The sequence below is a fragment of the Elephas maximus genome, chromosome Y, assembly GCF_024166365.1.
Source record: "Elephas maximus indicus isolate mEleMax1 chromosome Y, mEleMax1 primary haplotype, whole genome shotgun sequence".
In the NCBI taxonomy this organism is placed as follows: Eukaryota; Metazoa; Chordata; class Mammalia; order Proboscidea; family Elephantidae; genus Elephas; species Elephas maximus.
In genome coordinates this window covers 15,357,150-15,501,328 of record NC_064847.1, presented here as the reverse complement: position 1 = coordinate 15,501,328, position 144,179 = coordinate 15,357,150, and the positions used below count along the sequence as shown (strand labels likewise).

The following is a 144,179-nucleotide window of genomic DNA, read 5'->3' as shown; positions in this document are numbered from 1 at the left end:
AGACAAAGAGATTTTGTCTAGGGCCGAAGAGAGAAAGACCCAGCACTTATGGGAAACGGGGGTTCTGTCAACAGAGGAGGAGAGGAAGTCTCAGTGCTCAGGGAACACTGAGGCTCTGTAACGGGAGGAGTACGGGAAGCCTCAGCGCTTGGACGACACCGATTTTCAGTAAGGGAAGTGGAAAGAGTTATTGTTCAGGGGAGAGAGAGGTTCTCTAAAGTAGGAGAAGAGGAAGACAAAGCAATCAAGGAAGACCAAGATTTGTAAGGGAGGAGGAGAGGAAGACCCAGCGCATAAGGGACACCGAGGTTCTTTAAGGAAGGAGGAGAGGGAGACTCAGCGCTTAGGGACACAGAGGTTGTGCAAGAGAGGAGAAGATGAAGACTGCGGACTTTGGGTACACCCAGGTTATGTAAGTGAGGAGGAGAGGAAGTCTAAGTGCTTAGGGGACATAGATGTTCTGTAAGGGAGGAGATGAGGAAGACTCTGCACTCAGCAGACCTCAAGGCTGTGTCAACGTAGAAGGAGAGAAAGATTCAGTGCTTAGAGGACACCAATGTTTTCTCAAAGAAGGAGAGGAAGATGCAGCGCATAGGGGGCATGAGATTCTTTAAAGGGAGGAGGAGATGAAGACTCAAGGCTTAGGAAGAATGCGGTAATATCAGTGGAGGAGGAGAGGAAGACTCAGAGTTTAAGGCACATCGAAGTTCTGTAAGGGACAAGGAAAGGAAGAATCAGCGATTGGGGTATAGCGATATCCTCTACAAGAGGAGAAGTGGAAGACTCAACACATAAGGGACACCGAGGTATTGTCAAGGAAGGAGAAGAGAAAGAACCATCTCTTGGGGGACACCGAGGTTCTGTAAGGAAGGAGGAGAGGAAGCGCCAATGCATAGGGAATACTAATTTTCTGTAAGCGATTAGGGGACATTCAGGTTCTGCAAAGGTGGAGGAGGGGAGGACTCAGCATTTTGGAGACACCGAGGTTTGTCAACGTAGAATGAAAGGAACATTCCACGCATAGAGGACACCAAGGTTCTGTCAAGGGAGGAGGAGTGGAAGATTCAGCTCTTAGGGAAAACCAAGCTTCTGTAAAGGAGAAGGAGAAGACTCAGTGCTTTGAGAACACTGAGATTCTGTCAATGGAGGAGGAAAGGCTTAGTGCGTAGAGGAAACTGAGGCTGTGTAAGGGAGGAAGAGAGGGAGACTCAACGATTCGGGAACACTGATGTTTCCTAAGGCAGAAAGAGAGGAAGGCTAATGGCTTAGTGGACAGCGTGCTTCTCTAAGGGAGGAGGAGAGGAAGACACAGCTCTTATGGTACACAGTAGTTTTGTAAGGGAGGATGAGAGTGAGATTCAGTGCTTGGGGAATAGCAAGGTTCTGTAAGGTAGGATCAGAGGAAGACTCAATGCTTTGGGTACAGCAAGGTTATGTGAGAAAGAGAGGAAGTCTAAGCACTTAGGGATTGTGAGGTTATGTAAGGGAGGAGGAAAGGAAGACTCAGCCCTTAGGCGACATAGAGGTTCTGTAAGGTAGACGAAGAGGAAGACTCAATGCTCAGTGACCTCAAGGTTCTGTCAAGGTAGGAGCAGAGAAAGATTCAGTGCCTAGAGGACATGGAGGTTCTCTCAAGGGAGAAGTAGAGGAAGATTCAGTGGATAGCAGAAAGGACGTTCTGTAAAGGGAGGAAGAGAAGAAGACCAAAGGCTTAGGAACAATGCCTTCCTGTCAAGGGAGGAGGAGAAGAAGACTCAGAGCTTAGGGCACACCGAAGTTCTGTAAGGGACAAGGAGAGGAAGAATCAGAGATAAGAGGACAGCGAGGTTTGTACAGGAGGAGGAGTGGAAGACTCAACATACAGAGGACACCGAGGTTTTGTCAAGGAAAACAAAGAGGAAGAACCGGCTCTTGGGGGACACTGAGGTTCTGTAAGGGAAGAGGATATGAAGACTCAATGCACAGGAGAAACTTATTTTCTGTAAGGGTGGAGGAGAGGGACACTCAGCATGTAAGGAAACCTGAAGTTCTGTAAAGGAGGAAGAGAGAAGCCTCAGCGGTTCAGGATTACCGAGATTTTGTAAGGAACAAGGAGAGGAAGACTCAAAGTTTAGGGGCCTCCGACGTTCTGTTGAGGTAGAAAGAGGGGAAGATTCAGCCCTTAGACACACCAAGGTAATGTCAAGCGAGGTGGAGAAGAAGGCTCAGGGCTTAGGCGATACCGAGGTTCTGTCGAGGGAAGAGGAGGACTCAGCACCTAGGAAATACTGAGGTTCTATAAGGAAGGAAGAGAGCAAGACTAAACGCTTACACAACACCGATTTTCAGTAAGGGAGTTGGAGAGGAGGACTCATCGCTTAGGGGAGAGAGAGGTTCTGTAAGGGAGGAGGAGACAAAGGCTGAGTGCTTAGGGAACACCAAGGTTCTGTCAGGGAAAAGGAGAGGAAGACCCAACACATAGGGGACACCAAGGTTCTGTCACTGAGGAGGAGAGAAAAAGTCAGCGCTTAGGGGACACAGAGGTTATGAAAGAGAGGAGAGGAAGACTCAGCCCTTTGGGTACACCGAGGTTATGTAAGAGAAGTGGAGAGGAAAATTCAGCACTTAGTTGACCCCGAGGTTTTGTAAGTGAGGAGGAAAGGAAGGTTCAGGCCTTGGGGATACCGAAGTTATGTAAGCAGGGGTGGAGAGGACACACAGTGGTTATGTGACACCGAGGTTCCCCAAGTGACAGGGAGAGGAAGTTTCAGTGCTTAGGATACACGGAAGTTTTGTAACAAAGAGAAGAAGATTCAGAGCTTATGGGACACACAGGATCTGTAAGGGAAGAGGAAAGGAAGATTCAGCGCTTAGGGGACACCGAGGTTCTGTGCTGGGAGGGTGAGAGGAAGACTCAAAGCTTAAGTGACACCGAGGATCTGTAAGGGAGGGAGAGAGGAAGACTCAGCAATTACAGGACACTGACATTCTTTCAAGGGAGGTATACAGGAAGACTCAGGGTGGAAAGAACACTGAGGTTTTGTAAGGCAGAAGGAGAGAAAGGACCACCAAGCAGGGTTCACTGACGTTTTGTAAGGTAGGAAAGCAGAGAAGATTCGAGACTTAGGGAATGCTGAGGTTCTGTAAAGGGGCAGGAGAGGAAGACTCTGCACTAGGGGACACTGAGGATTTGTAAGGGAAGAACAGAGGAAGATTCCGGGGCAGGGGACACTGAGGTTCTGAAAGGGAGGACGAGAGGAAGATTCAGCGTTCACATGACTCCAAGTTTCTGTCAAGAGTGGATGAGAGGAAGGCTTAGCGCTTAGGGAAACAGCGATGTTCTGTAAGGGAGGAGCAGAAGAACTCTCAGCGCATGGGAAACAGCAGGGTTGTGTAAGAGAGGCGGAAGGGAAGAACTAGCATTTACAGGGAAACGAGGTTCTGTCAAGGGAGAGCAGAAGACTCAGTTCTTAGGGAAAACTGAGGTTCTCTAGGAAAGGAGGAGAAAAAGACTCAGCCCATAGGGAACACAAAGTTTCTGCCACAGTAGAGAGGAAGACTCAACAGTTAGAGATCTGTCAAGGGAGGAGGAGAGGAAGACTCAGCGACTACGAGACACCCAGGTTCTGTCAAGGGATAACGAGAAGAGGACTCAGCATTTAGGGATCACAGAGGTCCTGTCAATGGAGGAGGAGAAGAAGACTCAACATACAAGAGAACACTGTGGTTTTGCAAGGGAAGAGGAGAGGAAGGCCAATGCTTAGTGAACTGTGAGGTTTTGTAAGGGAGGAGGAGATAAGGACTCAGCAAGTAGGAGACACTGAGAGATTGCAATGTAGGACAAGAGAGGGACTCAGCGCTTAAGGAACACCGAGGTTCTCTCAAGGTAGGCAGAGAGGAAGATTCAGAACTTACAGGACTCCAAGGTTCTGTCATGGGAGGCAGAGAGGAAGACTCAGCGCTAGAGAACACCGAGGTTTTGTAAGGGAGGAGGAGAGGAAGACTCAGCACTTAGGCAACACCAAGGTCCTGTCACAGGAGGAGGAAAGAAAGACTCAGCGGTTAGATGATACCTATGTTGTGTAAGGGAAGAGGAGCGGAACACTCAGCCCTTAGGGGACACTGAGGTTCTGTAAAAGCAGGAGGAGAGGAAGCCTCAGCGCTTTGGGATCACCGAGGTTTTGTAAGGGAGAAGGAGAGGAAGACTTAGCTATTAGGCAACACTGAGGTTCTGAAAGACAGAAGGAGAAGAAGATTAAACGCTTAAGGGCACAGAGGTTCTGTGAAGGGAAAAGGAGAGGAATACTTAGCGTTCAGTGGACACCAAGGTTCTGTAAGGGAGGAGGGAAGGAATAAGCAGTGTTTAGGGGCCACCGAAGTTCTATAAGGAGGGAGGAGAGAAAGTCTCAGAGTTTAGGGTACACCGAGTTTTTGTGAGGGAGGTCAAGAGAAAGAGTCCACGATTAGGGGACACCCAGGCTCTGTAAGGGAGGAGGAGGTGAAGACTCAATGCTTAGGGGACACCGATGTTCAGTAATGGCAGTAGAGAAGAGAAGTCAGCGCTTAAAGGACACTGAGGTTCTCTCAAGGCAGGAGCAGAGGAAGACTCAGCCCTTAGGGGACACCGAGGTTCTATCAAGGTAGGAGCAAAGATTCAGCGCTTAGAGGACACTGAGATTCTGTCAATGGAGGAGAACAGGAAGGCTGCGTGTGTAGCAAACACTGCTGTTCTGTCAAGGGAGAAGGAGAGGAAGACTCAGCGCTTAGGGGACATAGAGGTTCTGTATCAGAGGAAATGAGGAAGATGCTGTGCTCAGTGGATATCGAGGTTCTGTCAAGGTAGGAGCAGAGAAAGGTCCAGTGCTAAGAGGATATAGAGGCTCTCTCAAGGGAGAAGGAGAGGAAGATTCAGTGCATAGGGGACATGAGGTTATGTAAAGGGAGAAGGAGACAAAGACTGAAGGCTTAGGAAAAAATGCTGTTCTGTCAAGGGAGGAGGAGAGGAATTCTCAGAGCTCTGGACACACCGAAGTTCTGTAATGGAGAAGGAGAGTAAGAATGAGCGATTAGGGAACAGCGAGGTTCTGTAGGGGAGAAGGAGTGAAAGACTCAACGCATAGGGAACACCCACAGTTTGTCAGGGAGGAGGAGAGGAAGAGCCACCTGTTGGGGGACTACGACGTTCTGTAAGGGAAGAGGATAGGAAGACTCAGTGCTTAAGAGACACTCAGGTTCTGTAAAGGAGGTGGAAAGGAAGCCTCAGCCCTACAGGGTCACCGAGGTTTTGTAAGAGAAAAGGGGAGGAAGACTTAGAGTTTAGGGACCTCTGAGGTTCTGCTAAGGTAGGAGGAGGGGAAGATTCAATGCTTTGAGAACACCAAGGTACTCTAAAGTGAAGCGGCAAAGAAGACTCAGCAGCTCGGAAATACCAAAGTCCTGTCAAGGGAAGGGGAAAGGAGGACTCAGCACCTAGGGAACACTGAAGTTCTGTAAGGGAGGAAGAAAGAAAGACACATCGCTTAGACAACACTGCTTTTCAATAAAGCAGAAGGAGAGGAAGACTCATCGTTTAGGGGAGAGAGAGGTTCTGTAAGGGAGTAGGAGAGGAAGACTGAGTGGTTAGGGAACATCAAGGTTCTGTAAGGGAGAAGGGGGAGGCCCAGGGCATAGGGGCCACTGAGGTTCTGTAAGGGAGGAGGAAAGAAAGAGTCAGTGCTTAGGGGACACAGAGGTTCTAAAAGAGAGGAGAGGAAGACTCAATGCTTAGGGGGCCCAGAGGTTTTGTAAGTGAAGAGGAGAGGAAGCCTCAGCGCTTGGAGATATCGAGGTTATGTAAGGGGGAGCAGAGAGAAAACACAAAGGTTTTGGGGCACAGAGGTTCCTCAGGTGAGGCCTAGAGGAAGTTTCAGGGCTTAGGGCACACTGAGGTTTTGTAAGGGATGAAGAGAGAAAGACTCAGAGATTATGGTGCACAGAAGTTCTGTAAGGGAAGAGGAAAGGAAGACTCAGCACTTAAGGGACACCGTGCTTCTGTAAGGGAGGAGGAGAGAAAGAGTCAGCGCTTAGGGGACACAGAGGTTCTGAAAGAAAGGAGAGGAATACTCAGTGCTTAGGAGACACCGATGTTCTGTCAATGGAGGAAGAGATTAAGACTCAGGATTCAGAGCACACCGAGGTTCTGTAAGGGAGGAGGAGAGGAAGACTCAGAACTTATTGGACTTCAAGAATTACAAAGGGAGGAAGAGAGGAAGACTCAGAGGTTAGAAGACACCGAAGTTCTGAGAGGGATGAGTAAAGTAAGGCTGAATGATAAGGGTATACAGAGGTTCTGTCAAGGAAGGAAAATAGAACAGCTCAGGTTCAGAAGACAGGGAATTTTGTCTAGGGCTGAAAAGAGGAAGACCCAGTGCTTATGAGAAACCGGGGTTCTGTCAACAGAGGAGGAGAGGAAGACCCAGCACACAGGGGACACTGAGGTTCTTTAAGGAAGGAGGAAAGAAAGACACATTGCTTAGGGGACACAGATGTTCTCCAAGAGAGGAGAAGAGGAAGACTGAGAACTATGGGTACATCGAGGTAATGTAAGTGAGGAGGAGAGGAAGTCTAAGTGCTTAGGGGACATAGATGTTCTGTAAGGAGGAGATGAGGAGGACTGCACTCAGCACACGTTAAGGTTCTGTCAAGGTAGGAGAAGAGAAAGATTCAGTGCTTAGAGAACACCGATTTTCTCTCAAGGAAGGAGAGGAAGATTCAGTGCATAGGGGACATGAGATTCTGTAAAGGGGGGAGAAGACGAAGACTCAAGGTCTAGGAACAATGCGGTAATACCAATGGAGGAAGAGAGGAAGACTCAGAGTTTAAGGCACACCGAAGTTGTGTAAGAGACAAGGAGAGAAAGAATCAGTGATTAGGGGAGAGCGAGGACCTCTGTGGGAGGAGGAGTGGAAGACTGAATGCATAGGGGACACAGAGGTTTTTCAAGGAAGGAGGAGAGGAAAAACCACTATTGGGGGACACAGAAGTTCTGTAAGTGAAGATGATAGGAAGACTCAATGCATAGGGAACACTGGTTTTCTGTAAGGGAGGAGGAGAGGAACATTTAGCCCTTAGGGGACACTGAGGTTCTGTAAAGGAGGAGGAGAGGAAGCCTCAGAGCTTCTGAATCACCGCGGTTTTATAACACACGAGGAGAGGAAGAGTCAGAGTTTAGGGGCCTTTGTGGTTCTGTCAAGGTAGGAGGAGAGGAGGATTCAGCGCTTGGAGGACAACGAGGTATTGCCAAGTGAGGTGGAGAAGACGACTCAGTGCTTAGGGGACACCGAGGTTCTGTCAAGGGATGAGGAAAGAAGGACTCAGCGCCTAGGGGACACTGAGATTGTATAAGAGGGGAAGAGAGGAAGGCTCAATGCTTACAGAGAACACCAAGATACCGTCGAGTGAGGTGCAGAAGAAGACTCAATACTTAGGGAACACCGAGGTTTCTTAAGAGAGGTGAAGGGGTAGTTTCACCGTCTATGGGTCACGGAGGTTGTGTCAGGGAGGAGTAGAAGGAGAGTCAGCGCTTAGGGGACAATGAGGTACTGTGTGGTAGGATGAGAGGAAGGCTCAGAGTTTAGGGGACACAGAGGTTGTCTAAGGGAGGTGTAGAGGAAGGCTCAGAGCTTATGACACACAGAGATTCTGCCAAGGGAGGAGGAGAAGAAGACTCAGCGCTTAGGGAACACTGAGGTTTTGTACAGGAGGAGAAGAGTAAGGCTGAACGCTTGGGGAACACTGAGGTTCTCTAAGGGAGGAGGAATGGAAGCCTCAGTGAGTAGGGCAGGCTGAGGTTCTGTAAGAAGCATGAGAGGAACATCAGAGCTTAGGGGATACCGAGGTCCTGTCAAGGGAGGAGGAGATGAAGACTCAGAGCTTAGGACACACCCAAGTTCTGTAAGGGAGAAGGAGAGGAAGGGTCAGCGATTAGGGGACAATGAGGTCCTCTACAGGAGGTGAAGTGGAAGACACAAAGCATGAGGGACACCGAGGTAGTGTTAAAGAAAGAGAAGAGAAAGAACCATTTCTTGGGGGACACCGAGGTTCTGAAAGGGAGGAGGAGAGGAAACATCAATGCATAGGGAACACTGATTTTCTGTAAGTGCTTAGGGGACATTCAGGTTCTGTAAAGGAGGAGCAGGGGAAGACTCAGCCTTTCAGGAACACCGAGGTTTGTCAACGTAGGAGGAAAGGAAGATTCCGCACATAAAGGACACCAAGGTTCTGTCAAGGAAGGTGGAGTAGAAGACTCAGGGCTTAGGAAAAACCGAGATTCTCTAACAGAGAAGGAGAAGACTCAGTGCTTGGGAACACTGAGGGTCTGTAAAGGGAGGAGAAGAGAAAAACATAGCACTTAGAGGAAATGACGTTGTGTAAGGGAGGAGGAGAGGGAGATTCAGTGCTTCGGGAACGCTGATGTTTTCCAAGGGAGGAGGAGAGGAAGGCTAATGGCTTAGTGGACAGAGTGCTTCTGTAAGGGAGGAGGAGAGGAAGACACAGCACTTAGGGTACACCATAGTGTTGTAAGGGAGGAGAAGAGCGAGAGTCAGTGCTTAGGGGACAGCAAGGTTCTGTAAGGTAGTATCAGAGGAAGTCTCAACGCTTTGGGTACACCAAGGTTATGTAAATGAGGAAGAGAGAAAGTCTAAGCACTTAGAGACAGTGAGGTTCTGTAAGGGAGGAGGAGAAGAAGGCTCAGCACTTAGGCGACATAGAAGTTCTGTAAGGGAGGAGATGAGGAAGACTCAGCCCTTAGCCTCCTCAAGGTTCTGTCAAGGTAGGAGCAGAGAAAGATTCAGCGTTTACAGTACACGGAGGTTCTCTCAATGGAGAGGGAGAAGAAGATTCATTGCATAGGGGACAGGACGTTCTGTAAAGGGAAGAGTAGTGGAAGACTGAAGGCTTAGGAACAATGCAGTTCTGTCAAGCAGGAGCAAAGGAAGACTCAGAGCTTAGGGCACACCCAAGTTCTGTAAGGGACAAGGAGAGGGAGAATGAGCGATGAGGGGACAGTGAGGTTCTGATCGGGAGAAGGAGTGAAAGGCTCAAAGCATAGGGGACACCAAGGTTTTGTCAAGGAAGGAGAAGAGGAAGAACCATCTCTTGGGGGACACCGTGGTTCTGTAACCGAAGAGGACAGGAAGACTCAATGCGTAGGAAAAACTTATTTTCTGTAAGGGAGGAGGAGAGGGACACTCAGCACTTAGGGGACCATTGCATTTTGTAAAGGAGGGGGAGAGGAAGCCTCAGCAATTCAGGATCACTGAGGCTTTGTGAGGGACGAGGAGAAAAAGACTCAGTTTTGGGGCCTCCGACATTCTGTCAAGGTAGGAAGAGGGGAAGATTCAGCACTTAGAGACACAGAGGTACTGTAAATGAGGCAGAGAAGAAGGCTCAGCACTTAGGAGATACCGAGGTTCTGTCAAGGGAAGAGAAGAGGACTCAGCACCTAGGAAACACTGAGGTCCTGTAAGGGAGAAAGAGAGGAAGACTCATCGATTAGGGGACAGAGAGGTTCTGTAAGGGAGGAGGAGGGGAATACGGAGTGCTTAGGGAAGACCAAGGTTGTGTAAGGGAGAAGGAGAAGAAGGCCCAGCACATAGGGGACACCAAGGTTCTGTAATGGAGAAGCAGAGAAAAAGTCAGCACTTAGGGGGACACAGAAGTTCTGAAAGAGACGAGAGGAAGATCCAGCGCTTTGGGTACACTGAGTTGATGTAAGAAGCAGAGAGAAAGATCCAGCGCTTAGTTGACCCTGAGTCTTTGTAAGTGATAATGAAAGGCATTCTCAGCGCTTGTGCATATCGAGGCTATGTAAGGGGGGGCAGGGAGAAAACACAACGGTTATGGGGCACCAAGGTTCCACAGTGAGGATTAGAGGAAGTTTCAGCACTTAGGGCACACGGAGGTTTTGTAAGGGACAAGGAGAGGAAGACTCAGAGCTTAGGGGACACACAGGATCTGTAAGGGAAGAGGAAAGGAAGATTCAGCACTTAGGGGACAAAGAAGTTCTGTGAAGGGAGGAGGAGGGGAAGACTCAGGTATTAGGCAACACTGAGGTTCTGAAAAAGAGAAGAAGAAGATTAAAACATGAGGTTTTGTAAATGAGGAGGAAAGGAACTCTTAGCACTTGGAGATATCGAGGTTATGTAATGGGGAGGGGAGAGAAAACACAGCGGTTCGGGGGCACCGAGGTTCCACAGATGAGAAGCATAGTAAGTTTCTGTGCTTAGGGCATATGGAGGTTTTGTAAAGGACAAGGAGAGGAAGATTCAGAGCTTATGGGGCAGACAGGTTTTCTAAGGGAAGAGGAAAGGAAGACTCAGCGTTTAGGGGACACCGTGCTTCTGTAAGGGAGGAGGAGGAAGAGTCAGAGATTAGGGGACACAGAAGTTCTAAAGAGAGAAGAGAAAGACTCAGTGCATAGGAGACACTGAGTTTCTGTCAAAGGAGGAAGAGATTAAGACTCAGGGTTTAAAGCACAACGAGGTTCTGTAAGGGAGGAGGAGAGGAAGACTCAGAACTTAGGGGACTTCAAGATTTTCAAAGGGAGGAAGACTCAGACATTAGGAGACACTGAAGTTCTGTAAGGGATGAGTAAAGGAAGGCTCAGCAATGAGGGTATACTGAGGTTCTGTCAAGGGAGGAGGATGGGAGAGCTCAGCGTTTAGGAGACAGCAAGATTTTGTCTAGGGCTGAAGAGAGGAAGACCCAGCGCTTATGGGAAATTGGGGTTTTGTCAAGGGAGGAGACGAGGAAGACTCGGCGCTCAGGGAACATTGAGGCTCTGTAAAGGGAGCAGTGCAGGAAGCCTCGGCATTTGGACGACACCGATTTTCACTAAGGCAGAGGGAAAGAAAGACATATTGCTCAGGGGAGAGAGAGGTTCTGTAAGGGAAGAGAAGAGGAAGACCAAGCCCTGAAGGAACACCAAGGTTTTTAAGGGAGGAGGAGAGGAAGACCCAGCGCATTGGGAACACTGAGGTTCTTTAAGGAAGGAGAAGAGAAAGACTCAGTGCTTAGGGGACAAAGAGTTTCTGCAAGAGAGAAGAAGAGGAAGACTCAGCACTTTGGGTACACCGAGGTTATGTAAGTGAGGAGGAGAGGAAGTCTCAGCACTTAGGGACAGTGAGGTTTTGTAAGGGAGGAGGAGACGAAGACTCAGCGCTTAGGTGACAGAGATGTTCTGTAAGGGAGGAGATGAGGAAGATTCTGCACTCAGCATACATCAAGGTTCTGTCAAGGCAGGAGCAGAGAAAGATTCAGTGCTTAGAGGATACCAAGTTTCTCTCAAGGGAGAAGAAGAGGAAGATTCAGCGCATAGGGGACATGAGATTCTGTAAAGGGAGGAGGAGTCGAAGGTTCAAGGCTTAGGAACAATGTGGTTCTATCAATGGAGCAGGAGAGGAAGACTCGGAGATTAGGGCCCACCGAATGTCTGTAAGGGGCAAGGAGAGGAAGAATCAGTGATTACGGGAGAGCGAGGTTCTGTAGGGGAGGAGGAGTGGCAAACTCAAAGCATAGGGGACATGGAGGTTTTGTCAAGGAAGGAGGAGAGGAAGAAACACCTCTTGAGGGACAGGGAGGTTCTGTAAGAGAAGATGATAGGAAGACTCAATGCATAGGGAACACTGATTTTTCTGTAAGGGAGAAGGAGAGGAACATTTAACGCTTGGGGGACACTGAGATTATGTGAAGGAAGAGGAGAGGAAGGCTCAGCGCTTAGAGGACACCAAGGTACTGTTGAGTGCGGTGCAGAAGAAGACTCAGGTTTTTGGTAACACCAAAGTTTTTTTAAGAGAGGCGAAGGGGTAGATTCACCACTTATGGGTCACGGAGATTGTGCCAGGGAGGAGTAGAAGGAGACTGAGCTCTTAGAGGACAATGAGGTTCCGTAAGGCAGGTTCTATAAGGAAGGAGGAGGGGAAGACTCAGTGCTTGGAGGACAACGAGGTACTGTCAAGTGAGGCAGAGAAGGAGATTCAGCGTCTAGGGAACCCCAAGGTTTAAAAAGGGAGGAGGACGGGAAGACCACCACTTATGGGTCACAGTGGTTTTGTCAGGGAGGAGAAGACTCAGCGCTTAGGGACTATGAGTCTATGTAAGACAGGATGAGAGAAAGACTCAGAGCTTAGAGGACACAGAGGTTGTCTAAGGAAGGTGGAGAGAAATACATAGTGCTTATGACACACAGAGGTTCTGTCAAGGGATGAAGAACTTAAGACTCAGACTCTAAAGGATACAGAAGTTCCGTAAGGGAGGAAGATAGGGAGATCAGCGCTTAGGGGGCTTCGAGATTTTCAAAAGGAGGAGGAAAGGAAGACTCAGAGGTTAGGTGACAGCCAAGTTCTGTAAGGGAGGAGGAGAGGAAGACTCAGCGATAAGGGTGCGCCGAGGTTCTCTCAGGAGAGGAGAATAGGACAGCTCAGCGTTTAGGGGACAATGAGGTTCTGTCAAGGGCTGAGGAGAGAAAGACTCAGCGATTATGGGAAGCTGGGGTTCTGTCAAGGGAGAAGGAGAAGAAGACACAACACTTAGAGAACACTGAGGGTTTGAAAAGGAGGAGAAGAATAAGGTTGAATGCTTGGGGAACACTGAGGTTCTCTGAGGGAGGAGGAATGGAAGCCTCCCAGTGTAGGGGACACTGAGGTTGTGTAAGGAAGGATGAGAGGAAGACTCAGCACTTAGGGGATACCAAGATTCTGTCAAGAGAGGAGGAGATGAAGACTCTGAGCTTAGGGCCCACAGAAGTTCTGTAAAGGAGAAGGAGAGGAAGAATCAGCGATTAGGGAACAGGAGGTTCTCTACAGGAGGAGGAGTGGAAGACTCAACACATAAGGGACACCAAGGCTTTGTCAAGGAAGGAGGACAGGAAGAACCAGCTCTTGAATGACACCGAGGTTCTGTAATGGAGGAGGAGAGGAAGCCTCAACCTGTAGGGAGCACTGATTTTCTGTAACCGCTTAGGGAACATTGAGTATCTGGAAAGGAGGAGGAGACGAAGACTCAGCGTTTTGGGAGCGTCGAGGTTTGTCAATGTAGGAGGAAAGGAAGATACCGCGCATAGAGGACACCAAGGTTCTGTCAATGAAGGTAGAGTGGAAGATTCAGCGCTTAGGGAAAACCGAGCTTCTGTAAAAGAGAAGGAGAAGACTCAGCACTTTGGGAACACTGAGGTTCTGTCAAGGGAGGAGGAGAGGGAGACTCAGGGCTTAGGGAGCACCGATGTTTTCTAAGGGAGAAGGAGAGGAAGACTAATGGCATAGTGGACAGCGTGCTTCTCTAGTGGAGAAGGAGAGGAAGACACAGGGCTTAGGGTACTCCATAGTTTTGCAAGGAAAGAGAAGATTGAGAGTCAGTGTTTAGGGGACAGAAAGGTTCTGTATAGGATGATTAAAGGAAGACTCAGAGCTTAGGAGACACCACGGTTTTTAAGGAAGACCGGGAGAAAGACCAGTGCTTAGAGGACACCGAGATTCTGCAAGGGATAGGAGAAGACTCAGTGTTTAGGGAACTCTGAGGTTCTGTAAGGGAAGAGGTGAAGAAGACTCAGAGCTTAGGAGACACTGAAGTTCTGTAAAGGGGCAGAGAGCAAAGTGCGGCACTTAGGGGAGACCAAGGTTCTATAAGGAAGAGGAAGAGAAAGATACAGCTGTTAGGGGACATTGAGGTTCTGTAAGAGAGGAGGAGAAGAAGACTCAGTGCTCAGGGTACACAGAACGTCTGTCACGGGAGGAGGAAAGGAAGGTTTAGCATTGAGGAAATACCGATGTTCTTTAAGAGAGGAGGAGAGAAAGACTCAGTGCTTAGGGGACACCGAGTTTTTGTCAAGGAAGGAGGAGAGGAAGAACCAACGCTTAATGGACACTGAGGTTCTGTAAGGAAGGAGGAGAGGAAGACTCAATGCTTAGAGGACACTGAGGCTCTGTCAGTGAGGAGGAGAGGAAAACTCAATGCTTAGAGAACACTGAGGCTCTGTCAGTGAGGAGGAGAGGAAGACTCAATGCTTAGGGAACACTGAGGTTCTGTAAGAGGGGAAGAGAGGAAAACTCAGTGCTTAGGAGACACTGAGGTTCTGTGATTCAGGAGGAGAGGAAGACAGAGCGCTTAGCTAACACTGAGTTTCTGTCTAGTTAGGAGGAGGGGAGGATTCAGGGCTTAGAGGCCTCCGAGATTCTGTTAAGGGAGGCATAGAGGGAAACTCAGCAGTAAGTGAACACTGAGGTTCTGTAAGGGAAGAGGAAAGGAAGATCAGCACTTAAGGTACAGTAAGGATCTGTAACCGATGAGGAGTAGAAGAGTCATAGTTTAGGGCCACCGAGGTTCTGTCAAGGAAGGGTTAGAGGAAGATGCAGTGCTTAGAGGTCACCGAGCTTCTGACAAGTGAGGCGGAGGCCAAGACTCAGCACCTAGAGAACACATTGGTTCTGTTAGGGAGGAAGAGAGGAAGACTCATTCCTTAGGGAACAGTGAGGTTCTGTCAAGGAAGGAGGAGAGGAAGACCCAGCTTAAAAGGGGCTCCCCGGTTCTGTAAGGGAGGAGGAGAGAAAGAGTCATATCTTAGGGGACACAGAGGTTCTGAAAGAGAGGTGGAGAGGATGACTCACTGCTTAGGGAACACCGAGATTATGTAGAGAAGCGGAGAGGAAGATTCATCGCTTAGGGGACCCCAAGATTTTGTAAGTGAGGAGAAGAGGAAGTCTCAGCACTTAGGGACATTGAGGTTGTGTAAGGGAGAAGGAGAGGAAGTCTCAGTGCGTACAGGACAAAGAGGTTCTGTAAGGGAGGTGATGAGGGAGACTCTGCACTCAGCAGACACTGAGGTTCTGTCAAGGTAGGAGCACAGAAATACCTAGTGCTTAGAGAAAACCGAGGTTTTTTCAAGGGAGGAGAGGAAAATTCAGCGCATAGGGGACCTGAGGTTTTGTAATGAGTGGAGGAGAGGAAGAGTCAAGGCTTAGGAACAATGCAGTTCTGTCAAGGGAGGAGCAGAGGAAAACTCAGAGCTTAGAGCACACTGAAGTTCTGTAAAGGAGAAGGAGGGGAAGAATCACCAAATAGGGGACAGTGAGGTTCTTTACGGGAGGAAGAGTGGAAGACAAAGCATAGAGAACAGAGTGGATTTGTCAAGAAAGGAGGAGAGGAAGAACCACTTCTTGGGGGACACCTAGGTTCACTACCGGTAAAGGAGAGGAAGACTTAACGCATAGGGAACACTAATTTCCTGTAAGGAACGAGGAGAGGAAAACTCAGCACTTAGGGGACTTCAAGATTTTCAAAGGGAGGAGAAGACTCAGAGTTTAGGGGAAACCGACGTTCTGTAAGGGAAGAAAAGAAGGTTCAGCGATGAGGGTACACTAAGTTTCTGTCAAGGGAGGATGATAGGACAGCTCACCGTTTAAGAGACAATGAGGTTCTGTCAAGGGCCAGGGAGAGGAACACTCAGCGCTTACGGGAACCTGGGGTTCTATCAAGGGAGGAGAGGAAGACTCAACACTTAGGGAACAGCAGTGTTCTGTAAGGGAGGGGGAGAAGAAGACTGAGCCCTTAGGGGATACCGAGGTTTTGTAAGGGAGAAGGAGAGAAGACTCAGCACTTAGAGAACAGTGAGTTTTTTTTTTTTAAGGAGGAAAAGAGTAAGACAGAAAGCTTGGGAAACGCTGAGATTTTTTAAGGGAGGAGGAGTGGAAGCTGCAGCGCTTGGAGACACCGAAGTTCTCTAAGGAAGGAGGAGAGGAAGACTCAGAGTTTAGGGGATGCCGAGGTCCTGTCAAGGGCGGAAGAGAGAAAGCTTTAGCCTTTAGGCGACACCGAGGTTCTGTCAAGGCAGGAGGATAGGAAGAATCAATGCTTATGGGACACCGAGGTTCTACAGGAGAGGAGGAGAGGAAGACTCAGCCCTCAGGGACCACTGAGGTTTTGTAAAGGGAGGAGTACTGGAAGACTCAGGGCTTAGAGGACACCGATTTGCGGTAAGTGAGGTGGAGAGGAAGACACATCGCTTAGGGAAGAGAGGTTCTGTAAGGGAGGAGAAAAGGAAGACCCAGCACTGAAGAAACACCAAGGTTCTCTAAGGGAGGAAGGAAGACCCGGCACATAGTGGACACCGAGGTTCTGTAATGAAGACGGAGAGAAAGAGTCGGCACTCAGGGGACACAGAGGTTCTGAAAGAGAGGAGGAGAGGAAGACTCAGAGCTTTGGGTACACCAAGGTTATGCAAGTGAGGAGCAGAAGTAGTCTCAGCGCATAGAGACAGCGAGGTTCTGTTTAGGAAGGAGGAGAGGAAGACTCAGCGCTTAGGGAACATAGAGGTTCTGTAAGGGAAGAGATGAGAAAGCCTCTGTGCTCAGTAGATATCGAGGTTCTGTCAAGGTAGGATCAGAGAAAGTTTCGGTGCTTAGAGAACACCGAGGTTCTCTCAAGGCAGAAGGAGAGGAAGATTCAGCGCATAGGGGAAGTGAGGTTATGTAAAGGGAGGAGGAGAGGAAGACTCAGAGCTTAGGGCTCACCGAAGTTATGTGAGGGAAAAGGAGAGGAAGAATTAGTGATTAGGGGACAGTGAGGTTCTGTACAGGAGGAGGAGTTGGAAGACTTAACGCATAGGGCACACCCAGGGTTTGTCAAGGAAGGAGGAAAGGAAGAACCACCTCTTGGGGTACATGGAGGTTCTGTGAGGCAGGAGGAGAGGAAGACAGAGACAGACTGCTTAGGGAGCACTGAGTTTCTGTCAAGTTAGGAGGAGAGGAGGGTTAAGGGCTTATAAGACTCTGAAATTCTGTCAAGGGAGGCAGAGAGGAAAACTCAGCACTTAGGGAGCACCGAGGTTCTGGAAGGAAGAAGGAGAAGAAGATCAGCTCTTAGGGTACAGCAAGCATCTCTAAGGGACGAGGAGTAGAAGAGTCATAGTTGAGGGGCCACCGAGGCTCTGTCAATGTGGCAGGGGAGAAAGATTGAGCACTTAGAGGACACTGAGGTTCTCTCAAGGGAGGTGGGGAGGAAGACTCAGATCTCAGGGGACACCAAGGTTCTGTCATGGGAGAAGGAGAGGAAAACTCAGTGCTTAGGGAACACAGAGGTTCTGTCCAGTGATGAGGAGAAGATGACCCAGTGTTTAGGGAACACTGAGGTTCTGTCAGAGAGGAGGAGAGTAAGACTCAAAGCTGAAACACTGAGGGTCTGTAAGGGAGAAGGAGTGGAAGACTGAGTGATTACGGGACACTGACGTTCTGTCAAAAGAAGCATAGAGGAAGACTCATGGCTTAAAGAACACTGAAGTTCTGTAAGGTAAGAGGAGAGGAAGAACCACCAAGTAGGGGACACCCAGGTTTTCGAAGGAAAAAAAGATTCAATTCTTAGGGAACAATGAGGATCTGTAAGGGAACAGGAGAGAAAGACTCTGCACTTAGAGGACACTGGGGATTTGTAAAGGAGAGGAGAGGAAGGCTCAGGGATAAGGGGACACTGAGGTTCTGTAAGGGAGGTCGAGAGAAAGATTCAGGGCTCAGATGACTCAGAGGTTCTGTCAAGAGTGGACAAAATGAAGACTCAGCACTTAGGGAACAGCGATGTTCTGTAAGGGAGAAGGAGTGGAAGACTCAGCTCATGGGGGACACCTGGGTTCTGTAAGGGACTAGGAGAGGAAGAACTAACATTTACAGGAGAACGAGGTTCCGTGAAGGGAGAGAAGAGGAAGACTCAGAGCTTAGAGGACACCAAGGTTCAGTAAAGGACTAGGAGAGGACGACTCAGCGTTTAGGAGACCCTGATGTTCTCTCAAGTAAGGATGAGAGGAAGATTCAACGTTTAAAGGGCACCAACATTCTTTCAAGGGAGAGTAGAGGATGACTTAGCACTCAGCGGACACCGAGGTTCTGTAAGGGAGGAGGAGAAGAAGACTCAATGCGTAGGGGACACTGATGTTTGGTAATGGCGGTAGAGAAGAAAACTCAGTGCTTAAGGGAAACTGAGGTTCTGTCAAGGGAGGAGAAGAGGAAGACTCAGCGCTTAGAGGAAAAGGAGGTTATATGAAGGGAGAAAAAGAGCAAGACTCATCCCTTAGCTGACATCGAAATTCTGTAAGGGAGGAGGGGAGGAATTCTCCTTGATCTAGAGACACAGAGGCTACCGCAAGGGAGGAGGAGAGGAGTACTCAGATATTAGGGATCACTGAGGTTCTGTAAACGTATAAGGGTGGAACACTCAATGCTCGTGGAATACTGAGGTTCTATTTCAGAGGAGGAGAGGAAGACTCAGGAGTTATGGGACGCTGAGGTTCTGTAAGGGAGGAGGAGAGGAAGACACAGACATAAGAAGACACCGAGGTTCTTTCAAGGGAGGAGGAGAGGAAGACTCAGTGCTTATGGGACACCCAGGTTCTGTCAAGGGATAACAAGAAGACTCAGAGTTTAGGGGACACTGAGATTCTGTCAACGGAGGAGGAGAAGAAGACTCAACATACAGAGGACACAGTGGTTTTTTAAGGGAAGAGGAGAGGGAGACCAGAGCTTAGTGAACTGTGAGGTTTTGTAAGGGAGGAGGAGAGGATGACTCAGCACTTAGGAGACACCGAGGTCCTGTCGCTGGAGGAGGACAGAAAGACCCAAGAATTAGACGACATGGACTTTCAGTAAGGAAGGTGGAGAGAAAGACTCATTGTTTAGGGGGGAGACAGAACCTGTAAGGGAGGAGGAGAAGAAGACCGAAAGCTTAGGGAACGGCAAAGTTCTGTAAGGGAGGAGGAGAGGAAGACAAAACACATAGAGGACACTGAGGTCGTGTAAGAGAGGAGAGAAAGAGTCAGTGCTTAGGGGACAGAGAGGTTCTGAAGGAGAAGTGGAGACAATGACTCAGTAATTAGGGTACACCAGGTTATGTAAGAGAAGTGGAGAGGAAGAGTCAGTGCTTAGGGGACAACAAGGTTTTGTAAGTGAGGAGGAGAGGAAGTCTCAGGACTTAGGGACAGTGAGGTTCTGTAAGGAAGAAGGGGAGGAAGACTCTGCACTCAGCAGATATCGAGGTTCTGTCAAGGTAGGAGCAGAGAAAGTTTGAGTGCTTAGAGGAAACCGAGGTTCATTCAAGGGAGAAGGAGAGGAAGATTCAGCGCATAGGGGACATGAGGTTTTGTAAAGGGAGGAGGAGAGGAAGACTCAAGGCTTAGGGACAATGCAGTTCTGTCAAGACAGGAGGAGAGGAAGACTCAGAGCAAAGAGCATACCAAAGTTATGTAAAGGAGAAGGAAGGGGAGAATCACTGCTTACGGGACAGTGAGGTTCTGTACGGGAAGAGTGGAAGACTCAATACATAAAGGTCACAAAGGTTTTGTAAAGGAAGGAGGAGAGGAAGAATCACCTCTCCAGGAACACCTAGGTTCTGTAAGGGTGGAGCAGAGGAAGATTCAGTGTGTAGGGAACACTGATTTTCTGTAAGGGAATAGGAAAGAAACATTCAGTGCTTAGGGGACACTGAGGTTCTGCAAACGAGGAGGAGAGGAAAATTCAGAGTTTAGGAGCCTCTGAGGTTCTGTCAAGATAGGAGGAGAGAAAGACTCAGCGCTTAGAGGACACCGAGGTACTGTCAAGTGAGGCGGAGAGGAAAACTCAGTGCTAGGGGAAACTGAGGTTCTATAATGGAGGAGGAGAGGAAAGCTCAGCAATTAGGGCACACCGAGGTTTTTTAAGGGAGGCAAAGAGGAAGATTCACACCTTTTGTGTTACTGAGATTTTGTCAGGAGGAGGAGAAGACTCAGCGCTTAGGAGACAACGGGGTTCTGTAAGGCAGGATGAGAGGAAGATTCAGGGATTAGGGGACAGAGAGGCTCTCTAAGGGAGGAGGAGAGGAAGACTCAGCGATGAGGGTACACTGAGGTTCTGTCAAAGGAAAAGGGTAGGAGAGCTCAGCGTTTAGGAGACAGCGAGGTTCTGTCAAGGGCCGAGAAGAGGAAAACTCAGTGCTTACGGAAACCCGGAGTACTGTCAAGGAAGGAGAAGAGGAAAACTCAACACTTGCAGAACACCAAGGTTCTGTAAGGGAGGTAGAGATGAAGACTCAGTGCTTAGGGGTCACCGAAGTTCTGTAAGGAAGAAGGAGAGAAGACTCAGCACTTAGAGAACAGTGAGCTTTTGTAAAGGAGGAAAAGAGTAAGACAAAACACTTGGAGAACATCAAGGTCTCTAAGGGAGGAGGAGTGGAAGCCTCAGCGCTTGGAGACACCGAAGTTCTGTGAGGAAGGATGAGAGGAAGACTCAGTGCTTAGGGGATACCGAGGGCCTGTCAAGGGCAGAAGAGAGAAAGTTTTAGACTTTAGGCAACACCGAGGTTCTGTCAAGGCAAAAGGATAGGAAGAATCAATGCTCATGGGACACCGAGGTTCTACAGGAGAGGAGAAGAGGAAGACTCAGCCCTCAGGGACCACTGAGGTTTTGTTAAGGGAGGAGTACAGGAAGACTCAGCACTTAGACGGCACCAATTTTCAGTAAGTGAGGTGGAGAGGAAGACTCATCGCCTAGGGGAGAGAGAGGTTCTGTAAGGGAGGAGAAAAGGAAGACCCAGCACTGAAGGAACACCAAGGTTCTGTGAGGGAGGAGGAGAGGAAGACCCAGTGCATAGTGGACACCGAGATTCTGTAATGAAGGAGGAGAGAAAGTCAGTGCTTAGGAACACAGAGGTTCTGAAGGAGAGGAGGAGAAGAAGACTCAATGCTTTGAGTACAGCAAGGCTATATAAGTGAGGAGGAGAGGAAGCCTCAACGCTTAGGAACAGTAAGGTTCTATAAGGGAGGAGATGAGGAAGCCTCAGCGCTCAGTGGACATCAAGGTTCTGTCGAGGTAGGAGGAGAGAAAGATTCAGTGCTTGGAGGACACCGAGGTTCTCTCAAGGGAGAAGGAGAGGAAGATTCAGCGTATAGGGACATGAGGTTCTGTAAAGAGAGGAGGAAAGACTCAAGGCTTAGGAAAATGCAGTTGTGTCAAGAGAAGAAGAGGAAGACTCAGAGCTTAGGGAACACTGAAGTTCTGTAAGGAAGAATGAGAGGAAGAATCAGCTACTAGGATTCAGCCAGGTCTTTACAGGAGGAGGAGTGGAAGACTCAAAGCATAGGGGACACCAACGTTTCCTAAAGGAAGGAGAAGAGGAAGAACTACCTCTTGGGGGCACCGAAGTTCTGTAGGGAAAGAGGGTAGGAAAGCTCAATGCATAGGAAAAACTGATTTTCTGTAAGGGAGGAGGAGAGGAGCACTCAGTGCTTAAGGGTCCCTGAGGTTCTGTAAAGGAGAAGGAGAGGAAGCCTCAACGCTTTGGGATCACCGAGGTTTTGTAAGGGATGAGGAGAGGAAAACTCACAGTTTAGGGGCCTCCGAAGTTCTGTCAAGGCAGGAGGAGGGGAAGACACATCACTTAGAGACACTGAGGTACTGTCAAGTGAGGCGGGGAAGAAGTCTCAGCGCTTAAGAGATACCGAGGTTCTGTCAAGATAAGAGGAGAGGAGGACTCAGCACCTACAGAACACTGAGGTTCTCTAAGAGAGGAAGGCTCATCGCTTAGACAACACAGATTTTCAGTAAGGGAGTTGGAAAGGAAGAATCATCACTTAAGGGAGAGAGGGGTTCTGTAACAGTGCATGAGGTGAAGACTGAGTGCTTAGGGAACACCAAGGTTCTGTAAGGGAGAAGGAGAGGAAGACCCACGACATAGGGGACACCGAGGTTCTGTAATGGAGGAGAAGAGAAAAAGTCAGCGTTTAGGGGACACATAGGTTCTGACAGAGAGGAGAGGAAGTTTCAGCGCTTAGTGCACACAGAGGTTTTCTAAGGGTCGACAAGGGGAAGACTCAGAGCTTAGAGGACAGCGAGGTTCTGTCAAGGGAGGAGGATAAGAAGACCAAGGGCATAGGGGACACCATGGTTCTGCAAGGAGGAAGAGAAAATGTCAGCGCTTAGGGAACACAGAGGTTCTGAAAGAGAGGTGGAAAGGACGACTCAGTGCGTAGGGTACACCGAGGTTATGTAAGAGAGGAAGATTCAGCACTTAGTGGACCCCGAGGTTGTGTAAGTGAGGAGAGGAAGTCTCAGCACTTAGGGACAGTGAGGTTGTGTAACAGAGGAGGAGAAGAAGACTCAGCGCTTATGGGACACAGAGATTCTGTAAGGGAGGAGATGAGGAAGACTCTGCACTCAGTGGACTTCGAGGTTCTGACAAGATAGGAGCAGAGAAAGATTCAGTGCTTAGAGGACACGGAGGTTCTCTCAAAAGAGAAGGGGAGGAAGATTCAGCACGTAGGGGACATGAGGTTCTGTAAAGGGAGGAAGAGAAGAAGACTCAAGGCTTAGGAACAATGCAGTTCTGTCAAGGGAGGAGGAGAGGAAGACTCAGAGCTTAGAGCACACCAAAGTTCTGTAAGGTAGAAGGAAGGGAAGAATCACCAATTAGGGGACAGTGAGGTTCCGTGAGAGAGGAGGAGTGGAAGACTCAATGCGTAGGGGACACTGATTTTCTCTAAGGGAGGAGGAGAGAAACACTCAGTGCTTAGGGGACACGGAGGTTTTTAAGAGAGGTGGAGAGGAAGATTCACAGCTTATGGGTCACCAAGGTTTTTTCAGGGACTCAGTGGTTCGGGGACACAGAAGCTCTGTAAGGGAGGAGAGGAAGGCTCAGAGATGAGAATACACTGAAGTTCTGTCAATGGAGGAGGATACAACAGCTCAGTGTTAGGAGACTGAGAGGTTCTGTCAAGGGTGGAGGAGAGGAAAACTCAGTGCTTAGGGAACACCGAGGTCCTATAACGGGGGGGGGGAGGAAGACTCAGCGCTTAGGGTACACTGAGGTTCTGTAAGGGAGAAGGAGAGAAGACTCAGCACTTAGAGAACAGTGAGCTTTTGTAAAGGAGGAAAAGAGTTAAGACTGAAACCTTGGGGAATACTGAGGTTCTTTAAGGGAGGAGGAGTGGAGGCCTCAGCGCTTGGAGACACCGAAGTTCTGTAAGGAAGGATAAGAGGAAGGCTCAGAGCATAGGGGATGCCGAGGTCCTGTCAAGGACTGAAGAAAGATTTAACCTTTAGGCGACACTGAGGTTCTGTCAAGGCAGGAGGATAGGAAGAATCAAAGCTCATGGGACACTGAGGTTCTACAGGAGAGGAGGAGAGGAAGACTCAGCCTTCAGGGACCACTGAGGTTTTGTAAAGGGAAGAGTACAGGAAGACTCAGCACTTAGACGGCACCAATTTTCAGTAAGTGAGGTGGAGAAAAAGACTCATCGCTTAGGGGAGAGAGAGGTTCTGTAAGGGAGGAGAAAAGGAAGACCCAGCACTGAAGGAACACCAAGGTTCTGTGAGGGAGGAGGAGAGGAAGACCCAGCGCATAGTGGACACCGAGATTCTGTAATGAAGGAGGAGAGAAAGAGTCAGTGCGTAGGAACACAGAGGTTCTGAAAGAGAGGAGGAGGAGAAGACCCAGTGCTTTGGGTACACCGAGGTTATGTAAGTGAGGAGGAGAGGAAGGCTGTGCTCAGCGCATATCGAGGTTCTGTCAGGGTAGGGGCAGAGAAAGACTCAGTGCTTAGAGGACACGGAGGTTCTCTCAAGGGAGAAGGAGAGGAAGATTCAGCACATAGGGGACATGAGTTTCTGTAAAGAGAGGGGGAGACAAAGACTGAAAGCTTAGGGAAAATGCAGTTCTGTCAAGGGAGGAGGAGAGGAAAACTCGGAGCTCTGGGCACACCGAAGTTCTGTAATGGAGAAGAAGAGTAAGAATCAGCGATTAGGGGAGAGTGAAGTTCTGTAGGGGAGAAGCAGTGGAAGACTCAACGCATAGGGAACACCCAGGGTTTGTCAGGGAAGAAGGAGAGGAAGAACCATCTGTTGGGGGACACCAAGATTCTGTAAGGGAGGAGGATAGGAAGACTGAGTGCATAGGAAAAACTGATTTTCTGTAAGGGAGGAGGAGAGGACCACTCAGCTCCAAGGAGGAGGAGGAAGCCTCAGCCATTCAGGATCACCGAGGTTTTGTAACAAGGGGAGAAAGACTCAGAGTTTAGGATCCTCTGAGGTTCTGTCAAGGTAGGAGGAGGGGAAGATTCAGGACTTTGAGTACACCGAGGTAATGCCAAGTGAGGCGGAGAAGGCTCAGCGCTTAGGAGATACTGAGGTTCTGTCAAGGGGAGAGAAGAGAAGGTCTCAGCACCTAGGGTACACTGAGGGAGGAAGAGAGGAAGACTGACTCATGGCTTAGACAACACCGATTTTCCGTAAGGGAGTTGGAGAGGAAGACTCATCGCTTAGAAGAGTGAGAGGTTCTGTAAGGGAGGAGGAGGGGAAGACTGAGTGCTTAGGGAACACCAAGGTTCTGTCAGGGAGAAGGAGAGGAAGACCTGGCACACAGGGGACACTGAGGTTCTGTAAGTGAGGAGAAGAGGAAGTCTCCGCACTTAGGGACAGTGAGGTTCTGCAAGAGAGGAGGAGAGGTAGACTCAGCACGTAGGGGTTTTGAAATTTTCAAAGGGAGGGGGAGAAGAAGACTCAGTGGTTAGGGGATGCCAAAGTTCTGTAAAGGAGGAGAGGAAGGCTCAGTGATGAGGGTACACTGAAGTTCTGTCAACGGAGGAGGATAGAACAGCTCAGCACTGAGGAGACAGCGAGGTTCTGTCAAGGGCGGAGGAGAGGAAGACTCAGCGCTTTTGGGAAATGGCCTTCTGTCAAAGGAGGAGGGCAGGAAGACTCAACGCTTAGGGAACACTGAAGTTTTGTAAGGGAGGGGGAGAGGAATGCTCAGTGCTTAGGGGACACCGAGGCTTTTTTAGGGAACTGTAGAGGAAGATTTACAGCTTATGAGTCACCAAGGTTTTGTCATAGAGGAGGAGAAGAAGACTCGGTGCTTAGGGGACAATGAGGTTCTATAATGAAGGATGAGAGGAAGACTCAGGGCTTAGGGAACACAGAGGCTCTCTACAGGAGAAGGAGAGGAAGACTTAGTGCTTAGGAGACACTGAGGGTCTGTCGAGGGAGGAAGAGATGAAGACTCAGAGTTTAAAGGACACCAATGTCCTGTAAGAGAGGAGGAGAGGAAGACTCAACACTTTGGGGACTTTGAGATTTTCAAAGGGAGGAAGAGAAGAAGACTCAGCTGTTAGGTGACGCCGAAGTTCTGTAAGGGAAGAGAGGAAGGCTCAGCGATGAGGGCACACCGAGGTTCTGTTAAGGGAGGAGGATAGGACAGCTCAGCATTTAGGAGACAGCTAGGTTCTGTCAAGGGCCAAGCAGAGGAAGGCTCAGCATTTAGAGGACACCCACATTCTGTCAAGGAAGTAGGAGATGAAGACTCAGCACTTATGGGACGCCTATGTTTTGTATACGAGTAGGGGAGGAAGACTCAGTGCTATGGGACACCGAGGTTGTGTAAGGGAGGAGGAGAGAAAGACACCACTTAGAGGACACCGAGGTTCTGTAGAGGGAGGAGGAGAAGAAGACTCAACTCTTAGGGAAAACCAAGGTTCTCTAGGTCAAGAGGAGAAGAAGACTCAGTCCTTAGGGAACACAGAGGATCTGTCATGGAGGAGGAGAGGAAGACAGCACTTAGAGGATACCGAGATTCTGTAAGGGAGGAGGAGAGGAAGCGCTTAGGGGACATGGAGATTATGTGAAGGGAAGAGGAGAGCAAGGCTCATCCCTTGGTGGACATCGAAGCTCTGTAAAGGAGGAGGAGAGGAAGGCTCCTTGGTCAGGGGACACCGAGGTTCTGTAAGGGAGGAGGAGAGGAAGACTCAGGTCTTAGGGAACACTTAGGTTCTGTAAATGTGTAGGAGAGGAAGACTCAATGCTTGGGGAATACTGAGGTTCTGTTTCAGAGGAGGAGAGGAAGACTCAGGGCTTAGGGGACACAGAGGTTCTGGAAGGAAGCGGGAGAGGAAGACACAGTGATTAGGAGACTCTGAGGTTCTGTCAAGGGAGGAGGAGAGGAAGACTCATCGGTGTGGGGGAACTGAGTTTTTATGAGGGAGGATGAGAGGAAGATTCGGAGATTAAGGGATACTGAGGTTATGTAGGGGAGGAGGAGAGGAAGACTCAGGCCTTAGGGGATAATGAGGTCCTAACAAAAGAGCTGGGAGGGAGGCTCAGTGTTTAGGACAGCATGAGGTTTTGTCAAGGGAAGAGGAGAAGAACACTTAGGGGCATAGAGGTTCTGTCAAGAGAGAAGGAGAGAGACTCAGGCCTTAGGGGACACCGAGGTTCTGTAAGGGAGGAGGAGAAGACTTGATGCTTAGGGGACACTGATGTTCTGTAATGGGAGTAGGGACGAAAACTCAGAGCTTAAGGGGCACTGAGGTTCTGTCAAGGCAGGAGCAGAGGAAGACCCAGCCCTTAGGGGACACGAGCTTCTACCAAGGTAGGAACAGAATAAAGATTCAATGCTTAGAGGCCACCGAGATTCTGTCAAGGGAAAAGAAGAGGTAAACTCAGCGCTTAGGGGACAGCAAAGTTCTATCAGGGAGGAGAGGAAGACTCTGCCCTTAGGGAAGGCTGAGGTTCTGTAAGAGAGGAGAGAGGAAGTTTCAGCGCTTAAGGCACACTGAAGTTTTGTAAGAGTGGAGAAGAGAAAGACTCAGACCTTAGGGGACACTGAGGTTCTGTCAAGAGAGGAAGACTCAGTACTTGGGGGACACAGAGGTTCTGTAATGGAGAAGGAGAATAAGACACAGCGATTAGGGAACGCTGAGATTATGTAAGGGAGAAGGATAGAAAGACTCAGGATTAGGGTACGCCAAGGTTCAGTAAGATAGGAGAAAAGAAACACTCAGCTATTGGAGAACACTGAGGTTCTGTCAAGAGACGAGGAGAGGAAGACTCAATGTTTCAGGAACACTGAGGTTCTGTCAAGAAGGCAGAACAGGATGACTCATAGCTCAAAGGACGCCCTTTTGTAAGGGCGGATGAGAAGAAGACTAAACGCTGATGGAGGACTGATGATCTAACAAGTGAGGGGGAGAGGAAGACTAAGCACTTAGGGAACGTTCTGTAAGGGAGGGGGAAAGGAAGTCCTAGTGCTTAGAGGACATCGAGGTGGTGTCAAGGTAAGAAGAGAGGAAGACTCAGTGTTTAGGCGACAAAGAGGTTCTGTCAAGAGAGGAGGAGAGGTACACTCGGCTCTTAGGGGACACCAAGGTTCTGTAAGTGAGGAGGAAAGGAAGACTCAATGCTTAGGAAACACTGAGGCTTTTTAAGGGAAGAGGTGAGGAAGACTCAATGCTTAGGGGACACTGAGATTCTGTAAGGGAGTATGAGAGGAAGACTCAGAGCGGAGGGAACACCAAGGTCTTGTCAAGGTTGGAGGAGAGCAAAATTAAGTGCTTGGAGGACACAGAGGTTCTGTCAAGAGAGGCAGAGAGGAAGACACAGCTGTTAGGGAACACCGAGGTTCTGTAAGGGAGGAGCAGAGGACGACTTGGTGCTTGGGAACACAGTAGTTCTGTCAAGGAATGAAGAGAGGAAGTCTTAGTGCTTAGCAGACACTGAGGTTTTGTAAGGAAGGAGGAGAGGAAGGGCTTAGGGAATACTGAGGTTCTGTAACGGGAGAAGGAGGGGAGGACTCTGCTTTCAGGGGCCATCAAGGTTCTGTCAAGGAAGAAGGAGAGGAAGATGCAGCCCTTAGAGGACACCGAGGTTCTGACAAGTTAGGCGGTGGGCAAGACTCAGCTCTTAGAGAACACCTAGGTTCTGTAAGGGTGGAAGAGAGGAAGACTCATTGCTTAGGAAACAGTGAGGTTCTGTCAAGGGAGGAGGAGAGGAGGACCCAGTGAATAGCTGACACGGAGGTTCTGTAAGGAAAGAGGAGAGAAAGAGTCAGGGCTTAGGGGACACAGAAGTTCTAAAAGAGAACAGGAGAGGAAGACTCAGCGCTTAGGGGACACCAAAGTTAAGTAAGACAAGCAGAGAGGAAGATTCAGCACACAGGGCACCCTGAAGTTTTTTAAGTGAGGAGGAGAGGAAGTCTCAGCGCCTAGGTACAGTGAGGTTCTGTAAGGGAGGAGGGAAAACTCAGTGCTTAGGGGACATAGAGATTCTCTAAGGGAGTAGATGAGGAAGACTTTGCACTCAACGGACATTGAGGTTCTGTCAAGGTAAGAACAGAGAAATATTCAGTCCAGAGAGGACAACGAGGTTCTCTTAATGAAGCAGGAGAGAAAGATTCAGTGCATAGAGGACATGAGGTTTTGTAAAGAAAGAAGGAGAGGAAGACTCAATGCTTAGGAAAAATGCAGTCCTCTCAAGGGAGGAGGAGAGGAAGACTCTGAGCTTAGGGCACACCGAAGTTCTGTAAGGGAGAAGGAGAGTAAGAATCAGCAATTAGGGGACAGCGAGGTTCTGTCAAGGTTTTTGTTGTTAGGTGCCATCGAGTCGGCTCCAACTCATAGCGACCCTATGCACAACAGAACGAAACACTGCCCGGTCCTGTGCCATCCTCACAATCTTTGTTATGCTTGAGCTCATTGTTGTAGCCACTGTGTCAGTCCACCTTGTTGAGGGTCTTCCTCTTTTCCGCTGACCCTGTACTCTGCCAAGCATGATGTCCTTCTCCACGGACTGATCCCTCCTGACAACATGTCCAAAGTACGTAAGATGCAGTCTCACCATCCTTGGTTCTAAGGAACATTCTGGTTGTACTTTGTACTTCTTCTAAGACAGATTTGTTCGTTCTTTTCGCAGTCCATGGTATATTCAATATTCTTTGCCAACACCACACTTCAAAGGTGTCAACTCTTCTTTGGTCTTCCTTATTCATTGTCCAGTTTTCACATGCAACTGTCAAGGCAGGAACACAGAAATATTCAGTGCTTAGAGGACACCGAGGTTCTCTCAAGAGAGAAGGAGAGGAAGATTCAGTGCATAAGGGACATGAGGTTTTGTAAAGGGAGAAATACAAAGACTCAAGGCTTAGGAACAATGCGGTTCTATCAATGGAGGAGGAGAGGAAGACTCAGAGCTTAGGGCACACCAAAGATCTGTAAGGGAGAAGGCGAGGAAGAATCACGGATTAGTGGACAGCAAGGTTCTGCATGGGAGGAGGGGTGGAAGGCTCGACGCAAAGGGGACACCGAGGTTTTGTCGAGGAAGGAGGAGTGGAATAACCACCTCCTGAGGGACACCTAGGCTCTGGAAGGGTGGAGGAGAGGAAGACTCAGTGCATAGGGAACACTGATTTTCTGTAAGAGAGGAGGAGAAGAACACTTAGTGCTTAGGGGACACTGGGGTTCTGTAAAGGAGGAGGAGAGGAAGAGTCAGAGTTTAGGAGCCTTTGAGGTTTGGTCATGGCAGGAGGAGAGGAAGATTCACCACTTAATGGACACTGAGGTACTGTCAAGTGAGGCGGAGAGGAAGACTCAGTGCCTAGGGGAAACTGAGGGAGGTGGAGATGAAGGCTCAGCCATTAGGCGACACAGAAGATTTTAAAGGAGGTGGAGAGGAACATTCACAGCTTATGGGTCACCAAGGTTTTGTCAGGGAAGAGGAGAAGAAGACTCAGTGCTTACGGGACAATGAGGCTATAACGAAGGATGAGAGGAAGACTCAGGGGTTAGGGAACACAGAGTCTCTCTAAGAGAGGAGGAGAGGAAGACTCAGTGCTTAGGAGACACCGAGGTTCTGTCAAGGGAGGAAGAGATGAAGACTCAGGGTTTAAAGGACACCAAAATTCTGTAAGGGAGGAGGAGAGGAAGACTCAGAACTCTGGGGACTTTGAGATTTTCAAAGGGAGGAGGAGAAGAAACTCAGCAGTTAGGGGACACCGAAGTTCTGTAAGGGTGGAGAGGAAGGCTCAGTGATGAGGGACACTGAGGTTTTGTCAAGGGAGGAGGATAGGACAGCTCAGCATTTAGGAGACAGCAAGGTTCTGTCAAGGGCCAAAGAGAGGAAGACTCAGAGCTTACAGGAAACCGGCATTCTGTCAAGGGGGGAGGAGAGGAAGACTCAATGCTTAGGGAACACTGAGGTTCTGTAAGGGAGAAGAAGAGAAGACTCAGCTCTTAGAGAACAGTAAGGCTTTGTAAAGGAGGAAAAGAGTAAGACTGAACACTTGGGGAACACTGAGGCTCTCTAAGGGAGGAGGAGTGGAAGCCTCAGCGCTTGGAGACACCGGGGTTCTGTACGGAAGGATAACAGGAAGACTTAGACCTTAGGGGATATCGAGGTCCTGTCAAGGGTGGAAGAGAGAAAGATTTAGCCTTTAGGGGACACGGAGGTTCTGTCAAGGCAGGAGGATAGAAAGACTCAATGCTTAGGGGACTGAAGTTCTACAAGGAAGGAGGAGAGGAAGACTCAGCACTCAGGAAATACTGGCATTCTGTAAAGGAAGGAGTACAAGAAGACTCTGGGCTTAGGTGACACCGATTTTCAGTAAGGGAGGTGGACAGGAAGACTCATAGCTTAGGAGAGAGAGAGGTTTTGTAAGAGAGGAGAAAAGGAAGACCCAGGGCTGATGGAACACCAAGGTTCTGTAAGGCAGGAGGAGAAGAAGACCCAGCACATAGGGTACACAGAGGTTATGTAAGGAAGAAGAGAAAGAGTCAGCACTTAGGGGACACAACAGTTCTGAAAGAGAGGAGGAGATGAAGACTCAGCGCTTAGGGGACATAGAGGTTCTGTAAGGAAGAAGATGAGGAAGACTCTGTGCCCAGCAGATATTGAGGTTCCGTCAAGGTAGGAGCAGAGAAAGATACAGTGCTTAGAGGACACCGAGGCTCTCTCAAGGGAGGAGAGGAAGATTCAGTGCATAGGGGACAGGACATTCTGTAAAGGGAAGAGGAGAAGAAGACTCAAGGCTCAGGAACAATGCAGTTCTGTCAAGGGAGGAGGAGAGAAAGAGTCAGAGCTTAGGGCACACCAAAGTTCTGTAAGGGAGAAGGTGAGGAAGACTGAGCGATTAGGGGACAGTGAGGTTCTGTACAGGGGAGTAGTGGAAGACTCAATGCTTAGGAGACACTGAGGTTTTGTCAAGAAAGGAGGAGAGGAAGAACCACCTCTTGGGGGGACACTGAGGATTTGTAAGGGTAGAGGATGGGAAGACTCGATGCATAGGGAACAATAATTTTCTATAAGGGAGGAGGAGAGGAACACTCAGTGCTTAGGGGACACTGAGGTTCTGAAAAGGAGGAGAAAAGGAAGCCCCAGTGCTTCGGGATCATTGCGGTTTTTACACGAATGAGGAGAGGAATACTCAGAGTTTAGGGGCCTCTGAGGTTCTGTCAATGTAGGAGGAGAGGAAGATTCATCACTTAGAGGGCACCAAGGTACTGCAAAGTGAGGTGGAGAAGCAGACTCTGCGCTTAAGGGACACTGAGGTTCTGTCAAGGGATGAGGAAAGGAGAACTCAGTGCCTAGGGAACACTGAGGTTCTATAAGGGAGGAGGAGAGGAAGACTCAATGGTTAAAAGACACTGAGATACTGTCAAGTGAGGCGGAGAAGACTCAGTGGTTGGAGGACACTGAGGTTTTTTAAGAGAGGCAGAGAGGAAGATTTACTGCTTATGGCTCATGGAGGTTGTGTCAGGGAGCAGTAGAAGGAGGCTCCACACTTAAAGGACAATGAGGTTCTGTAAGGCAGGTTCTATAAGTGAGGAGGAGAGGAAGACTCAGTGCTTGAGGACAATGACGTACTGTCAAGTGAGGTGAAGAAGAAGATTCAGCACTTAGAGGGCACGGAGGATTTTTAAGGGAAGCTGAGAGGCAGAATCACCACTTATGGGTTACCGCGGTTTTGTCAGAGAGGAGGAGAAGAAGACTCAGCACTTAGGGGGCAATGATCTTCTGTAAGGCAGGATGAGGGGAGGGCTCAGAGTGTAGGGGTCACAGAGGTTCTCTAAGGAAGATGGAGAGGACTCAGCGCTTATGACACACAGAGGTTCTGTCAAGGGAGGAAAAGATTAAAACTCGGAGTTTAAAGGACATTGAGGTTTTCTAAGGGAGAAGGAGAGGAAGACTCAACACTTAGGGGACACCGAGGTTCTGTAAAAGAGGACAGGAAGACTCAGCACTTAGGGAATGCTGAGATTTTGTAAAGGAGGAGAAGAGTAAGACTGTACGCTTGGGGAACACTGAGGTTCTCTAAGGGAGGGGGAGTGGAAGCCTCAGTGGTTAGGGGATACTGAGGTCCTGTCGAGGGAGGAGGAGAGAAAGACTCAGAGCTCAGAGCACACCAAAGTTTTGTAAAGGAGAAGGAGAGGAAGAATCAGCGATTAGGGGACAGTGAGATTCTCTATGGGAGGAGGGTTGGATGACTCAATGCATAAGGGACACTGAGATTTTGCCAAGGAAGAAGGAGAGGAAGAGCCACTTGTTGGGGGACACTGAGGCTCTGTAAGGGAGGAGGAGAGAAAGCCTCAATGCATAGGGAACACTGATTTTCTGTAAGGGAGGAGGAGGAAAACACTCAGCACTTAGGGGGCAGTGAGGTTCTGTAAAGAAGGAGAAGACGACGACTCAGCACTTTAGGAACACCAAGGTTTGTCAAGGTAGGAGGAAGGGAAGATTCCACGCATAAAGGACACCAAGGTTCTGTCAAGGGAGGCAGAGTGGAAGACTCAGCGCTTAGTGAAAACCGAGCTTTTGTAAAGGAGGTGGAGAAGACTCAGCAGTTTGGGAACACTGAGGTTCTGTCAAAGAAGGAGGAGAGAAAGACTGAGCACTTAGAGGAAACTGAGGTTCTGTAAGGAAGGAGCAGAGAGAGGTTCATCGCTAAGAGGACACCGAGGTTCTGTAAGGTGGGAGGAGAGGAAGACCCAGCGCTAGGCCTCACCGAAGGCCCATAAGGGAGGAGGAGAAGAAGACTAAGCGCTTAGGCGACACTGAGTTTTTGTAAGGGAGGTGAAGAGGAAGACTTAGTGCTTAGGGCACACTGAGATTTTGCAAGGGAGGAGGAAGGGAAGACTCAGAGCTTAGAGGACGCCGAGGTCCTGTAAGGGAGGAGGAAAGAAAGACTTAGCAATTCGGAAACACCGAGGTTCTATCAAGGGAGGAGAGGAAGACTCAGCGCTAAGGGAACACCGAGGTTCTGTAAGGTAGGAGGAGAGGAAGACTCAGAGCTTAGGGAAAAACCAAGGTACCATAAGAGAGGAGGTGACAAAGACGCTGCGCTTAGGGGACACTGAGGTTCTGTAAGGGAGGTGGAGAGGAAGACTCAAGGCTTAGGGAACAATGAGGTTTTGAAAGTGAGAAGGATAGGAAGGCTAAGAGATTGTGTGACATCGAGGTTCTGGAAGGGAGGAGAAGGAGAATTAGCGCTTGGGGACACTGATGTTCTCTAAGGGTGGAGGAGAGGAATTCTCAGCCCTGAGGAGACACAGAGGTTTTGTAACGGAGGAGGAGAGGAATACTCAGGACTTAGGGGGCACTGTTTCTGTCACGGAGGAGCAGAGGACGACTTACTGCTTAGGGTACACTGAGGTTTTGTAAGAGAGGAGGAGTGGAAGACTCAGCGCTTTGGTAACACCGAGGTCCTGTGGTGGGGAGGAGAGGAAGGCAGTGCTTAGGGAACACTGAGGTTCTGTGAAGGGATTAGGAGAGAAAGACTGAATGCTAAGAGAACCCTGAGGTTTTGTAAGGGAGGAGGATAGGAAGACTCAACACTCAGGGGATACTGGGGTTCTGTCCAGGGATGAGGAGAGGAAGACTCAATGCTCAGAGGACACCGAGCTTCTGTAAGGTAGGAGGAGAGGAATATTCAGTTCTTAGGGGTCACGGAGGGTCCATAAAGGAGGAACTGAGGAAGGCTCAGCACTTAGGGGACACCAAGGATCAGTAAGGGATTAGGAGAGGTAGACTCAGAGCTAGGCGACACCAAGGTTCTGTAAGCATGATGGAAAGCTTTGAGAAAGGGTACCAGGGAGGATTGAACAATGTGATGAACATATTTAATGCCACTGAACCAGTACGTGAAGAGTGTAGAAATGGCAAACATTTTGTCACCTATTATTTGCCAGAGTAAAAAAATAAAATAAAATCAGCAAACTGGAAGGCATCTAACTACAAGTGATAAAGTAAGTTTAAACTAATGTATCATTTTACTTATTTATTATTTTTTGTTGTGGTAAATTTTTTATTGCCGGAATGCTCCTTAGAAGCAAGGATGGTGAGACTCTGTCTCCTTACTTTGGACATGTTATCAGGAGGGATCAGTCCCTGGAGAAGGACATCATGCTTGGTAAAGTAGAGGATCAGCAAAAAAGAGGAAGGCCCTCAATGAGGTGGATTTACACAGAGGCTACAACAATGGGCTCAAACATACCAACAATTGTGAGGATGGTGTAGGACAAGGCAGTATTTCATTCTGTTGTACATAGGGTGGCTAAAAGTCGGAACCAACTGAAATGTACCTAACAACAACAGCGACAACAAACTAACCTATAGAGCACAGATCTGCAAGTTTAACAAACCAATCTGAACCAATACCTGGCTTTTAGATGCCCTGCCTTCTACCAACAGAAATCATCAGCCAGTCACTGTAACCCCCTTTTGGGAATCTCTAGCTTATAGTGTGTATACATACCAGCTAAAATCCTAATCTGACGAGCTCATCTCTTTGGAGAGAAGAACCCCTGTTCGTGAACAATTTTCTTTAGTAAACCTGATCTGCTCACAATCTCCTTTGAATTAAATTTGTTTCCAACAGTTCTGGCAGCAGAAGCAGGATCCAGAGAAGGCCCCTGATGAACCCCAGTGAGTGGTGGATCCCAGCTCCCACAAGACCGCTTGAGTTCACTGATCCCTCAGCAGCCCCAGAACCTGAGGGGTCAGCCTCTCTCTGATCTTACCTCTGCTCTCTTGGCATTTTGAGCTCCTGGGCTTGCTGACAGGACCAGGCTTGGTAAGTAGTGCTTTTATTCTTTGTTTGGGGTAAAGCACATGAATCCCTGTGTCTTTAGACAGCTGTTTGATGGAGACCCCAGTTTAGATACAGTAGTCTCAGGAACTCTAAGCATGGGCTCCTTCTGTCCTGAATCTCCTTCCACACTCCAACCCCAAGACTCCCACTTCTCGCATGTTTTTCTCACTCCCGAGCCTCGTGTTTCCTGGAAGGAGGCTGACTATACAAGGATGACCTCAGTTTGCAGTGGCCGCTTTGGGGAGCTTTTGTTTGGTTCTCCAATTTTGTTAATGGTTCCCATTTGCTTTGTCTTTTTCCTCTTTGTTCACTGTCTTCAGTGTTACTGTCTTGTGCTGTGCTGTCTAAAAGTCTTATGCCCTTCTTATGGATAATCATAGGGAAGACCACAGGCATTGTCCCATAAGCCTCTTTTGAGCCAGCCTCACAGACCAGCATCTACTTGAATGATCTTTGCTGTGGGTCATCTATAAAACCAGATGAGGTTCTTCCTCTGTCTCAATTTTTTGTCGTCAGAGGTTGGCTTTGATCCGGAAAGAACATTCTCTCTGGTTTTCCTCCTACCAGGGGACATAGATTGTCAGGTCTGTATTCAAAGGCAGACAACCCTCAGGTCGGAGTGCTGAGACTCCAGGTCCTTGAGCATCACATTCCTACCAAATGTTATCCACTCTCATGAGGTCCTCTGCACTCCCAGGGAAAAGTCCTGCTCCTTATAGGGTCTCTCATCCCTAAACCTTTTAGACCTAACTTCACCAAGGGGGATGTGGGTCTTCACTGGCCACTTTGGGAGACCCTTAATGTAAATAAACTTGTTCATTTGAAAAGTGCACTGGAAACAGGATGATCACGCACTCCAAAAAAAAAAAAAAAAAAAAAAACAGCGTGCCAAATTGTTTCTAAAATTCCTCCTCTAAAACTTGTCTGAAGCACGCAGAAGACAAGGTGAAATCCATAACTTCAGGGGGGGAAACAGTCCTTCTGCTCCCCCAGCTATGTGTATATGATGTCTGTGTGTGTGTGAATGCTATATGTGTATGTAACACCTGAGCGTGCGTGTATGCTATATCTGTGTGTTTGTGATGTCTGAGAGTGTGTGTACACTTAGTCTGTGTGTATGTGATATATGAATATGTGTATGCTGTGTCTGTGTGTATATGTATGTGATGTCTGAGTGTGTATGTATGCTATGTCTGTGTATATATGACTTCTGAGTGTGTTTGTATGCTGTGTCTGTGTGTATGTGATTTCTCAGTGTGTGTGTATGCTGTGTGTGTGTGTGGCATCTGAGTATGAGTGTATACTTTGTATGTGTTTGTGATGTGTGAGTGCCAGTGTATGCTATGTCTGTGTGTATGTGACATATGAGTGTGTGTGTATGCTGTGTCTGTGTGTATGTATATGTGATGTGTGAGTATGTATGTATATTGTATCTGTGGGTATATGCAATCCGAGTGTGTTAACACAGTGTCTGTGTGTATGTGTATGTGATGTCTGAGTTGTATGTATCTTATATCTGTATGTGACATCTTATTGTGTGTGTATGCTATGTCTGCGTGTACGTGTATGTGATGTCTGAGTGTGTGTGCATACTGTGTCTCTGTGTATGTGTATGTCTCTGTGTAGTTTGTGTGTATGCTGTGCCTGCGTGTATGTCCATGTGATGTCCGAGTATGTGTGTATGCTATGTCTGTGTGGATGTGCATGTGATGTCTGTACATATATGTATGCTATGTCTTTATGAGTATGTATGTGATGTCAGCATGCATATGTATATGATGTCTATATATGTATATCTGTATGTACAATATGTCTGTGGGTACATTATGTTTGAATGTATATGCATGTATTGCCTGCATTATATGTCTGTGATGTCTGTATGTATATGTATGTTATGTCTGTGTGTATATGTATGCTGTATCTTGTGTGTATGTTTGTTATCTGTCTATATATACATATATCCATATGTGTATTGTTATCTCTGTATATATATATACACATGCATGTTATGTATGTGTATGTAATATCTTCCTACCTCCAATGACATCCCCAAACTTGATTATAATATCCTTTCAAAGGTCTTTATTCTAATTGGCTTAAAGGTGAATAAGCACTTATATAAATTGCTAATCAAAAGGTCTTTGGTTTGAACCCACCAGCCATTCCACAGAAGAAAGATGTGGCAGTGTGCTTCAGTATAGATTCATAGCCTTGGAAACACCATGGGGCAGTTCTACTCCATCCTATGGGGTTGCTGTGCGCCAGAATTGAGTTGACAGCAATGTGTTTGTTTTTTTCTTGTCTAATTCCCAGAAATTAATAAAAGTAAATTTATTCTAACGTTTATTTCAATAGTAGTTATGTTTTATAGTATACCAGCTTAAAGACATTTTCCAAGATCTTTTTTAGTAACTTAAACTCTTGCACTGAGGCTAGGTATGCCAATGTATTGCATTAAGAAAGAAGTGTAATTTTGTCCCAAAGTAAAATGACTTTCCCAGAAAGGAGAAGAGGGAAGTATAAGACAAAACCTAAATGGATACGGAAAGTTGTAGAAGCTTGTGGAAAAGAAGTTTTGTTGTGGACAAAAAATTAATGGATTTATTGGTTAAAATTTAACAGATTTATTTACAAAATTGATAAAGAGCTATAGTATCAAATAGTTAATGATGCAAAACTAGAATTTGCATTTCTCTCTGTTAAAAGGACAAAACCGTCTTGAATTACTGGCTCACCCTTAGTAAAAGATTGTCTTTCAAGCCTATAATTGAGGAACTGACAAAAAAGAACTCACTGTCCCTTGCACTAGTCCCTGTAGCCCTCTAATTCTACCTGTTTAGAAATCTCTTGGTATTGTTGTTTATACAACAGCTTAGAGCCATAATGCTTACAGCCAGAATGTTCCTTAGAAGCAAGGATTGCAAGACTTAGTCTCATGTACTTTGGACATGTTATCAGCAGGGACCAGTCCCTAGATAAGACATCATGATTAGTAAGGTAGAGGGTCAGCGAAAAAAAAGGAAGACCCTCAATGAGATGGACTGACACGGTGGCTGCAACAAATAGCAATAATTGTGAGGATGGCGTAGGATTGGGCTGAGTTTTGTTCTGTTGTACATAGGGTCACTAAGAGTTGGAGCTGACTCCACAGGACCCAACAACAGTGCCATAAATAAGACCATTATCCTTAGGTTCCTCCTCGTGCTCAGTCCAATACCTTATCATCCCCAAATGGTTCAGAATCAACAATATGCCTGGACAGTTATGTCCCAGGGTTGCACCAAGGACTCAACTTACTTTTCACTGGCCCTCCAACAGGATGTACAAAAATTAAAATTCCCAAAGGAATCTACATTCTAATCCAATATATGAAAGGCTTTCTGCTTTTCTCAGTTTCCCAACTGTCAACCACTCGCTTGTGGCTCAGAGAAATCCCAATTGAAAACACTGAATTAATGTTATTTGTTGATGGGTCTCACTTCAAAACTAAACAAAGTGTCAAGCTGGTTATGCCATGACCACTTACACCGATCTCAAAATAAAGGGAATCCTCCCAGATTACAAATCTGACCAACAGGCTGAATTAACCACACAAATTTGGACTTGTCACCTGGCAAAAGATCATATTGCAACCACATGTGCAGATAGTAGATATGTTTTTAAAGTAGTACATGACTTTGGGATGCTCTGGAAACAAAGAGAGTTTCTCAGCTCCACTGAAGCCCCAGTTTAAAAAAAAAAAAAAACTAGTTGTTAGGTGCCATTGAGCCAGCTCTTATCCATAGTGACCCTACATACAACAGAAGGAAACACTGCCTGGTCCTCGGCCATCCTCACAATAGTCACTATACTTGAGCCCATTTTTGCAGCCACTGTCTCAAAAGGTAGCTAAATTATTAGATGCTTTATTATTGCCTAAACAAATTGCCATTATAAAAATTGAGGCTCATACCCATAAAACAGATCCTTTATTAAGGAAATGCCTTGGCTGATCACCACGTTCAGTAAACTGCTGCACAAATGTTTTCAGCTTCCAAACAACTCTGTATACTGGATAAAGTTTCTCTTAGTGGAATATCCCCAGATGATTCGGGAAAGGCTGTGTTAGGAGCCCCTGAAATTGAAACAAGATTGGAAGTTCCAGGACTGTAAAATAAGCCCTTGAAACGGGCTCTGGGAGGGCCCAGAAGGCCACCCATTCGTCCCAGAATCCCTAAAATTGCCCCTTCTTTGAGCCTTGCATACAATCACCCACCAGAGAATTAAAAAAAAGATTCTTTTTGTGGCCAAATGTTGGTGGGGTAGCTGCAAGAAGGCAGCTCAAAGAATATGCAATCCATGTTATACTTGCCAAACTCATAACCCAGGGAAGACTCTTAAAGTCATGCCTGGTATTACACCTCAGCCAACTGGACCTTTTGAACAATTTCAAGTGGACTTTATCCACCTCCACCACCTACATGATATGGTTACATGTTAGTAATTCTTTGTTTATTTATTGAAGGGGTTAAAGCTTATCTTTGCTGAAGGCAGGTGCTACTAGCGCACCTAAAAAGTTGCTGGAACAAGTCCATCTTCTTCGAGGCATTACTTCCAGTTGTCTGGTGATGAGGGCATGAATTTCACGGGAAAATTTATCAGAGAAATCTGCTGTGTTATGCCAATTTGGCAACATCTGCATTGTCCCTATCATCCACAAAGTAGGAGGTATGAATAGAGCCCTAAAACTGAAATTGGCTGGGTTCTCAGATTCTAAAGTTGCTCTGGCCAAAAGTCCTTTGTTGACACTTCAGGAAAACATTGACTCTTACGTTGCGAAGTTGTGACAGGATGCCACATGCATTTAGGATCTATACATTACACAGACCTGGCTTTTGCAAAGGCTGACATAATTCAATGCTGCAAAGGACTAAAGTACCACTCCCAGGCTTATTCCCAAAAAGAGCAAGCTGCTTTCCAGGACTCTTACCCCAAAGAAAGAGGCATCCCACATAACCTTGAACCAGGAGACTTAGTGTTTTGGGGAAGACATCAGAGGAAACTGGCATTTCAACCCCCCTGTAAGGGAGAGTGTCACAAGGTAGACAGCTTCTGCCTGAGACAATGGATCAAGCTCAGGACTTAACCTCAGTCTTGGACTACACGTAACTTAACTTTCATTGCTTTGATCATTATCTGGTGTATGCTATACTTTTTTTCCCTTTGCGAGTAAAAATCCTTGTTACCCATACCCAAGGTGCCAGAATGATTCTGCTGTTCCTTAGCCTCTGCTTTCACCTAAGTTTAGCCGTTCATTCTTATGCACAACCTACAACCTTAACTGTAGCAGCCAGTCTTTTCAAATGTTGGATTTGTTAACACACAACTGTAAAAGAACCACTAGGACTTTTACTCCTACCAGAAAGTTGCTGCCTTTGTTAATGAATCTTCTGGTGTGTGGGTCCCTCAGCACTTACAGCAGATCTTCTTTCCTCTTCCTTTCCAACATTAAGTAACCCTTATGTATTTTAAGGAACCGGGCTAAAAGAATGTCTTTAGGACATCTAAACCAAATGAAACAACGTGAACTCACTGTTTGGCTTCAACTAAACCATATTGTCAACCATGTTGTTGTTGTTGTTAGGTAACATCAAGTCAGTTCCCACTCATAGTGACCACATGTACAAAAGAACAAAACACTGCCTGATCCTGTGCCATCCTCACAATCGTTGTTATGCTTGAGCCCATTGTTGCAGCCACTGTCTCAATCCATCTCATTGAGGCTCTTCCTCTCTTTCACTGACGTCTTCTTTACCAAGCATGATGTCCTTTTCCAGGAACTGGTCCCTCCTGATGACATGTCCAAAGTATGTGAGAAACTGCTTAGGAAACTGTACCCATGTCAGTTTCTGCAATTTACCTGCCCCTGCCCCTGGTGGGAGCCCTGGAGGCATAGTGGTTAAGAGCTCAGCTGTTAACCAAAAGGTCAGCAGTTCGAACCCACTAGCAATTCCTTAAAAACTCTATGGGGTAGTTCTGCTCTATCTTATATGGTCTCTATGAGTCAGAATCAACTCGACAGCAACGGGTTTTTTTGTCACTGTTGGCATGATGGTTAAATGCTCGGCTGCAGGTGGTTTAAACCCAACCAGCAGCTCTGCAAGAGAAAAAGCAGCAGTTCTGCTCCCATAAAGATTACAGCCCAGGAAACCCTGTGGTCAGTTCTACTCTCTCACATGGAGTTGCTATGAGTCAGAATCAACTTGATGGCACCCAACAACAATAACCCCTGGTCCTAAAATGTTATGCATTCCTTTGTCTAATCCTCCTTCAACATCTAATTTAGCAGTCACCATTTATGCAGCAAGTTGTGCCTTAACCTAGCCAAAACCTCCAGCCACTCTTCAACCCATTCTAGCTTTAACACAAACAAAAACCTATCCTTATCTCCAAAAGGAACCCGATGAAACTTTCATTGCAGATGCAAACTCTACCACCTTTGCCTCACAATTGGCAAGGTCTTGGTAAAAAGGATATTTGGTTCCAAATCTTCAATTCTTAAAAGCCCTTAATGCTAGTGAAGTTTCAGCCCTAAGCTCCTTTGCATCAGCTGAAAAGTTAATACTCCAGTTGACCCTGCTTCTGGTTCTTGCTCTTTTGTCAGGGCAATTTTCTGTAGTTAGATTTATTAACGGCAATACAAGGAGGTACCTGTGCTTTAATACATGAAAATTGTTGCTTTTACATAAACTTCTCTAGAATAATGGAAATTAACATCAACCAAATTAAAAATCAGCTAAAACATATTTCAGTCACTAGAAAAATTCAACATGGTTTCCTCGTTTGGTCTGTACCTCAGACTGGGAGACTTGATTGAATGGTCCAATAGGAGATGTTTTGAGAGTTATATTAGGGGGACTTATCCTATTGTTGTTGTTGTTAGATGGCATAGAGTTGGCTCCAACTCAAAGTAACCCTATGTACCATAGAACAAAACACTGCCCAGTCCTGTGCCATCCTTACAATCGTTGTGCTTGGGCCCATTGTTGCAGCCACTGTGTCAATCCATCTTTTTCACTGACCTTCTACTTACTTATCCTATTTGCTGTGCTGCGTGTTTGTTTTACTTGTACTTTTTGTTTTATTTTGTTGTTAAGACTCTTCACAGCAAAACACACCAATTCAACAGTTTTTACATCTACCATTTAATGACACTGAGTACATTCTTCTAGTTATGCAACCATCTTCACCCTCCTTTTCTGAGTTGTTCCTTCCTCATTGACATAAACTCACTGCCCCCCTAAGATTCCTATCTAATCTTTCAAGTTGCTGTTGTCACTTTGATCCCATATAGATGGTGTTTAAAAGAGAATAATGTGCAAAGAAGACTTTTTTTTTACTGGTTAAACTAAATTACTGTTTGGTTTTAAGACTTCAGGGGATATCTTTGGTTTAATGTTTAATGATTATCTCAGGACATTAGCTTCAGGGGTTCATCCAGCCACCTTGGATCTAGAAACTCATGAGTCCATGTGAATCTAATTCTGTTCTTCATTTCCCCCTTTTATCAGGGTTATTCTGTAGAATCTTTGATCAAAAGGTTCAGTAGTGGTAGCTGGGCACCACTCAGTTCTTCTGGACTCATGGCAAAGGAGGCGGTTGTTCACATTCTATATCCTCCTTCTATTTCTCACTCTCCTTCTTCCTCTGTTGCTCCATGCAAATAGAGACAAATTGTCATACCTTGGATGGTTGCTTGCCAGCTTTTAAGACCCCAGGAACACTGCAATGAACTAGGAGATAGAACAGAAGCACTAAATCACTTCTACTTTTTGTTGTACTTATATAGTACCCTGACTGACCAAACCTTCACCCATTGTACAATGCCAGTTAATTTCAATGAAAATGCAAAAACAAACACAACCTGTCATGTATCTAGAATACAAGGACAAGATGAACATGAGTATGTAACTATAACTGCTCTCTGACTGGAGACTCACTTTCTCGGAAGGATCCCAACCCCTTAAAATATTAATCCTCCTTTCTTAAGAAACATAAAGCTCAAATGAGCCATCTGAATAAACTAGAAGACAACTAACTCAATATCAGATCAATACTAACAGATGTCTTACAAGTGCTGGTATTCAAGAGTGGTCACATCCTAGGTAAGACGAGGAAGATGACCAAAAAGGGGACATTGTTTAAAAAAAAAAAAAAAGCCCTTGAAAGAACACAATTTGAACCTTTCCAAAAAACTGAGAATTTCCGATAAGGATAGTTCTGGGAAAAGTCAGCTAAACACTTTTTTTAAAAATAACAGCTAACCCCAAATGATTAAGTAAACTTAAGCTGAACTATAAATTACAGATCCACAAGTTTAATGAGTCAATTGAACTGAAGCTGCACTTTTAGATATCCACCTTCTCCCAGTGGAGCAAATATCAACCAATCACTGTAAAACTTCCCTTCTTGGAAGCCCCTGACTGTGCAGAATGACCCTAATTGTACTGTGTATATATGGTTGCTGTACCCTGACTCATGGTGACGTCCTGTGTTATAGAGTGGAACTGCTCCATAGGGTTCTCTTGACTATGATCTTTACAGAAGCGGTTTGCCAGGCCTTTTCTACTATGGACCTACTGGGTGAGTTCCAACCACCAATCTTTGGGTTGACAACTGGTAGCAAACAACTGGTGCCATCCAGCTTTCTTAACCAAATGAAACCCGTTGCCATCAAGTCGATTCCAACTTATAGTGACCCTGTAGAACAAAGCAGAAATGCCCTGTAGGATTTCCAAGGAGTGGCTGGTGGATTTGAACTGTCAACCTTTTGGTTAGTGGCCTAGCTCTTAACCACTGCACCACCAAGGTTCCAGGCTCCTTAAGCCCCTAAAGCTGTAATCTGATGAGCTTGTCTCTTGGGAGCAGAGACTCCCTGTTCACAAATGGTTGTTCTTCAATAAACCCTACCTGCTCATGACCTAATCTGAATAAAGTTTCTTTCTGACATGCCCAAGGCCACTAGAGGAGAATAGAGGAATCAGGATTTGAACTCCAACTTGCTTGCCCCCTAAGAGCATTCAACTTGCCCCAGATCAGGCTCCCCATGAAGACCTGCACTCCTCCACCGAGCAAAGAGACAAGGCAGGCGAGAGGAGAAAAGATCCAGACTTGCTCTGAGCCACTGTGACATGCAAGACAAGGTCATGGCCATCCTTGGGTGTAGGACTTTGGGTTCAAACTAGCCAGCCCTGTGGTCTGGAAAAGGAACTGGCTCCCTGGGAGCCCCATTCTCATCCATAAGGAGAGCAGAGTAAGCTGGATGGAGGGCTGATTCTGTAAATAGTCTCTGGTGCTACCTCCATGCCACCTTGTGGAGAGAGACTCCAGAGGCAGAGATAAACCTGCCCAGCCCTCAGAGAGAGGGGTTCACAACCAGATGAGAAGAGGCAGCTTGGTACTGCACAAGTCCAAAGGAAAGCTGCTGCGTGTCTCGCTGTGAAAAGGGCAGGTCGGGGAGGCTCCCCAGAGAAGGGCCCATGGTCCCTGATAAGTCAATGATTCCCGACAGCATTTCTTGGGATCTCAGACATTCTGGGCAGGGTCCACCTATGACAATGGCCAAGTTATACCCACATCTCCATGCATGTGTATGTGCATACACACGGTGGACACACATGTGCATGCACTGCACAAGTGAACATGCATAAACAGCTGTGCACACATGTGCATGCATACACACATGTGCATGCTGTATAAACATGCACAGGTACACACACATGCACTCATGCATAGGCACATGCACATGAACATCAAATGCACATACCTCTGCGTGCACATACTCATGCACACACATGAAACATGAGCTCATTCACATATGTACATGTACACTCACAAACTCATGGGCACGTGTGCACAGACATGTACATGCACACACATATACATGCACATTTGCACACATGTGCGCACACACGTGCACAGACACAGTCACAGACCCCCTGCCTAACCTAGGCCATTCTGCAGAAAACAGGCAAAGGAAAAGGGGAAGGCCAGGCTGCAGTGAAGGGCCAGGATGAGAGGGAGGGCCAGGCTGGGGGGGCGTGCCAGGCTGAGGGGGAGGACCAGGCTGTGGGAAAGATCCAGGCTGAGGGGGAGGGCCATAGGGAGGAGAAGAGCCATAGTGAGGGGGAGGGCCAGGCTGAGAGGGTGGTACAGGCTTAGGGGAAGGGCTATGCTGAGGCAGAGGGCCAGGGTGGAGGGAGGGCCAGGGTGGGGGTGGGCCATAGGGAGGGGAAAATCCCTAGAGTGGGCGAGGGCCAGGCTGAGGGAAGGGTCAGGCTGAAGGGGAGGGCCCTAGGAAGGGGAAGGGCCAAGCTGAGGAGGTGGTACAGGCTTAGGTGGAGGGCCAGGCTTAGGTGGAGGGCCAGGGTGAGGGTGAGGGCCATAGGAAGGAGTACAGCCATAGTGATGGGTAGGGTCAGGCTGAGGGAGAGGGCCATGCTGAGGTGAGACAACCTGAAGGGGGACAGGGTGAGGCAGGGATCACACACCGAAAGGGATGTTTTCCTCCAGCCTCTTATAGGAGAAGAGTCCCAGCAAGTTCTCAGGTGTCTCCAACCAGCACTCAGATTCCAAACCTGTAGCCCAGGTTCCTGTGCCCCAGGGGACCCAGCCTCCCAGGAGTACACTGTCTGCTTGAGAAGGTGGGTTAGCTGCACCACCCACCTTTGAATGCCCAGGGAAACTCCAGGAGGGAAGGGGCTACCCAGACCTCCAGGCCCCAACTGGAGACACCAGCCTCTTCCCCACCTCTGTGCCTTGAGCAAGCTCTCTGCTCAGTCAAGAAAAGACCCCAGAGGATCCCTGGGTCCATCCCCTCTCTGTGCCCGAGCCCCCCAGGGGCGCTCACTCTGGCAGAGGTCTGTACCCCCTTCCAGGGCCCCTGTCCACACTTCCAAGATGTTGAAGTCTAAATCAAAAGCCCAGGTGGGAGGGAGGGAGGGGTAAAGATTTCGCTTCTGCCCAGACTCGGCCAGCTCCTGAATGCCCCCCATCACCCTGCAAAGCCCTGGCACCTGTTTTCCGGGACTCATCTTCAGGGGCGCCCAGACCGCAGTATCCTGACCGAGAAGGACCCCCTTCTCTGCCAGGCACGGTGCCCCTCTGAGTCCCGGATTACCCACCACACTCGGCCTGGGGTCCCAGCCTCCGCAGCTCAGAGAGCCGGGGGCAAACAAGAGGTCACCCAACTGTCCACGACCTCACGGTGCCCACTTTGGAGACGCTGTAGCCATAGGCGGGTGACCAATGGGGAGAGAGTGCCCAGGGTCCAGGCGTCCGGAGCAGGAGCTGCCTTACCTGCGGGGGTCCTGCGCCAACTGGCACCCGGGCGGAAGGCCGCGGCCAGGATCCAGAAGCAGCAGCTGCTGCGGCGGGGGCAGCATGGTGTGCGCGGGAGGGGCGGCACAGTGATGCGGCGCTGGGCGGCCAGGGCTGTGCAGCTCCCGTCCCCCGCAGGGTGCCTCCAGCTGACCGCGGAGTCAGGTTACAAAGGCCGCGCCAGAAACCCGACCACTGAAGGAGGGGTGGGACGGATAACCTCAGGCCGCGGGGCGTAGGGTGCCCCGCCCCCAGCTGTCCCTTTCCCCCGTGAGGATGTGTCCTGCCCCTCCCCGTAGCGGCTCGGTGCCCCAAGGAGGTGCATTTCCCCCAGCCCAGCTTTGCCACTCCATCAGAGTGTCCCATCCCGCAACCCCTCCACGGGGTGCACTTCATCTCCTCGGGTCTCAGTTTCCTCACCTCCCACCTGAGGGGCCGGGAGCTGGTTTCCACACTCCCAGGAGATCCTGCCTAAAACCCCTGACTCCTGTCAAGGACAGACCCGGGGACAGAGGCCCGGTCCTCAGCGCTGACCACCACCTCCCCCCCCACTCCTCTGTGAGCGGGCCCAGGTCACAACGCTCTGAGCCTGGGTAGGATCAGAGAGGGAAGCCCTCTCTGGACCTCTGATGCATCTCCAGGCTGTGACCAGCCCCCCAAGGGGTTCCCTGTGGAGGGAACCTCTAGGCCAGGGGGAAGACAGGTGGCTTCTAGTGCCCTTTGCCACTCCGACTTCTCAGAGCACTGTTCACCTGCACCCTGGGGAAAAGTCCCCCTGGTTTGCTCACCCGGGGACCCAGCAGGGAGCTGGCACATCCTTGGTAGCCATCCTCAGATGACTGAGTGCTATACTGCTGGTGGAGTGAAGGCTTAGAGGTAGAGAAGGCACAAGTCTCCCCTCCCTGCTCCCTCCAACCTGCCCCCTGAGTCAAAGAGCAGAGGCAGGCCCTGGGAGGAGGGAGCCCAGTACAGACCCCACCTGCCTGGGGGTGGCCAGTGACGCTTGGGTACCTGGGTGGTACTTCCTCTCTCCTGAGCTGGTGCCTGCTTTGCCCAGAGCCACCTGGGGAGGTGGGAGCAGGGAGGCCCAGGAGTCTGGCCAAAGGGGAGGGCAAGGCTGTGTTAACCCTCAGGAGCTGTCTGCCCAGAGGTCCCTCTCTGCTGAGGGCAGGACTGCGCTGAGATTCCCCCCACAGAGCTGGACATCTACCTGCTGGCAATTCTCACACCTATGTGCGTACCTGTATTTACACCCTGTGTGCATGAGCCCCAGGGACAATGCCAAAGGGCACTTGGGTCTATAGCCCAGTTGGATGATCTGGCCAGGTTCCTTCCCTGCTGGGACCTTGGCTTTCCCAGACCACAGGGCAACTGGCTTGCACAGTCCATAGGCACCACCCAGAGGTCTGTACACCTGCAGCCAGACCGCTCAGCCTGAAGACCTTGGGCAAGCCACTCATTCCGGAGGATGGGGAGGACAATGACAGAAGACATTGTACAGCAGGTCACCTGCCTGGGGTGACTGGTGAGACACCTGGATGACACTTCCTGTCTTCTGAGCTTGTACCTGCATTGCTTGGAGCCACCTGGCACTGAAGTGACCTTGGCTGGCATTGAGGGCACCATGGATTCTGAGTTGCACATTCCCACACCCACACCACCCTCTCTGTCCTTGGGCTGCAGCCTCTTCCTTCCAGAAGCACCTCGCCAGTCTCCTGGGGGCTCTGCCCTCCCAGGACCACATCCCTGTAAGTCCCCTTCCTGGGGTTTCTTGGACAGGTTGGGAGGGGGGTTGCTGCACATCTAGACCACTCACCTTCCTTCACACCACCCAAAGGGCACATTCTCAGGGTGTCTATGTTCCTTCCCCTGAGCGCCAAGGTGGAGACACATGGGTTCCTCATTGTCCGCCCCCCGCCCCCAGCAGGGTGAGCTCTCACAGACCCTCCCAGAGAGCCTGCAGTCTCATGGGGCCCAGCTCTATGCAGGCTCCCTTATGACATCCTCTTCTAAGGGTTTCTGATTCATGCGTGAATGATGATACACTTTAAACTCAAAGGCATTCTAGGTTTGATTAAATAAATTGTACTAGTCTTTGAGACCCGGAGAGCAGACCTGGGATAACACCTCCAGGAAAAGGCTCCTAACTCCACAAATAAATTGGAAGTTATACCCTCTAACCCAAGGCCCCTCAAGGAAGGGAGCTGCTCTCCACATCACAGGATGAGGGTCACCTTTCCCTCAGCCCCACAGCACCAAGCCAAGTGGTAAGAAAGAAGTGGCCAAGTCTACCCACAACACCACTGGCCCTGTCCAGTGACCCATCCAACAGTGGGCCACCTCCACCAGGCCTCCCCTCAGAAACCTTGGGATGCTGGCCTGCCTGATGATGAAACAATTGGCTTCAGGCTTGTACGAAGGCACTGTTTTTCCCATTTTCTCAAAGACATGAGAGAGTTTATGAAAAAACTGTTTCCTGGCTCACAAAGTTGCTAGAACACATCATTTTGCAATGCATTTAAGTTCCCATGAAAAGCCTTTTTCAAATTAAAAGGAGACCACAAGCCTAAGGCAAAAGAGAGCCCAACAGCTGACAGAGGGGGGCAGAAAGAATGTTCTAGAATGCCTGCTACTAAAGCAGCTTAATCTGAAGTAAACACAGGGGGTGCACTCACTCCCCTAAGAGGGAGGTGTATGAGTGGTCTGGAAAACTCCATGGGGGCTTCAGGGAAAGACTACATCTCTTAAAAGCAACCTTGCCTCTTTCTAACCATTCTACTTTCCAACAGGACAGGGCACGCATATTTCCTTGAACATGGTTCAGGTTGTAACAGCAGATTTCAACGTGGCAGGGACTTGGAAATACAGCTGGGCACTGCAGCTGTCTGGTGTGTTTCTGCTGCCCCCGAGAAGTTCACAGGAAGAGAGGGCTCAGAGTGCCAGTCACACCCAGGGCTCAGAAGTTTGGAACAAAGAGACCAGACCAAGCCGCCTCCCTAGGGAACTCCATCCTGGGATCCCCTGGAGGAATGTACTAGGGGCCTTTGGTCCACATCACATGCCTTTTGTGAACCAAAGGAAGTAAACCTTTCAACCACATCTCACACCTGGGATTCCCAGCCGGGGGATATTTTGATTGAACTGGCTGGGACGTTTTCTTCTCCCCCACCCAACAATGGTTTTTAACTACTGCCTGATCACAGGCATGTCCTGGGTGGTGCAAATGGTTTGTGCTTGACTAATAACTAAAAGGTTGGCAGTTCAAACACATCCAACAGTACTGCAGAGGAAAGGCCTGGTGATCTACTTCCATAAGTATTACAGCCAAGAAAACCCTATGGAGCAGTTTTACTCTGTCTCACATGTGGGAATCAACTTGACTGCAAAGGCTTTTGTTTTTGCATTTTGACCACATGCTTATAGTTGTGATTATTCCTAAGAATACTTTCTTCTATGTGAAGCATGCTTTATAATTTACAAACACTTTCAAACATATCATGCCAGAGCCTTTGGAGTGTTGGCCCAAAGCAGCCAAACAATATCCCATTATTTAGAGAGGAATTTGTCACACTGGCTCCATCAGGCTCTGGACTGTACTGAATAAGCCAATTGGCCACCAGGAGCTGAGAGTTGAGCACAGTAGCTTTGAAGAGTGGAGCCTCTCGAGGGGGAGACTGCAGAGCCTGCACTCCTGTATCCATGTCCAGGCCACACAGCCCACCATTCACTCTGCACAGGAGGAGCCTGGCTGAGGAGGGGCATGTGCTCACTCACTTGCTCACCCGTTCATTCACTCACTCACCTACTCACTCACTCATTCAATAACTCACCCACTTATTCATTTACTCAATCACTCATTCACTTATCACTCATTCTTTCACTAATCACACATTCACTCACTCATTCATTCACTCACTCAGTAACTTACCTACTCACTCACTCACTCATCAGTCACGTACTTACTCATTCACTTATTCATTCATTCACTCAACCACACAATCACTCATGAGTTCCTTCACTCACCCACTCACTCATCACTCACTCATTCATTCACTCACTTGTTCATTCAATCACTCAACCACTCACTTATTCACTCAGTTCCTTGTTCATTCAACCACTCAGTAACTCACTTATTCACTCAACCACTCATTCCTTCACTCAAATGGTCACTCACTCACACACTCATTAATTCTCTCACGCAACCACTCACTAACTCATTCATTCACTCACCCACTCATTAATTCACTCACTCACTCAAAAACTCATTCATTTGTTTACTCACTCACTCATAAACTCACTCATTCACTCACTCTTTCACTGTGATTGCTAAGGTTGTGTGTCAACTTGGCTAGGCCATGATTCTCAGCAGTCTGGCAGTTATGTAATGATGGAGTTTGGGAGTTATGAAATGATGTAATTTGGCAGTTGCATAATGATGTGGCCATTCTCCATGATGCGATCTGATGTGATCAATCAGTTGTAAGAGGAGTTTCTTCAGGGGCGTGGTCGCGTCCAATATATATATATGGATGTTCTAGTAAAGCTCACTTTCTTTTTCTGGATCCTGCATCCAACCTCTCACCATCTGACCTCTGGTTCTTGGGAACTGAGCCACCTGACTGCTGTATTGCCTGCTGACCTTGGTATTCATCAGCCTCCAGAAACTGTGAGCCAGCAGTCTGCTTTCTGACCTGCCAATCTTGAGTTCATCAGCCCCTGCAGCTATGTGAGTTAGGAGAAGCTTCCAGCCTGAAGCCTGACCCATGGACTTGGGACTTGTGAGCCTCTACAACTATGTGAGCCATTTCCTTTATGTGTAGATTAGATAGATGGATAGACAGACAGACAGACACATGTATATCTATATAGATATAGATATATAAGTCATTCTTGTTAGGTACCATGGAGTCAGTTCTGACTCCTAGTGACCCTATGCACAACAGTCTTGGACCATCTTCACAATTGTTGTTATACTCGAGCCTATTGGTGCAGCCTTTCCTGACTTTAAACCAAACAGTATCCCCTGTTCTGATTGGTTTAAAGTCTGGAAAGGTGTGCGTCAGGGTTGTATTCTTTCACCATACCTATGTAATCTGTATGCTGAACAAATAATCCGAGAAGCTGGACTATATGAAGAAGAACAGGGCGTCAGGCTTGGAGGGATACTCATTAACAACCTGCTTTATGACGATGACACAACATTGCCTGCAGAAAGTGAAGAGGACTTGAAACACTTATTAATGAAGATCAAAGCCCACAGCCTTCAGTATGGATTACACCTCAACATAAAGAAAACAAAAATCCTCACAACTGGACCAAGGAGCAACATCATGACAAACGGAAAAAAGATTGAAGTTGTCAAGGATTTCATTTTACTTGGATCCACAGTCAATGCCCATGGAAGCAGCAGTCAAGAAATCAAAAGACGTGTTGCATTGGGAAAATTTGCTGCAAAGGACCTCTTTAAAGTGTTGAAGAGCAAAGATGTCACCCCGAGGACTAAGGTGCGCCTGACCCAAGCCATGGTATTTTCAAGCACATCATATGCATGTGAAAGCTGGACGATGAATAAGGAAGACTGAAGAAGAGTGACACCTTTGAGCTGTGGTGTTGGTGAAGAATATTGAATATACCATGGACTACCAAAAGAACGAAGAAATCTGTCTTGGAAGAAGTGTGGCCAGCACTCCAGGGATGAGTCCCTGGAGAAGGACATCATGTTTGGCAGAGTACAGAATCAGCAGAAAAGAGGAAGACCCTCAACAAGGTGGACTGACACAGTGGCTGCAAGAATGTGCTCAAACATAACAATGACTGTAAGGATGGTGCAGGACCAGGCAGTGTTTCGTTCTGTTGTACATAGGGTCACTATGAGTTGGAACTGACTCGACAGCACCCAACACCAACAACAACAACAATTGTTGCAGCCACCGTGTCAATCCATCTCGCTGAGGGTCTTCCTCTTTTGTGCCGATCCTCTTCCTTGCCAAGCATGATGTCCTTCTTCAGGGATGGGTCCTTCCTGATAATATGTCCAAAGAATGTGAGCTGAAGTCTTGCCATTCTTGCTTCTAGTGAGCATTCTGGTTATGCTTCTACCAAGACCTATTTGACAGCTTGAATCTTTTCTCCATTTATCATGATGTTGCTTGCTGGTGGTGAGAATTTTTGTTCAAGAGTAATCCATAGTGAAGGCTGTAGTCTTTGATCTACTTCAATAAGGGCTTCAAGGCCTCTTTATTTTCAGCAAGCAAGATTGTGTCATCAGCCTAAAGTAGGTTGTTAAAGAGTCTTCCTCCAAACGTGATGTCACGTACTCCTTCATGTAGTCAAGCTTCTCAGATTATTTGCTAAGCATATAGATTGAATAAATTAGGTGAAAAGATAGAACCCTTATGCATACCTTTCCTGACTTTAAACTCTGCAGTATCCCCTTGTTCTGTTAGAACAACTGCCTCTTGGCCTATGTACAGGTTCCTCACGAGCACGATTAAGTGTTCCGGAATTCCTGTTCCTCGGAATGTTATCCATAATCTGTTAGGATCCACACAGCTGAATGCCTTTGCATAGTCAGTAAAACACAGGCAAACATCTTTCTAGTATTCTCTGCTTTTACCCAGGATCCATCTGACATCAGCAACGATATCCCTTAGTCCATGTCCTCTTCTGAATCTGGCTTTAATTTCTGGCAGATCCCTGTCAATGCACTGCTACAACCACTTTTGAATTATCTTCAACAAGATTTTATTTGTGTGTGATATTGTGATGGTTAAAATTGTGAGTCTACTTGGCATGGCCCTGATTCTCAGTGTTTGTATGTGATCACTCCTGTGATTGAATCTGCCGCGAGTAGCCAATCAGTTGAAAGGGAATTTTCTTGGGGGTGTGGCCTACATCTGAATATAAGCAGATGTTTTGGCTTTTTGCTTACCCTGGATCCTGCAGCTGTCTCCTATTCGCCTGACCTCTGGTTCTTGAGACTTGAGCTATCAGCTTATCTGCTGACTTTGGGATTCATCAATCTTCACAGCCTATGAACAAGAGCCCTGCTTTCTGACATGCCAATCTTGGTTCTCCAGCCCCTGTGGCTATGTGAATCAAGAGCAGCCTCTATCCTGCTCCATGGACTTGGGACTTTCCAGCCTCTACAATTGCAGGAGTTGTTTCCTTGATGTAAATCTCTCTCTATATTTTTACACTTTATCAGTTTTGCTTCTCTACAGGACCCAGCCTAAAACATTTTCTACCAAGAGTGATTCTAGAGAAACAAAATTGTAAGGATGAGTTTTCTAAATTGGTTCTCATGTCTGGTTAGTCTTAAAGATGTTAAAGACTCTGCTTCCAGCATTAAAGACGGCACTGCTAATCCATTGCATGAGGTGGCAATACAATTATGAAAAATTTTATCACCACCAGTAGACCAGGTATTGGTGAAAGGCGAGGCTCTGGGCAAACACATGTGTGATACCTTTCTATGGTTCTGTCAGAATGAGAAGTATAAGGAATTTGGTTGGTTGGTCCTACTTTTGCTAGACAAACTGGTGAAAGAAAGAGATGCAATCAATGCTTCAGAGTCAAAGCTCAAGTGTCACATAAATGACCTTAAGTCTTCCACTTGTGCTTTGAGAGAAAGCCTTATTTATTGCAGTAATAGAGCTGAAATAGTGGAAAACAAAACCCAGACCCTTATCGTAAGAGTGGCTGAATTACACCACCAGCTCAATTGCCAGCCTTGAGAGGTGTCGGAAGTTAAAGTAAGGGCATTGACTGGGAAGAAGTGGATTCCTGAAACTTGGAATGGGGACATGTGGGTAGATAATCAGAGCTGGAGACACTGAACCCCTAAATTCTGTTGAATCACTCCTGCCAGCAGAACCACTCCCATCTGAAGAGATTATTTTCTATTTTTTCTGCTAGACTACCCTGCCCAGAAGAACCATTAGCCCCTCCATTCCCATCTAATGACATTAGCTCTAGCCCAGCTCTCTCTAAAGAGCCTTTGCTCGAGTCATTGTCTGGGGCATTGCCTCAGACAGATGCTTTACAAGACAATGCTGAATATTCTCAAAACAATTCCACACTGGCTTTTAGACCTATGACTAGACTTAAGTCCCATGAAGCCCCAAAAGCTGAACTGCAAAGTGTGGCCTGGGAGGAGTTATGCTAGACTCCAAAAGAACTACTTGGCTTTTCTAATATGTACAAAGAGAAAGCTATGGAATATGTGTTTGAATGGCTATTAAGGGTGTTGGATAATGGTGCAAGGAATACAAAGATGAATCAGTCTGAGTTTATTGATATAGGTCCACTAAGCACAGATTCTTCATTCAGTGTTTCAGCTTGGGAAGTTAGGAAAGGATTTCATAACTTATTTGATTAGGTTGCTGAAGCATGGATTACGAGGTGGCCTACGGTAAATCAAGTTGAAACACGAGACCTGCCTTGGTATATTGTAATAGAAGGTATCCAAAGACTTAGGGACACTGGCATGCTAGAGTAGATTTATTGAGTTAGACCCATGGACCCACACATGGAGTGCCCAGAGGACACACCTTTTTTCCACAACTGTGAGGAACAAATTTGCAAAGACAGATCCAGCATCCTTGAAGACTGTTGTGATTGCTATTTTATGTAAATCAGATTCGAGAGTGGGAACTGCCCTAACTGAATTAAGACACCTAAGTACAATGGGGCTGATTGGATCTTGTGGTAGTAGTGGCCAAGTGGCCACTGTACAAATGGGTGAATTCTAGGTCAGGCGAACAGCAGTCTAACATAAATTGCCAGAATAGAGAGTCACGGTCCCTCAACCAATTCCCAGATTTGAGTGAGTTTAAAGACCCGCAACCCCTTTTATGAAGGGAAAGCCAAGTCCCCTTGAGTAAGGACTCCAATACACTGCCAAAAATTTTTACTGTTAATCTTTCTCCCAGCCTTCCTCAAAGGGATCTATGGCCTTTTCTGAGACTGACTCTTCATTGGGGGAAAGAAAATAATCAGACATTTTGGGGATTACTGGACACTGGCTCTGAACTGACACTAATTCCATGAGACCCAAAATATCACTGTGGTCCACCAGAGTAGGGGCATATGGAGGTCAGGTTATTAATGGAGTCTTGGCTCATGTCCATCTCACAGTAGGTCCAGTTGGTCCCTGAACCCATTCTGTAGTGACTTCCCCAGTTCCAGAATGCATAATTGGAATAGATAAACTCAGCAACTGGCAGAACACCCATATTGGATCCCTGACAAATGGAGTTAGAGCTATTATGGTAGGACAAGCCAAGTGGAAGTCATTAGAACTTCCCATACCTAGGAAAATAGTAAACCAAAAGCAATACCATGTTTCTGGAGAGATTGCAGGGGTTACTGCCACCAACAAAGACTTGAAGGATACAGGCGTGGTGATTCCCAACATATCCCCATTCAACTCGCCTATTTGGTCTGCATAAAAAACAGATGGATCTTGGAGAATGACAGTAGATTATGGAAAATGTGACCAGATGGTGACTCCAATTGCAGCCGCTGTTCCAGATGTAATTTCATTTCTTGAGCAAATTAATACATCTCCGGGTACCTGGTATGCAGTTATTGATCTGGCTAATGCCTTTTTCTTGACACCTGTTTTGAAGGACAATCAGAAGCAGTTTGTCTTCAGCTGGAAAGGCCAGCAATACTCCTTCACTAGCCTACCTCAGAGCTACATTGTCTCCAGCCGCATGTCATAATTTAGTCTGCAGGGGCTGTGATCAACTTTCCTTTCCATAAAACATCACTCCTGTCCGTTACATTGATGACATTATGCTGACTGGACCTAATAAGGAAGAAGTATCAATGGCTCGACTTATTGGCAAAACATTTGCATGCTATGAGGTGGGAAATTAATCCCACAAAAATTCAGGCATCTTCCACCTCAGTGAAAATTCTAGGGATCCAGTGGTGTGGGACATGTTGAGAGATTCCTTCTAAAATGAAGGGTAAGTTATTGCATCTGGCTGCTCCCACAACTAAAAAGGAGGCACAATGTCTAGTGGGCCTCCTTGGATTTTGGAGGCCACACCTTCCTCATTTGGGTGTGCTACTTCAGCCTATTTACCAAGTGACTCAAAAAGCTACTAATTTTGAGTGAGGTCCAGAATAAGAGAAGGCTCTGCAGCAGGTTCAGGCTGCCATGGAAGCCACTCTACCACTTGGGCCATATGACCCAGCTGACCCAATTCTGCTTGAAGTGTCAGTGGCAGATAGAGATGTTGTTTGGAGTCATTGGCAGGCCGCTATTAGTGAATCACAGTATAGACCCTTGGGGTTTTAGAGCAAAGCCCTACCATCCTCTGCAGATAACTACTCTCCTTTTGAGAAACAGCTTTTCACCTGATACTGGGCCTCAGTGGAGACTGAAAGCTTAACCATGGGATACCAAGTCACTATGTAGTCTGAGCTGCCCATCGTGAACTGGGTGTTGTCTCACCTACAGAATCATAAAGTTGGATGTGCACAACAGCACTCCATCATTAAGTGGAAGTGGTATGTACGAGATTGGGACCCAACAGGACCTGAAGGAATAAGGTAGTTGCAGGGGGAAGTGGCCCAAATATCCATGGTCTCCACTCCCATCACATTATCTTCCATCTCCCAGTTTTTACCTGTAGCCTCATGGGGAGTTCCTTATGGCCAGTTGACTGAAGAAGAGAAAAACCCATGCCTGGTTTACAGATGTGTCTTTGCGATATTCAGGCACCATTAGGAAGTGGACAGTGGCAGCATTATGGCCCCTTTCTGGAACCTCCCTGAAGGACGGTGGAAATCCTCTCAATGGGCATAACTTCGAGCAGTCCATCTGGAGTTCACTTTGCTTGGAAGGCGAAATGGCCAGATGTGCAATTATATACTGATTCATTTGCTGTGGTCAGTGGTTTGGCTGGATGGTCAGGGACATGGAAGGAACATGATTTGAAAATTGGAGACAATGATTCACGGGGAAGAGGTACGTAGATAGGCTTCTCTGAATGGGCCAAAGAAGTGAAAATATTTGAGTCTCATGTGAATGCCCACCAAAGGGTGACACCAGCAGAGGAGGATTTTAACAATCAAGTGGATAGAATGACATGATCTGTGGAAACCAATCATCCTCTTTCCCCAGCTTCTCCTGTCATTGCACAATGGGCTCATGAACAAAGTGGCCATGGTGGAAGGGATGGAGGTTATGCAAGGGCCCAGCAAAATGGACTTCCACTCACCAAGGCTGACTTGGCTACAGCCACTGCTGAGTGCCCAGTCTGCCAGCAGCAGAGACCAATGCTGAGTTCCCAATATGGCACCATCACTCCAGGTGATCAGGCAGCAACTTGGTGGCAAGTAGATTACATTGGACCACTTCCAACCTGGAAAGGGCAGAGCTTTGTCCTTACTGGAATAGACACTTACTCTGGATATGGATTTGCCTTCTCTGCATGCAATAGTTCTACCAAAACTACCTTCCAGGGATTTATAGAATGACTTATCCACCATCGTGGTATCACACATAGCACTGCCTCGGCTTAAGAGGTTCACTTCACAGCAAATGAAGTGCACAGTGGGCTCATGCTCTTGGAAATCACTGGTATTACCATGTTTCCCAACATCCTGAAGCAACTGGCTTGATAGAATGATGGAATGGCCTTCTAAAGACACAATTATGGCACCAGCTAGTTGGCAATACCTTGCACAGTTGGGGCAGTGTTCTCCAGGAGGTTGTATATGCTCTAAACTAGTGTCCAGTATATGGCACTATTTCTCCCATAGTCAGGATTCATGGGTCCAGGAATCAAAGGATGGAAATGGGAGTGGCATCACTCGCTATTACCCTGAATGACCCACTCACAAGATTTTTGCTTCCTGTTCCTGCAATCTTATGTTCTGCAGGTCTAGCGGTCTTAGTTCCAAAGGGAAGAATGCTCTCATCTGGAGAAACATCACTGATTCCATTGAACTGGAAGCTAAGAATACCACCTGGCCACTTTGGGCTCCTTATGCCTTTGGATTAACGGGGAGTTACCATACTAGCTGGAGTGACTGATCCTGATTATCAAGAGGAAATTGGATTGATATTACATAATTGAGGTAAAGAATAATAAGTAAGGAATGTAGTAGATCCCTTAGGGTCTCTCTTAGTACTACCATGCCCTGTGGTTAAAGTCAATGGAAAACTACAATGACTCAATTCTGACATGACTACTAATGACCCAGACCCTTCAGGAATGAAGGTTTGGGTCATTCCACCAGGCAAAGACCACTGAGGTGCTTGCATAGGGCAAAGGGAATACAGAACGGGTGGTGGAAGAAGGTAGTTCTAAATATCAGTTATGGCCATGTGACCAGTTGCAGAAATGAGGACTGTGGCTGTTATGAGTGCTTCCACTTTGTATGTGTGCATCAAATATTCTTTTCCTTTACTTATAAAATAAAAGATGTAACCCAGGCTAGTGTATTTTCAGTTGTATGCATGTTAGTTGTATCATGTTAGGCTCATGTATGACTTTACAATTGTCTTTATTCAGAGATTATATATGTTTTAAGGAGATGTGTACATGTGCCAAACTGACACGGGGTGGACTGCAATGGTTAAGATTGTGTGTTGACTTGGTTGGGCCATGATTCTCAATGTTTACATGTGATCACTCCCATGATTGAATCTGCTGAGAATAGCCAACCAGTTGAAAGGGGTTTCCTTGGGGGGGAGGGTCTGCATCCAAATATAAGTAGACATTTTGGCTTTTTGCTCACTCTGAATTCTGTGGCTGTTTTCTGTTTACCTGACCTCTCATTCTTGGGACTTGAGCTATCACCTTATCTACCATTTTAAGGATTAATTGATCTTCACAGCCTGTGAGAAAGAGCCTTGCTCTCCAACTTACCAATCTTGGGTTCTCCAGCACTTGTGGCTACGTGAATCAAGAGAAGCCTCTATCCTGTTCCACAGAGTTGGGATATTTCAGCCTCTACAATTGCACAAACTGTTTCTTTGATATAAATCTGTCTATATATACATTTATACAGTTTATTTGTTTTGCTTCTCTAGAGAACCCACCCTAAGACAGATATTAATGATATTGTTGGATAATTTCTGCATTCTGTTAGATCACCTTTCTTTGTAATGGGCAATGGATCTCTTCCAATTGGTTGGTTGGGTAGCTGTCTTCCAAAAGTATTATTAAAAAATGTGCAAAAACCTGGAGTTAGAAAACCAAATGGGAAGAGCATGCTTTGCATTTCTGATGCTGAAAAAACTGAAGAAAAAAAAATTCAAGCCTCAAGTTGCAGTATGGAAGGACCTATTGGCAAAACATTGAATGACACAAGAAGCATACAAATATGATGGAAGGAATACACTGTTTCAAAAATAACTGGTCAACATTCCGCCAATTCAGGAGGCAGTACATGAAAAAAAAAATGTTGCTACTGAAGGAAGAAGTCCAAGCTGTACTGGAGTTATTAGAAAAAACAAACTCCAGTAACTGGCGGAATACCAATTGAGATGTCTCAACAAGTGGATGCAATGCTGGAAGTGCTCAGTTGTCGATGCCAAGAAATTTGGAGGACAGCTACCCAGCCAACCAAATGGAAGAGATGCATATTTGTGGACATTCCAAAGAAAGGTGTTCCAATCAAATGTGGAAATTATCAAACAATAAAATTATTATCACACATAAGTAAAACTTTCCCAAAGATCATTCAAAAATGCCTGCAGCAGTATATAGACAGGGAACTGACAGAAACTGAAGACAGATTCAGAAGATGACATGGAATGAGGAATATCATTGCCAATGTCAAATGGAACTTGGCTGAAAGCAGAGAAAACCAGAAAGATGTTTACCTGTGCTTTGTTGACTATGCAAAGGCATTTGACTGTGTGGATCATAACAAATTATGGATACCATTGTGAAGAATGGGAATTCCAAAACACTTAATTGTGCTCCCAAGGAACCTTTTTCATAGAATAGAGGCAGTTGCTCGGACAGAGCAAGGGGGTACTGAGTGGTTTCAAGTCAGGAAAGGTATGCATCACAGTTATATCTTTTCACCATACTTATTCGGTCTGTATGTTGAGCAGATAATCTGAAAATCTGGACTATGTGAAAAAGAACGGGGCATCAGGATTGGAGAAAGACTCGTTAACAACCTGTGTTATGCAGATGACACAACCTTCCTTGCTGAAAGTGAAGGGGACTTGAAGCACTTACTGAAGAAGATCAAATACTACTGCCTTCACTATGGATTACACCTCAACATAAAGCAGCTAGATCGCTGAAGGCCAGCTCTGGCTCAGGATGCTCCAGTGAGCATTGAAGGCTACAAAGGGCAGGAGCCCCACCAACCTGTGAGGGGATGTGAGCAGGGAATTTACCAACAGGGAAGATACTCACACACACCCACTTTGCTCTAGAGGTTAGGAAAGTTCAACAACCATGGGCTTGAATTCAACTCACTGTCCTGATTCTTACTAGCCAAGGGGCGGTGTCTAAGCTTTGAGGCTCAGGCTCCTCTTCTGCGAAATAGGCTAACAGTATGACCCCTAGGAGTTGTTGTAGGAACGGAGATGCTGATCATAAACCAGCAGCCATTGAGTTAATGGTGACTCATGGTTATCACATGTGTGTCACAGCAGAACTGTGCTCCATGGGGTTTTCAGTGGCTGATCTTTCAAAAATGGATCACCAGGCCTTTCTTCCTAGGTACTTCTAGGTGGACTGAAACCTCCAACCTTTTGATTAGCAGCCAAATGTATTAACCATTTGTACTACCCTGAGACTCCAGCATATAGTAGGTGCTCAATAAATGGTAGCTTGATCCCTGGGTGGCATAAGCAGTTTGTGCTCAACTACTAACCAAAAAATGGTTATTCAAACCCACTCAGGGGTGCCTAGGAAGAAAGGCCTGGCTATATGCATCCATAAAAAGCAACATCCAAGAAAACCCAATGAAGCATTTCCCTGTAACAGTGGAGTAGCCTTGAATTGGAATTGGCTTGACAGTGAGGAATTGGTTTTTTTTTTTTTTTATTACCATCAGTATTATTTCAAAGGTTTTCCTCTGCCACTCTCTCATTTGGCACATCCTTGTGAAACAAATGCTCTCAGCAAGGCTTTCACATTACAGACAAAGAGGTTAAGTGGCATCCCCCAGGATGCCCAGCAGGTAAATACCAGAGCTTGGTCTCACCAAGGTTCTGGGTCTGCATCCAGGGCTTCCTTGCTGATGCCAGTGCAGACCTCTTGCGGGGTAAAGAGGCTGGACTCATGAAGCCAGTAAACCAAAAAACCCGATGCCAGCAAGTCGATTCTGACTCACAGCGACCTTATAGGACAGAGTAGAACTGCCCCATAGGGCTTCCAAGAAACGGCTGGTACATTCAAACTGCTGACATTTTGGTTAGCAGCCAAGCTCTTCACCACTGGGCCACTAGGGCTCCTTCTTAATTAAGCTCAAACGTGTGCTCACACACACACACACACATGCTCTGAACTTGTCACACATGTTGGGTGCCATTGAGTCAATTCTGACTCACAGTGACCCTAGGGACAGAGTAGAATCGATCGCATAGGCTTTTCTTGGCTGAAATCTTTATGGAAGCAGATCATCAGATCTTTCTCCTGTGGAGCCGCTGGTGGGTTCAAACTGCCAACCTTTTGGTTAGCAGCCAAGCACTTAACCGATTGCAGTACCAGGGCTCCTTAGATAGATTCAGTAGTGTCACGGATTGAATTATGTCCCCCTCAAAATGTGTGTATCAATTTGGCTGGGCCATGATTCCTGGTATTGTATGATTTTCCTGTGTGTTGTAAATCCTGTCTCTATGATGTTAATGAGGGAGGATGGGTGGCAGTTGTGTTAGTGAGGCCGGACTCAATCTAAAGATTGGATTGTATCTTGTGGCAATCTCTTGAGATATGAAAGAGAGAAGCAAGCACAGAGGCAGGCAGACATCATACCACCAAGAAAGCAGTGCCAGGAGCAGAACACATCCTTTGGACTCAGAGTTCCTGTGCAGGGAAGCTCCTAGTCTGTGGGAAGATTGATGAGAAGACAGGCAGAGACACAATGCCTTCCCCTGGAGCTGACACCCTGAATTTGGACTTTTAGCCTACTTTACTGTGAAGAAATAAACTTCTCTTTGTTAAAACTATCTACTTGTGGTATTTACGTTATAGCAGCACTAGATAACCGAGACAAGTAGAAATGGGTTTCCCCGCCTCAATCTATAACACAAACATTTATTAGTGCACACAACTTGTTTTTTGACCTTGACAAAGTCTCAGCTCTCTATTCTCTCAGGTGCTCTGGCCACTCTTCTGCATCAAGGATTTTCTCAAGAAAGGTATGATAATATTCTAGAGCTACCCTCTGACAGCTTGCAGCCATTTAGATTTAAAATCAAACCAATTAAGATTAAATAAAACTAAAAATTCACTTCCTCACTCACATTTACCATATTTCAAGCATCATCAGGCACAGGTGGCTACCGGCTACTGTATTGAACAGGTAGTATATTGATTGCTCCTTGGGGGGCATCTGATAATGTCTGTAGATGTTTTCAGTTGTCAACATTGGGGAGTGGATGCTACTGGCATCTGGTGGGTGGAGGCTGCTAAATATCCTACAAAGCAAGGACAGCCCCCATAACAGAGTTATCTGGCCCCAAATGGAAATAATGCTGAAGTCAAAAAGTCTTGCTCTAGAGAAATCCTACATGAAAATAAGACCCAGGAGTGAACATAGCACTGTGGCTGAGGAAGCCAGGCTTGTTTGCTATCCCTTTATAATTTGAAAAGTAAATGCTTAAGCTTGGTCCACTTGCAGGAGCTCTTGAAACCCCAGCACCAACTCCTTGCATGCACACACATGCACACACGTGGACACAGGATACTCAGAGAAACAGGTGTTCCCTGTGTCCACATCCAAGGCCTGTACAGGGCTCTCTTGGGTAAGGATGGGGCCCGTGACCCAAGAGAAGTCCAGCTTGGTGTTCCTGAGCCAGACGGGATTCTGAACTCCGATTCCCAAGCACTTCAAAGGGAACTTGGTGGGAGGGACAGCCCACTGCACTCACGGCAGAAGCCCTTTCCCGACAGCACTTAATAACACAAGGAATTTAACTGGGAGGACAGACTGCCATCCAGATGGACAGGTGGCCTTGAAGGTCAGGGCAGACCAGAGCAGAGCACTGAGAGTATTCCCTGCAGCTGCCATGAGGGGCCTGTCATCCCTTTCGCTGGGGATTGGAAGCTCAAACGGGTCCTCATCTCCTCCCTGGGACATCCCTCATCACCCCCTGGTTTCTCCTCTATGCCACCACCAGTAGGGTGACCCTGGCCACCTTGCATCTCTCAACACCTTTGTCTAGTATGAGTGACAACCTCCTTTCCCCCTCCAGGTGCTCTGGTACCAGTTCCCACCCGGTGTTCTCCCCACTCCTGGCCTGTCCACTTGGCCCTGTAGCCTCAGTCCAATGCAGCCTCAAAAGCCCACCAGAATAGTCTCATCTCCCTTCCCCCACAATTGGAGGCTGAGTCCCTTTCTGGCCCCCTCTTACAAATAAGAAAATGACCCAGTGCTGAAGAAGGCAGTTGCAGGTTCCAAGCTGCCCTCAAGGATCTGAGCCTGTGGTCCACCTCAAGAGCACTGTATGAACAAACTCAGGAGCCTAGAACCCCATGCCCAGGTCTTTCCCCTCAGGCAGCAGGCAAGGGCTATAGGTGACCAGAGTCCAAGAAGACTGAGGACCAACAGCTCCTCTGTCAGGGTGTGGTTCTGTGGGGGGCTGGAAAAAGGGGGTGGAGACTGCCCAGGGGCCTTCTCCCCGAGCCTCCCTCCGGTGACTCATGCGAAGTGGTCACGCCAGTGAGCTGGTGCGTCCCTCGCAAGTGCACACTCCCCAGGCGCTGGCCCCAAACTGGAGCGATTGGGTAGTTTGTAGGTGGGATGGGATGAGGAGTGTGGGGGGATTGCAAGAGGGGGAGAACCAGGAGGACAAGGGGAGCGCACCGAGGGGGGCTGGAGAAAGGAAGACTCCAGGCGGAGACAAGGTCAAGACCCAAGAAGAGTGGTGAGAAATGGAAAAGGGCTGGGGGAGGGATGAAAAGGGGAAGGGGAAGAAGGAAAGATGGAGAGGGGACTTGAGGATGTGTGGGGTGGGGGGCTAGGAGAAGGAAGAACAGAGCAGAGGGAGGGAGGAAGGGGAGAGAAATGGGAGGTCCTGCTAATCCTGGTGCATATGGAGTCAGAGCTCAGTCCCCCACATGGCTCTCAGCCCCCTGAGGGTCTGTTCCTCTCCCCACCTCCATAGTCCCATACAACAGCTTCCAGACTTGGCCGCCTCATGGGAACCTTCCAACCCCTTCAATGCCTGTTAGTAAGACAAGCATAAAGTATGGTACCAGGTGCTACTGGCCCCAGGACACTTTTAGGCATTGTCTCCATAGTGGTGGCACTGATGAAGGGAACAGAGGGCAGACCCTGACCCCACTCCACCCTACATAACGCCCACCCCACCCTCACTAGGAGGTTGTGCCAGCCTAGCCTTTTCTGGCAGACAAAGTACAGCTAAGGGAGGGAGTGGACTCTCTTGAGGGGTCTCCAGTGCAACAGGGCTGTGTGTAAAGATGAGAGAAAATGCAGGTGGCAGATGGAAGCAAGAGTGTGGATGACCTGATCTGTCCCCACCACCCCCAGCCCTGTGCCTTGGTCAAGCAACAACCTTCCTGGGACTCCAGCTCTTATCCATAAAATGAGTCTATTCAAGACCACAGCCTTCAGTATGGATTACACCTCAACATAAAACAAAAATCCTCACAACTTGGCCAATAAGCAACATCAGGAAAAACAGAGAAGAGGTTGAAGTTGTCAAGGATTTCACTTTACTTGGATCCACAATCAACACCCACAGAAGCAGCAGATGAGAAATCAAAAGATGCATTGCATTGGGCAAATCGGTTGCACAAGACCTCTTTAAAATGTTAAAAAGCAAAGATGTCACCTTGAAGACGAAGGTGCCCCGACCGAAGCCATGGTGTTTTCAATTACTTCATATGCCCACGAAAGCTGGACAATTAATAGGGAAGACTGAAGAAGAACTGATGCCTTTGAATTATGGTGTTTGTGAAGAATATTGAATATACCATGGACCATCAGAAGAACAAACAAAACTGTCTTGGAAGTAGAGCCAGAATGCTCATTAGAAACAAGGATGGTGAGACTACATCTTACATACTTGGGATCAGTCCCTGGAGGAGGACATCATGCTTGGTAAGGTAGAGGGTCAACGAAAAAGGAGACCCTCAATGAAATGGATTGACAGAGTGGCTGCAACAGTGGGCTCAAGCATAGCAACAATTGTGAGGATGGTGCAGGACTGAGGAGTGTTTCATTCTGTTGTACATAGGGTCACTATGAGTCAGAACTGACTTGACAACACCTAACAACAACAACTTCTTGAGTGCCTTCATGCATTCTTCATCAAGTATGTTATCCACACCGTTTAAGAAGGAAAATCTATTTGAAAGAAGTTCATGTACTTTTGCATTTTTTTTAATCCAAGATTCAAGCGTGTCAATGATAGCATAGTATGTGGTTGAACAAAATTGATCTCTGGCAGTCAGTGATGCTTCTGGAGCACTTCTGTCATCTACTTGTTTCTTTCTAATACTTCTGCGATAGTGAACTGCTTGATAATGACTATTCGACAGTATTTGTTTTGTTATCAAAATTTTCAAAATCTTCCCTTAAATTATATAATTAATCAGTTAATGACTGGTAGAGATCTTTAATTCTGAATCTTGGAGAGCTTAACTCATTCAATGACAAAACTGTAACATATTATTCCACATAAAAACACAAATACAGACTCCAACATTTGCATTTTGTTGGTGAAGCTTTCAGCTTCTCTTTTGGTATCTCCTTTTTGTGTCTGGTCTTTTCTAAGGCACCTAGAATGAGCGTATGATTCCATGATTGCACTCATTGCTAAAGCATACACTTCCCAACGTGTATTATAAAGACATTTTAATACTCTCATTGCCTAAATGTGTTTTAGGAACATCGGTGAGTAGGGGTGGCAAAAAATATGTGGTTTCTTGTTGTTAGGTGCCCTCAAGTCGGTTCCAACTCCTAATGACCCTATGCACAACAGAACGAAACACTGCCCAGTCCTCACAATTGCTGTTATGCTTGAGCCCATTGTTGCAGCCACTGCGTCCATCCGTCAGATTGAGGGTCTTCCTCTTTTTCCATGACACTCTACCAAGTGTGGTTTCCTTCTCCAGGGACTGGTCCTTCTGATAACATGTCCAAAGTATGTGAGAGAAAGTCTCGCCATCCTTGCTTCTGAGGAGTTTTTGGTTGTGCTTCTTCCCAGACAGATTTATTCATTCTTTTGGCAGTTGGTGGTGCATTCAATGTTCTTCCCAACACCACAATTCGAAGGCATCAATTCTTCTTCGGACTTCATTATTAATTGTCCAGCTTTTGTGGGCTTGAGGTGATTGAAAACATCACAGATTGGGTCAGGCCCACCCTAGTCCTTAAACTGATACCTTTGCTTTTTAACACAAAAAAGAGGTCTTTTGCAGCAGATTTGCCCAATGCAACACGTCTTTTGATTTTTTGACTGCTGCTTCCATAGTTGTTGATTGTGGATCCAAGCAAAATGAAATCCTTTCACAACTTCAATCTTATCTCCATTTATCATGATGTTGCTTATTGATCCAGTTGTGAGGATTTTTGTTTTCTCTATGTTGAGGTGTAATCCATACTGAAGGCTGTGGCTTTGATCTTCATCAGTAAGTGCTTCAAGTCCCCTTCACTTTCAGCAAGCAAGGTTGTGTCATCTGCATAACACAGGTTGCTAGTGAGTCTTCCTCCAATCCTGATGCCCCATTCTTCATCATATAGTCCAGCTTCTCAGATTACTTGCTCAGAGTACAGATTGAGTAGGTATAGTGAAAGGATATACCCTGACCTACAACTTTCCTGACTTTAAACCATACAGTATCCTTTTGTTCTGTTCTAATGACTGCCTCTTGATCTGTGTACAGGCTGCTCAGGAACACAATTAAGTGTTCTGGATTAAAAAGCAATCTATCCTGCACACTGACATTAGGGTCAAGTCCACTCATGGCGGTCTTCAGAGATGTGGTGGAATGGAGGTGTGGGGTGATTGCAGTGACAAAAGAAGCCTGCATGAATAGTGTTATGGATTGAATTGTGTCCCCCAAAATCTGTGTTACAACGCTAACCCCTATACTTGTGGGTGTAATCCCATCTGGGAATAGAGTTTTCTTTTTATGTTAATGAGGCCATATCAGTGTCTTAAACTTAACAACTACATAAAAAGAGCAGGTTAAGCACAAAGAGATGCAAGCACAGGTGGAGGAAGGATAGGGACCAAATGGAGATCACTAGGGGACACCAAGAAGGGTGCTAGAGAAGCTGAGACAAGGATCTCCCAGAGCTGACAGAGAGAGCGAGTCTTCCCCTGGAGCCAGTGAATCCAGACAGCTAGACTCCTAAACTGTGAGAAAATAAATGTCTATTCTTTAAAACTACCAATCTGTGATGTTTCTGTTACAACAGCACCAGGTAACTAAGACCAAAGCTGACTCCACATTCCAGTGAGTTCTGAGGGGTTGCAGGAGTTCAGAATGTATTCTTTTGGCAAGGAGTTCAGAATGATACTGAGGGAGAAAGGCCTTCAGAAGCTTCCCCTGAGCTTTCTCTTTGAGACATGCATCTCATCAAGGGTGAGGAAGATGAGATACCCAGGCACACTCACATATTTAGAGTATGTTTAGGTGGAAATAATTTACATTTTAATTTCAAATTTTTCTATGATTAAAAGATAGATGATTAGCCTCTGCATCCCATCCTCTGGGGGATTTAAATTTATCATTGGAAATAAGATTTGAGGGTAAGAAGCTGAACTGGTTTTATATTGATTAGACCATAGGAGTCAAAATTATTACTTACAGCCCAGGAAGTTGTGGGGATATGAGAGCTAGAGCTCAGAGCTGTGGGAGAGCTGTTAGCAGGAGGTACCTGGATCCACAAAGTTGTCCCTGTCTCTAACCCAGTGTCCCCCTTCAAGGCAGGCAACCCAGAGAAACAACCTGAAATGTCAGCAAAGATGTTTGCTCACACACATGTAGGAAAGAGAAGGCAGGAAGGCTGAAAGTAAGGGAAATAAAGTAAATGCTCCACAGGAGAACAGCAAATCAGTGGTTACATCCCCCTACAAGCCAGCACAAAGGGCGGTGCTAGTTCAGGGGAAAAATTCTCACCATCTATGAAGGAGATCCAAGTTGGATTCCTGGCCAATGCACCTCATGAAAGGCTTGTCTGTTGCTATGATGCTGAACGGGTTTCAACAGAGATCCCAGACTAAGAAGGACTAGGAAGAAAAGACTGGTAATCTCCCAGAATCATCCAATGAAAACCCTGTGGATCACAACAGCCCATCATGTTGTGCATGGGATCACCATGAATCAGAGGTAAACTCCACAGCAGCAAACACCAACCTAACACTACTTAGTTAAGTGTTATGGGTCAATTCTGACTCACAGCAACTCTATGCACAACAGAACAAAACATTGCCCAGTCCTATGCCATCCTCACAGTCATTTTTATGCTTTAGCCCATTGCTGCAGCCACTGTGTCAATCCATTTCATTGAGGGTCTTCCTCTTTTTGGATGACCCTCTACTTTATCAAGCATGACGTCCTCCTCCAAGGACTGATCCCTCCTGACAACATGTCCAAAATACTTGAGACAAAGTCTAGCCATCCTCACTTTTAGTGAGCATTCATGGTGCTCTTCTTCCAAGGCAGATTTGTTTGCTCTTTTGGCAGTCCATGGTATATTTAATATTCTTTGCCATCACCATAGTTCAAAGGCATAGATTCTTTGATCTTCCTTATTCATTGTTCAGCTTTCAAATACAGATGAAGCAATTGAAAACACCATAGCTTGGGTCAGGAACAGCTTAGGCCTCAAAGTGACAACTTTGCTTTTCAACACTTTAAAGAGCTCTTTTGCAGCAGATTTGCCCAATGCAATAATATGTCATTTGATTTCTGGACCACTGCCCCCATGGGTGTTGATTATGGCTCCAAATAAAATGAAATCCTTGACAACTTCAGTCTTTTCTTCATTTAACCTAGTACTAGGCAGCCGTTAAAGAGCATGTGTATGCTATTATCCATTGCTGGTAGGAATACAAAGTAATATAGCCACTGTGGAGAACAGTGTGGTGGTTCGTTAAAAGACTAAAAATAGAACTACCATAAGACTCAGCAATTCCACCCCTAAGTATATACTCGAAAGACTTGAAAGCAGAGATACAAACAGACACTTGTATACGAATGTTCTCTGTAGCACTATTCACAATAGCCGAAAAGTGGAAACAACCTAAACGTCCATCAACAGGTGAATGGATAAACAAAACACAGTACAAACATACAATGGAATACTACTCAGCCAGTAGGAGAAATGAAGTCTTGATATATGCTACGGTATGGATGGAGTTGAAGAAATTATGCTGAGTGAAATGAGCCAATTACCAAAGGACAAATATTGTCTGACCTCACTTATATAAAAAGACAAGAAAAGGCAGATGTATAAACTGATGGAAGTTTATTAGTGGTTACCAGAGGCAGGAAGGAGATGTAAAGGGAGGGCTAATGGAGATGAAAAAAATTGCATCGATTAAGGGTAGTGTTGCACAGCTGATTATTGTAATTGCCTTCGATAAGTTGTACACTTGTAAAAAGTTAAACTGGGAAAAGTTTCATGATAGATATATTTACAAAATAAAAAGTAGCTGCTGAAACTGCCTGTGTACAACCAAACACCTCATGGGATTTCCTTCCTTGGTTTGGAGGTTTAGGATCATAGTTTCATGGGACATCCCAGTTAAATGGCCTCATAACACCTTTAGTGCTTCTGTTCTACCTCCTGGTTCATTGTGTAGTGCCTCGGGTCTTAAAAACTTGCAAGCAGACATTCAAGGCACATCAATTGGTCTCTAATTACCTGCAGCAACAGAGGAACAAGGAGAGTCAGGAATAGGAGGAAGATATGGAATGTATGGCTAATTGCCTCCATTAACAACTGCCTCCTTTGTGGTGGGACTAGATAAACTGGATGATGCCCAGTGAGCATTACAGAACATTTTGACCAAAGACGCCATAGAAGAATCCTGACCAAAAGGGGGAAAATTCACAACTGAATTTTAAATTCTCATGGAACCCAGACTTTCTGGAGCCATAGAGCATGGGTGAATTACTGAAACTATAGCCCTGAGACAATTTTTAAACTTTAAACCAAAAATATCCCCTGAAGTCTTCTTAAAACTTAATAATAGTTTAGCTTAACTAGTAAAAAAAAGGTCTGCCTTGAGCATTAAGCTCTTTTAAGAACTGTGTACATGGGATCAAACTGACAACAGCAACTCAAAACTTTAGATAGGAACCTTAGGGGGCAGAGAGTTTATGTTAATGGGGTAGGAACAACTCAGAAAAGGAGAGTGAGAACGGTTGCACAACTCGAAGAATGTACTCAATGTCCCTGAATTGTACACATATAAATTGTTGAATTGTTGTATGTTTTGCTGTGTATATTCTCAACAATAACAATAAAATAATGAAAACTTAGAGGGAAAAAAACATGTGTATGGACAGTGTTTATCATGTGTCATTTAAAGAAAAAAAACTGAAAGCACTCTGCGATCCTAAGTCTATAAAGAACGCACAGAAAAGAACTGGGTGGAAAAATGCCAACTCGTCCATAGCGGCCACCATGATTGGTAGGATTCTGAAGCATTGTTTCTTCTGTTTCTATGTGTTTTTGTGGAACAACCACATCTTTTGTAAGGGCACAAACCGCTTTAAAGGTCAGGAAGTAACTCCAAAAGAAAGATTTGGGTTCAAGCCCTCCTCAGTCAAAACTCCATGCTGCCGAGCCTTCCACACCTGGAGTCCTGCCCATCATGGCAGCTGTCATTTTCCTGCTTTGGGGCATCTTAGATCTGTAAGACCCTTGTCGACAGAATCTTCCTGGGAGCACAAGGGAGGGGGGCAGGGGAAACAGAAAGGAGCAGAGAGAAGGGGAAACAGAGAGAAGACAGAGGGGGAAAGATAGATATAGAAAGACAATAGAGAGAAGAGAGGGAGAGACAGAGGGAGAAGAGGGACAGAAGTAGATAGACAGAGAGACATAAAAAAAAGGAGAGGCGGAGAGACAGAGAGTGTGACAGAGACAGAGAGGAAGAGACACAGAAAGAGAGAGGTGGAGAGAAAGAGATAAAAAGAGACACCAGAAACAAAGGGAGAGAGAAGAGAAAGAGACAGAGAGGTAGAGAAACACACTGAGAGAAAGGTAGAGAGAGGGAGAGAGAGCCTTAAAATATCACCAGGTGAAAATGTATTAGAGTTTTCGTTATTGTCCACACTCACGGGAATTAGGAGACAAGTGGGGGGCAACAAGAAAGCATAGCCCGAGGCCACGTTGTGGTTTGGGGAAAACACTGGAATCTGAATCAGGCCAACTGACCAGGGCTAGCCTCCTGACCCCACACCTCCCAGCTGCCTGGCCTTGGGGAAAACTCGGGTCCCCAGCCTCAGTCTTCTCACCTGTGAAAGGGCGTTGTGATGATTTTGGTGAAGCCTGGTCATGGTGGGCAGTTCATGGACTCCCCCACCCTGCCTGCCTTTTCCCCAGGGAAACTCTCTGTTGAGCACAGCTGGGGCATGGAAGCCGGGGACTGAGCAAGTGAGAACTATGGCCAGCAGGTGACTCCAGAGGAAGGAGACTCCTTCACAGGCTCAGGTTCAGCAGGCGGGCATGTCCACATGGCTGGCCACATGTTGGTTTGTGTTGGCTGATGCTTCTTCTTCCTCCCCTGGAAGTACTTCAGCCACTTGGCGGACATGGGTTGCCCTTTCTAGAAAATTCTTTCAAGCCACCTAAGCAAGTGTGGCCCCTCCAGGACCTACAGGCCAAGGCTGAGTATCTTAGTTATCGAGTGCTGCTGTAACATGCTGGGGCTTAAACAAATTTATTTCCTCACACTTTAGAAAGCTGAAAGTTCAAATTCTGGGTGCTGGCCCTAGGGGAATGCTCTCTCTGTTGGCTTTGAGGGAATGTCCTTTTCTCATCTGCACTCTGTTCCTCGGTTCCTTGCCAATCCTCATGTGGTACGTATCTTCCCTCCATTTGTGCTTGAGAGCTTGTGGGCCTAATCTGCTCTTTCTTTATGTCAGAGGACTTTGGCTTAAGACACACCTTACACAGATAAGGCCTCATTAACAAAACAAATACAACCTGTTCCCAAATGGGATCAAATCCACAAGTACCAAAAAAAAAAAAAAAATCCAAATACATTGCTGTTCAGTCAATTCAGACTCATAGTGACCCTGTAGGACACAGTAGAACTGCTCTACAGGGTTTCCAAGGAGTGGTTGGTTGATTTGAACTGTTGACTTTTTGGTTATTGGCCAAGCCCCAAGTACAGGCGTGAGGATTCCAGCACATAATTTTGGAGGACACAATTTGATCCATAACATGGTTTCCACTCCAGCTAGGTATGTGCCTGGAGCCCCTGCTGAGGGGCACCGTGGGCACTGGGAGCAATGAGGAGAGACCCTTTCCTTTCAGAGCTAGAGGAGAGAGAAGCAAATGTACTCTGAAGATTCTGGAGCCCAAGTCACGGGAGGCAGCATCTCCTCTCTGGAGTGAAGGCGCTGCTGCAAAGATGAATCATTCTTCTACCAGCACCGCCCAAACTGGTGTCTGATGAGGCACCATGCCTGTTCCCTGAGTGAGCAGGCCAATGTAGGGCTGCCACTGCCAAGCCTAGGAGTGTCCAGCCCTGAGCAGATCAGGTCAGATGGGCACGCGGCCAATGCAGAGCCAGGCAGGAAGCCAAGCAGACTGTGACAGGGCAGGGAAAGTCTGGCACTCCTGGTCCCTGTTTATCCTGGTCATGGGTCAAAAACTCAGTCCCCTGGCTCTGTTTCCATGAAAACAGATTCACGCAGGGGGCAGGGCAAGGCAGGGTGAATTATATCCTGAAAAAGAGATGCTGAAGCTCTAATCCCTGAACCTGTGCATCTGCCCTTGTTTAAAAGTCAGACCTTTGAAGATGCTGTCAGGTTAACAAGAGGTCACACTGGAGAAGGGTGGGTCCCCGTCCTACATGTTGTTGCAGTTGTTGTTGTTAGGTTCTGTCAAGTCAATTCCAATTCATAGCAACCCCATGTGATGGAGTAGAACTGCACCATAGGGTTTTCTAGGCTATAATCTTTATGGGAGCTGATTGCCAGGTCTTTCTTCCATAGTGATTCTGTGTAGGTTCAAACTGCCAACCTTTTGGTTAACAGCCAAATGCTTAACCATTGTACCACCAGGGCTCCTTAATCCTATATGACTCATGTCTTACAAATGAGAAGAGACACAGAGACAGGGAGACAGGGGAAGAATGGCCACATGATGATGGAAGTAGAGATGGGGGTGATATTACCACAAGCCAAGGAAAGTCTGGAGAAGAGCTGGGAGAGAGGCCTGGAACAGGTTCTCCCCCAGAGCCTCAGAAGGAATTGATATGGCTGACACCCTGATCTCAGCCTCCTAGCCTCCAGACGTTGAGACAATTCAGTTCTGATCTTATAAGTCATCAAGGTGTGGTACTTTGTTACTGATGCCCCAGAAGAATTACACAGTGACCCATCCTCTGCCTTCCTCCAGCTGTGCCCATTAGATTCAGTGAAGAGTCCTCATCCTGGAAGAGTTGGGGGTCCAGCCCCTTACGGGTACACTTAGGTTTCATTTCCACCCAAGTCTCTTTGAAAAGAAGTGGTTGAGTCTCTTCAATACATGGTGCAGGGAAAATTGGATTTCCACATGCAGAAAAATGAAACAAGATCCATGCCTCACACCACACGCACAAAAAAAGATTCAAAACGTAGTAAGGACCTAAAAATGAAACTAAATCCATAAAATTCTTAGATGAAAATGCAAGGGTAAGGCTGTTAGGCCTAGCTTTTTTTTTTTTCTTTAATTTTATAGTGCTTTAAGTGAAAGTTTGCAAACCAAGTCAGTCTCTCATACAAAAATTTATATACACCTTGCTATATATTACCAATTGCTCTCCCTCTAATGAGAGAGCACACTACCTCCCTCCACTCTCTCTTTTCTTGTCCATTAGCTCAGCTTCTGACCCCCTCTACCCTCTCATCTCCCCTCCAGACAGGAGATGCCCAATAGTCTCCTGTGTCCACTTGATTCAAGAAGCTCATTCTTCACAAGCATCATTTTCTATCCCACCGTCCAGTCCCATTCCTATCTGAAAAGTTTGGACCTAGTTTTTAACAATGGATTATCTACTACAATAAAAGCACAAACAGCAAAAGGCAAAATAAATGGGGCCTCATAAACGTTAAATATTTTTGTTAATCAGAAGACTTTAGCAATCAAGTGAAAAGACAAGCTACTAATTGGGATAATATCTTTGGAAATCATATATCCCATAAGTAATAACCAAAATACATATAAAACTTTGACAACTGAACAACAAAAAGACAAATAAGCCAATAGAAAAAACAGGAAAAGGACTTGAACAGACACTTCACCAAACAGAATAATAAAATGGCCACCAAATACATGAAAAGGTGCTCAATGTAAGTAGACATCAAAGACATGCAATTCAAAGCCACTATGAGATACCATTTTATTCCCAATAGGATGGCTAAGATAAAAAATAAACATAAAAAAATAACAAATGTTATTAAGGATTTGGAAAATATTGGAACATTTATCCCTTTCTGGTGGGAATTCAAAATGGTACATCCATTGTGGAAAATACTGTGGTGGTTCCTCAAAAACTAAGAGTAGAACTACATATTGTCCAGCAATGCCACACCTAGGTATATATCCCAAAGACTTGAAAGCAGAGACTCAAAAAGAGACTTATACACCAATGCTCATTGCAGAACTATTCACAATAGCCAAAAAGTGGAAACAACCTAAATGCCCATCAACAGATGAATGGATAAACACAACGTGGTACATACATACAATGGAATATTACTCAGCCAGTAGGATAAATGAAGTCTTGATATATGCTACAGTGTGGATGGAGCTTGAGGACATTACGCTAAGGGAAATAAGGCAATCACCAAAGGACAAATATTGTATGATCTCCCTTATATAAAAAGACAAGAAAAAGCAAAAATACAGAGACCAAAGTTTATTAGTGGTTACAAAGGGTGGAGTTTTTTCAGCTGAGCTTCCAGGCTAAGATAGATGATAAAGAAGGGCCTGAGGGTCTACTTCTGGAAAGAATTAGCCAGTGAAAACCTTCTGAATAGCAGGGGAACATTGTCTGATATAGTGCTGGAAGATGAGCCCCTCAGGTTGGAAGGCACTCAAAAGAAGACTGGGAAACAGCTGCCTCCGCAAAGTGGAGTCAACCTTAACAATGTGGATGGAGTCAATCTTTCAGGACCTTCATCTGCTGATGTGGCATGACTCAAAATGAGAAGAAACAGCTGCAAACATCCATTAATTACTGGAGCTTGGAATGTACAAAGTATGAATCTAGGAAAATGGAAATCATCAAAAGTGATGCATTGAATTATGGTGTTGACAAAGAATACTGAACATACCACGGGCTGTCAAATGAGTGAAAAAATCTGTCTTGGAAGTACAGCCAGAATGCTCTTTAGAAGCAAGCGTGGCGAGATTATGTCCCACACACTTTGGACATGTTATCAGGAGGGATCAGTCCCCAGGGGACACCATATTTGGTAAAGTAGAGGGTCAGCAAAGAAGAAGAAGACCCCCAATAAGATGGACTAACACAGTGTCTCCAATGATGGACTTAAGCATAGCAATGATTATGAGGATGGCACAGGACTAGGCACTGTTTCATCATTTTGTATAAAAACACAGAGGTTAGGATTTACCACACATATTTTGAGGACCTCATTTCAATCCATAACATTCCACCCTTTATTCTCCAAAAACTCATGTCCTTGCCATGTGTAAAACACATTTACCCCATCACATCATCCCAAAATCTTAATCAACTCCAAGTCCAAAATCTCATCTTCTGAATCATCTAAATCAAGTATGGCTGAGAGTTTAGGCAGATTCCATCCTGGAGCAGAAAATCCTCTTTATCTGTGAACCTGTGAAATCTAGAATACAAGTTATCTGTTTCCAAAGTGCAATGGTAGAACAGGCACAAAGTAGACATTTCCACTAGTTTTTGGAGAGATTGGAGGGAAAGAAGGGATAATGGGAATCCAGCAAGTCCAAAATCCAGAAGAACAATTTACATTAGCTCTCAAGGCTTGAAAATAACCCTCTCTTCTCTGAGATCAATTGGGCAATGACCCCACCCTCCACACTGGGTGTTGGCCATGACCTCTGGATTCTGGGTGGAGGCCCCTCAGTCCTGGGCTTCAGCTGTGCCTTCCAGGGCCACTGGGATGGCAACTCTGCTCCCACAGATTTGGGTGGCCCCCTTCTCCTAGACCATTAAGTAGCAACCCAAACCCTTCAGCACCTGCAGGCCCCATTCTTCAGCCCCATCCCACTCAACTTTGGGTGGTGGTCCTTCCTTCTAGCACACCTTAACAGCAGCCTCAAACTCTGGGACCTAGTTGACAAAAATTTAACTCCTTGAAACCTAGGGGGCTGTGGCCCACCCTTTGAGATCCAAGAGATTGTGTCCCCACCCTTTGAAATAGGGAAAGCCCTGCTTCCTGCGCTTCTTCCAACAGTTCTCCTGATCTCCCAGCTGCTCCAAGGATGGTCTTTTTCTATTCTTGGAGGAAACAGATGTAGCTCCTTTGGCCTGTTTCCTGCCTGTAGAATTCCAGGAGACAGACAACATTCTTTCCTTTTATTCTTTCTCTTTCTCTTCCCTCTTTGGTCTGAAGTGGTAGATTTTCAGGTATGGTAGTTGGTTAGATCCATCAGTCACGGACTTAATCTCTTTAACAAAAGATTGTGTAGGCACGTCCTTGGTTAGCATTCTAGGACAGGTGTCCTTAGTTTGTACAGTGGAATTTTCCAAATCTTTAAGTTCTGTTTTCATTTCATACAGTTCATTTTTAAGTCTACTTCCTTTGTATCTCATTTTACTACAAGTGGCAAGGAGAAACAACACACCCCCTTTAATATCTTGTTTAGAAATCTTGCCAGCTAGATATCTAAGTACATCTTGGTGCTGGATTGAATGGTGTTCCCCAAAAATGTGTGTCAACTTGGCTGGGCCATGATTCCCAGTATTGTGTGGTTGTCCTCCATTTTGTAATCTGATGTGATTATTCTATATGCTATAAATCCTAAACTCTAAGATGTTAATGAGGCAAGATTTGAGGCAGTTATGTGAATGAGGCAGGACTCCATCTATAGGATAAGGTTGTACCCTGAGTTCATTTTTTTGAGATTTAAAAGAGAGAAGTGATCAGAGAGGAGAGGGGCCTCATACCACCAAGAATGAAGTGCCAGAACCCAGGGTCCCTGCCCTGAGAAGCTCCTAGGCTGGGGAAGATTGATGACAAGGACCTTCTTTCAGAACCAGCAGAGAGAGAAAGTCTTTTTTCTGGAACTGGTACCTCCTAGACTGTGAGAGAATGAATTTCTGTTTGTTAAAACCATCCATTTTTGTTATTTCTCTTATAGCAGCATGAGATATCTAAGATAATCACAAGTCCTACCTTCCACCAAACATTTGAAAGTAATTCAGACACATTCTTTGCCACTGTATAAAAACATTGCCCTTTCTCCTATGTCCAATTATATGTACATTTTCTGTCCAATTATATGTTCTTTTTCTTTTAAAGCCTCACCAGAAGCATATTTTGTGTCCACATCTCTAGCAGGATTCTCTAAGACAATAGAGACTTTCTCTATAGCTCTTCTCACTTCCTTCTGGGCTCTCATCAGAATTGCCTTTGACATCCATAATTCTACCAAGAGTTTCTTCAAGCCAAGTCTTTTGCTATGAGGCCCCTGAAAACTCTTTCTGCCTCTACCTGTTACCCAGTTCCAAATCTGCTGCCACATTTTGGGTAACTGTTAGAGCAGCAACCCTACTCTTCCAGTACCAAATTTAGTATCAGCTATCTAGTGCTTCTGTAAAGGAAATACCACAAGTGCGTGACTTTAACAAGCAGAAATTTATCATCTCACAGTTCAGGAGACTAGAAGTCTGAATCCAAGGTGCTCGCTTTAGGGAAGTCTTTCTGTCTCTGTTGGCTATGAGTAGGAATGGACTAGATGACAATGGGGTTTTTATATCACAAAATAAATTGATTCAAAATACACTCTACCATAATCCTGTTTCATTAACATAACAAAGACAACCCATTCCCAAACGGGACTATACCCACAGGCATAGAGGTTAAGATCTACAACACATATTTTGGGGGGGGCACAATGCAATCTATATCACCTTCCAAACTCCAAATATGTAACGGGGAGGGGTTTCCCTTGCATTTTCTCAAACATGCATGCACAGTCTGAGAGCCTGGGCACATGGAAGAGTAGTGTGGAAGATGAAGCCTGGTGTCCAGCAGCTTGTCCCTTATCCTCCAGTAGGGAGTGAGTCCCAGCTCTGTGCACACCTGCACTGGGCACTGAGGTGCAGCACCCTGCCCTTCCGCAGCCCCATGTGTCCAGGAGGCTAAGACAAACAGAAGCAGATTGCCCCAAAGCAGCGTTAGAAGACAGGCCATAACCATCCTGCCAGGGAGGTGATGATGGAAGGGCTGGCAGGATGGGTAAAAGAACACTTCAGAAAGTAGGGGGCATACTTAAGCAGAGGTGGGGTGTAGGTTGGGGGGCCCAGGGAGCTGGTTGGACAGGAAGGAAGTGAAAGGGGTTGGTTGGAGCAGTGGTGTCACTAGGGGGCTCAGGGGGTGTAGATCACACCAGGTGATGCTGTCAGAGACTGGTGACACAAAACGGACTGTCTATAAAATTTTTGTGCAGTGTTTCATCAGAAATTTATTATTTTTAAAAATAAAAATAATCCTGCAGTTGGTTACAACAAGAGAAACATTTTTCCTAAGCCCAGCTTACATGTATCAATATACCTAGAAGGCTAAAACTATGCTGTCATTGTTACCCAGTTACAGTGATGCTTCGAATCACGTGGTTTCGTCTGCACACACAAGCACACACTGTTGCTTTTGTTGCTGCCAGTGTTTTTATAGTTGCTGATTTTGTCAATCTTCCTGGTGTCTTAGCTACAATATTGTGGTGATTAGTATTTGTGAACCTGTATCAATAACTTTTTTGAGAATGAAGTAGTAATTAAAGGGAAAGAAGGCATGATATTCAGGAATTAGGATTTACAAGTAACATTAGTACAAAAACATTACTAAGGACTCTGTATGGTCTGGAGCAGGAGGAGGTCCAGGGGGGTGGGGTGTGTGACACCACGAGTTACCAGAGTGGGTGACACCAACTCTAGTTATGCCACTGGACTGGAGTGGGAGGTGGGCCAGTTCTGGAGGGAGATGGTGGCCCTCATACAGGTGCTGGGGGGCTGGCGCTGCCACTGAGGCAGAGGAGTGCTAACCTGGTCTGAAGGCATCACCTAGGGCCCAAGCTCAGGCAGGCTTGGCTCTGTTCATGGGGGGTTTAGGAATCAAAATCGAGGTGCCAATTAAATACATAAAGAATTTAAAACAATCACCTTTCCTTGAATCAACCCAACTCATTGTGCCTGCATGTGTGTCAGAACAGAACTGTACTACCTAGGGTTTTTAATTGCTGGTTTTCCAGAAGTAGATCACCAGGCCTTTCTTCCGAGCTGCCTCTGGGTAGACTTGAACCTTCTTTCCATTAGTGGCAAATGAGTTGACTGTTTGCACCACCGACAGACTATAAAGAATTAAGAATACAGATTTAGGAAATTTGGCAGCCCTGAGTGAATGTAATGTGTTCTGCTGACTTGCTTCGTGCCTGTTACCCCTTCGTCCCTTCCAATATGTCATGTTTATAACAGAAATGTGTACTTTGTGCCTGTTCTACCATTGTACTTTGAAGGAGATAACTTGTATTCTAGATTTCACAGACAAAGAAGAATTTTTAGATTTTGGACTTGGAGTTGATTTAAGACTTTTGCTATGAAATGTTGGGTAAAGTACAGCCAGAATGTTCCTTAGAACTGAGGATGGCAAGACATTATCTCACATACTTTGGACATGTTATCAGGAGGAACCAGTCCTTGGTGAAGGACATCATGCTTGGTCAGTGAAAAAGGGGAAGACCTTCAGCCTGAAGGATTGACACAATGGCTGCAACAATAAGCTCAACATAACAACAGTTGTGAGGATGAAGGTGATTACATCCTTACATAACTGCCAAACTACATCGTAACTGCCAAACCACTGAGAATCATGGCCCAGCCAAGTAGACGCACAACCTTAACCATCATACCCAGCATTCAGTAGAATCTTTACTTAAAATGCTCAGCAATGATAGCTAGCCACCATCCAGTTCTGGTCTCATGGCAAAGGAGGCAGTTGTTCACAGAGGCAATTAGTGCCCATGCCCACGCCCATGTCCCTCCACCAGCCCCAGCTCCCTCCAAAGCACTTTCACACATTCTCTCCTCTGGGGCCATGGGCTTCTCTATGAAATAGGAGCTGGATACGCTGTCTCCCAGGAGGCCAGCCCCTGGCCCATAAATCTCCATTTCTTTTGAACTTGGAATATTTGAGATTCCAAAGGCTGCCTCACTGAACTTTCCAGAAATATTTCCTGAGCAGCAGATTCTTCAGCCTATTTGAGATGTATCCCCCTTCTGCCTGGCTTCCTCCCTGTACAGCCTGGAGACGTCTCTGGTGCCTCCCTGAGGCAGCTTCAGCCTTTTCAGCTGGGCTCCCTGGCTCTGTCTCTGTAAGGGGTGCTGCGTTTTCAGCCTCCACCCCAGAGAGATGAGACAGGGGTCACTGTGGAGATGGGTCACGTGTCATTTGGGAAAACTCCTCCTTCAGGAAGTCCCTGACCACCACTCCTACCTAAGACCATGTAGTGAGCAGCAGATGAGTGCCAGCCACCCCCAGCCCTCAGGGTCCTGGCTGTTGACAGCTGCATCACTGGGTCGTCTCCTGTCCTCACACCTCTTCTGGGCCTTGGCACAGACCAGATGCCACACAGACGTGGCCTGTTTGTTTTGTCTTCTTAGAACAGGGCTTCAGAGATACCCTCACTTTGAATCACCTCCCAGAGGGAGGGGTCTCACACACATAGATATACACACACAGACATATACACACATGCACACATATGAACACATCCACATCCACACACCCCCCCACACGCACACACATACGCCCACAAAGATGTTTACATACACAATACACCCACGCGCACACATATACACACATGCACACATATGAACATGTGCACATACACATCCAGACATACCCCCCACACACATACACATACACCCACACAGATGCTCACACATACACATGTACACACATGCACACATAGACATATCCACACAAGCGCACATACGTACATGTGCATGTACACACCCAGACACACTCCACACACACAGGCACAGACATGCACCCACAGAGATGGTCACACATACACATGTAAACAGACATACACATATGTACAAATATGAATGTGTGCATATACACCCAGACACACCACACACACACATGCACTTACACCCACACACTCACATATACAAGTGTACACATATGAACATGTGCATGTACACACCCAGACACACTCTGCACACGTGCACATATGCCCACACAGATGCTCACACATACACATGTACACACATGCACACATGAACTTGTGCACATATACTACCAGACACACCACACGCATGCACATACACCCACACAGATGCTCACACACACATATATACACACATACATGTATACATACATATGTGAATATATACATGTACACAGACACATAACTCACACATGCATACTATATATATGCACTTACATGTACATATATATACACACATGTACAAAGACACACAGACACACTCAGAGACTCACACATACACACATGTACATACATGCACACTATATACATGTACACACACAAATACATGCATGTACATACACCACACTGTTAAGAATTAAACGGGATTTTTCGTAGAGTTGTGCAGTTGAGAAAGGAGTCATCATGCTCCACCAGTGCCTGCTGAGCACCCCACAGGCTCCAGACCCAGCTAAGCCCCGAGAAGGGAGAGTCAGGGGCAGGCCACTCCCCACAGAGGGCACCACTGACCAGGAGGGCACCGTTGACCAGGAGGGCACTGACGGCCCGAGATGCAGCCATGTCCCCACTGCTTCCTGGACTGACACCAGGACAGAAAGCATGGTTTCAGACAGAGGTCAACACGGCAGGGTCTGCGCCAGCCCATACATGGGCTTCCAGAGTAGAGGGGGGATACCTGATGACACAACAGCCTCATTCCCTACCTCCTTCCTCACCCTGCCTCACCTGAGGGGCCCAGAAACACCTTGTCCAGGACTGCTCCATGCGGAGAGGCACACCAGCCGTGAGGTGGTCCCCTCCACCCTGCTGCTTCACTCTCACACCCAGCCCCAGCCAGGCTCTAGGCTCAGTGCCCAGGCAGGCGCCAGCACAGCAGAGGGCACTCCAAGTCAAAGGTTCTTACGGTCAGTTCCTGGAAGTCTCCTTTTCTTCTCTGCCATGCAGAGGACAGCAGACTCTGCCCTGCCCTGCCCTCCTGGCAGCCCTGGCCAGAAGTCTGGGCCTTGTGGAAACCCAGTAAGCCAGACCACCTCCAACAGACCTGCTGCTGACGTGGCCTCTACCTGGGCCACTGCAGAGGTGCTAGGGGACCCAGCCGCAAACAGCCCAGGAAGGAAGAAACTGTTTGCCCAGCTATCGGCCCTTCTCAGCCCTGCGTACCAGTAAGCAGTGCTGCTGGGGCTCCTTGGAACAGGGGCTGGAGAGAGGGCAGACAGGACCCCTGGACAGGGTGGCAGGCCTCAGACTTGTCCTGTTCCCACTAATGAGCTGAGGATACAGACCCCACAGGGCCTACACCCTAAAGCCCCCAAACAGCTGCAGCGACAGCCCACCGTCCATCCTGCAAAGCTGGAGGGGAGGGGTGTGGCTGCACTAAAGCCCACTCAGAGCACACGAGGGCAGAACACATTCAGCTCAGGCTGCTCAGCAAGTAGGTGGGCCACTCAGAGCAAGGGCAGGCAGGTCCAGCCCAGGCTACTCAGTGGACTGTGGGCCACTCAGAGCACACAAGGGCAGAACAGGTCCAGCACAGGCTGCTCAGCAGGTGGCACACCACTCAGAGCATGGGCAGGCAGGTCCAGCCCACGCTGCTCCAATGGCGGTGGGCCACTCAGAGCAAGTAGAGGGCGAAATAGGTCCAGAATAGGGTGCTCAGTGGGCAGTGGGTCACTCAGAGCAAGTGCAGGGAAGATCCAGCCTAGGCTGCTCAGGGGCAGTAGGACGCTCAGAGCACGCAAAGCCGGTGCAGGTCCAGGCCAGGCTGCTCGGCGAGCAGTGGGACACTCAGAGCACGTGAGGGCACAGCAGGCACTGTCCAGGTTGCTTAGTGGGCAGTGCGCCACTCAGACACAAAAGGGCAGAGCAGGTCCAGCCCAGGCTGCTCAGTGGGTCAGTGGGCCACTCACGGCACATGAGTGCTGGGCAGGTCTAGCTCAGGCTCCTCAGTGGGTGGGTGGGCCAGTCAGAGCACACAAGGGGAAGACAGGTTCAGCCCAGGCTGCTCAGTGGGCAGTGAGCCAGTCAGAGCACACAAGAGCAGGGCAGGCTGAGCCCAGGCTGCTCAGTGGGCCACTCGGAGCACAGGTGGGCAGAGCACGTCCAGCCCACGCTGCTCAGTGGGCAGTAGGCCACTCAGAGCAAGGAAGGGCAAGTCCAGCTCTGGCTGCTCAGCATGTGAGTGGGCAAGGCCAGGTGTGAAGCCAGGTGTGTCTGACCCATAGCCAGTGCCCTTTACACTGCATGCCTTTCCCTGACCCAGCCACAGCCTCCTGAGGCTGAAGATGGATCAATGCGTCCTTAAAGAGGCTGCCCCCACCCCCACAGTGAGGGGATGTGGAGCTAGGTTCTCCTGCCCTGTGATGGTTCTCAGATGAGGACTCAGGTTTGCAGTGGGTAGTCTCACACCAAAGTCCAGCATCAGAGCTGCTTGCAGCAGGGGACAGGGTCAGAGGTATGCCTCCTACCATGTCCTTAACCCAGGGGTCCCCATCCTTCCAAATGGCCTGCCCTTCCCTCCGATTCCCTCTCTGTGTCCCCCCTCAGACCCTGGAGGAGGCAGGGCCCTCACAAGGATCTGGACTTGGCCACCATGGTCATCACCAGATAGACACGCATTTCAAATAAATTTCTGGATGCAACACTGAACCAAAAGACACTGGAAATTGTCTCTGTCCTGGAGGCAACTGCCCGCTGGGTGAATAAATGAATGGAAAAATGGATAGATGGTTGGACAGATGGATGGGCGGACAGATGGATGGATGAAAGGTTGAATCAATAAATGGATGGATAGATGAACAAAAGATGAGTGGATGTTACAGACGGATGGGTGGATGGATGGATGGATGGATGGACGGATGGATGGATGGACGGACAGACGGACGGACGGATGGACAGGTAGGTGGACACACAAGTGGGTGGAGAGTTGAGTGAATGTATGAATGGGTGGGAGTGTGGACAAGTGGATGGCTGTTGGACAGGCGTGTGGGTAAATGGGAGGATAGATACTATCTCCTCACAAAAGCATTCATTCATTCATCCCACAAACATTTATTGAGCACCTGCTATGGGCAAGACCCACTACAGACACCAGGGATTCAGTGGTGAGCAAGAAAGACAATCCCCATCTTCATGGAGCTCAGTCTGGAGCTGGAAAAGGGAGAAAAACTTGATTTCTCTAAAGGACTGCAGGAACCATTTCTGCACTTGCATAAGCAGATGTAGCCCAACCTCAGTTGTATGTGTCAGGATTTGTGCTTTGTATTCAGCTGCTATGAAAGACAGGCAGTGCACTGCAAAGAGCTTGGGTTCAGGAATCCGAAAAGCCCAGGTTAAATCAGTGTTTGATGCTTACCTGCTGTGTAGAATTAGTCAAGTCAGTTCACTTCTCAGTCTTGGATTCTGGACATAATTGTCTCCCTTTGCAGCATTATTAACAGCATCGAATGAGAGAATACAAGAAATGGTAGCTGCTATTAATGTGCCTCAAGTGCCAGCTTTATCCTCCTCTTTGAATATTTGCAAACATGGGCAAGTTCAAACACAGGATCCACCCATGCCCTTGAACCATGGCTCCTCTTCCTGAGATGGGTCTCTCTTCTGTGCTCCCCATCCCCCTGTCAGTCTCCCCTGGCTGCTTAATGGCTTTCTGCTCATGGCCTGGGACTCACAGGCAGTCATCCACCCCCCTTCTGGATATGCTGTTACTGCTGCTATGCTTCTCAAGGGGTATCAGAGGGAAAGAGGAGCAAACTCCACTTTACTCCTCACTCCTTTCTTTCTGTGACCCTCCTGCCAAAGTAATAGAGAAGCATGAAACTTTCTCAGAAGGTTAAAAACACTAAAGACATGACAATATACGAGGGGAAGAATTTAAAACTGCTTTCTTTGACTCTTTACACAATCCAAGTGAGACCACCCCCCAAAGTTAAGCATTCCATCCCAGGAAGCGTTAGTGTCGAAGCTCCCCACTCCCATTTTCCTTGTCCTCAGGGATAGCCTCCCCGCTCTGCCTATGACCTCCACTGAGGCCTGGACAGCAGTTATGTGTTAAATTGTGTCCTCCAAAACATGTGCTGTAAAACCTTAACCCCTATACCTGTGGATGTAATCCCATTTGGGAATAGGGTTTTACTTGTTGTTCAGTGTAGGGTGTGTTTAAACCAATCGTTTTTGAGATATAAAAGGAGAAGATTAGGCACACAAGCTAGCAAGCAAGCACAGATGGGGGAAGACAAAGAACACCAAGGAATGGAGGAACAGAAGCTGAAAAGAGACAAAGACCTTCCTCCAGGACAGCCTTCCCCTGGAGCTGACACCCTGTATTTCTGTCACAGCAGAGCCAGTCCTGTGCTCCAGCAAGACCACCAGTACCCTGGGCTTCCACTGTCTCAGCCCCAGGCCATCCCCTCCTATGCCCAAGGTCAAAACGTCATCCTGAGGTTGCACTAGCTGTTCAGGAGAGTCCAAGTGAGGTCCAGGTGACCAGGCCATCTGCAAATCACTATGCTGAAAGTGGAAGTAAGCACGTAGACGCTAATGGCCATTTGCCAGAGTAACTCTGCCTATCGTTAAATCTTACGGTAATAATAAAAATGTGCTTGCTTTTTCCGTGTGTGTGTTTCTGGTAAAATATACACAATACAAAATTTCCCATCTTAATCATTTTTAAGTGTGCAATGTTGTGCAACTATCACTGCTGTTTCTGAAACTGTACTACCTCCTTCCCCCTCTCTACCCCCAAACAGACCCTCAGTGCTTCTTAAGCAATAGCTCCCCACTCCCCCAGGCCCTGGCAACCTCTTAGGTTTCTGTCTCTTCACTTCCCTCTCCTGGGTATAAGCGGGATTATTCGATACATGTCCTTCTGTGTCTAATTTCACTCAGCGTCATGTCTTCCAGGCTCAACCACGTTGCAGCATGTACCATAGCTCCAATTCTCTTTGTGGCTGAGCAATATTCCATTACATGGGTGGATGACATTTTGTTTATCCATTTGTTGCTGGACACTTGGGTTGTTTCTGTGCTCGTCTTCTGAATGCCTGCTTTTTACTTACATTTTTTAGCAGTTTATTTTTATTGTATTTTAAAAAAGCATTGGTCTGTGACAGATTGGAAATTCTTAAACAATGTTCCTTCCCATCCATAACCTGAAAAGCACAGATCCAAATGTGTAGGAAGTGACGGATGGCTTCCCCAAGGGTCCTGTGATTCACAGGCCTCTTTCATACTAGGACTCAGGGCTCACTGGCAAACAGAACTGTCTGAATCACCCACACCCACCGCGCCCCAGGCTCCCAGTTCAGGGACCCAACTTGCTCTGGTATGGCCTCATTAACATAAGAAAACCCCTATTTCCAAAGGGCCATAGCACAGGTACAGGGGTTTAGGACTTCTGCTTTTCTCTTTGGGGACACAACTCAATCCACAACAGAGTTCAAAGTGGGCCCAGACAGAGCCTAGTGCTTCCAGCAGACCATGGACTCAAGTCCCTAAGGTCATTCATTCCAGAAGGAAGATGGTAACATATGTAACATTTCACAGCCCCACACAGTGGGTGTCATCATTGTCACCCCCTTTCTACTGATGAGAAATCAGACGCAAAGGGTGAGGCACTGGCCCAGGGTCACACAAGTTGCAGCGCCAGGTCGAGCCCAGTATATTCAGCTCCTGATGACACGGGGAGGTGGGGTGAAGGGTTCCCATTGCACCTCCACATTTACAGGGACCCCAGTGCTCCTGGTCAAACAGGGAGGTGCGGTGATGGGCCCCTGCACCCTCTTTTACAGGGACCCCTGGTGCTTCTGATAACACAGGGAGGTGTGGTGACGGCTCCTCTGGACCCCTACTTTTACACTGATGGCCAGTGACTCTGACAACACAAGGAGGTAGGGTGATGGACCCCCTGTACCCCCACTTTTACAGAGACCATGGGTGCTCCAGACAACAGTGAGGCTGAGGTGACAGGCTCCCCCCATAACCTCACTTTTATAGGGACCCCTGGTGCTGGCCGAGACCAGCTTTCCAGGGGGACACCACCAAGCTCCAGGTGGCCAGGGGCAATTTTGACAGCAGTGGTTAAAGCCAAAGACATTCCTCCCAGAAATGGCCTGGACTAGGGTGCTCTGTCCCTTCTCAGGCCTTGACTCCCCTAGAAAGAAAGTGAAAGCCCCCATTGAGTCACCCATGCCTGAGAGGGGCAGGGACCACCCGGGGCCAACTGCAGACTCCCAGCTGGGTCGCTCTGTGCTCAGACAGGAGGTTACCTGACATAACCTTGTGCAGTGGATTCTGGGCTCGGCTCCATGCCTGGGTCCCTGCCAGCCTGGGGATATCCCTGCTTGACCTTGGTCGTCCACGAAGCAGTGGCACAGGCCTAGCATGAGTCCTGCCTCCAAGGCCGGCTGGAGCAGAAGGCTACTGCTTCGGGCCCTCCTGGCTGGGGGCCCTGCTCAGTGTTCCTGGAGCCAAGCTGCCCGGCTCCAGAGAACTGCACTTGCTGAGCCAGCTAGCCTCTGCCCAGAGAGCCGTCCTGGCTGGAGTTCTCATTAGACACCGCACAGGGCTTTCCAACCAGGCCCACCTCCACCCCCATCTGGCCTCGGTCTAGATTCCTGTGTCTGGGAGGTGGCTGTCACGCCAGCTTCCTTGCCTTGTCCTGGGCCTGTGAGACCCCATAGCCCTCACAATGCCCCCCAGGACCGACCCTCCACAGAGTTATGTCTCCGGGAGCACTGAGGGTGGGCTCTCTCCCCCACCCATTGTTACCTGAAAGAGCCCTGGGAGCCCAGACTGGGAAAGAGGAGCCTGTCAGAGGCTGAATGGTCATCTAGAACCCTGGGGTCACTGGCAGCAACTGACCCTGTTGTATCACCCCCTAGGCCCGAGAGAATAAGGCAGAATCCGGGAGGACCACAGGCGAGCAGCAGAGCCTGAGGGCTGCCAGACATCTGCTTCTAGAAGGATCTAAGCTCTGGCTGCAGCCCTGCCTGTGCGATCCCTGACAGCCCTGTTAACAACTTTCCATTTTTCTTGGCTGAAGGTGGAACTGGTTTCTGTGGCTTGTATCCACAGGAGTGCAAATGAGCACACTTGCTGGGTGAGCAGGGTCCCTGCGCCGGGATCTGGGTCCTGCCCAGGCTGGGAACCAGGGCCAGCATCCTCTTCAGAGGTGGCCAGGGGCCAGCCCGAGTGTCCACAGCATGCAAGGGTCCCGGTCCCCCAGTTCTCTCTCCATGAGGGGCAGGGCCCAGCCTCACACCCCAGGAAGCTTGGTGTGTACCCCTACCTCTCCCTCATTGAGTCCCTACAAGCCCAGGTGTCCACTGTGCCCTATGTGGGGCCCTGGGGCAATCACAGGCAAGTGTCTGGGGTGGTGGTGGGGGCCATAGGGTGACCCTGACAGTCCTCTCATCACGGGTCAGAGCTTGGGCAGGATTTTGTGGTTCACAGTGGCTGGGAGCAGAGTCCCGGGACACTGTGATAGCTGTGGGTTACTACTTGAGGGCACCTGAGCCCCTCCTAAATGGCTCCCCACCGGGCTTCCCCTGCTAGGCCATGAGGCGAGGTGTCTAATGACACTGGGGCAGCAAAGTGTTGGGGCCCAGGTTTCACTGCTGGGGAATGGATGACACCTGGAGCCCAAAGAGGATGTCATAGTCTCACCTTGGGCTCTCTGCCACCTGCTGAGGACGTGGGTCACGGTTGCCTGCCCTGAGCCTCACCAGCCCATGGAGCTGCCCTACCTGAGGATTTTACTACTGTCTGCTGAGACCTGGGATGTGGTTCCCTCCTCAGGCCCTGTCCTGAGCCTCACCCACCCTCATCCCACTCCATAGAGCTGCCCCATCCGGGGCTTTTACTACTGTCTGCTGAGGACCTAGGACACGGTTCCCTCCTCATGCCCTGTCATGAGACACACCAGCCCATGGCCCACTCCATGGAGCTGCCCCACCTGGGGTTTTTACTGCTGTCTGCTGAGGACCTGTGATGTGGTTCCCTCCTCAGGCCCTGTCCTGAGCCTTATACACCATCAGCCCACTCCATGGGTCTGCCACACCTGGTACAATTACCACTGTATGCTAAGGACCTGGAACATGGTTCTGTCCTCAGCCTCACCCACCATCAGACTACTCCACAGAGCTGCCCCACCTGGGGCTTTTACTGCTGTCTGCTAAGGACCTGGAATGTGGTTCCCTCCTCAGGCCCTTTCCTGAGCTTCATCCACCCTCACCCCACTCCATGGAGCTGCTCCACCTGGAGATCTTCTTACCATCTCCTGAGGACCTAGGACACAATTCCCCGCTCAGGCCCTGTCCTGAGCCTAGGCAACCCATGGCCCACTCCATGGACTGCCCCACCTGGGGCTTTTACTGAGGACCTGGGACATGGTAACCTTCTCAGACCCCGTCCTGAACCTCACCTACTTCATGGAGCTGCCCGACCTCAGACATTTACTACTGTATGCTGAGGACCCGGGATGTGGTTCTCTCCGAAGGCTCTGTCCTGAGCCTCACCAGCCCATGGTCCACTCCATGGAGCTTCCCCATTTGGGGCTTTTACTACTGTCTGCTGAAGGCCCTGGGACATGTTTCCCACCTCAGGCCCTGTCCTAAGCCTCACCCACCCTTGGCCCACTTCATAGAGCTGCCCCACCTGGGACATTAACTACCATATGCTGAGGACTTCGGATGCAGTTCCCTCCTCAGGCCTGGTCCTCAGCCTCAAACACCCTCAGCCAACTCCATGGAGCTGCCCAAGCTGGGGTTTTACAACTGTATGCTGAGGACCTGGGACTTAGTTCCCTCCTCAAGTCCTGTCTGAGCTCAACCAGTGCCCACTCAGAACTGTGGGTGACATAGGAGACTGCCAGCAAGTCAGTCTGCCCACACAGTCAACAATCTGGGAGGTCCCAGCAGTATGGAAGGCTCCGGCCTGGGGATAGACCACATGCCAGCCTCCAGCAGGAAAGAAAGCCAAGTGCTGTGAGAGGGACAGGGAGACCCTGGGGACATTGCTCTGGAGGCAATGAACAGCTCGTGGAAGCCTGGGCACAGCGAGCACCAAGTGCCAGCCCTAGCGCCCTTAGTGATCCTGTGTGTTGCCTACCAGGACCCCGAGAGCTGAGCACCCCGTTCTCACCAGATGCACCTCCCCTACCTGGCCAGCCCCCCTATCAGCCAACCAGCCGCACCATTTCTTCGATCTGATGAGCTTCGGTCCCTGCAGCTGCTAAACTGTTCAAACAATCCCATCACCACCTCCCAGAGGAACTGGGGTCACCCCCCTACTTGTTATTACAAACCTGCCTCCCACAGCCCCTGCTGTTCTAAATGCACCCCTACGTGGCCCTGCATGGTGTGTGAGGAGCTGGGGGCAAGCTTAGGTGTGGAGCAGTATGTGTGACTGTGACCAGGATGGGACTGGCCAGGGAGGATGGGGAAGGGTTGGGGCATGGGAAACAGAGGGGCCGAGCCAAGGCCATGGGCCTAAGCCAGCACAGGGAGGAGACGTGGTGGGGATGAGGGCCGAAGAAAGGTGGCATCAGAAGCCCCAAGAGCTAGGGGTTGGGAGAAGTGTGCCCACACTGGAGGAAGTGGTGGGGAGACCCGTGACTGAGAGCAAGGCTATGACAATAAGATGCAGGACATATGCCAGGGCAGAGGCTGAGGTGGCAAAGGGACGAGAAAGAGATGGCAAGGAGCTGGGAGCAGGGTATGGTAACCATCAAGGTAGTCCTTGATCTGGGCAGATCGCTGGGAAACATTTGGGCTGCTGCATGAGTCTTTTGGGGCCATATCTTCAGGCTCACACACTGAAAACAAGGAGCCCTGAGCAGGGCTGCCCCCATTCAGTCGAGCAGCTGGGGTGGGGACCCGGGGCCTCTCCTTGGTGTGTTCAATCTGTGGAGTCAATTGATCCACGAGCAACAAGGCCAAAGCAACGAAACACTCCTGGTTTTCACTGGAAACAAGGAGCCGTCAGCCTGGAGACAGGAGGTCCAGGGGGAACAAAGGGGCCCTGATGAATAAACCTGCCCCCCAATCCTCCGCCCCTCAGGCACATAAGAACCTGAAGGTTCAGGAACCAAAACTGAACTTCCCTGTGAAGTCGGCCCTGTGTGTGGTATAACCAGCCTGCCTGTCATTAGCCAGTGTTTGGCCTGGACCAGAGGATGGTCGCAGAGGTGCTCCCTCTGGGAGCCTGCCCAGATATGCCAGGCTTATTTCCTTCATCAGGTTAAGGGGGTTAAGGGCCTTCACCACACTCCCCTCGATGATGATGTGGTGTGGAGGGAGGAGCCACCCAGCAGTCTGGGCGATCCTCCACAGAAGAGGATCAAGGGAAGACCTGCCAGGCCTCAGTGGGTGGTCCTCCTCCACAAAAAAAAAAAAACCCTATAAGGAGCCAGGGCCTGTGTCAGACAAAGAACTCCATTTGGCCTTCTGTCTGTTTCCTGGAAATAACCCTTGGAATTTGCCAGCCATCAAGGTGCCTTTGTTTCCAAAATACCCAAGCCACATTTAAGGAGGCAGACAGGAAGGGAGGGAGGGAGAGGCATGATAAATCAATCCGGTACCTGCACTGGGGCCCCAGCAGCTCATAAAAGGCCCTGACAGGGAAGCCACCAGGCTGCCTAAAGGCCGGGAGCTGTGCCATGTCCCTGGACGTAACTAACAACAGTTAGTGAATCTATAAGTTCTTCTCCTTCCTCTGCCTGCCTCCTCCTTGGCATACCTCTGTTAATGACTTTGTTTTGCCCTAACGCTCTGTTTGATCTGATACAAATAACTTTGTTTTGTTCTGTCTGACCACCTGTGACTTACAACCCTCCCCACCACTCCCCCACCCCCCGCCAGGAAAATCTGAGCCCAGGTGTCTGATACGTTTTTCTTTAGCCTGATAAACAAATGTCCTCCATGTATCTCTTCAGGCTTTTGTTGCTATATTGTGAAGAACAACTCCCCTGGTCATGCCATCTTAAGGGCTACAAAGACACTTCCAACCCTTGTAAATGTTAACTGTTTGATAATTTCCCCATTCAGTTGGATCACCTTTCTTGAAAAGAGGCATAAATATGGATCTCTTCCAGTCAGTTGGCCAGGACGCTGTCTTCCATATTTCTTGGCATAGATGAGTGAGCAGTTCCAGGGCTGCATCCATTTGTTGAAACATCTCAGTTGATATTCCATCAATTCCTGGAGCCTTGTTTTTCACCAGTGCCTTCAGAGCGGCTTGGACTTCTTTCTTCAGTACCATTGGTTCCTGATCATATGCCACCTCTTGAAATGGCTGAACATCGACTAATTCTTTCTGGTATAATGACTCTGTGTATTCCTTCCATCTTCTTTTGATGCTTGCTGCGTCATTTAATGTTTTCCCCATAGAATCCTTCACTACTGCAACTTGAGGCTTGCATTTTTTCTTCGGTTCTTTCAGCCTGAGAAACGCCAAGCATGCTTCCCTTTGGTTTTCTATCTCCAGCTCTTTGCACATGTCATCATATTACTTAGCTTCAAGCTGCCCTTTGAAATCTTCTGCTCAGTTCTTTTACTTCATCATTTCTTCCTTTTGCTTTAGCTATTCGACGTTCAAGAGCAAGTTTGAGTCCCCTCTGACATCCACCTTGGTCTTTTCTTTTTTTCCTGTGTTTTCAAGGACCTCTTGCTGTCTTCATGTATGATGTCATTTCACAACTCTTCTGGTCTTTGGTCACTAGTGTTCAATGCATCAATCTGTTCTTGAGATGGTCTCTAAATTCAGGTGGGATATAATCAAGGTCATATTTTGGCTCTTGTGGACTTGCTCTGATTTTCTTCAGTTGCAGCTTGAACTTGCATATGAGCAATTGATGGTCTGTTCCACAGTCAGCCCCTTGCCTTGTTATGACTGATGACATTGGGTTCTTCCATTGTCTTTCCAAAGATGTAGTCGATTTGATTCCTGTGTGTTTCATCTGGCAAAGTCCACGTGTATAGCCACCATTTATGCTGAAACTACCAACAATATCATTAATATCACATGCAAGTGAAATTTTGCTGAAGATCATTCAAAAGTGGCTGCTGCAGAATAACTATAGGGAACCGCCAGAAATTCAGGTTGGAGTTAGGGATATCACTGGTGATGTCAGATGGATCCTGGCTGAAAGCAGGGAATACCAGAAAGATGCTTACCTCTGTTTTATTGACTATTGTTACCTGATTAGGGTCCGTGCCCTGCAGCAGTCGAGCCAATGAAAGATACTGCAAGTCAGAAAGAGTAAGAAAGTTTATTAAGGAGATGTAAGGGGTAGGGGGAGGGGGAAGAGCCTGTACACGGGAGAAGAAAGAAACAGGAAATGCTGATATTCCTCAATAGGAAGGTCCCTACAAAAGTCCCTGACATAGCAGCTAAACGTTAAGCCACAAGAGCATTCCAGCCCATAAAAGATCAAAAAAAGGGAGGGCTGCCTCACAAGAAGAGGGGAGGTGGAGGTAGAAGAAGAGGGTATAAAGCTCTAAGAAAATGACTGTACCGGGGCTCTCAGACTCTCCCTCTGAGCAGCCCGCTTGACACTCCCTGGTCAAGTGTACTTTTGCTACTAACCCTCTGCTAGCTAATAAACCGCTGCTTGCTTGGCACCAATTGTCTCAGTTTTTGAATTCTTCCCTACACCAAAGAGAAGAACAGAGGCTATTCTCCGGTAACGGAACACATCACTGGGGACCCGGCAGCAACACAGGCTGTCTCTTTGGAGTTCCAAAGAGCAATTTTACATTAGAGCTTATATAGAATCATACAAGGGTTAGAAGTGTCTCTGTAGTCCACAGATGGCCTGGCTGGAGGAATTATTCATTACAAGACAGTGACAAAAGACACTTTATCAGACTGAAGTTATACATATCAGATACCTGGGCTCTGATTTTCCTGTGGGGGTTGTAAGTCACACGTGGTCCAACAGAAGGAAACAAAGTTATTTGCATCAGTTTAAAACAAAGAGCAAAGTCGTTAACATTAGGTCAAAACAAATTCTTTAAAAGAGGTATGTGAAGGAGGCCAGCAGAAGAAGAAGAACTTACAGGTTCATCATGGCATTAGTTATGTCAAGCTCTTAGCTGCCCATTTTGAAAATGGAGAAAACATGCTGGGGAGTACTGGGGTCAAAACTATGCAAAGGCATTCGACTGTGTGGATCATAACTAATTACAGATAACATTATGAGGAATGGGAATTCCAGAACACTTAATTGTGCTCATGAGGAACCTGTACAAAGATCAAGAGGCAGTTGTTCAGACAAACCAAGGGGATACTGAGTGGTTTAAACTCAGTGAAGGTGTGGGTCAGGGTTGTATTCTTTCACCATACCTATTCGATCTGTATGCTAAGCAAATGATTGGAGAACCTGGACTATAGGAGGAAGAACAGGGCAACAGGATTGGAGTAAAACTCATTAACAACCTGGATTATGCAGATGACACAACCTTGCTTGCTGAAAGTGAAGAGGACTTGAAGCACTTATTAATGAAGATCAAAGACCATAGCCTTCAGTGTGGACTGTACCTCAACATAAAGAAAACAAAAATCCTCACAACTGGACCAATGAGCAACATCATGACAAACGGAGAAAAGGCTGAAGTTGTCAAGGATTTCATTTTACTTGGATCCACAATCAACGCCCATGGAAGCGGCAGTCAACAAACCAAAAGACTCACTGCATTGGGCAAATCTGATGCAACGGACCTCTTCAGTGTTGAAGAGCAAAGATGTCACCTTGAAGACTAAGGTAGGCCTGACCCAAGCCATGGTATTTTCAATTGCATCATATGCATGTGAAAGCTGGACAATGAATAAGGAAGACTGAAGATGAATTGACCCCTTTGAATTGTGGTGTTGGTGAAGAATACTGAATATACTATGGACTGCCAAAAGAACAAAGAAATCTGTCTTGGAGTAAGCACAACCAGAATGCTCCTTGGAAGCAAGGATGGCAAGACTTCGTCTCATGTACTTTGCACGTGTTATCAGGGGGGATCAGTCCCTGGAGAAGGATATGCTTGGTAAAGTACAGGGTCAGCGGAAAAGAGGAAGGCCCTCAATGAGATGGACTGACACAGTGGCTAAAACAATGGGCTCAAGCATAGCAACAACTGCAAGGATGACGCAGGATCAGGCAGTGTTTCGTTCTGTGGTATATGGGGTTACTATGAATCAGAACCAACTCAATGGCACCTAATGACAACCCGCGTAAGATTCTATATAAGGTCCAAAGTAAAACTGCTATTTAGGACTCCACAGGGACAGCCTGTGTTGCTGCCGGGTCCCTGGTTACGTATACATTTCCCTAATAAACTTTCTCACTCTTTTTGACTTGGAGTATGTTTCACTGGCTCACCTGCTCCAGGCCATGGACCCTAACCAGGTAACAAAGCGGTTATTTTAAGTACAAAGGAACCCTGGTAGCGCGTAGTGGTAAAGCATTCAGCTGCTAATCGAAATGCAGTGACTGGAACTCACTAGCTGCTCCACAGCAGAAAGATATGACAGACAGCTCCTGTAAAGAGTACAGTCTAGAAAACTCTATGGGGCAGTTCTACTTTGTCACACAGAGTCACTGTGTCAGAATCGACTCCAGGGCAACCAACAACACTGTAAGCACAGCTCTTTCCATGAGCTCTGCAGCCAATCTCACAGATTACAGAACCTGCTGTGGGCACAGAGAACCAGCACAGGCTGGCGTCTGCGTACTGGACAGTTGATCTGAAGGGCAGAATCCTTTTAACATGTAACGGAGGTGTAACCTATCCTAGGCGGTCAGCCTCAGAGACAGGAAGTGCCACGTTGACGGCTGGTGTCAGAGATGAAGATGTGGGACACCAAGAATGAGCCTTGTGTCGCTTTTTATCAACACAAGGGGGTTAACAAGATTCACTTTTCATCCAAGGGATCTGAAGGTCTCTCCTCCCTAATGGGGGCGTTCCTCAGGCCTGCTGGACATGGAATGAGAAACTGGCCACCCCCTGCCTCCCCACCATTCACGTAGGCTTCACAAAAGTATCTTGATGAACTGGCTAAAGACGCTTCCATAAAATCACTATGACAATCTGCAGGGAAGGAGGACCCAGGCAGGGTGGGGCACTCGGGAACAGCCAACTCCTTCGCTGTGAAAGGGGACAGCACCCCAGCCTTTGAATACTGTGTCTCAGGGTGGGACCAGCATGCCGGTCTCACAGTTTTCGTCCCACACAGCTCTTACGAGGGGCCCAGGGAGATGGCACAGGCCTGGGAAGCTGCAGGCAGGCAGTCCAGTATAGTGCCTCTGCAGAGGTGCCCAGTGTGAGCTGAACCAAGCCACCTGAGACCATTCTTACTGCCTCATCCCTCTTTTAGAAGAAGCCCTTGTGGTGCCGTGGTTGAGAGCTCAGCTGCTAACTGAAGGGTCAGGGGCTCTAATTCACCAGCCATTCCATGGGAGAAAGATGCAGCAGTCTGCTTCCTAAAGATTACAGCTTTAGAAATCTTACGAGGCAGTTCCACTCTGTTCTATAGGATCACTATGAGACAGAATCCACTCAACTGCAATGGGCTTAGTGTTATTTTTCTTTTATAGACTAGCCATTATTATCTTAAAAAAAAAAAAAACACTCCCAGCTCAGGGCTTCAGGGTGTGTTTTTGCAGAACTGGGAAAAAAAGCCATTCATTCTCTGGAGCTCAGTCCCTGGCCCCCTCAGAAGAGCTTCCAAAAATAAACATGCCCCCATGTGAATATGCACAGAGAAGTAAACACTACATGCATATCTATGGTGAAAAACAGTGACTATGCGTGAAACTGAAACTGTGTTGAGAAACAGAACAAGGGGTCCTACACCACAGGAAGACCACTGATCGACTAAAGCTGTGAAACAAGAGGCTGGCTGGGCGCTATAGCTCTGAAAGCCCTGCCTGCCCCTGTGCTTCCCACCTGTGCTATGGCCCTCCTAGCAGACTCCTCCAGGTGAGCTTATGCCAGGCTGATGGCCCACCTGACTATGTACGTACCCAGGTGGAACTGAGTTAGATGAGATTCAAGTTTAGCTGTTCAAGAATGACCATGGCTCCACAGGCAGAATGCCGACCATGAACACACACTATGCTCACATACAGGGGGGCACGCACATGGTGTCTCGGGTGTGCACGCAGGGGAGCACACACGCTGTGTCCTTGTGTGCCACTCCTTCAGTACCAACCACAGGGCTAGGCACTGCTCTGGGGACTGGCATGCAGGTCTATGTCTGATCCTCAGGACAGCCCAGCAAGGTGGAGCCCAGGTAGCCAACAGAGCAGTGGCGAGCCAGCCTACAGCCACAGCGGGGAGCTGGCCTACACCCATACTGGGAAGTCGGCCTACACTCATAGGCACCACCACAGGGGATCAGGGCCCCAGGGGGCCTCCTTCCTGTCACCACACCCCCACTAAAGCCACAGCATCACACGATGCAGTCCTTCCCACCAGGCCCCTGCCCCACCATCATCCTGCTCCTCCACGTGCAGGCCCTTTGCTCATGCTGTTCCATATGCCTCAACCAGCTTTTCCTGCCCTTGTCACCTCGCTGACTCCTGCCTTTCCTCAAGTCCCAGCTCCCATGCATTTTCTAAGGGCCTCCTACCCCAACCCCTCAGCTTGTCTCCTGGCATGTCATGATGCCTATAGAAACGGTGCTCACAGCAGTAAGGTGGCACAGGAAGACACCCACTGTAAATGACACATGCTGGTGCCCACAGGAATACCAGCTGGGTCTGCTCCAAGCCCCCATGAGGAATAAGGAAAGGGGTGGCTGATACAAGCCCCTCAACAGTGGATGCACAGAAGTCCGCCAGGCCACGCTCACACGTGTGCACATGTGACACTTGAGATGTGGGGCTCGCCACACATGCAGGCACCAGTGTGAGCCCTGGCCTAAGCTGCCCTCTACCCTAGACCCTGCTCCCGGAGACGGGGAGAAGGGGAAAAGGGGTAGGGCATAGGGGTAGGGTGGAGAGAGGAGGGTGCAGGCAGCAGGGGAGAGGGCAGAAGGTGGAAAGAGGAAGGAGGGAGGTGGGGGCAGAGGTCGCCTGCCTTGCTTTGTGGGCAAAGTCAGAGAATAAAGCAGCTGAGAAGGCCCTCCAAGCATAGGAGGGCCTGGGCTCTTGGGGGATGGGCTGAGACTCTCACCCCTAAAGTGTAGCTTTTGCATGAACACCCCTATCCAGCACATGGGGGAGGGGCCAGGCAGGGCCCAGGCCTCAGACCCCCAGGGTGCACCTGTCCTGAGCCCAGCACCTGGTCTGTGGCTCTCAACGGCTGAGTACAGGCTGCCACACACCCAGAAGAGCAATAGCCACCAGTGCCCAGGAGAGCTCTTGGAGGGCAGACCCCAGCCTCTCAGCGAATCCTGCTCTGCCTCCATGCTTGTGTGAGAAGCACGTGACAGGAATGTACCAGTGAGCACAGCCAACAGCTGAGCTAGCTGAGTGCTGCACAGAGGAGTAATGGAGGGGCTCAGAGAGCATACCTCTGATGTGGGGTTGGGAACACATGGGGCTCTCTATACTACGTTCACAGCTCCCCTGCATATCTCACAACTGTAAAGTGAGATATTAAAAAAAAAAAAGGGAACGACAGTGATGCCAGTGCTAAGGTGTAAGGAAACTTGGTGAGGTAGGAATGGCGAGCGTTGCCACGCCTGGGGACAGCCCTCACCTGCCGACACCTGGTGGCAGTTCTGAAGGAGCGCCTGCAGGCCCCTGAACTCCCTCTTCAGTCTCTGTAGTGTCTCCTGGTCCAGCTCACTGGTGACTTCTAGCAAGCAAAGGCTCCCTGGTGAAACACGGTTTCCACAGAAAACAAAGACACCATCACAAACGTGCTAAATGTGCAAAAAAAGCCACACCCTGCAATCAGTTCTGGTTCCAAAATGCAAACCTTAATGCATATGAGTAGAAAGGGCCATGCTCCCTTGACCCACAACAATGGAGCCCTAACGGCAGGACCTCACCAGCTGCAAATGCATGGCCTGACGGGCGAGGAGACAGTGACAAATCCACGGCCATGGGGCCTGTGTCATATCTGAGGGCACAGGCTGGACAAGCAAGGATATAGGGACTACCCCACAGCCACAAGGCCTGTGTGACATGAGGGCGCGGCCTGACAGATGAAGGAACGGTGATGACCCCATGGCCTTGGAAACTGTACACTAAATGACTGGACAGCATAGGCAGCATCACCTGCCCTCCTTTCTCCCAAGCTCTTGCACTCAGGACAGAGGGCAGAACCGGACACAAAACCAGGGCTACCTCATGTCTGCTTTGCCGCCCAGCTGGCCAGGCTCCGGAGCACACTGGCTCCAGGCACGGCATCCACGGTGTAAGATGCTACCACAGATGTTCCCGTTTAGAGCTGACTGTTCTCAGGCCCCAGGAAATTCACACTCAACTCTGACCTTCCAGGAGCCTTGTGGGCACAGAAGGCACTTTATTGCCAAACCACCAAACTTCATGTGAGGCTGAAATCAGCTGCCTCATGTTCTGGAGTCCCTGGGTGGCATAAATGGATAATGCCATTTGAGTATACTCAGAGGTGCCTCAAAAAAAAGGTCTGGCAATCTGCTCCCAAAACACCAGCCACTGAAAACCCTGTGGAGCACAGTTCTACTGACACTTCTCTGGCAAGGTTGACCCTGCAGCAACTGGTGGTTTCCTTGTGCTTATCTGCCAAGAACTGCCCATAGCTGGCCCTGCCTCAGTGTCTCCTCTGCCCTTGCCACCAATGTGCGGGTGAGCCAAGTACCCTCAGACCTGCCTGGAGGGTCAATCTGGAGCCTGGAAACCAGCACCACCCTTGGGGCAGGCATCTCTCTTTCGGCTGCCGCTGTCAGTCCACCTGCCGTCTCTCACCTGCCTCCAACGTGCTGAGAGGAGGCAGGAGGTCTGAAGAAATGCTTTAAATACCCCCCCGAAAGCCTTCCTGCCGCTCCTGACCACTCTGTGAGCTTGGCCAGCCGAGGCTGCTGCACAGTGCCGCTTGCTGGGCTCCTGGTCCCCTCACAGGTGCAGGGCACAGCCTAACAGCTTGAGAGGCTGGACCTGAGGCTTCCTCCCCAGGAGAAGGGACCACGGCCTGGGTCTCCTAGCAACATCTGTGGAAGGGATGCCAGCCCGACAAGGAAGACCACCAACCTGAGAGTGGCTGGTGGAGGACATGCTCAATGGCCCTGCCACATCACATGTGCACTGGAGTCAAACAGAATGAGGAGAAAGACCTGACATCTCATGGTTCAGATGAAGAAGAGGAGGAGAGATACATGGCTGCTTCCTCCTGGACCTGCGTCAGCCCTGGGCCAGCTCGTGGAGCCAGTTGTGGGGTCAGCAAGCAGATGGGGCAGGGAGGAGGACCTGACCTCGTCAGGTACCCTGTAATTCAGGCTCAGTTCTGGCTCAATCCCCAAACGAGCTGGCTCCACAGAGCCCCCTAGCTGCCCGCCACCATCTGTCCTGGCTGGCAGCAAAGTCAAGAGAGGCAAGCTCCTTGCTGGACATAAAGTCATCATGGAAAGCTGTGCTCTGGTCAGTCTCCCTTAAGGGCCACGGAGGTCTGCATGCCCTGAACGAGAACAATCTCCCTTCATCTTGTCTGATTCTCCCATTTTTGAAACTTCAAAGAGAATTGAAGAATTATCAAATCACTACCCCTCTAACCCATACACATACACTCAAGGGGATGGTGCATTTACCTGGCCCTTTTCTATCCAGTCTCTCTTCAGATCACAGCACAGGCTGAAAACGGGGTGCTGCAGAGCCTGACCCTTGTGCATCAGAAAGGTTGGTTAAAGGTCCCATGTGATTACGCTGGGACTCAGCCTCCCTCTTGAGGCACCCAAAGTCTGCTGTGAAGCTTTTAGAGCACGAGCTGGTAAGCAGCCCATCCAATATCACCTAAGAACAGGTTTAGGACAGGTGGCCCCACGTGGTCGCCCGCAGCTGCAAAGGAGGAAGGGCGTGGTAGCTGGACGGTGTGTGCCCCCACCAGGTGTGGGACGCTTTACCTCCTGGGTTCCAGGGTTTCACACTGGTATCCCAAGAATCCCCTCCTGTGCTTGACTGCTTCCTGCCCAACAGCAGATGGGCCACCTGCAGAACCACGCAGTAGATAAAGTCGTGAGGGAGAGCAGCACAGCTCCTCACGCGCTCTGCTGTCTCTGGGGGCTAGAACCCCAACAGCCAGGGCCCCTCTGCCGGAGCCCCACCCCCTCACACTGCAGGCCTGGGCTCAGCCCCATCACCCTGGGCTTTGAAGCAGTCCCGGCGGTCTGTTCAGTCTTGTCCCCTGGGTGGAGGATGGGAAGGTTCCTTAGGCAGTGGACCTCAAGGCCACCGCTGACGATGAATGTACTGAGACCTCCGCTCGTTGAGGGAAACCTCCGCAGTGGGCACGTGTGTCCAGAACTTCCCGATGAGGCAAACCTGTGTTGGAAATAAGCAAGTCATCAACTCAGCAGGCTCACTGCATTTCAACATTCCCACAGAGTTCTCCTGCACTTGAGGACAAATTACAAAAACATTTTCAATCTCTATCACAAAAACCCATTTTTCAAAAAAGAGCACCAATACTAACTACTTAAAAATATTTTTTAAAAACAATAAAAATAAAAAACGAACACTGAGAGTTCATGAAAAATCTCACCCTGTGGACTTTCGGAGATCTGACAAGCAGGTATGAATTGCAAGTTGCCATCCTGGGGACAGGAGTTTGGGGCACGTCACTGATCCACCCCTCATTCGGTCTCACATGTGCCCCAGGAACAGACATGACACTAACCCTAAAGAAGGGTCCGGCATCTTTCAATCACAGAGTGTCCTAAGAGCACCCAGGAACGTGTTGGAGGGAGGTGTACGCTAACACTGATGACATGATAATTCCCCACGTTCTCTTTGGTACTAGCTTTGAAGCCAGTTTATCAGTCACAAAAAGAAGCCGGTATCGTTGCACCAGGGCCTAACCTCACTGACCGTCTAGCTCTGCTATCTCTGGTGTGTCATGTTGGGCATGTGACTCAGCTCTGTCCAGGGAAGAAGCATTGCCTGGCCTGCGCTAACCAGCTGCCCTGTGCATGGCTTTATAAGCTATGACTCACTCACACCCACTGCTTCACTCACCCCAGCCACAGACATGAGGAAACCGGGGCTCAGGGAGATAAAACACTGGCCCATGCTTTCAGGCACTGGTGCATGGATGGCAAATGCACACACCAAAACCGCAGGATCCTTACCAACCCAATGACCCAACATGACCAGTTCCTGAAATCCCACCGCAGAAGACTATGGCTCACCAAAACAGAGGATACGTCAGACAATGGCTTCAAGGCTCTGAGGACCAGTCCTAGGAAAACCTCCAAATCCAATCCGAGCAGCGACAGTGTCACCACCAGTACTGCACATGACGCCAGCTGAGGGGAGTCCTCTGAGTCTGGACCACAGGGCCACAGTCACTGTCATCAGCGAGCATCTATGGCATGCCAATGCTCGGCCAGGCTTACAGACATCACTTGTGTCACCCTCAACACACCCTGAGGTGGGCGCTGTTCTCCCCCATCTACAGATGATGACTTGGAAAGCTGTGTGGCCAGCCCAGGGGAGCATGGCCAGGGGGTGGAGAGCCAAGAGCTGAGCTCTAATCTGCCCTGATCCTTCCACATCAAGCAACCCAGCTCTATGAGTGCAATCTGAAAAGGGCACTCTGAGTCCTGTAAAAGAATGGTATCAGAAAATTGATGTAAATCAACATAAATACTCCACACAGGTCGTCTCAAAGGGGCAGTCCCTCCCAGTGGAGGGGCTGGCTCCCACTGGGTCAACCTGCCCCAACAAGCACCATGAGAACACTGTTTCACAGATGGTGTGACGGCCAATTACAGCCATCACCAAGTGACACTTCGGCTGAATTAGTGAGACCATTGTGAAAAAATCTGAAATCACTCTGAGCTTCTGAAACAGAGCAAACCTCAACTTCAGCCAATTACTCAAGAATCCAAACAAGGAGTGGGAATTTTACATAAACAGTTCAACTGCAGACAACGCTCAGGTTAGAAATCACTGCTGTCAAGCTGCCACCTGCCCTGGAGAGAGGCTCCGAGGGCCATCAGGGCATCTGCAGAGGAAACGGACTCTGCAAGGGCCCCACAGAGCCAGTACAGGCCCAGAGAGGAAGTGCCAGGAGTCTCCAGAGGAGGGAACCGGCCACACGAGCCAACAGTGACCAGTGCTTCTGTAAAAGCATGTCAATCTTAAACGGGACCCTGTGACTCAGCCCGCACTCAGGGGCTAACCTGAGAAACAGAAACCTTCCACAGAAACCCTGACAGAGCCTGAGGACAGCGGCAGTCTTCCTCTGTGTGAAAGCCGCAGGTCAGCCCAACTTCCTTAATGAGATCCAGGTACTCTCGGTGCTGTGTCTTCTGGCTGTGCTGCCCAGGGTATTTCCTAACAGAGTCAAAGCAGCAGCAGGAAAATACAAAGAAATGACAATGGTAGGATGCCCTTCAAGAAAAATCAACAACCAGAGAAATCAAAAACCTTGAATAGTGTCTTTTAAGTCAAACACCAGAAATCCACTTGGCAATGATACATCAGGGCAAAACAGAAAAGATGTGCTCCTGGCTAATGCTGTCTTTTATATAAAAAAAATGAGCTGCAGCCTTCCCCAGCTTAATTTCTAAAAACAATGCATTGTGTTACGTGTCTTACCTATCTTTGATAAGCTACAAATCTGATTACATTTATAAAGAATACCTTTCTGTCATGGACAGGCTTGTTAGCCGTAATCTAAGACTTTCTGAAGTGGTGAGATTCCAGCTACACCTAAGAGGTCTCAGAGGCAGGCACACCCAAGGCCACTTTAAGACCTGGTGCCTGGCCTGTATTATTCCCTGAGCGCTGAAACAGCCACACAACTCTTGGACAAATGAGACCTGCAGCAGTGCAGCATGCTCCTTGATGCAACAGGAGTGCGTGCTCTTATGATAAAGAGAACAACGCTGCTTTGAAGGGTCTGCTGTATTGACAGGGTTTTACTTTGAAGTCAGACCCACCTTTTATCAGAAAAAACTTCCCCCAAAAGATGTATCTTCCAATATTGCCTATAACCACAGCAGAAGCAATTACAGCACTGATTGGCACTGTCCAGCACTGATCACCACTGTCCAGAAGACATACAACATGAGCCATCTATGTAATTTTAAATGTCAAGTAGCCATACTTAAAAAAATAAGAATAGGTAGGATACAGATTAACAATACATTTAATTCAACCAAATAAATTCACATAGTACCGTTCCAACAACTTGGAGTGGCCACACTCCAGGTGCTCAGGGGCCACACCTGGCTTAAAGGTTCTATCCCCCACAGTGCTGTCTGGATAACAACAGAATGTCCTGGCCCCCACCATGCCAACTCCCCCTCGCCTGGCTTTGATGACAGCTATACACGGCCTGAGTTCATCAGAATAGTTACCGATTAACCAGTGCACGTCAGGAAATACGCTCTTATCCTCAGGTGAGACCACCAGAAAAAGGAGACTAAGTGTCAAGTAGATAAACCTGAGGCTGCAGAGGCAGCAAGGCAGAGAGGATGGGCAAAGGCCCTGAGGTCACATGCTGGACTCACACCACACACAGCCGGCTTATGTGCCAGGATCTGACTCAATGCCCTGTGGGATTCCTCCAGAGAGTGTGGGAGGCCGCCTGCTGCCTCGAGGCCAATAAGAGTCAGAGGGATAGTGAAGGTCGCCAGCCCAGGGTCTCCCTCGGAAGGCATGTCATACTGGGGATTTCATAGTCATTTCTGGAGAAGGTCTTGTTGTTGGTTGCCATCAGGAGTCAATTCTGCCTCTGGGAGACTCCACATATGAGCAGGAGAACTGCTCCAAAGGGTTTTGAAGTCTTTGACCTCTCAGAAGCAGACTGCCAGGCCTGTTTTCTGAGATGCCTCTGGGTGGGTTTGAACCAGCAACCTTCTGGTCAGCAGTCGATCGCCGAACTATTTATGCCACCCAGGGTCGAAGGCAACTAGGCAGACCTTTCTGAGGGCTAATCCCCTCTGGTCTAAACGTAAAAAGGAGCTGTGGGAGAGATGGAGCACACAAACTCTCTAGCTGTGGCAAAACGGGGGGAAGAAGTGGCCCAAGTGGGCGAGTGGAAAGCAGCCAAGCTCCAACACAGTGCTGAGGCCAAGGGTAGTGTCGGCCAGTTTAGAATAACAGAGCCCAGGCGACGGGTGTCTGCACCCAATCCCTGACACCTTCCATAGGCCTCTACCACCCTTCTACAACTCTACAGTCCTCTGGTTCTTAATCCGCATGTGTGCTTCTATTTACATGTAAATGACACAGGAAACAGTAAGGCCAAGCTGGTTTATGTGTAATCTACAAACAGGAAAGACAAGTCTCTGGCACTGTTTATTCTTTATTACCACCCATACTAGATCTAAACTGGCCTATTTGTCTCTTTAAATGGCCTGTCTGAACACAAACATGGCACAGTGGCTAAGAGCTTGGCTGCTAACAAAAACATCAGCAGTTTGAGTTCACCAGCTGCTCCTTGGAAACCCTATGCGACGGTTCTACTCTGTCCTATAGGGTTGCTATGAGTTGGGATCGACTTGACAGCAATGGGTTGTTTTTTTTTTTTTTTTAATTAATGAACATAAACATAAGTTACATTTAACAGCTACCATAATCACAGCAACAGCTACCCTGTCAAGGGCAACCGAGACAACAAAACCCCACCTGCTTTTTATAAGGAGTTTTAATTGGTATTTTGAATGCAGCAAACTGCAATACTCTATTACACGTATAGCCTTACAAACAATATTAAGACCCTTCATCATCACTTCAAGGCTGCTGTTACAAACAGGTGCTTTTTCTGAGCATCCTCCTGCCTGTCCTCATAGGGGCTTCTGAAGGGGCGAAAGCACTAAGACCACTTTTGATCTGCTCCTGGAACCACCCGCCGTGCTGGGAGAGAACCACTCCCTGGGAAGGTGGACAGTGCAGTGCACTTGTCAACAAAAACACTTTCACGTGTGGCCATGTCCTTCCAGAAGGGCCAGGCCTCCATAGAGCCATGCTCCCCAGAAACATGGAATGCCACTGGGAGGTATGACACCATCCTTTACGGAGACATCCTCTCTGAGCTCATCAGGAAGGGGAGCTGGAGTGGAACTGTCTAACCTCATGGTGGCTGTGTCTCCATAAGGAGGGCAACTAGACAGCTCACAGCCAGTCTGCTGTTGTCTCCACAGCTGCCCGGGGGTCTGGACCTGCTGCCTCACCTGCCCCCAACTTCAGTTCACTGCCTGCTGCCTCCTCCTTCATCGAACTCCACCCAAGCCCAGGACTTCCATCTGCCCTCGGCACCCTGGCCCTGTGCACTGCCTGCTGTGCATCTCCCCAGGGCATTCTCCCCAGCTACACACCACATGGTCACCATTCATCTGTTGGGTCTCTGTACCCCATCCCCCTGCATTCACGCAGGAAGGATCTTTAGTCCCTGCTGCATCCCCTGCACCTACAAGAGGGTCTGGCAGGCGGGCAGGCCTCAAATATTTGATAAATAAATGAACTGCTTCATTATTTCTCCTGTTTTATAAGACAGATCTCTTACATTATTCAAAATTCTTTCTGGAATGAAAGGACAGTCATCCCTCAGTATCCGCGGGTGCTAAAGTCCCTTATATAAAATGGTGTAGTGTTTGCATATAACCTACACACATCCTCCCATACACCTTAAACCATCTCTAGGTTTCTAATAATACCTAACACAATGTAAATGCAATGTGAACAGCTGTTACACCACACTGTCCAGTGAATAATGACAAGAAGCAAATAGTCTGCACATGTTCAGTACACACGCAGTAGGCCTGAGGACAGAGTACCCATCACACTTATGGTGAACAACAGACACTCACACGAGAGCTGAAGAGAGACAACAATCTGTGAGAGGGTGGGGGCTACAGCAGGGGACGCTGCACATCACTTTTTTTTTTGTCCCCAGATATTTTCGATCCAAGGCTGGCTCATATCTGCAGATATAGAACCTACAGACATGGTGGGCTGACATGCGTATCTGAAATAAAGCCCTTTTGAAAAGCATTAAGCAACATGTATAAAAACTCCTTTAATCCATCCTGTGCGCACCACCACAGTTCCCTCTAGCTAATCCTGCCAACCAGTCCAGTGAGGTGGAGATCACCCACCTTGTAGGGATCTGAGCTCCCTTCCATGGCCAGTTCATACCCCAGGTGCCAAAGCAGCCCTTCTCTCTCCTCCCTGGCCACGTGGGTGTTGGCAGGATGGGTTCCAGCTGCAAGCACAGGGTCCACAGAGCATCTGCACTGCAGGCCAGCCAGCCCACTACGCCCTTCAGGTGCAGTAACTCGGTGGGATGACTCAAACTCCAGTGAAAGGGCCATCTTTAATCAAGCAGAAAAAAATACAAACACATAAGGTGAGACTGAGGAAGGGACCTACCGGGAGGCCTCACTGCTGACCCACATGCCCCCACCTGGTCAGGCCCTGCAGGGGCGCCCCACTGCTAACCCATGGACCCTGCTCAGCCAAGGCCTGCAGGGAGGCCTCACTGCTAACTGAGACCTGAGCAGACAGCCATGCTCCAGGCACTACTAGAGATGGTGCCAAACAGAACAAGTGTCCTGGCTCCTCCCCCCAGGCAGCTGGAGGGCCACTGGCCTGGAGGAGGATGCATACTCGGGCAGAAAGCACTGCTGCTGAGCAAAGAGCACCCCTACTCCAATTTAGCCAGAAAGGGTTGAAAAGTATGAAACCTCATTCCATTTACTTCTACCTCTGTGAATCCCACAGTGATCATACTCACACTGGTCAGCGTGGCCACACGTCTGACAGGCTGGCTACACACAGGGCCTCTCATCAGAAGAGTGGTCACACGCACATAGATTAGCACAGCCACAGGTCTGACTGGCTGACAACACATGGGGCCTCTCACCAGAACCACGTACACGACGGTGCAGTCTGCACTAAGACCACGTGAATCAACAGAGCTCGTACCTCCAGCTGCATCTCTGGTCCAAACATGGCCTGTATTTTTCTTCTTCAGGCATCAATCCCTCTGCATGGATGCTGAAATAATTTTAGAGGTGAAAGATCAAGCTCAATCATCATACATTAGCCAAGAGCTATGAAGCCCTGCATGGACCACCCCAGTATTCAGCATGAGGCCCCAAAGCATTCACTGATGGTACAAGCACAAGTTCTCAGCCATCTGCAGTAGCTGCCCACCGCACACGGCACCGACAGGCCCCTGTGCTCCGCTCACAGTGGCTACAGGTCCTCGCAGGGGCACGAAGCCAAGGTAGTCCTACGTCTGACCACAGCGCCCTTTAATCTAGAAACACTTCCTGAGACCAGGACCAAGACCAGGACCAGGACCAGGACTTCTGGGGAACATGAGCCCAGCTCTCAGCCCTCAGTCCAGTTCAGATTTCTGGGCACTGTTCTCCTGATTTCCAGCCGTGCCATAGCTGGTCCTCTCGGGTCACTTCTGCTGGCAGTGACCCTCACCCACAGCTTCTAATCGTGTGCCTTTAGCTCACACAGGGCCACCTGACTTGTGCGCATGTCTAGGAGGAGGTGGTACAGGACAACTCCTGCCACCCCGCCCCACACCAGCTTCCAAATCACCTAATGTGCCAACACCCACGGACAGCCTGTGTACAAGGATTACAGCCACAAGCTCCTTCTTTTATAAAACACCTCCAGGGGTGTCAACAGCTCCGCATCAAGCTCCCGCAGCTGTGTGCAAACACCTGACCCAGTAGGTGGAGGCTCAGCAGGGAGACAAGCAGCTCTGAGGTCAGGCAGGCTGGGCTGTGAATCCCAGGCTGGCCTGTGTCCTCTGATCGCAGTGGGGAAACAGTGCCCACTATACCAGCTATACCAGGAGGAGCGTGAGGACACACACTGCACTCCACAGGCCGGGTCCTGTCCTAAGCACCTCGCTGCCTTCAGCCCTCACTGCACACACAGCTGGTCAAGGGGTGCAAAGCCCTATGCCATCCTGCCCATGTCGCTGTGTGTGTGTGACCAGCCTGCCATGCCAGAACAGAAGCTTCTCGAGGGCAGGTCCTGCCTGACCCTTCATCCTCCAGCAGTGCCCTTAAGTGGTACGTTTTCAAGAGGAAAAAAAACCTACAGCAAAGTACAGATGCTGCTGCTGCTGCAAGCCTGTCATTTTACATACTCACACAGGAACATCCTGGGGACTACTCTCAAGTCTAAAGAAGTCACCGGTTTTTCTCTCATTTTACAAACGAACAGGAGCTTTTAACTTGTCACTATTCTGATAGCCAGCTAGGCTCAGAACCAAGACTATACCGGCAAGAACAATCATCAGTGGACTCTGGGCTTGATTTGCAGATACCCTGGAGAAGGGGCCTGAGTGGTGCATTACCCCGGCACAGCAGAGTATGTGCACCAGTGGGCCGTTCCCACAGCCCATGTCCACGAACGACTGGTCACTACACGCTCAGGTCGCTCTTCTTCCCACAGGATCTAAGTAAACAGGAAAAAAAGCAAACTTAAAAAGGAAGGAAAGGCCAGTTTGTAAATGCACTCTAGCAGAGAAAAGTTCAGACACAGATCCCGCTGAGATTACAAATCCCATGTCCACAACCAGACGGCCAGGTCCTTTTATGGCCTGGGCCTTGTCACAGACCACACACAGACAAGCAGGTCAGACTGGCTCTCCACCCAGTGCGGGGCAGTGCCAACTGCGCTCAGGCCTGCGTGCGGCACCTAAACTCTCTTCTTCCACTCAGAGTCCACATTAAAAGGCTCATCTCAGGGGTTTTGCCTGTATTCCTCAAATTCTGTACACTTTGATGATCAGAAACAAAAAACGCTATTTCTAAAAAGTCTTAAGAGAACTGCAGTTGAAAGGAAACTGCAGATTATTTAGCCTAAGCATTTTATTGGAAACCCTGGTGGCGGAGTGGTTAAGTGCTACAGCTGCTAACCAAAGCGTTGGCAATTCAAATCTGCCAGTCGCTCCCTGGAAACTCTATGGGGCAGTTTTACTCGGAATCAGCTCGATGGCAATGGGTTGGGTTAAGCATTCTATAGATAAGAAAATCCAGGCTATTAAGTCAGGGCCCAGGCCTGATGGACAAGGCCAGCCAGCACTTTGTGCTTCATTCACACTCAAGTTCCTTCTACTCTCACGCTACGGCGCTATGCACACCAACACCATCATGTGCAACAACCCCATGACAGCCACCAACTGACCGTCAATTGTGACCTCAATGGCCGACCTGTACTGCTGCAGCATCTGTCGACAGCAACCTTCGCCATGCCATACAAATGCGGATCATAGGAAGCCTTACCAAGAGGGAGACAGCGATGGCCACATCTTCATACACAAACTTTTCAGGATCTGTCACTTCTGGCCACACTCATGATTTAAAGCACGCATGTGAACTGTGGCTTCATTTCCTCACCATCTCACGATATGGAGTGCAACCCCTGAAAGGGTAAGTCCAACTAGATGAACCGCACACATAATAAAGTAAAGATGTATACAGAATGTGGGTGAGGTGGGCATAGCTTGACCAAAGTAAATGACGTCACTAAGAAACATACAAGAAAGGATGCTTTTGGTAAATGCTTTCACATATACCTTTTTGCAACAACCACCAAGAAGTGTACGTGTGGTTACATATGTACGTGTGTAAGCACTCATGGATACAGGTACGTAAGGTATGTGTATGTATGGGCGCATTTATATAAACACGTGTGTGCTTGCACATATATTCAAATATACAATAAAGCACTTAGTCATCTAGCGCTGCTATAATAGAAATACCACAAGTAGATAGCTTTAACAAAGAGAAATTTAGTTCCTCACAGTAAAGTAGGCTAAAAGTCCAAATTCAGAGCGCCAGCTCCAGGAGAAGGTTTTCCCTCTCAGCCTTCTCATCAATCTTCCCGTAGGCTTGGAGTTTCTCCACACAGGGACCTCGGGTCCAAAGTTCAGATTCCTAGGGACTGCCCTCCTGCTTTCCAACTGAACCACGGCTGGTCTTCTCGGGTCACTTCTGCCAGAAGTAACCCTCACCCACTGCTCCCAGCACTGTTTTCTTGGTGGTATGAGGTCCACAACTCTGCCTTTTATATCTCAAGAGATTGTCTCAAGATACAATCCCGTCTTGTAGACTGAGTCCTGCCTCACTAATACAACTGTCACCCATCTTCCCTCATTAACATCATACAGGCAGGATTTACAACATACAGGAAAAAATCACACAACACTGAGAATCACAACCCAGCTAAACTGATACATGCATTTTTGGGCGGACATAACTCAATCCATGATAAGCATGTAGCGGGTACAGTTATGGATAATTCTTGGACATAATCAAACACCTTGCAGGATTGGTTTTCTGGGTTTGAAGGCTTAGGGGACATCTCAGTTAATTGGCATAACATAGTTCATAAAGTTTATGTTCTACATTCTAGTTTGGCGAGTAGTGTCTGGGGTCTTGAAAGTTTGTGAGGGGCCATGGAAGATAAAACTATTGGTCTCTACTTGTCTGGAGCAAAAGAGAGAGAAGGAAACCAAAGAGTCAGAGAAGAAACCAGTCTACAGGATTTATCGTGTACATAAGCCACGGCCTCATCTACCTGAGATAAGAACAACTAGCTGGAGACCAGCTATCACTACTAATCATTCTGATCAGGGCCACAATAGATGAATCCTGATAAACAGGAGAAAAATGTGGAACACAACCTCAAATCCTTAAAAAGTCCAGACTTACTAGACCAGGTGAGACAAGAGGACTCCCTGGGACTATCGTTCTGAGATACTTTCAACCTTGAACCAAAACTATCCCAAGGTCAACTTTTAGCTAAATAGGAGACTGTCTCAGAAAATACTATCACTTGTGAGTAGTACTGTAGTGAAATGAGTTTCTTGGTTCTGTGAAACAGGGAGAAAAAGAAACTGCATGAGAGACTGTCCCCTGGACCCTGAGGAAATGTTACAGTTGCCATAGTCCTTTGGAGAAGCTTGTTACCTTTGCCCAGGGATGAAGCCATTCCCCTTCAGCAGAAAATGTCACCTATTATATGAATAAATGGAGCCACTTACAAGAGGATTGATCAGTTACTATGCAAACATTTGTTGTCAGATGTCACTGAGTACAACAGAGCCAAACAATGCTCGGTCCTGCGCCATCCTCATGATCACTGTCATGCTTGAGCCCATTGTTGCAGCCACTATGTCAATCCACCTGGTTGAGTGTCTTCCTCTTTTCCGCTGACCCTGTACTCTGCCAAGCATGATATCCTTCTCCGGGGACTGGTCCCTCCTGACATGTCCAAAGTATGTAAGACATAGTCTCACCATCCTTGCTTCTAACGAGCATTCTGGTTGGACTTCTTCCAAGATAGACTTTTTTTGGCAGTCCACAGTATATTCAATATTCTGCACCAACACCACAATTTCTTCGGTCTTCCTGATTCACTGTTCAGCTTTTGCATGTATGTGAGGTGACTGAAAACACTATGGCCTGGACCAGGTGCACCTCAGTCTCCAAGGTGACATTTTTGCTTTTCAGCACTTTAAAGACGTCTTCTGCAGCAGATTTGCCCAATGCAACGAGTCTTTTGATTTCCTGACTGCTGCTTCCAAGGATGTTGTTTAATCTTTGACAACGTCAATCTTTTCTCCATTTATCATAATGTTGCTTATTGGTCCAGTTGTGAGGATTTTTGTTTTCTCTATGTTGAGGTGTAATCTATACTGAAGGCTGTGGTCTTTGATCTTCATAAGTAAATGCTTCAAGCTCTCTTCACTTCCAGTAAGCAACGTTGTGTCACCTGCATAACGCAAGTTGTTAGTAAGTCTTCCTCCAATCCTGATGACCCGTTCTTCTTCATATAGTCCAGCTTCTTGGATGATCCTGCTCAGCATTGATGGAATAAAACCAAAAAAACCCATTGCTGTCAAGTCAATTCCGACTCACAGAAACCCCAGAGGACAGGGTAGAACTGACCCACAGAGTTTCCAAGGAGTGTCTGGCATATTTGAACTGTCAACCTTTTCATTAGCAGCCGCAGCTCTTAACCACTATGCCGCCAGGGTTTCCTCAGATTGAATAGGTATAGTGAAAGGGTACAACCCTGATGCACACCTTTCCTGACTTTAAACCACACGGTATCCCCTTTTGTTGTTTGAACAACTGCCTCTTGGGTCTTCCTGAGCACCATTAACTGTTCCAGAATTCCCATTCGTCCCAATGTTACCCATGATTTGTTATCATCTACACAGTCAAATGCCTTTGCATAATCAATAAAACACAGAAAAACATCCTTCTGGTATTCTCTGCTTTCAGCCAGGATTCATCTGACATCAGCAATGATATCCCTAGTTCCACGTCCTCTTCTGAAACTAGCTTGAATTTCTGGCAGTTCTCTGTAGATACACTGCTGCAGCCGCTTTTGAATGATTATGCAAATAGGGTGCATAAAATCCACCCAACAAGATGGATCCACTTGCCTATATAAGCACCCATCCCAAAGAGATTAGGGAGGGACTTCACTACCACCAAGAAGGGCCTAGAGTGCAGCACATCCTTTGGACCTGGGGTCCCTGCACTGAGAACCTCCTAGACCAAGGCGACAGAAAGCTGTAACACTGGAGTGGCAGCAGCAGAACCAGGAGACTTCTATGAGACAGTGTGGTGGGCTTCCTGGTCCACAGAATGGGGCAGCTACGGTGGGCTTGCCCACCCACAGAGTGAGAGAACTGAGGGCCTTTGGTGAGGGAGCCTTGCTGGGGAAGTAGGGTGCCTTCGGGCAATAGCTGGTGGAGATAAAAAGCTGTAGTACTTGCCCAAGCAAGGGCCAAGGTCAGGCCCAAGCGGGGGTCCAGCAGCAGCAGCTGGGATGAAGTTGTCCTGATTGAAAGCCTGTATCCTGAGTTACTCCTGTTACTTCCAAGCTGATCCGGATCCCATGTGGCTTCCCTAATAAACCCCATAACTGTGAATATTGTCTGTGAGTTCTGTGTGGCCACTGCAACAAATTATTGAAGCCAACAGAGAAGTACAGCACTGTGGGACGGCTGGCTGGCGTCAGAATTGGTGAAAAGGTTGGAGAGTGGCAGGGTAACTGACCTCCACCTCACAGGGATCAGCTTTGGGCTGAAGCTGATTCTCATTCTCCCTGAAGTCAGATGGGGACAACACTACTGCTGCAGTACTACAGCTGCTCCTTCACAAGCCATCAGAGTGAGACCAGACAGTCAACAACTACTCTAAGGCAAAGATGAGAAGGTAAGCGGGCATGGAAACTAGATTACTGGAAACAGAATAAGCAGAATGGAAATAATGAGGATGTTCATACACTGTGAAATGCGTAACCAATATCACTGAACAATTTGTGTGGAAACTGTTAAATGGAAGCTTAATTTGCTGTGTAAACTTTCACCAAAAGCATAAGGAAATATTATTAAAAAATACATATATATACATTTTCTAATTTCCACTGTAATTTTTTTTTCAGTGTATGGCGTATCTGGAGCCCTGGTGGCTCAATGGTTAAGAGCTCAGCTGCTAACCAAAAGTTAGGCCATTTGAATCCACCAGGCATTCCTTGGCAACCCTATGGGGCAGTTCTACTCTGTCCCATAGGGTCACTATGAGCCAGAATCAAACTTGACAGCGGAAGATTTTATAGTATACTTAGAAATGAAAGGTTAATTTTCTAACACTTTGGAATTTTCCAGTTATCTTTATAAATTAGTTCTAGCTTAATCACACTCTGGCCAGATAACAAATGTATGATTTTATGCCTCCGGGGGGAAAAAGAAGAAATATATATACTCTCAGCTGCTAACCAAAAGGTTGGCACTTCCAATCCACCAGCCAGTCCTTGGAAACCCTGTGGGGCAGTTCTACTCTGTTCTATAGGATCACTATGAATCAGAATCAACTAAGTGGCAACAGATTTGTTTTGGTCTGAGTTTACATATAAGCCTGTTCCAAAGGCAAAGATTCAGGACCAGTCTCTCCCGATTAGAGATGTACAAAAAAGCAGCATGAAATGCCCATACCACCTGCGTGTCCAGGACAACACAGCCTGGAGCAGGGCTGTGCAACGAAGGACAGATATACAAGTTTCTAGATGCGGCAAATCGTTAGCAGGAACAAGCATCCAACTACAACTGTCCTGTTCCCTATATGAGGCTAGAGCACAAGTAAGTGCAGACCACAGATGAATGCGAACTGTTTAGGGTCTGGAGGCAATGGTCTGGCCCCACCAGCATGCCAGAGCCACCGCCGCAAATACTAGTTGGCCAACCATCTCTGTCTCCCAATCGGGACAGTGACAAAGCCTGCACCTCAACTAATGCACAGAAGCAGAACTGTCCCAGTGCTTTGAAACACGGTGAGCTCTAGCTGTGCAAATGTAAGGTCTTGTTATCAAAATTGGTGATGTGCAGAAGAAGACAAGACCCTTTTCTTATCACATCTGCAACAGTACTGTGGTTTCAGCCATAGGTATGTACAGCCTGCCACAGGCAACCATGAGGGTGTATTTAGACTTACTGTCTGCATCTGTGTGAAACTAGAAGGTTTACAGGAAAAGCAAATTTACCTTTCCTTGAGTGATCATACTCAAGGGTATTCCCCCAGAATTACAATTCTATACACTTTACATCTCTTTACACTTCTCTTTATGTTCCTGGTACAGCTTGCTTGTACTTTACAACAGAAACAAGGGACAGGGTGTTTGTAAACTTGTTCTTCGTGCTCTCCAGAGACCACTTGGCCAACCTGACCAGGAACTCTTTTCCAAGCCGGGTAGGTTTAGGATAGACAATTCCATCAGAATGCCCTCTTTCTGGACAAAAAATTAAAACAAATACGAACCTTTAGAAGTAAGAGAAATATGAATAAGCAGAGCTGCTTTTAATTATTTTTAACTTATACATTTACCTCTTAAATGACCTAGAATCTTCAAGCTACCTAAAGAACAATCCACTGAAAGCACAAAACACTGAAAGATGAATTAGTCATTTAGTTCTCACCACTCCTGTTGGCCATGAATGAGCTGAATTTGATATATGTTGCTGATCTTAACTTATAAATTCCCCCCAGTGTCTTCTTTCAAAGGTAAGAAAGTGATGGATCCATGAAGGACATCTGGGAAAAAGAGACAGGATGATAAACTAAAACTGCTCAGTTCAGTGTCTCACCAGAAGGGGATTAAAAGTGGTGATAAATATGTCACCCTGCCTTCCATCTCACCAGTGGCTCTCCCAGGTGCACTATTTTCATCCATGCCCAGAAGGACAGAGATGCTCTGGTACGTTGTTGCTGCTGTATCTTGGTGACTAGAGCGTGCCAGGCACAAGGTAGGCATGGACAACAGGTCCTGGTTAGGGAAAGGCAGGGCAGGACCCGTGAGGCACATGCCATCTGCTGGCCAAACCAAGGCAAGTGCCATTGACATTGAGCCTCTCAGCTTGAAAGCTGCGGTCTGAGACCAAAATGACCTCGGTCACAGCCTGAGACCAGGACAACCTCCGTCATGGCCTGAGACCAGGACAACCTCCATCACAGCCTAAGAGACCAAGAAAACCGCCATCCCGGCCTAAGACCAGGACAACCTGTGTTATGGCCTGAGACGAAGATGACTTCCATAATCACACTGAGACCAGGACAACCTGTGTTATGGCCTGAGACGAGGACAACCTCCATAATCACACCCTGAGACCAGGATAACCTGTGTTACAGCCTGACCAGGACAACCTCCATCACAGCCTGAGACCACGACAACCTGTGTCACAACCTGAGACCAAGAAAACCTGTGTCACAGCCTGAGACCAGGACAACCTCCATCAGAGCCTGAGACACCGAGATAGCCTCCGTCACAGCCTGAGACACTGGGACAATCTCCGTCACAGCCTGTGACACTGGGACAGCCTCCATCATGGCCTTAGACACCAGGACAACCTCCATCACAGCCTGAGACCAAGATGACCTGTGTCACAGCCTGAGACCAGGACACCCTCTGTCACAGCCTGAGACACTGGGACAACCTCCGTCCCAGCCTGAGACCAGGATAACCTCCGTTACAGCCTGAAGACAGGACGATCTCTGTCACAGCCTTAGACGAGGAGAACCTGTGCACAGCCTCAGACTGGGACAACCTCCATCACAGCCTGAGACCAGAACAACCTCCATTATAGCCTGAGACCAGAACAACTTGTATCACAGCCTGAGACCAGGACGACCTCTGTCACAGCTGAGACCAGAACAACCTGTGTCACAGCCCGAGACCAGACAACCTGTGTTACAGCCTGAGACCAGGACGACCTCTATCACGGCCTGTAGCCAGGACAACCTGTGCCACACCCTGAGACCAGGACGATCTCCGTCACAGCCTGAGACCAGAACAACTTGTGTCACAGCCCGAGACCAGGACAACCTGTGTCAGAGCCTTAGACCACGAGAATCTGTATCACAGCCTGAGACCAGCACGACCTCCATCATGGCCTGTAACCAGAACAACCTGTGCCACAGCCTGAGACCAGGACGACCTCTGTCATAGCCTGAGATCATGAAAACCTCCATCACTGCCTTAGACCAGGATGACCTCCGTCACAGCCTGAGATCACGAAAACGTCCGTCGCAGCCTGAGACCAGGACGACCTCCGTCACAGCCTGAGATCAGGAAAACCTCCATCATAGCCTTAGACCAGGACAACCTCTGTCACAGCCTGAAACCAGGACAACCTGTGCCAAAGCCTGAGACCAGGAAAACCTCCGTCGCAGCCTGAGATGAGGACAACCTGTGTCACAGCCTGCGACAAGGACAACCTGCTCCACAGTCTGGCCATGATCTCCAGACTGGAATGGGACACAGCAAACTGCCAACACCAGACGCCAGTTCAGACAGGTGAACATCCTTCTAGGCCCTCCTCTTGGGGATTCATGCTGTGGAGCCCTCATGACTTGCAGGCACTCTACACTCGCCTTCCCATGACAACCGCAGTAGGAAGTAATGTTCCAGAGTTCAGTGTGCTTTTGCTGTACAGCCCTCAGAGCGCTCCAGGGCTGAGAGGGCGTATAGCCTGCAAGCGCTAAGTGTTTCTTTTTAAGTTTCCTTTTTTATATCTAAAAGTCACGCTAGTTTTACAACCTATTTCATAATGAGGAGCCTTGATGGTGCAGTGGTTAAAGCACTAACAAAAATGGATAATTTCTCTTAGATCTTTGATTTACTGACCATTCAATAAGGTATGTGAAGTGCTGACCCCAGGCCTCACAGTGGCTGCACCATGAGTGCTGGCTCAAGATGTAGGAGCTTCAGAGGCAAGTGCACCCCCTTAGTGGCCAGATACCCGTCAGTTCTGTAGCCACCAGCTACTCCTTTCCTCTGCAGCCTGTGCTTCACTAGTACCAAGATCTGTGTGTGCCATTCTTTCAAACGCTCTGCTGTTCACACCTATGTCTTGACATAAATTGCTCCTTTTTCCCTTTCTTTCTGTTGTTAGGTGCTCTCGAGTCAGTTCCCACTCGTACTGACCCTATGTACAAGAGAACGGAACACTGCCCAGTCCTGCGCCATCCTCAGGATCACTACTGTGCTTGAGCCTGCTGTTACAGTCACTGTCACAGATTGAATTGTCTCCCCCAAAAACATGTCGATTTCGTTAAGGCCATGGAACGCTCAGTCTCATGATGTCTGTTGCCCAATTGGAAAACTGTATGATAGACTAATAAATCTCTAGTGTTGTTTAAGGACTCTGGTTAAAGTATTTGGCTGCTAACTGAAAGGTTGGTGGTTTGAACCCCCAAGCCACTCTTCAGGATAAAGATGTGGCAGTCTACTTCTGTAAAGATTACAGCCTTTCAAGGCTTGTGAGACAGACTTACTCTGTTCTACAGCGTTGCTATGATTCAGAATCAACTTGAAAAGACTTTAAGGCAACGGGGTATGGGTACAGGTAGCATTGTTTTAACTTTGTTTCTACTCTTAGAAATTATTTAACATCTCCTTAATCTATCCGTTGTTAGCTGAAGTCAAGTCAGCTGAACTTCACGGAGACCTCCTGCACAACAGAATGAAACACTGCCAGGTCCTGTGCTATTCACGTGAGTGGCTGCAGATAAGACTGTTCTCATACATAAGGTTTCGCTGCTTGATTTTCAGAAGCAGGCTGTGAGGTCTTTCTTCCTAATCTTTGTCTGTTCAACCTTCCCCTGACAGATAGGTGGTGGCTGTGCATGAGGTGCATTTGCTGCTGTGGAAGGTGAGAATTCTACCACTGAACCAGCACTGCTAAATTCCTGCTTTTCAATCAATACCCAGCACACTTTTCACCTTCTCCCTGAAGCCTTCCAGACACCACCCCCAGTCAATCACTGCGTCCTCTGTATTAAAGACACACACTACTACGCTCTGGGGAAAAAAAAAAAAAGAGGGAGAACACAGCAAGATACTAATGGCTTTTCAGTGACCCGAGACTCAACGAATGCTTGTTTATCTTATTGTATCCTACCACTAGCAAAAACACGCTTACCCAGCACGACCATTTCTCTCCCCGGAGTAGTGAGCGGGAGCTGACGGTTCGTTGTCGGAATGATGGTTCTGAGAATCACGTAGAAGTTGCGCGCAGCGTCTTCCTGCGGTGCTGTCTCGGTGCGGGCGAAGAAAGCCAACAACCCCATTGCTGCTGGCGAGGCTTCAAGAGAAATCTTCCCAGAAAAAATACAGCTCCGAGGCGGGGAAGGCGTCCTCCGCCGACCCCAGCCCTGCTCGGTTGCCCGGGGTCCCTCGGCTCCTCGTCTTGCCAGCGCCGGCCCTCGGCCTCCCGAGTCCGCGCCCTGCCGTGCTCTGCGCGGGTCCTGCTCGCCGTCTGGGACTCAGGCTGCATCTGTGGGACCCCTGACCAGGTCTCGTCCCCCGGTCCTCCGACCCCGGGCCTGCCCTTGGCCAGAGGCCGCGGGCCTCGGCACGGGGCAGGGCGGCGCTCCAGTGGGCCTCCAGGCGGGCGCCGCACTGCCGCTTGTTTGCCGCCTGCGGCCTCTCCAGCCACACGGCCACGGCGACCTGGAAGACCCCCGGGAGCAGCGCGCCAGGGTACCACACCGCGGCCCGACCTACCTCCCCGACGACCAGCCTTCACCCATACCCAGGGTGGGGCGCGGCGCGATGACGCAACCCGGAGCGTCGGCGTTTTTGCGCTTGACGTCACGGGGCGGGGTGCTTGGGCGGGGAAAGCAAACTAGCAAAGAAAGAACTTGATTTACATTTTATGGTGTCCCTGGCCGCGTGTATATAGATGGAAGTAATCCGTTCGTCGCTTATATACGCGCCAGGACACAACTGACGGGTGCTGCGGGGCCTCTGGTGGGCCCCAGTGCGCAGGCGCGGGGATGGCCTAGGAGGACAGAGATGAGGCCGGACAAGAGGCAACCAAAACACGGAACAGGGCGTTTTGGAAAGTAGCGCAGGGGACATGCTGGCAGTGGTGGTTCACTGGTAAAATTCTCATCTTATAAGTGGGAGGTCAGTGTTTATGTGCCTGCCTTCCCCGCTGCCCTGGCGTCCAGGTCCTGTCACAGGATCACACAGAAGAGGCAGGACGTAGTTCCACGGGAAGGTGGGCTGGGCACCTCGGTTAGGAAGAACGTCCCAGGAGATCCCCCTTTGGGAAGATGCGGTGAACCTAAGAGGACGGGGAGCGGTGCGTGCTGGGGAAGACTGGAGCCCAAGACCTGAAAAGGAGCAGGAATCCAACTGTGCAGCTCTTGGCTGAGGAACTTAACCTTTGCCCTTACTCTCTGGGGATCCATCCAAGAGCTGTTGGTGCCAGGTAGTAAGGATTGGAGCGGAGCTTCGAAGAGAGTTCTGGACATGGAAGATTTATAGAATCATAAAGAGCGTCCAAGAGAGCGAATCTGGGATCTAGCTGATTGTCTCCATGATTGTTTACTGACAAGTCGAGGAGTTTTGTGAATGTTCAAAATTACTCTTACGTGGCTTCTGTGAAGTGTGCAGCCAAGAAACCCTATGGTGCGGTTCTAGTCAAACGGGTCGCTGTGAGTCGGAATAGACTCCATGGCACAAAACAAGAACAACAGCAATGAAACCTCACTTTTTTGCCACTTGCATCCTAATTTGTTTTCTTTTGTGAGACAGCTATAGCTAGGTGCATTCCTCTGCCTGGGCACTGCCACAGATGTTTCTTAGCCCTGAAAGTTGTCTGTCCACTACGGGTCCCCAGGAGGAACAGAGACAGTTAACCAGTAGCTATCAAGAGGATTCTGACTCATGACGTTGCTGGGTGGCATAATCAGTTAAGCGCTTGACTACTAACCAGAAGGTTTGTGGTCTGAATATACCTAGACGTGCCTCGGAAGAAAGGTCTGGTGATCTTCCAAACGGTCACAGCTAGGAATACCCTCTGGACCCGTTCTACATTGTGAAACGGTAATGTGGGTAAAACATCAAAGATTTCTTCTTCCCTCTTTTTGTACTTTAGTCCCTCGGCTGGGATTTGCAATTCCCTAAAATTGGGGCATTGGTGATTCAGTGGTAGGATTTTCACCTTCCATGTGGAAGACCCTCATGTACAGGCAGCACCGGTCTGTCATTGGAGGCCTGCGTGTTGCTACGATGCTGAATAGATTTCAGCTGAGCTTCCTGACTAAGATGGACTAGGAAGAAAGACCTGACAATCTACTTCATAAAATCAGCCAGTGAAAACCCTGTGGATCTGTAAAAACGGCGAGGTGATGGTGTCTGAACTCCTCTAACTTCACAAGGGGAAAAGAAAAAAATCAAAGGACTAAGGCTGATTCCTGTGAGGCAGGGGTAAGAACACCTTTTCTCTCTGCCATCTTTACCAGTTCTGACACCAACCATCCCTCCTGCAGCACCCTCTGCTGGGTCTGATAATTCGTGGCAATGACCACACAAAAATCACAGTTCATACTTACAATTACGGGGTTTATTAGAGAAGTAACAGTTATAATTCAGGCTCAGAAACACTCAGGATACAGTTCTTCCATCAGCTCTTTCAAATGCTCAGAATACAGCCTCTTCCCAGTGGTGCTTGGAGGCACACCTCTCCCTGACCCTAGGCCTCTGAACAAAGGTGCTTAGCTTTCTCTCTCCATGGGCCACGAAGCCCACCGCTCCATCTCCTGCTGCCAGTTGTCCCCTGAAGGTCTCTCCTTCCTTGGTGGTGGTGGGCTTTTCTCTTTCTTGCCTCTGGGGTGGCTCATTTCAAGGCCAGCAGGATGGCAAAACTGACCAGTCCCCTAGGTGGGTAGGAATTACCCTATCATATAAGCCCTCCCAGTTACGTGGGTGGGAGTTACAAGACCATGGCTAGGAAGTCCACACTAAAGTAATTAATTGCACCACGGGATCATAACAGTCTGATCTACAACGATCATGGAAATGGCACGGGACCGGGCAGTGTTTTATTCCATTGTTCATGGAGTTGTCATGAGTTGGGGACTGACTCAACAGCAGCTAACAAAGCAACAACATAAAGCTGCTCTCACAGTCAAAAAGAAGTGAAAACTAACTCATCATGTGACTATCAGGGAGAAGCCCATCAATCAAATATCTATAGAATTAAGTAAAAGATAAATTGAATGGTACAACCTCACAGAGGAGCCCTGGTGGTGCAGCGCTCAGCTGCTAACCAAAAGGTCAGCAGTTGGAATCCACCAGCCACTGTGTAGGAGAAAGATGTGGCAGTCTGCTTCCGTAAAGATTTATAGCCCAGAAACCCTATGGGGCATTTCTACTCTGTCAGTGGGGTTGCTGTGAGTTGGAATTGACTCTATGACAGTGGGTTTGATTTTTGGTTTAGATAACCTCACAGACACACAGGCTGTCTCCAGCGCATGCAGTCTTTGACCCGGCAGTTGGTTTTTATGCTGTCTGACGGTGTTTAGACAACCCAGAGCTCACCAATCACCACCACAAATCTTTCTAAGCCTCTAAAATGTATAGGGACCTGGACTTCCGGCCACTGGGGGAGGCAGGCACATGAACAAGATGATGGCTGTGGAATATGGCAAGTGCAGCAGTTAAGGTGTGCACAGGGTTCAGAGGTCAAAGCAGCATTTGGGGGAGTTGTTTACTCTCTAGGGCCCTTGATATCTTGAAGCAAAAGTGCTGTGTATGGAGAACTCACTGACAATTAAGTTAAATAAAAATAATGTTTTAAAAGTAGTTGTAGAGGAGTCCAGACTTCAGAAAAACTGATTGTCCAAATACAAGGCACAGCAGGTATTCATAGGAAACCAAAAAGAAAAAAAAAAGAAAACCTATTCCAACTCAGTGACCCTATAGGACACAAGAGAACTGCCCCATGAGATTTCTGAGGCTGTAATCATTATAGAAGCAGACCACTACAGATTTCTCCCTCTGAGCGGCTGGTGGGTTCATACCACTGACCTTCCAGTTAGCAGCCAAGTGCTTAACCACTGCACCACCAGAGCTCCCCTTGACAGGAAATAGAACAAACAACATTTCCCAAGGTTATAGTAGTTTATTCACAGTGGGAAAAACAAGTTCTTCTCCCATGATTCTCATGCCTGCGAAGGCCATAATGTATCTGCAATTGTCAGGATTATAAAAGTTAAGGGCAAAGTTTGTCCTAGGGAGTTAGCCACCTACAGGGAAGGTATGGTGTCCACTTTGATTTCTCAGCTTATGGCAGGAGTGCCGGTTTGTTTACATGTGGCTCAGTCCCTCATAGCTCTTATACTCTGGGCTCTGCTCTCCTGTCTCTGGGCTTGCTGTGGCCCTGAGGCCTTAGCCATGTCCTGGCCCTGGCTAATGTAGCGCCCACTTTGGGGCACTGGTGGTTCGAGGTTAGAATTCTTACCTTCCATGCAGAAGACTTGCATTCAATTTCCGGCCAAAGTACCTCATGTCTGTCAGTGAAGACGAGCACACTGCTGTGATGCTGAGCAGGTTTCAGCAGACCTTCTAGACTAAGATGAGCTAGGTAGAAAGGCCTGGAAATCTACTTCTAAAAATCAGTCACTGAAAACCCTATGGATCACAGTGGTCTGATCTCCAGCGCCTCATGGGGAAAATGGGGCAGTGTTTTGTTCTGCTGTGCCTGCGGTCACCATGAGTCGGGGGCTGACTTGACAGTGGCTGACAACAATGGCCTCTGCTGCATGTCACGTCCATGTGGCACACAGGCATCACAGAGAGAGGCTGGGGAGCAGAGACCTGTGGGTCTCCAGAGGGATGGGTCGTAAGTCCAGAGGCTGATGCTTGGGAGGGAGGTGGGAAATCCAGTGCCATGTGGGCTGGCACCCTCACACAAGGTCATGTCAATTCCATGCTGGATATCCTATTGAACTAAAAATACAATTAACCTGCCTCCTGCCTCCAGTGCTCCACAAGATCTGGCTCCCTTTCCAACCTTGTTTCCTGGCCCTTTCCCGACCCACTGAGCCCCTGTCACAATGATCTGTTTGTTCTCTGACGTTGCCAAGCTCATTCCCACCTTGGGGCCTTCCTACCAGGCAATCCCTCTGCCTGACTGCTCCTTCCCAGATCTTCTGTTCATTCATGGGTCACTTTAAATGCTGTCTCCTGGAAGGGGGCTTCCCTGACCACCCAAGCAAATAACCCCAAACACTTTGTGTCTTATTGCCCTGTACTGTTTTCTCCTAATTGTTCGAACTTTGTTGTTTGTGGTCTCCAGCCTCAAAAACATATGCATCAATAGGTTGGGAGCCCCGTCTGGCTTGTTTATCACCATTGGTGTTGTTGCCCAACTCACGGTGATGCCAGGCACAAGGGAATGAAATGCCTAGTCCAGCACCATCCCTGTGATCAGCTGTGGACTGGACCATTGTTATCCATAGGGTTTTCACTGGGTGATTTTCAGAAGCAGATTGCCAGGCCTTTCTTCCTAGTCTGTCATAGGAAGGTCCACTGAAACCTATTCAGCATCACAGAAACAGGCAAGCCTTCATGGACAGACAGGTGGTGGCTGGGCGTATCCCTAGCATATTTTTAAGCACTTAGGAAATGCCCAGTGAGTAATTACTGAATGAGAAGGTCACCGAGTGAAGGCATGGCAGGAGACCAGCACAGAGGGAAGGCTGTCCAGGATGGCCTTTCACAGTTGCTGGGCTTAGAGAGCAAGGAGATAGCTGCTAAGAGGCAAGCTTAGGTCAAGATTCCAACCCACTGTCTGGGCTTGGGAGTAATCTCTGCTCAGTGCTTTCCTATGGGATTGTCTGCCATGATGGAAATGTTCTGTCTGCATTACATAATATGATAGTCACCCTCTCACGTGCAAATCCTGGTGGCATAGTGCTTAAGTGCTATGGCTGCTAACCAAGATGTTGGCAGTTCCAAATCCACCAGCTACTCCTTGGAAACTCTGTGGGGTCATTCTACCCTGTCCTATAGGGTTGGTATGCGTTGGAATCAACTCGATGGCAATGGGTTTGATTTTTAGAGTCACATGTGTTTTTTGTTTGCAGCTGCTGCTTCTCATTTTGAATCATGCCACATAAGCAAATGAAAGGCCCCAGGGGCTTAACTCCATCCATGTCATTAAGGTTGGCACTACTTTGAGGAGTCAGCTCTTCCCCAGTTATATTTTGAGTGCCTTCCAACCTGAGGGGCTCATCTTCCAGCACTTGAAAGAGGAAGACCCTCAATGAAATGGACTGACACAGTGACTGCAACGATGGGCTCGAGCATAACAACAATTATGAGGATGGGACAGGACTGGGTGGTGTTCTGTTCTGTAGTACACGGTGTTGCTATGCATTGGAACCGACAATGATACCTAACAACAACAACAGTTACATGTGGCTACTGAGCACTTGAAATATAGCTACTGAAACCAAGGCACTGAATGTTAAATTTGTTGTAGTTTTCAATTGCTGTCAAGTTGGCTCTGACTCATGGTGACCTTATGTACAACAGAAGGGAACGTTGCCCAGTCCCGCACCATCTTCATGATCGTTGGTATATCTGAGTACATTATTGAAGATATTGTGTCAATCCATTTCATGGAGGGTTTCCCTCATTTTTGTTAGGTCTCTACTTTATGAACTTAAAGGTTGGCAGTTCAAATCCTCCAGGTGCTCCTTGGAAACTCTATTGGGCAGTTCTACTCTGTCCTATACAGGCACTATGAGTCCGAATCGACTTGACGGGAATGGGTTTTGGTCTACTTTACCAAACGTGATGTCCTTTTCTAGGGATTGGTCTTTCCTGATGGTATGTTTGAAGTAAGCAAGCCAAACCCTTGTGATCCTTACTTCTAAGGATCATTGTGGTTGTATTTCTTCTAAGACTTGATTTGTTTATTCTTCTGGAAGTCCACAGTGTATTCATTATTCTTCACCAACAGCACAATTTGGATGCATTGATTCTTCTGTCTTCCTTTTTCACTGTTCAGTTCTTTCACATGCATGTGAAGTGATTGGGTCAGGCATGCCTTAGTTATCAAAATGACATCTTTGGCTTTTAAAACTTTAAAGAGGTTTTAGCTGTATTCTCGGTGTTACTGTGGTGGTGTAGTGGTTAAGAGCTCAGCTGCTAACCAAGTTTGAATACACCAGGCTGTCCTTGGAAACTCTGTGGGGCAGTTTCCACTCTGTTCTATAGGGTCACTATGAGTCAGAATTGACTTGACGGCAATGGGTTTAGTTTTTTTGTTAGCTGTTAGTGAGCTAAAATGGCCATTTTGAATCTGATAGTCATATGGTCTACCATGCTGGGAATGACAAATTGAAGAGGAATAGCATTGCAATCATAGTAAAGAAGAACATTTCAAGATCTGTCCTGAAGAACAACTTTGTCAGTGATAGGTTAGTATCGATACACCTACAAGAAAGACCAATTAATATGACAACTTATTATTCAAATTTACGCATCAACCGCAGATGCCAAAGATGAAGAAAATGAAGACTTTTATGAACTGCTACAGCCTGAAATTGATTGAACATGCAGTCAAGATGTTAAATTTCCTTAATTTTAATTAATGTAAGTTTAAATTTTGTTGGCCACAAGAGGCTGGTGGCTGCCATATTGGAGAGACCCAACTGGGCTGCCTACAGAACCTCTGTGCTGGGCCCCTACCCTCTGAGTGCTGGAAGCAAGTGGAGCTCCAGAAAGCAGTGGCCAACACTCCCCCAGAAGGCCTGGGTGCTCTGAGCATCCCAGTTCAAAGCACGGGCTCCGGCCAATCTCAGCAGCAGCCCTGTTCTCCCCACAACCTCCCAGCCTCCTTGGCTTATGCCAGTAACATTTTTCATGAACACCAAAGCCCCAGCCCTTTGTGTGCATCATATACAAATCCATATTTATGTTCCATAATGCCTTTCCAGTACCATTCCAGCTGCCTGCTATAGAACCAAACCAGTTGTTTTCAAGTCAATTCTGACTTATGTTAACCTTGCATGTGTCAGAGGAAAACTGTGCTCCATAGGGTTTTCATGCCTGTGATCTTTTGAAAACAGATTGCCAGGTCTTTATTCTTAAATGCCTCTGGATGGGTTTGAACTGCCAACCTTTGGGTTAGTAGCTGAGTGCATTAACTGTACTACCTGGAAATCCTAGCTGACTCCTGCTTACTGTGATTTTATCGAGTGGAAGAGAGTTGGTGCTGAGTGGTGGTGGCCATGGCAGAACTTATACTTGGCATTGAGCCATCACAGCCCATTCCCAACTGTTATGAGTTGAATTGTATCCCCCCAAAATATACGCTGGAATTCTAGCCTCTATACCTGTGGCTATGATCCTGTTTGGAAACAAATGTTTTCTTTGTTATGTTAATTAGATTATACCCGAGTAGGGCAGAAAAAGTAGGGTGGACTCTCCGTCTAATCCCTGGAACTCTGGTGGCATAGCGGTTAAGAGCTCTGCTGCTAACCAAAAGGTGTGCAGTTTGAATCTACCACCCTCTCCTTGGAAACCCTATGGGGCAGTTCTACTCTGTCCTGTAGGGTTGTTATGAGTCAGAATCAACTCAATAGCAATGGGTTTAGGTTTGAGTTATAAAAAGACACAGACACACACACATTAGGAAGACGAATGCCATGTGAGGATCGTCTACAAGCCAAGGAAAGCCGGGGCGACTGGCAGGGAAGGAATCAGCACGGCTGAGGCTCTGATTTGGGCTTTTGGCCTCCAGAACTGTGAAAAAGCGAGTTTCTGTTCTTTAGAGCCCCTCACTTGTGGTGTTCCTGTTACAGCAGCACTAGGAGACTAAAACATCAACGCATGATGTGGTGGTGCCTCTGCAACCACTCTTCCATGAATTCTGAACCAGTGAGGTGGGTGGTGGTGGTGGAGACAAAGGGGGAGGGGACAGGGTAGACAAGTAGAGTTGGGAGGAAAATTTAATTTTTACATCATGTGCAAATAATAACAGTTACCCATGACAGCCAATATAGCAAATGATGAGCTAAAGTGGCTATGCCTATAGGCTGGAGTGGGGCAGAGGTCATAATGAGCAAAACAGTGGGTGGGCAGGACCAGGGAGGACTCCAGGTCATGTCAGCTGCCTCAAAGAGCTCCCTCCCTTCCTCCACTGTTCACACCCAGGCTTCCCATGTGGTGGCTCCTGGCACCTCTACCAAGGTGCAGCTAACATTGATGGCAACTGGTAGCTAACAAACCATGTACAGAACAAAACTCCCTTCCTCATCCCCAGAGTTGCATCCCCTGTGCTGGTCTCAGGGGCATCTCCATCCACCCAGGTCCCAGCAAAACAGCCAGAGTAGCATGTGGCCTTTCCCTCTGTCCTCCCTCACCACTGTGCAGTAAGCCTCAACAGCCTCTCAGTTCCACCTAGAGATGTCAAGTGTGCATCCCTGTCACACACAGGTCAGGTGTGTCCTGCAGGCTAGGGAGGGGACTGAGGGCTGGCACAGGTGCCGGAGATGACCCTGCAGGTAATAGAAGGTAGGTCCTAAAGGCATGCCAGGGTCAGGGCTGGGAACAACATGCTTCAACTGAGTCACCATCCCAGGGAACTAGGTGGAGAGAGTGAAGAAACGAGGCCATCCCTATTGTGAGTTAGCCCTCACAAGCCAGGAGAGCAGACTAGACAAATGGAGGGGAGGGAGGAAGAAAGAAGGAGACAGCAACAGGGGTTGGGGAACCCTATGACATTCTAAGGCTGGGCATATGTGCTTTTCATGGGACCTGTATGTACAGTTGTGATCCAAAATAGAAACAGCAGTATAAAGTCGCTGGGCCCCATCTGATCTTCTCCACCTCCACTGCCACTTGGGCCCCTCACCTCTCATCTGTACAAGTCCACCATTCCACCCCCAGTCTCCTCATGAGTCCGCCCTCCAAAGCCCACTGATAGACGTCTACTCCCTCCCTCTCACCCCTGCAATGGACCCAAATTATCTTAAGGTAGAAAGATGTTTTTCTGATGGCAACACAACGTGTGACCTCAACTTCCCAGTAGTTGTGATTCTGGTAGAAATTGTGACCTGCACCCCCCCCAAAAAAAAATCCCCATTGCTGTCGAGTCAATTCCGACTTACAGAAACCCTATACGACAGAATAGAACTGCCCCATACAGTTTCCAAGGAGTGTCTGGTAGGTTTAAACTGCCAACCTTCTGGTGAGCAGCTGTAGCTCTCAACCTTTACGCCACCAGGGTTTCCATCGTGACCTACAGGAAGTGTGAATTCTGTAACTAATGGGCATTTTATTCATCTCAACATCACCTCAAAACAATTGAAAACAGCAGCATATTTTTTCTAGTAGACCACTATTTGTTTGGTCTATAGGCAATCCTGGGTGCTCCATCCAACAGATAGACCTCTGGCTGGAACACTGGCCTAGATGGAGGATCAGTCCCAACTGCTTGGCATGACACATGTGTGACCTATTACACAGAAAGAGTTGCAAGTTTGTTAATAAGTAAATACAAAGTGTTTTGTTATGGCAAAAGGGCATTTTGCAAAACAGAGAGATGCAGAATCAAGAAGCCCTTGACAAAGTGTTTCTGTGTCTGTAACATCACAGAGGTTTGTGAAGGAAAAACCTGAAGGACGTAAGAGAACGGCTAGAGTGTTTCTGATTGGTTAACATTTACAACATTGCACGTGGCAGCGTCCTGGTTGATTGACTTTTCAGGAGCTCACCGCCTTTGCAAGGGTGCCTCCAGGTGACAGGAATTGGCTGACTGTGAATTTCCTGGAACATTTAAAAATATAGTTATCCTTAAGTAGACAGTATTGTAAAAGGGGGCCAGAGAAATATTTACTGAGGGGGGTTTATGGGTATGGCTTAGCCACTAAAGTTGCACATTTAACACCAGGTCTTAGACCTGTATAAGGCTGAATACTCTCTTCTTAGTATGCACCATTTCAAATCACAAATTTGAAATAAGCAGAACAAGGTGGGCAAAACCACATTTTTCTATAGAGCTGCTGGTATCTGGGACAGAAGTGCAGTGGAAAGTTTTACAGAAGTGACAAGCTGCATTATAAAATCTAAAAGGAAGTCTCTTAGGTCGAAATCCCAGAATACTTAATTTTGTTCATAAGGAAACTGTACTTAGACCAAGAGGCAGCTGTTCAGACAGGGTACAGGAATATTTCGCTGTTTAAAGTCAGGAAAGGTGTGTGTCGGGGTTGTATCCTTTCACTGTACCTATTCAATCTGTATGCTGAGCAAATAACCTGAGAAGCTGGACTGTGTGAAGAAGAACAGGACATCAGGATTGGAGAAAGACTTATTACCAGCCTGGGTTATCCAGATAACACAACCTTGCTTGCTGAAAGTGAAGAGGACTTGAAGCACTTACAGAGAAAGATCGAAGACCACAGCCTTCAGTATGGATTACACATCAATGTAAAGAAAACAAAAATCCTTACAACTGGACCAATAAGCAACATCATGATAAACGGGTATAAGATTGAAGTTGTTGAGGATTTCATTTTACTTGGATCCACAATCAACACTCATGGAAGCAGCAGTCAAGAAATCTGAAGGCACATTCCTTTGGGCAAATCTGCAGCAAAAGACCTCTTTAAAGTGTTAAAAAGCAAAGACGTCACTTTAAGGACTAAGGTGCAACTGACCTAAGCCATAGTGTTTTTAATTGTTTCATATGCATGTGAAAGTAGGTCAATGAATAAGGAAGACTGAGGGAGAATCGATGCTTTTGAATTATGCTGTTGGGTGAAGAATATTGACTATACCACGGACTGCCAAACGAACGAACAAATCTGTCCTGAAAGAAGTAAAACCAGAATGCTCCTTAGAAGCAAGGATGGCAAGATTATGTCTCACATACTTTGGACATGTTATCAAGAGGGACCAGTCCCTGGAGAAGGACATCATGCTTGGTAGAGCAGAGGGTCAGTGAAAAAGAGGAAGACCCTCAACAAGATGGACTGACACAGTGGCTACAACAATTGGCTTAAGCATAACAACAATTGTGAGGATGGCACAGGACTGGGCTTCCATTCTGTTTTACATGGGGTGGCGTTGAGTGGGAACCAACTCGATGGTACCTAACAACAGCAGGGCAAAATTGAGTAAGTTTGGTTCACAATTTTGGTCAGAGGCCTTGGTTCTGTCAAATGCCTTAAATTTTTAACACTCGTTATCAGGCACTAGGTTGTCTCTCAGACTCTTCCTTCCGTTCTCGCAACAAGGTCATACTAATGCCCATAGCTATAAGTCCGCTTTTAGTAAGAGTAATATCCGTGAAGAGAAACATCATCATGGGAGGAAGAAGACTGTCTTAGGCTGGATTCTCTAGAGAAGCAAAACCGATAAAGTGTATAAACATATATATATGTAGAGAGAGAGAGGGAGAGATTTATATCAAGAAAATGGCCCATGCAGTTGTAAAGCCTGGACTGTCCTAAGTCCGTGGATTAAGACAGAAGATTTCCTGATTCACGTAGTCCCAAGGTAAACAGCCTAGAGAACAGAAACTCTTACTCATAGTCTATGAAGATCAACGAATCCCAGCAAGTAAGACTGATGGTTAGCTTCTAGCTCAAGTCCCAAAAACCAGAGGTCAGTCGAACAGGAGTCAGCTGTAGGATCCAGAACAAGCAAAAGCCAGAACGTCTGCTTATATTTGGATGCAGGCCATACATCCAAGCGAACTCCCTTTCAAATGATTGCCTACTCACAGCAGATCCCATCATGGTGGTGATCACATATCAAGTCTCAATAGTAAAGTGATGACAACATTATACGACTGCCAAAACACTGAGAATCATGGTCCAGCAAAAATGACATAATCTTAAGGATCATACAGAGTGAAAGAGGAATTGTTAGTTGCTCTTGAGCCAGCTACGACTATAGCGACCTGATGTACAACAGAACATAATGTTGCCCGGTCCTGCGCCATCCTCACTATCATTGCTATGTTTAGGCCCATTGTTGCAGCCATTGTGTCACTGCATCTCATTAAGGATCTCCCTTTTTTCTGCTGACTCCCCACTTTACCAAGCATGATGTCCTTCTCCAGGGACTTGTCCCTCCTGATGATGTGGAAAGCAGAGTAGAGGAAGAATTTCCAAACATCACCTGAGGATCTCATGCAGATTTCCTACCCTTCACTCAAATTTTCTGCATCTCTAAAGTTGAACTTACTATCTTCTCATCCCCATAACTGCACTATCTACCTTCCAGCCTCTTTGAAATGGAAGACTTTTGACTTCTCCTTCTTCCTTGTTCTTTGTATGTGAAAGACTGAATATACAAATGAACAGTGGCCAGACCACATGTACAAATAGAACTCGTTACACAATCTGCAGCAACCAGTCCAGGAATCCAAACCACAACATCTGTAGCAATTGTCTGCAAATGGCCAGGATTTGATCACTCGCTGACAACTTCCCTAATTTTTGCCCCAGCTTCTAACTTAGGACTAACCAGACAAAGCCAAATATGCTCCCAGATTAATCACATAGGCCTCCCCACTTTTAGCTATCCTCTCTCCAGCTTCCCCGTGACAACAGCCTCCAATCAGGGTGCACTTGGGACCTTCTCTTTTTTCTGTTATAAAGCTTTCCAGCTCCTCTGCCTGCCTTTGAGTCTCTGCCAAAGCCAAGTAGTGGTGGCAGGCTCTCTTGTTATAGTAGACTTTCAGTAAAAGGACTTTGTTCTCATTGGAGACCTGGTGGTGCAGTGGTTAAGAGCTTGGCTGCCAACCAAAATGTTGGCCATTTGAATCCACCAACTGCTCCTTGGAAACCCTATGCGGCAGTTCTACTCCATCCTAAAGGGTCATTATAAGCTGGAATTGACTTGAAGACAAGGGGTGTGTTTTTTGGTTTTGTTCTTATTTGGTTGTTCTTCATTTATTTCCACATATGGTAAGTTGCCAAGTACTGTAGACATATGTATGTCTGTAAATATACTATGCTACAAATTACATGTGTTTTTGTTTGGATCCCCTTTGTGATGGTTAAGGTTATGTGCCAACTTGGCTAGGCCATAACTCTCAGTGGTTTGGCAGATATTGTGTAATCATCCTCCATTTTGTGATCTGATGTGAGCAGCAAATTAGTTGAAATGGGAGTTTCCTTGGTGGAGTGGCCTGCACCCAATATGTATGGATGTTCTGGCAAAGTTCTTTCTTGATCCTGTATCCAACTCATTGTCCTCTGACCTTTGGTTCTCAGGACATGAGCTAGCAGGCTACGGTCTGACCTGCTGATTTGGGGTTCATCAGCCCCTGCAACCACGTGAGTCAGGAGAAGCCTCCAGCATGATGTCTGACCCATTTGAGACTTGCCAGCCTCCACAACTGCATGAGCCATTTCCTTGAAATAAATCTCTGTCTACATGTATTTACACATATACACTTCACTGGTTTTGCTGCTCTACAGAACCCAGCCAAAGACACTTTCAAACAGAGCCTATGGCAAGGATTTAGGTGCAGGTATTTAAATTGGGCCACCACCTGTCTGTCAGTTTGTCGAACTGTGGTGGCTTGCGAGTTTATGTGATGCTGGAAGCTGTGCCACCAGTATTCAAATACCGGCAGGGTTACCCATGGAGGACAAGTTACAGTTGAGGTTCCAGATTAAGATAAATTAGAAGAAAGACTGGGCGATCTACTTCCAAAAATCATCCAATGAAAACCTTATGGATAGCAACAGAATATTGATCAGTATTGTTATGGATTGAATTATGTCCCCCCAAAATATGTGTTGTAATTCCTAACTCCATTATCTGTGAATGTGTTCACATTTGGGACTAGGGTTTTCTTTGTTATAAGACCATGTCAATGTAGGATGTGTTTTAAGCCAATCACCTTTGAGGTATAAAAAGAGCAGATTAGGCACAGAGAAGGAAGCACAAATCCAGAGAAGATACATGCCACAGGAAGATTGCCAAGGAACAGAAGCTGAGAAAAGACAAGGAGCTTCTGCCCTAGAGCAAGTTGAGAGAGAGAAAACCTTCTCCTAGGTTCAGTGCCCTGAATTCAGCCTTCTAGCCTCCTAAACTGTGAGAGAATAGGTTTCTGTTCATTAAAGCCACCCACTTGTGGGATTTCTGTTATAGCAGCACTAGATAACTAAGACAGATACAGTGCTAAAAGATGACCCCCTTAGGTTGGAAGGCACTTAAAATACACAGTAGCTGCAACAAGGGACTCAAGCATACTAACAGTCATGAAGATGGCACAGGACCGAGCGGTGTTTCATTCTGGCAAGTAACAACAACAATTAAATTTGGAGATAATCCTAGGATGCAGGAGTGAGGAACTGCGGCAAGTGTGAAGCAGAAAGGAAGAAAAGCTAAGGAAGGATGAATTGTTGAGTTGGTTACTGCTAGGGGCCCAGTTCCACCGGGGGTCCTCTGTGGAGCTGCAGAGAATCACGCTTCTCAAACCTTAGTGAGCACTTCGGCGTGCTATTAATTTGGTTCAGATTTAGCAGCTCTGGGCTGGGCCCCAGAAACCTACTTGGGAAACAAACAGCCCAGGGACTGTCACGCAGGCATGTCCACGGATCACACTTTGAGAAACTCTGGAGTGAAGTAATGCCCAGAGTGTCTCAACCAGGACTGGAAGAAGGGGCGCACAATGAGCGCTGATGGCAGGCACGTCTAGCGCGAATCTAGACGCGTCCTGCGTTTCCCAGGCGACGAGACGAGCCTCAGGTGCGATGACGTTAGGGGCAGGACCGCTATTGTGGCCCCGCCCACGGAGTGGACTGAGGTGGAGAGGGGGCGATCCGCTCGATATCACGCCCCAGCACTGTAAGGTAAGTCTTGCGTCCTACGAGCGTCCCTCGAGCGCCTGCTGTGTGCCTATAGCTGTGCCAGACGCTCGGAGTACGAGATCCTGAGGAAGAGCTTGAGTTAGTCGGAGGGCGTGGGGTGCGGGGAGTGTGTGCCAGCGGGGGGCGCGTGAGGAAGCCGGGGCTCCGCAGGAGCAAGGGCCCGGGGGGCTCACGGGGAGGCAGGGGCGCTTCTGCTGGTCTGGTGCTCCCGGGAGCGAAGGGCTGAGGCGAGCGGCAGCAGTGAATGTTCCAGGCATTTCTAGGTGTTGGAGTCTCTAGGCAGCTGCTAACGAGTGGAGAGTTATCAGATCTGCATTTTAGAATCATCTCTCCTTTGCCATAATAATGCCATAAGTAGCTATCTCCGTGCCAGGAGCTGTTCTGGATACGTAAGTGAATTAGCTGGTTGAATCATCCCAACGGCTGAGGCATGTACTAAAACCAAAACGAAACCTGTTGCTATTGAGTAGATTTCGACCCATAGCGACCCTATGGGACAGAGTGGAACTGCCCCACAGGGTTTCCAAGGAGAGGCTGGTGGATTTGAACACCCAAGCCTTTTGGTTAGCAGGTGTAGTTCTTAACCACTGTGCAACCAGGGCTGCAGGTATATACTAAGGTAAGCGTTATCATGTTATTAATTCCTGTGAGGACAGAGAGGTGAAGTTACTTGCCAGCTAGTAAAATTTGATGTTATTACTGCCTGTGAGGACAGAGAGGTGAAGTAACTTGCCAGCTAGTAAAATTTAATGTTGGAATTTGAGCCCAGGAAGTCTGACTTGGGAATCTGTGTTGGTAACAGCTTTTCGGTAATATCAGTGACTTCAGCTGGCATGGGGTCACTGACATAACCCGGATCATGGGATTTGGGGTCAGCAGGAGTTCTGGTGGTGCAATGGTTAATGCACTCTCCTGCTAACTGAAAGGTTGGTAGTTTGAATCCACTAGCTGCTCCTCAGGAGGAAGGTTGGCAGCCTGTTTCCATAAAAATTACAGCTTTGGAAACCCTATGGGGCAGTTCTACCCTGTCCTATAGGACTGCTTTGAGTTGGAATCAACTGCATGGCAATGAGTATAGTTTTGAGTACCTGGCTGTAGCTGTATGACTTTGGGCAAGTTACTAAACTCTTCCCAACTCAGTTTTCTGCATATGGAAATGAAGGGTTCAGCACAGTGGAGATTGTGTAACTGCTTCATAGCTCACTCTGCCCTCAGTAGTTGCTCAATAATTGGGTTATTATTATTATTATTCATAACTTTAATAGGATCAGAGAGAAACGAAAGGATCCAATTGGCACCAAGTAGATGGAATGGGGGCTTGGTGATTAATGAAGGCATGAGGGTGAGGAGAATTCCAGACTGACTCAGCCTTCTAGCTTGTGTAAGCCTTGGCCTGCAGCGATGTGGATGGAACTGAGCCCACAGGAGAGCAGGCTTGGTGGTGGTGGTGGGGGGGGGGGAGGGGGGTGGAGTGAGTTTAGAGTGAACACTAAAGAGTTTGAGGACCTTCATGATTTGGGGATGGAGGGTATTGTGTAGTAAACTGCTCAAATGGGCGTGAGGGTCTGGAAGTTTGGATTTGGGAGGTATCTGTGAATTAAGGGCAGTTTAAGTTACAGGGCAAATGGATGACATGGTGCAGTGGCAGCAAGGCTGAGGATGAGAGTCTGCACAGAGACAAAGGGAGGGGCGAGAGGAGTGTGGTGTTCTGGACCACAGGGAAAGAAGCCACAGGCAGGGACAGCCCATGACATGCGGCACTTCCTTTGGATTTTAGAGCTTATGTTTTTGAACACTTGATCTCAGCCAAGAGCTGTGGTTTTTAATTTTTTTTTTTTGAGATATAATTGATCTACTGTACCATTTACCCATGTAAAGGCTGCAGTTCACTGATTTTTAGCATAATCAGTGTTGTGCAGCCATCACCACTATCTGATTCCAAAACATCTTCATCACTCCAAAAAACAACCTTATACATGTGAGCAGTCACTCCATATTTCACTCTCCCCCCAAAATCCCTGGCAACTGCTAACCTATTGTTGTTGTTAGGTGCCATCCAGTCAGTTCTGACTTATAGCGACCCTATGTATAACAGAGTGAAACACTGCCTGGTTTTGCACCACCCTCACAATCATTGTTATGCTTTGGCCCATTGTTGCAGCCACTGTGTCAATCCATCTTGTTGACAGTGTTCCTTTTTTTCACTGACCCTCTATTTTACCAAGCATGATGTCCTTCTTCAGGAACTGATCCCTCCTAATAATAAAGTATATCAGACATAGTCTCACCATCTTTGCTTCTGAGGAGCATTCTGGTTATACTTCTTCTAAGACAGATTTGTATCTTCTGGCGTTCCATGGTATAGTCAATATTCTTCACCAACACCATGGTTCAAAGGTGTTAATTCTTCTTTGGTCTTCTTTAGTCATCGTTCAGCTTTCACATGCATACAAAGCAATTGAAAACACTATGGCTTGGGTCAGGCACACTTTAGCCCTCAAAGTGACATCTTTGCTTTTCAACATTTTAAAGAGGTCTTTTGCTGCTGATTTTCCCAGTGCAATGGGTCTTTTAATTTCTTGACTGCTGCTTCCATGAGTAATGTTGGTGGATCCAAGTAAAATGAAATGCTTGACGACTTCAGTCTTTTGTCTGTTTATCATGATATTGCTTGTTGGTCTAGCTGTGAAGATTTTTGTTTTCATTATGTTGCAGTGTAATCCATACTGAAGGACTTTGATCTTCATCAGCAGGTGCTTCAAGTCCTCTTCACTCTCACCAAGCAAGGATGTGTCATCTGCATAACAGAGATTGTTAATGAGTCTTCTTCCAATCCTGATGCCCCATTCTTCATATAGTCCAGCTTCTCAAATTTTTTGCTCAGCATACTGATTGAATAGGTTTGGTAAAAGGATACAACACTGGTACGTGCCTTTCCTGACTTTAAACCACTCAGGAGCTCCTTGTTCTGGCTGAACAGCTATCTCCTGGTCTATGCAGAGGTTCCACAAGAGCACAATTAAGTGTTCTGGAATTCATATTCTTTTCAATGTTATCTGTAATTGGTTATGATCCACACAGTCAAATCCTGGTCTTCTTCCTGTCTTTATAGCTTTGCCTTTCTAGACATCTCATATAAATGGAATAATAGGTAGTCTTTTCAGAATGGTTTCTGTTACTTAGCAAAATATTTTCAAGGACCATCCATGTTATAGCATGTATCATCCATGTTGTGGCATGTTTCAGAACAACATTCCATTTTATGGCCAGATAATATTCCATTGTGTGGAGAGACCACACTTTACCCATACATTCATCCAATGATGGCCTTCCGGGCTGTTTCCCCTTTTTGGCTATTATGAATAATCCTGCTGTAAACTTTCATGCTATAGTTTCTCTGTGGGTGTATGTTTTCATTTCTCTTTGGTATAGACTTAGGAGTGGAATTACTGGGTGATATGGTATCTCTATGTTTAATGTTTTGAGGGACTCTCAGACTGTTTTCCACAGCTACTGCACCATTTTACATCCCCACCAGCAATGGATGAGATTCCAATTTCTCTATAGCCTCATCAATGCTTATTATCTATCTTTGATTGCAGAGTCCTACTAGATGTGAGGTGGTGTTATATTGTGGCTTTGATTTGCATCTCCCTGATGACTGATGACATTGAGCAGCTTTTCATGTGCTTTTTGGCCATTTGTGGATCTTCTTTGGAGAAATGTCTACTCAAGTCATTTGCCAATCTTTTAACTGGTTTATTTGTCTTTTATTATTGAGTTACAAGATTCTTTGTTTTGGCATATAAGAACAGAAGCTTGTCTTAAAGTTCTGGAAGCTAGAAGTCTGAATGCAGGGTGTCAGCAGGTCCATGTTTTCTCCAAAAGCTTTAGGGAAAGACCCTTGTCTTTCCTGGCTCCTGGTGGCCCCAGGTGTTCCCTGACTTACAGATGCTTCTTCATGTGGCCGTCTTTCCTCTGCCTTGTAAGATTCTTTGTGCAGTCTGGATAAAATCCCTTATTGGTATGTGATTTGCAAGTATTTTCTCGCATTGTCTGGCTTGTCTTTTTCACCTTCTCAATGTTGTTTGTTGAAGCACAAACGTTTTGAATTTTGATTAAATCCCATTTTCCCATTTTTTCTTTTGTTGCTTCTGTTTTTGATGTCATATCTAATAGCAGGGCTTTGCCCAACTCCAGATTACAAGGATTTACTTCTGTACTTTCTTCTAAGGGTTTTAAAGTTTTAGCTCTTACACTTAGGTCTGTGTTCCACTTTGAGTTAATTTTCATGTCAGTTGTGTGGAAGGGGTTTAGCTTCATTTATTTGCATGTGGACATCCAGTTACCCTAGCATCATTTGTTGTGTTGTAGGGTAAAAACATCATGAAGTTTTATAAAGCAAAAAGAAAATTTTATTTGGCATACATTCAAAAAGGCAAAAGTTGAGAAGCAGACAAGCATGCTGCCACAGCCATGTCTGCCTGAGTCCGACGAACATTAGAGAGTCATCAGTCTATATTAACACTACAAAGTGGGCAAAACCACCAAAAGCTTCACCTTTTCACAGATAGGCTAGAAATTGTCATCCTACATTTTGAATTGTCCCTCTTGACAATCATTGCTATGAGTTTCAGTAATGATGGTCAGGAGGGTCTTCATTGGTCCAACAAATTTCTATTCACTAAATGTTAGTAGAAAAAGATACGAGTGAAAAGTCTTTTGTGTTCTGGCTTATGTGAAAGGTTCCCTGATAGATATTTTCCAAGATTATTTTAGCTGTTGTCTTTATACCTCAGGGCCCAGTTGTTGTGTCTTTGTGAGCCCTTGTGAGCCCAGCTCCAGGTGGGTCACATTCTATCTCTCCAGAACAGAGAATAATGACCCTGATATTATTTCCTAAATCGTTTCCACTTTTTCATCAGAGATTGAAGATAACACATTGATGATCAATACCTGGACCTAGCCAAGCTCCTAGATGGTGGCTATTGCAGGCTCTTTAAACTCACAGTGCTGGTTTTCCACTAGCTCCCATCTGGTTCTTCATCAGGTTATTAAGATGTTCTTATCAGTCACATCACCGGAAGTGAGCAGACTCGATAGACATCAACATTTTAGCCTGAGGCTTTTCTTTTGCCTTTTAGGTATGTAAGACAATAGAAGATAAATTTTATTATACCTAATACTATCAGGATGTAGACTAAGAATGTTACTTGCAGTAGTAATCTAGCCCATGTACTTATTCCTGATGGTAGCCAACCAAGAAGAGGTACTTGCTGTGTAATGTTGTATATATCTTGTTCTATTCCTGTGTTATTTATCCAAACGTAAGAACAGGTACTTGCTGTAGCACAGACTACACATTTCTTGGACTAATAAAAAAAAATCTTAAGGCTATTATGTTATCCCATGTCACCTTGGCTAATGAGGTCACAGATCGCTGTTGCGCTTCCATCCCTCTAGCAACTTCATCTGCTATTTGTCTTAAAGATTTCTCTAATTCAGCTCTACTATAAATAGGAGTTAAAGCTTAAAGCTACCAACCATACCCTGAGTGTTCGACCAATAGGCTTTCTTCTGACCCTGATTTTACAATGGGTACCAATTAACATTACATTTTTAATATTTACAATGAATATCTAAAGATAATCTTAAGGTTCCCAAAGGGCATTGCCCACACATTCGCCAAGAATGTGAACAAGAGATTGCCCACATAAATTCACTGTCAGTTGGAAAGGGATCGTCTAAACTAGTTTAGTTGAATCTACCACACAAAAACATGTATGCGTAAAGCATACAATGCTGTGTGGAGGAAACTGAAGGTATAGAAAAATTTACCTGTGACAAACAAATTTCCATTACAGAATTCATGATTAGTAAGATAGTACAGGATGGACTTCTGTTGGAGGTCTCTAGTTAATCTGTCTAAAATATGCTGAGGGCAAGCTGTCCCTCCTTGGTCTACCTAGTAACAGTCAATGTCACTTTATCAGAAGCGGTGGAATCTAGGACAAAATGGAGTCTGAGCCATGATGTCAATCTCTTTTGAGAACCTGATTTCCTTTTTTTTTTTTTTTAAATAATTTTTATTGTGCGCTTTAAGTGAAAGTTTGCAAATCAAGTCAGTCTCTCACACAAAAACTTATACACACCTTGCTGTATATTCCCAATTACTCTCCCCCAATGAGGCAGCCCACTCTTTCCCTCCACTCTTTCTTTTCATGTCCATTTTGCCAGGCTCTAACCCCCTCTACCCTCTCATCTCCCCTCCAGGCAGGAGATGCCAACATAGTCTCAAGAGTCCACCTGATGCAAGAAGTTCACTCCTCACCAGCATCCCTCTCCATCCCATTGTCCAGTCCAATCCCTGTCTGAAGAGCTGGCTTCGGGAATGGTTCCTGTCCTGGGCCAACAGAAGATCTGGGGGCCATGACCACTGGGGTCCTTCTAGTCTCAGTCAGACCATTAATTCTGGTCTTACGAGAATTTGGTGTCTGTATCCCACTGTTCTCCTGCTCCCTCAAGGGAAGAACCTGATTTCTTTAAGATACATAATTTTCTGTATAGCAAGAGGGCGAGAGTTCGATTACAAACATTGAACAGGTATTTCATACAACACTGTCTTGAAGACTAATTAAACCAGTTACCGATTTAACCTAAACATAACTCTCAGTCCGATCTTTGGAGTCAGCTTCTCAAAACAGACTGTATTCTTAAAAAAAAAAAAAAAGCACAATGCTCAGAGCAAAAGTGTCATACTAGTTTACATGGACTATTGTTTGACTCAGAGTGGCTTCAGGAATCAGTTTTTTTCTCAAAGCCCCAGGTTAAAAAGGACACCCAAAAGTGATGGCCTGTGTAGGTTGCCCCAACCTCCATGAAAGCCAGAAATCTGGATTTCAGGAGAGTTACATACAACTCTCTCATGGTTCCCTCCTTTGGATCATGATCTTGTTATAGAATCTTTGATCAAAAATGCTCAATATATGGTAACTGTGCACTATTTGGTTTTTAAGATGCCAGACACCATACATCAAATCAGGAGGCAGAATAGAAACACTGAAAATAATATTAGGCCAATTGTCTGAAATAACCAATGAAACCATGACTGTAAGGTCTTTGGACCAAGGAAACAAATCTCATGAAGTGTTTATTTAGCTTAAGCAGCCTTAGGAACTGCTTTTGAGCCTCAGTAACTGCCTCAGCAGTGGCTATATTCTGCAGAACCTCAGCTTGTGTGTTAATATCAATACAGCAACAATTATCTATCAAGGTAAAAACTATCCCTTGAGATAACTAATAGGAAATCTAATGCTTTTCTAATTTTCAAGATCATGGCTAAAATTTCAGATAATTCTCAGTTACGATATTTACAACTCGCTAAGTTTAACAGCAAAAACTTTTTTTAAAAATAATTTTTATTGTGCTTTAAGTGAAACTTTACAAATCAAGTCAGTCTCTCACACGAAAACCCATATATACCTGCTACACACTCCCAATTACTCACTCCCTAATGAGACAGCCTGCTCTCTCCCTCCAGTCTCTCTTTTCCTGTTCATTTTCGCCAGCTTCTAACCCCCTCCACCCTCTCATCTCCCCTCCAGGCAGGAGATGCCAACATAGTCTCAAATGTCCACCTGCTCCAAGAAGCTCACTCCTCACCGGCATCCCTCTCCAACCCATTGTCCAGTCCAATCCACGTCTGAAGAGTTGGCTTAGGGAATGGTTCCTGTCCTGGGCCAACAGAAGGTCTGGGGGCCATGATCACCGGGATCCTTCCAGTCTCAGTCAGACCATTAAGTCTGGTTTTGTGA

General features: G+C 47.5%; 1 pseudogene; it reads right to left on the bottom strand.

The window, feature by feature from the left end:
* Window positions 1-44,853: 44,853 nt before the first annotated feature.
* Window positions 44,854-123,063, bottom strand: LOC126069860 (probable tRNA (uracil-O(2)-)-methyltransferase; annotated as a pseudogene).
* Between the last annotated feature and the right edge of the window lie 21,116 nt (window positions 123,064-144,179).